Genomic DNA, 143,863 nt, shown 5'->3' with positions numbered 1-143,863 from the left:
AAAGGGTTGTCAGGCACTGGAACAGACTGCCCAGGGAAGCGTTTGGATCACCAACCCCAGAGGTATTTAAAAGACGTGTAGATATGGCACTTGTGGACATGGTTTAGTGATGGATTTGGCACTGCTGGGTAAATGGCTTGAAGATCTTAGAGGTCTTTCTTTTCCAACATAAATGATTCTATGATCCTATGATTAATGCCATACTGTGCCCAGCCTAATGAGCTCTGTTTCTTAACCTTACAATTCCTTTCCTCTTCTGTGTTTTTCTCCATGTGGCTGTTATATATTGGCCTTTTTATTACACCAATTTAAAACTGAGAGAAAAGGCTTTACAATTTGCACCCATTTTATTATTCCTTTTTCTTCTTTATAGATGAACAAAAAAATCCAAACCCAACAAAAACCCAAACAAACAACCCAAAAATCAAAACAAACAAACCAAACACCAAGCAAAACAACTCAACAACAACAAAAACCCAAATAAACAAACAAAACTCCCAAAGTCTAGCTCTGCCATTTAGTTTGTCCAGTTTTGTACTTGGGCACTATAATGGTTCACATTAACAGCTGCAATATCTTTTATAGGAGGTAACTAGAAGTTTAGAGACACTGAGTGACCTCTCTATGCAGGAATAAACAAAACCCCTTATTTCCAGCTTCCTATTCTAACAGCAAAGCTGCTCTCCCACTTTCCCTACGGTTTACCAAAAATTGTCCCTTCTCTTTGAAATGTTTATTCCAAAATACCACAACGTGTCTTGAATTCCCACAAAGCTCAGAGTAGCAACACAACAGATCCCAAATCTGTCAACACAGCTTCACCTCAGTGTTGTTGCTGTAGTTGAGATTTGGATTAAGCCACCTCAAGGCTGAGACACCACCTATATGGGAGCACCCAGCCCTTTGCAAAGGAGGCAACAGTGAACTATGGGTGACAAACTGGCATGTGGATTTGAGGACATACAAGGACTAAGCTTTAAAATTGCAACCTTGGAAGAGAAGAGTGAAAAAAAAAATTCAAATTACCCTAAATTCAAATACCTAAAATGTCAGAACATTTCTTTCAAAGTCAGACAGTCTCATTCAAACAATACTGTTGCTTATGATTTAAATTTTCCACAGCCTCCACATTCCTAAGTACTCATCTGACTTCAGTATTTTTTAATGTAAAGCCAGATCAAGGCTTCTCAGCAGCATAGGCAAGTAGCAGTTTTGGAAATGGTGGTAGAATGGGTCCAGGACAGGGAGGACAAAAAATAAGGGGCTTTGATATATGCTGAAGAACTGGAATAGTTTTTATTGCCCTGTGAGAAGTGTGGTTCAAGTACTTTGACTTGGCTCAGAGCCTGATGCCAGGAAAGCATTTTTTAAAATCTTACAGTTGCTAAAAGGGAAAGAGAAGATTTCTGCCTCTTGAAGGGTGTACTTAAAAAGGGGTACACAGAGTGGTTCTCCATCTGGAAGAGGGTATTTGCCTAAGTGGGACTGCAAGAATACACATTTTAATCCTACATTGTGTTGAATTTCCTGGCCTTTTGCTAAAAGTGGCATCCAAGTAGTTATGGCACACACCATCCCAATGCAGGGATGGTGCTGCCACTGCACAGGTTTCTCTGTCACAGGTGCGGACACAGGAGAGGCTCAGTCACTACAGCTTCTCACAGGATAGGCAATGGGAGGCTCTGCCTCTTGAGGGAAATGGCTCATCAGGGCCAAATCTGCAAAACCAGCAATGCCACAGAGTGCTCCTGATCACTGCATTCTGGTCAGGAATTTGGCTTTGGGCTGTGGAGGGTTTTTTGTCTTTTACAACCAAAGTTTTACAACTCAGATTTGCTGATTCACTTCGTGAAAACTGCAAACTCAATCAACTCAATTTGCTTGTACTGGATATGCCTTGCCCTAGTGCCCCTTCACTCACGTCCTGCAAAGCATCATGTGGGAAAGCAGGAAGGAACTTAGACTCAAAGGCTGAATGCTAGACCCTCTGCTAACACCCTAAGGGAGATTGTGGCGTCCCCTGGTTGGCAGAAAAAGCAAAGTTAGTCCATTTCCTTTGTCAAATGTGTTAGTAGTCCTTCTGCTGCCCCAGGAAACTCCGGTTTCTAGGATCACTAGAAATTCCTCAATGAATCATCACAGATCTACAAATCCATGGCTGCTCCTGAATAAAGGTGCCCTTCATGCATCGTGTGTGTGGGCAACTTCTCCTCAAGAGGCTTGTGCAAGACTCCAAGTCCTTTGCTCATGTCACAGTGTTTTCATGAGGTTAAAAATCAGGTTTTGCATAGCACTAATATGAGCAAATATTTATCATTCTGAGCTGAATTAACATGTAACTGTGCCTACCCCAGTTCAACAAGGATTTCAACCTGCTGCCTGCTTAAAGTGATTCATAGGCTTAAACAGCTTGCTGAATAAAAGCCAAAAGGAAGATATATTGAAAGATTGGACAGACATATATGATTGCATAAAATTTTCAAGCAAATTTTAACATTTTTCCCCCTTTAATTCTGATGTTTTATTGGTATTGCTTTCCCAGTAGCATTTCAGTGCAGCTCTCAGATTTACAATAGAAAACAAAACTGAAGCAAAATTATACTTTTCCATTTAACTGAGTACCTGTTTTTAATGGGTGGTGTCAGGTCCAAATACAGAATTTCTCAGACAGACTCTGAATTCTTTATTTGATTTTCCAAAACCCTTGAGCTGTTCTGAAAATGTTTTCTCTTGTAGTAATTAAATAAAAATCATTCACTTCAATATAATTTCAAATGATACATGGAGCATACAGGGGTATTGTAAACACAGAAAAACATTACAACATCTGTTATTATCAATGCTCTTTACTTTCTGCCAAGTTTACCCATGGTCCTGTCGAGTGAGGAAATCCTGTTGATACAGGAATCAGATGATCAGAGTTAGTCTCATCAGGGAAGAGGCAACACAAGGATTCTTGATGAATTTCAAGACAGTGTAAAGGTCTTGTTTATATTCTTCTTATCAAAGAGTAAGAGTGAAGGAGTTGTTGCCTGTGAATATGACCAAAAGGATTGACTGCCATATGGAATCTCCTCACCAGCATGTTGTGATCTCCTGGGTAGCCTTAGCATTGGTGGATTTAATGTGATGCACTGAGGATTCATTATTGATCGTCAGTAGCTTGTAAACAGAGACAGCGCGTCCTGCATCACCCAGGTTCTGTTTATCCAAAATGCCTCAACCACCTATATTTATCCCAGAGCTAGCATTGTTCAAGTACACCCTTTATGATGCTGTTTCAGACAAGAAAAGTATTTTTACAGCACTGAATACCTGGAAGTGACAGGAACCAAATAAGGAGTCACAGTAATGGTGCAAGATGAGACTGACAAGCTATTTGCATGTCAGTATGCAGAAAACAGAGCTGTAGCATGCCATGCAAACATCTGCAGGATTGAACTGCAGGGTTTGAACCTCATGTTTCTGGAGGCTCATATATGTTTTCTATGACATTGATAAAGATTAGGAGGAAAAAAATTGTCACTGAGATCTCCAGGAAAAATGCCTTCAGTACACACACACATACAAAATTCCCACAATCTAAATCACTTCAGACCTATCCCAGAGGGAGCTCCTCATCCTTTCTGCCTATTTCCACCCCATTTGTTTTATGCCATCTCTTTCTAATACAACCAGGGAAACTGATCAAACACATTCTATACATACCACCCAGCCCACAGTCTCAGCATCCCAGCTGTACTCCTAACCTCACAAATCCACAGTGAAACCATCTCCAGGGTTTCAAAAGCATAGCAGCTTTCATGAAGGGAGGCAGTGGGAGCTCTCTTAATTAGCTTCTTTGTGCATTTCTAGACATGTCTCCCTCTTTGTTCACCTTTAAGAGTTTAATGTCAGGGTAGAAATAGAAGATTTGTCCTCCATAAAGTAGCATCATATTCTTCAGGGTCTTCTTTTTTTCCTAGTAAAAGTTCTTTCACTCAGAAAAACAGTCAACACAGGGCCAAATATCTAAACAGAAAGAGGTGAATTTTAAGCAGTCTGTGCATTTAATGAGGACTTACAGAGGAAAAGCTGGAAACCCAGCCAGTTAAGTGGGCATCTCACTAACAAAAAGTCCTTTACGTGTTGTCCCTGCAATTCTGCAAAGAAAAATTCAATCATGAAACCATCATTAATGTAATTCAATTCTTTTTGGAAGTACAAGAAAATTAAATTCAGTCTTGATAGGTTATTTTTTTTAATATTTCCACTGCCTATATAACTTACCAACCTGACAGTCATTTCTAGGATGCAGGGAAGGCAGCAGAACCATATTTTTCTCACCATTACTTTAAAGTATAAGTTTATACAGAGAAGAGAATTAAGGACAAAGCCATGGAAAAATGGGTTACAACTTTACTGTGTCTCTGATTTCATTATTCAAGATTTGCAACAAGGAAATCACAGGATCCCCTAGAACATTCAGCATGGGCTGAGAGGCCCTGAGACAACAAATCAATCAAGAATGTGTCTAAACTACACACAGGGAGTTTTTCTAAGGAGATCCCACATAGATCAAGTTAGATAATAATTTAAATCATTATTACCATTCCTCTCTGGCTACTTACAGAAAGGTTTGAAAACTGAGATTCCCCATTAAAATCTGTATAAATTCCAAAATCTGAATTAGTACATGGTTTAATAAGAGGTAGCAGTCAATTAAATTTGTATCTTCTGAGAATAGCAACAAGTAAACTTATGGAGACAAATTGATGTTTGTAATCTCCTTACTTGCAAGAGGACGTGCATTTTTTGGATTCTTCAAAATTCTCAATTTTGTTGCTATAATTAAAGTATTTTGTAAAAAAACCAATTCAATAAGAAGAAAAGTAAACTAATTCTGGTCTCAGAATAAATTAAAGAATAGATAAAGAAAAAAACTCTAACTCAGTTCTACCTCTCCTTCAAACCTCCCTGGACTGATATTATGATCAAAATATTCTGATCCATCTAACCAGTATCCTCACGAATTTCCCCTTTGAAGCCCTTGAAGATGTCTCCTGATATTAAAACATTCTTTTTCTTGAAAAGAGGAGGCAATGATCTTATTAAGGACTACCTACCTTTTCAGTACATGTACATATATACATTGTACACTTGTATATTGTTCAACCTACTGCATGTGTGTCCTGTTTTTCAGTGTAGTCTATCTCCTTGCTCACAGACATCAAAGTTTAAGGGGGTAGGTGTTACTTAAAATTACATTAGAAATTACATCAGCATGGCTTAAAAAACCTATATTAATAAACTTCTTCAATGTCTGGAACAACTGTACCACTCTCATTGCGAGGTCTTTGGTATTTTATTTTTCCCATGTAAAAGAAAGTCTTAGTTTTATACAAAAACTTTGAACAAGAGTTACACTTAAGTGTGACTTAATTTGCATACTGTACACAATCCTACTGGTTCATAATTCTATCACTTCAAAAGAGATATTTTGGCTATTTGGAGCTTTAATGTCAGCAATCCACCTTAACAACTACAAATACATTATAGTTAATGCACAAAGTGAAGCATAGATAACATATTCACACTCATTGAGCCCAAGGGCTCTGCTCATCCTCATTATATCTATTTTTACAAATCAGCACCTTCATCCACATTTAATTCCTTATAATAAATATTTAGCTATTAGAATGTTGCTGCATGGAATGGGATGAGAAAAGGTTCACAGGAATATACCCACCATCAAGTTTAGGCAACTAATCACATCTGCTCTGCCTGGATTCTGCCACTGATGGTAACTTAACACAGTCTCAAACCTCATCTCCCAACCATTCTGTTGAACAAAGGTCACAGACCTTGCATACACCGTGGAAAAAAATAAGCTCAATTGACTCAATGGTCAGCTATTCATGCTTGCTTCTTTTCCACATAATTTCTAACATGTTGATATATTTAACAAAAAATTAATTCATTAACGCATTAGTCAATATATTGATATTATTTGTTGATTAAATTCTTGGGATTTTTTCCCAGTCATAAAGTGATCAAACTAAATCTCAAGAGTTTTTTCCCACTGCTTTACTTTATCAGCTATTTTTTAAAGTATAATTTTCTGTAGGTAATTTGGTAATAGGAAAGGCTTCTGTAATTGTTATTTTTTGGATGGTCTCTTTTATGTATTCTTACTAGAGCATTTCTGCTGTTTGAAGAGACTGTGACCATCCCTTCTATTGAAGGGCTATACTCAAAGAAAACAATGAAAGACACAATTCTACGGCCACCATGTACAGACTTCTCTTTATTTGTCTGAATAGGGCTTGGTCTGCAGGATCCAGGAGGGTAATTTTATAACTTTTTGGACTTGGCCTCACTGTCCTGCCTAAGCACAACAGATTGTGGGGCACAGCTCAGTCACATCTGTGCTAGCAGACAATGGCTCCGCTACTGCTTCTAATGTAGTTACCGAGAATTTTGCCATGAACTCATGTTACTGTAATTCAGATGTGCTACTGAAATAAATGTGATGTATATTTTCCATTATATGATTACTGGATTCAGTTCTGGTCAATTAAAGCTGCCTGGGCAGGGCTATCAACAGGGTAAGGATTAATGTCAATAAGCAACCCTTGCTCACATCTGCTGGCTGCCTATTAAAAAACCCAAACCAAACAAACCAACATTAAAAATGGGCAGTGACATTAATTTGTTGCCTTCAGCCCCGTTTGGACTAAGAATACCCAGCTGCATGGAGCTGAAGTATTGTGTCCATAAAGAAATTGGCAGATGGAACATGTATTGCTAGGAAAGTGTCAGACCTGAATGACACTCTGAATTAGGCCCTAGTTCAAGGTGGAGAGTTCAGCTGCAGCACTGCCCACATCACCTGTGAAAGGCCATGCAGCAGCACTCTTCACTTTACAAGACAGACAAACTAGATGAAAGTCTCACAGCACAGCAAGAACAGACACAAAATGTAACAGAGATAAAAGTTTCTCTGTGTGTATGTGCATGTGTGAGCACTTGAATGAGCGCAGTTACAACAAAACACCCCCAAGTGCCACCCAGGACTTGGGGGTGTGTGCAGGAAGCCCTGAGTACCAGCCCCACAGAGGACAGCATAAGAGCAGCTGGGTTTGGTCCCTGCTATGAACAGGGACAGAACAGAAAAACTCCTGGTGAACTGCTTGTGCGTCCCTGTCCCTCTGCTCTCCTTCCAGCCAGCACCTGATACACCCACACTGACCCTCAATGCCCCAGCAAACATGGGAGATCTTCCCTGTTCCCATCCTAGCTTGGCTTTCATCCCGTGGGTTGTATCTCTGAAACAAAGACACATCCTCACACTCCAGCTCCTCTCCTAGTTCGTTCTCCCATGGTTTTAATGCCACCCTAGGGACTGGGCTAAGCAGTTTGGGGAGCAAAGATGGGCATCTCTCATGCTCCATTGTTTTGGAGCAGGAAACGGCTGCAGAAAAGCCTCTTCTCAGTGCACACAGGCTGATGACATGGGACTGATGGGATCCCTTCTGGTCAGAATGTAACCCTCGCTGGAACAATCAGCAATTTGGACATCCGAAAATTATTTCATTAAACAACAGTTGTTAATCAGTAGGAGGTCTTTTTCCACAGCCATTCTTTAAAGCCGAAACATTTCCATGTTTCCTGTAATACTTGTGCTTAGTCACACATTGACAAATACAAGGGAAAAAACTCAGATCTGTATGACAGATTTTTGGAACCACCAAAATAATCGCTTTGAATTCTGCAGCCACTTGACAGCAGGAGTCCAGGAGAAGAGTGTTGAAAGCAAAAACTTGTATTTATTCACTGCAGTTTTTACTGTATTTTTCTCCCAGAACAGTATACCTATCATATTCTGCAAAAAATACATTGCCAAATGAACAGTCCACAGACCCTGTAAAACTTTAAAACTTTCCAGGTCCACTTTTTTCTAGCCATGCTGTAAGGCTGACAGAGAGAAAAGGGATTGTCCTTTACACTTCAGTGAGAATTTAACACACTCAGCCAAAGGCTCTGCCAGAAGACATCTTCTGTAGAACATCCCACCATCTTGCAACTTGCGCATTCACATGTTCAAAAGGTCTCTGGCTGAGTATGCTCTTTCCTGCTGTAATACATCACAAGAAAAGAAATCCCTAGGTCAAAGTTCCCTAAAAATTTAAACACTCGATAAATATTAAGTACTCTAATTAAGAGTAAGAGAGGAAGGATTGTGCTGGTTGGGCTCTCTTATTTTTTTTTTTTCTATGGTCATCCCAAAAGGCCATGACTTCAGTGGAAGTGAAAGTGAATATCCTCTCCCACATCCATCAATTCTGAATCATGGAAGGAACAAGCACTTCATGTCTAAGTAGATCTGTAGAGAAAGAGATTAGCCTGGCTGTTTTCCAAAGGACTGGATGTAGCACAGGGCTGGAACTGGGCAGGAAGGGCAGCTGGGAAGGGCCATGGCCTGTAGAGAACAGCAGCCCTGTGATCTGCTCTGCTGGTGGCACGGGCCTGAGAAACTGGGTTTGCTCCTTTGCCTTGCATGACCAGCACCTGCTGCTGGGGTCCTTGTCCTTACATCAGGCATCCACCCCTGAGCAGGAGGAGCAGGCTGGGCTCTCCCACAGTTCTCTGCCACCCGTTTGCACTGTCCTTCTCCCTCACAAAACCACCACAGCCCAATCTCTCCATCCCTCACCTCGGACCAGGCTGTCTGTGTTGTTGAAAACTTCTAGCATGGGATGCTTTGGGGGTCTGCCTTGAAGGGAGAGCTTCAGTATGTATCCCACAGCACCCTGGCATCAGCACCAGAGATCCAGAAAGGCCTGGAGCTTGGATATCCCCACGGTGTGTCCTACTAGTCTGCTAAGCAACATGTACACATCATTTACATCCACTACATATGGCACTGCACATTCCAGAGTGGGATTGCTGTTCAGAGGCGCTATGCTCTCCCCATAACATGCCTGCATGTCCTTGGGAGCCCAACTCAAAGACATGGGCTTTGCCTGCCAATGCTGAGAATCAAAACTTCAGTGTGCCATTGTGAATCTATTCTTTAGGCCAACCCATGCCCAGCTGTGTAACACAAAAAAAACATTTTTCACCAGAGAAAACATTTCTGCATCTTGGAGGCATACAGTAAATAAAAAGCACATTAAAATACTTAATGTGCTTAACTGTTTGTGTCTTTGGGGTCATTTTGCCATGATGGAATTATAGGTGCTATACAGAAATGAGATTCCCTGTTGATCACCTTTGCAGTGTACTCTCAGGTGGCCTTCATAAAAGAAATTAAAAACAAGACTCTCCAACAAATATAGACTGATAACTGAGGCTTCACAAAGTCTCAAACACTAAAATCACAAATAATCTCTCACAATAAAAACAGTGTTGGTGCTAAAATCTGTGTTTTAAATTAATTTTAGCCAGGTGAACATAGTGCTGACCACAAAGGAGTAAAACCATGGAAAGAAATCTCCTGAAGAAGCAAATAAGTAAATGTACATGATGGGTGCAGCTGGGCACCACCAAGCTTTCATGGTGATCTCAGCAGGATGAGTAAGTTCATCCAACATTTTCCATGAAGCAGAGAACAATATTTTTCACTTTGTAGCTTTCTTCTGAGGCTCCCAGGAGAGCAATTCTTTTTTCCAGGCTGCGTGCAACTGCCATAGAGCTTCCCCCCAAAACCCTGTAACTCCTGCCTTATTAATACAAAAAAAGGAAGGAAGCATGAAATGAAATGTACAGAGTGACACGTTCAACCCTTTTTCTTCTTAACTAAAAATGTGGGAAATCTGTGGTGGTGGTAGTAGGAAGAGGTGAAAACATATCAGTGTTGGAAGGTGATGTGCCTTTGCAAGCCTCCTGCCTCTCACTCCTCACCCCCCTTCCATGGGCACAACCAGCCATCAACACGGATGCAATAGCAGCAGCTGCTGCAGATTTCCCAGCTTGCCCCATTGTGGCTCCTGGTGGTTCCCCTTGATGCAAACCCCTTTGATCAGCGATACAGGAAAGATTAGAGTTGAGCTGATAAACAGCTGATTGTGGGACAAGGCACATGTGGTTCCTGCCAGTCAGTGTTGCGATGTTCCACGTCCATGGGGCTACTGCATGAACATAAGAGCAGCCATTCTGAGCTCCCATGATGCACAAAACTCATGTACTGAATTTTCCCTCTTTGCCTCCAGCCATCCCTGTTCTGCTTCTTGCTAAGTCAATTAAAATCTGCCACACTAGCAGTAAAGGGCCCTTGGGAAAAAGGAAACCAGGGAGTAGGCTGGTTGTTCCTGATCTAGGCATGCTCTCTGCCAATACAGCATATTTTCTAGAGTGTTTTTTACAATTCGGTTTAAATGATTCAGCTAAGAGGTTTTGTATAACTTCTGACCACAGCCTAACAGTTCTCACAGGAGGTAATATTTCCTAGTGTTTGGCATGAGCTTTCCTCCTTTTCATCTAAGCACTTGTGCTCCTTCAGCAATCCTTACCCACTTCTATCCTTTTTTCATGCTTACAGGCTACAACTTTGTAAGGGATTACTGGATCCCTCAACTTCCACTAAGCCCATCAACATGCAGTGCTGTATACCACATTCATTACTGTTATGAAAGTATTTAGACATACAGAGTTTATCTAGCTGTCCTAATCTTTCCCATAAACCAGTCTTTTGAGTCCAACAGTTATTTTGTGTAAATTCTCTCCCATTTGTCAACAGCAATCTGAAGCATTCTAATATTTGAATCACTAGATTGTTGCAGTTGCTGAAAAGGTGTGGCCATTTTCTTTTTTCTAAGTAATCAACTGCTCATTTGTTGCATATTACTAATTGCACTTAATTCTAAATCTATCTTTTTTCTCAGTTTCACTATACTCTCCATATTACAATGTTGTGATAAGCAGCACCTGAAACAATTGGATTCTTAGTCTGTGAGCAGCAAAGGTAACTGACAAATATTTAAAACACAGCAAACTGTGATCTATGAAGCAATTAAAACCCTTTCCAGAAGCATCCTATCTCAAACCTAGTCTCCTGATAACTGAATTTAAGTATCTGCAAAGCAACTGAACCAAAACATTGCCTTTCATTTATATCAATGGGAAATATTCCCTGTCTCTGCTCTACATTCTCGCTCCTCACAGAGTAGATATTTGATTAGGTACAGATTTAAACACAAAAAGATTTTCCAAGCCTTAGATCCAGTTCCAAGCAATTACACACTGGCTGGGTGTAACTCAGTGCAAGATCACCCAACTGGAGAGCAGAACAGAGAAGACTCTTTAAAAAAAAAAATTATTCCAAGTGTTCCACCTCACACAGAATTCTTGAAAAATTTGCTTCTCCCCAGAGATCTGGGGTTGCTTGTCTCATTTGAGGGCTGAGTATTTTCCTCTTGCTAGTAGACTGGCAAAGAAGTAGAAGGCTCCAGATGCAGGGTAAATGAAGAGCTGTTCTGAGCTGACACCAGGTTTTCGTGGGAACTCCTGAAGTCTGCACCTGTGCCACCTAATAGTGCTGGCTGCTGGACACTGGACCCTTGTGTATCCTCTCAGCTATAGTAAGCAGATGTACTCACCTGTCTGCTCTCCAGCAGCACTGGCAGCAAAACATCTTTGCAGTCAGGACAAAAAGTCTCAGTCATGTGCCTCAGTCTGCCCCAAAAGCAGCCTTTCTAAGAGGGAATACGGTTCTTAAGGCTGGTAGTCTTCTGGTGATATTGCAATGCTGTCTCTGAGGCAGTCACCTGAAAAGAATAAGAGCTGGAATCTGTCCTCTGGGTCTCAGATAATCAAGATTAAATGTGATTTTTCTAACACTAAAACCAAGAACAAGAAACTAGCTAGCTCTGACTAGATGACACCAAGTGGTCACAGCAAAATTTACATTTATTATTATTGGAACATTTTGCAAAATTTTCACCCTTTGAACTGGAGTTTTGCAGCATTGCCATTTGAACAATTTTATTTATTATGTGGGAGCCACTAAGTCTGGATATTTTGAGTCTAGGAAGAGCTCTCAATCTGTTAAAAAGTACAAGAGAAAGTTCAACATGAATTGCTACCATACTTAAAAGTCAACATCGTATATTAACAAGATGCAGATTTTAAAGCACTAGTCATTCAGTTAATTAGTGGTTGATGAAGTGATTAATAACTAGACTATGTGATGGTGCTAATATAGAAATTAATGAAACCATTCCTATTACCAAAATACTAGAGGTCTTTGTATAAGGCATTATGTAATCTTCTCAAACCTATTGAAATATAAAATAGTAGCTGATTGGTTACACCATTATTTCAGAACAAGTGTTTATCATACCCTATGCTTTAAGGCTCATAATAGCTCTCACAGGAGGTATCTGAACATGTCTTTACTGAACAACATGCTTATTGATTTAGGAAAAGAGATGTTGGTGGTGCATTTTCTCATCCATTACAACTTTGTATGTGATAGAGGGTTACACTACAAGCAAGTACCAAAACATATTTTTTAAAGTTAGTCATCTGCTGGAATGTGTTCTGTTAGGATGTTTTCTTTTCTTCCTTAGATGACTCTGTGAAATACTTGCCTAGTCATTTTGCCAGCAACATATCACAAATCCAGCCAACCCAAGACTGAAAAACTGGCTACACTGAAAATTAACTCAACAGGTTCTCCTTTTTTTTTTTTTTTTTTTTTTTTTTTTTTTTTTTTTTTTTTTTTTTTTGAAGGGCTTAATTTTTTTCCTAGCTAAAGAGTCTCAACCTCTGCAGGCACACATGAAAAAGGAGATGGGTGTTATATGAAAGCAAATGCTCTGTGCGCCCATAGGAAAGGGAAAGGTGAGAAACAGCTGTGTGGACAAAGGTGTGTTGTGGACGTGTACTTTGTACTACCCCTGACCCTGGCAATGAAATTCTGTTGTCTTTCTACACAGAGTTATCATCCCTCTAAATATTTCCTGTATTGACTCTGATACCTGCACAAAGCAGGTTTTGAATTGAGAAACTATGACTTGAACAAGAATGCAAGTATATCATGAAACATACAAAGGAGGGCAGACCAGCGCCAATCCCTTTCTTCTTGAGCTTTCTGACTGGGCTAAATGGCCTGTCTCTGACATGACAGCATCTGGCTGCACCAGGAGGATTTATTCCCCTATGCAGGCCTGCTCCACAAGTGCACAGCCATTTCACCATCTGAGCTACAGTGGCCACTTTATGGACTTGCTATGGTAAAAATACTCTGTGCCCTCCTGTTCACTGGAATGCACTCCTCTTTTTCACAATTCACCTTACTTGGGCTGTGTTTCCTGAGCTCCTCAGGTTGCTTTCTCTCATGCTCATGCCCTATCTGCTGTTGCCAGAGCCTCTAAATTTTAAATAAATTTATATGCTCTATTTAGCATCAGTCCTGTAGTCTCCTTGCTTCCCATTTAAGATCAATACAGAAGAAATCAATGGGCTAAAAAACAATTCCCTCAGACACTCCTCTCTGGACCATAATGCATTGCTGGCATCTTCTCTTTATAGCTGGTCTGTTAGCTGTCTTTCTCTCTTTACTGCAGGGCTTTTATCTGAGATTATTTTAATTAGAAGAAAGTTAAAATTCTTGGAGAAACTCTGCATGAAAGAGTGGTCCTGGAAATCTAAGTATGTGTTACTTTGTGCTGTGTTATGTTTTACTGTATGAAACAAATGAGAGGCTGTTTTGTTAATGACACACGTGATGGACTTCAGATGGTGCCACGGACTTACAGAACACAAGGACTCTGGCCTTTCTGTAACCACAGCAAAAATCTCTATATGAAACTGTGCCCTGAGCCCCTGAACTCTGCAGGGTACCTGATTTCAGAAGCAGAGAATAAAAGTGACACAAGTGACACACACCCACTGTGTGGGTACTAACCAAATTCAAACAGGCAGGTGCTTGGTAACCGCCTCCAGCAGGGCAATTGCTCTGCATGACAATTCCCTCTCCTTACTCAATACCAGAAAGAATATTTTTCCTTGTTCTCCTTACTGTCAGACTCCCTCTCACAGCAGGAAGGTTTGTCCCCTCTGGCATCTGTGGAAGGGCAGCAGCAGAGAAGTTTCTGCAGCTCATCCCTCTCACCTCTTCCTCTCCTGACAGAGCCAGTGGGCTGCTGTGCCAGCCTGGAATTCCCCTATCAGGGAAGAAAAATCCCCTCTAATTGCAGGAATTCAAATCTCCCACAGAGATGGATGGGTGATGAAGTTAAGTGACACTGCTCTGACAAGTCACCTCACAAAAAAAACTTCATGCATACTGAAGCACCTCTGGAAGTGTGTGACTTCCAGACAGGAGCTCCAAGGCTGAGGGGAACATTTTGACATCTTAGGGACAAGGACATACCTAGTAATCCTGGGTGCACTCAGGGTTTACAACACCTATGCTTAGGCCCAAAGACAATTTAAAGGTAATACAGGAGATAAACTAGCAATGCTATTGTAATATAACTTGGAACAAAAGGGGCTAGTCTGCACTGGGCAGCACCTGCTGAGCCTAGAAAGTCAGTATGGTGAATCTGAGCAGATGTCACAGACAATCACCACAGCCCTGCACAGCCACTGCTAACCTTGAGAGTGTCTGGAAAATCCACCAAAGAGCTTCAGAGACTCTGCACACACAAAATGAGGAAGGCAGGTAAGTCTGGGCTGAGCAGACTACCAGAAGGAGGGATGAGAAAATACAGTAAGAGAAAAGGCAGGGGCAAGGGAGGGCCGGAGAAAGGCCAAGATGGTAAAGGCAGGGTGTCACAGGCAGAGTAGGAATGAGTGGTCCAGAGGGAGTGACAGGAGCAATGTGGCCAGAGCTACTAACCAGGAGGATGAACTGAACAGCTTTTCTGCAGGTCCAGAAACAAAGAAAAGAGCTATGCCTGTGCTTGGGAAGCCGGGCAGGAGCCTGAACAAAGTTTAGTCCACCTAGCAGAAAAGTCAGATTGTCCTCTGCTTTTGTAGGAAGATCTGATAGCATGTGGATACAACTATGACATCTAAGCAGACAAAAGGGCAGGGAAGGCACCAGCATTATAAGCCTTTCTCTCCAAGACTGAGAGAACTGATGTCCTCAGCCTTGTTCAAGGAAGCAGAGCAACAAGAACTTCAGGAAGGAAGAAGTTCAATGTTGACTGTGCAAAAGACAAAGATGGGAGAAGGACATATGAAGAGGGAGAGTCTGTCAAGAGACATCCTGTAAAAGCCATTCTGTGACTGGGAAGTCATTGCTAGAAAGTTCTGTGAGCTACAGGCCATAAGACATCAGCAGGTTGTTACCAGAGAAGGAGCTGACAAAAAGGAAGGGAGCATGTCTCATGAGGAGCAGTAGAAAATAAAGCAAAGTTGGAAAGAGAGCTAAGGAGAAAGGCTTGCAGAAGGCCAGGGCAGCTTTCCAAGTAGGAGCAATGACCCCAAAGCAGAGAAAGTTTCAGAGACCTGAGATTTGGCTTCAGAAAATGAAGCTAAAGTCTCCAGTTTAAAAAGTGTTTAGTGGTCAAAAACAATACAAAAGTGGCTAAGCTGGGGGCTGGAGGGAGGAAACGTGAAAGAGCAGCATCTGGTTTATCCTTTACACCAGGATAAAAACACCCAGGTACTTCACGGGAGGTTTTGGGAGGGAGAGTGTCCATTTTCTGTAATTCCAGACGGGTTACAAAACCACAGAAAGGACAAGGTCAGGCGGGACCATTACATGTCATCTATTCCAACCCCGTGGCACGGGCAGGGTCCCCTTGGGCACATTACTTAGGATTGTGTCCAGACAGCTTTTGAATAAATCCAGGGAAGGAGACTCCCAGGCTGAAGGCCTGAGGAAGTGCTGCCAGCCACCTCAGGCCCTGTGATGGAGCTCGAGAAAGGAACAACATAGTCTGAAAATGGCACCTCTGCTCCTTTTGCAAAGGTGAGCACCAGCACTCACACAGAACCGGCAACCACCAAAAACAAACTGCTCTCACAGTAATTTTAAGTGTGCTTTGGATAATGTCTGCCATAAAAAAAAAAAAAGAAACACAGGAAAACAACCTATCAAGCAAAGGAAAGCATTTAGCATTTTGGAAAGCCTTCAGTCTGCCCAGAATTTTTTATCTCTTTTACCAAAAAGAATAGTGAACACTTTTTAAGTCACTGACAATGAACACTTTTTTAAGTCTCACATGTCCTTAGAGCTGCAGAGCTTTCCTCTCAAAGTCTGATCTATCTTTGCTGTAATATGACATATTTACTTTCAACCACTTGTAACAAAAAATATACACTGAATAAAATTAATTAGAAATATGTTAAAATAAAATACTAACAAAGTAATATAATATTTTGAAGGAGAGAAAAACATTTATCACTATAAATCAGAAATACCTTCACAAAATTGTTTTCTTTTGGAAGTAAGAAGAAAATTGGAATTAGTCCCAGTTCCTGCAGAGAGAGCTTTTCAATTTCCTTCTTGAAGCAAAAGTTATATCCAGTCAACACAGGTTTTCCTGATTAGGCTCAGCAGGATCAAACATGATATTAACTAAAGAATCATGAAAATACTTGTTTAAGCACAGGCAGTCGTGAGACACAAGACTGATCAGAATGGAACAGAGACAATTTCTCTCCCTTGGACAGTGGCTGACAAAGAAAACTTCCTGTAGTTTAGATGAACTGTTCTCTACATGGACATACATTCACAGCAGTATGTAAAACTTCTAGTTTGGGGAAAAACAGTTTCTCTTTGGCTGAAAATCCTAATCCAGACTTTTCTGTGGTGTAAGACCCTGGCTCTTGACTGAATTTACACCTGTTTAATTTGTGTACAAATTTTACAAGTTGAATATTCATGGTGACCCTATGTGTTTTATTTCAGAGACTTGGAAGACATTTCCATTAATATTTTTTTTTATTTCCAGAGACCATAATTTCTTCTACTGACAAGCAGATGTTTAGTGTGTCCTTTTACTTACCTAGGTTTGCAGGATCTGTAGTTTCATAGTCCCTTCCAAGTGCCAGTAAGAACTATGGTTACTGAAGAAGTTTGCTAAAATACCACAAATCTATCCAGAATATCTGAGGTTGTTTATTTCTATCACAGGCACAGACTGTATAAAGGAGTATTTTTAGAGAATTAGGTGAAGTGCTTTATTATAACAGTTAGGTTTGAAACCTAGAGATGATACACTCTTTTTTTTCATATATGAATCTTGGATAAAACCTTAGCACTCCCTTAAAAATTCTTTCTTAACTCTCTGGCAAGCATGGGGGTTTTTTATCTTAAAGGAGCAACCAACAATAAAACTCAAATAATGACAATTCTCCACTTTTTGGCATCCAAAAAGCAGACAAAAACCGAGGTCCATTCAGCATGAAAAACATAAAAGAAATAAAGGAAAATACTGTAAAAAGCTGACAAGGAAGAAGGAACTGAAAAAAAAAGGAGGGAAAAAGATAGTATTTCTTCAGTTCAAAACCCACCAAGTTTTTATTACAAAAATTCAAGAAGGTCCCCATTTCTGACACAGGATGTGTTTATCTAGACTTGCCACAGTTTCTAGTGAATTAAACCATGCTTCACCACTGTGAAAATTTATTTCAACAGCAATGAGGTTCAGTGAGAAAGCTGTGATTTTGTGCTCATTTTTACAAGTACTCTATTTCCATTATAATAGGATAGTTTTATTCTTGATACAGATCTTTGGATTTTAATAGCCTCTAAAACAGATTAAAGTTCATAATTCATGTTGTGCAAAAAAACTGTGAGATTAGGTTCTGTATATTATTGTGAGGTAATTCAGTGGCCTGATTTCCACTAGTAAAGGAAGTGCCCTAGTTCTCTTTAACACCATTGAAGCCGTTCATTAAGAATACTAAAGTTAGAGAGTTCTTAAATCTTGGCCCATAGTCTTTGAAGAAAATAGAGAGCCAAATCCAAGGAGATGTTCAGGGAAAGTCTAAAATCCACAATGATGCCCTAATTCTCCACTGCTGCATGTGTCCCCTGGTCATGTACATCTGGGTACAGTAGTTGCAAAATGTTACTGGGCAAGAACTTTGCACATGTATAGAAAATCAAGACCTGGCTTTTGCAGAACATGTATGCTGAGTATCAGGCAAAATGCTGTCGTTACCAAGATCCTTCACACAACGACTTTAAAATTTAGTAGGCGATTACTATTTCAATTTACTGATAGGAGCCTAAAACAGAGGCACAAAGCAAACTAGCCTAAATGGAAATGCCCAGGCAAATCAACAGACTTAATATTTAGAGTGGGTTTGTTAAACCACAAACAATTCTATGTAGACATCCATTCAAAATTAAAGCTGCTTTTATTCTATTCAGTGTTATTTTATTCTGAAAGTGAATTAATTTAAATCAAATTGCAGCCAGTTCTGTTGTGAATAAGGGGATGCAAATTGACTTTCAATACAGTTCACAGGCCCTTTTAATTTACACCTTTTGTTAATTTAATTAATTGTCCTGAGTGCCTGAGCTCACATAGGAAATGTGCCAAGGTGCGAAGAGTTAAGGATGAGGCTCTCAGCTGCAGGGTTTGTCCTCTCCAGCTGCCCTTCCTTGGGGTGCTGTTCAATCACTCTCGTTATCACCAGACAGTAGGAGCCAGAGGAGGTGTTCCCTGTCTTTCTGTGTCACCTACCATGTAGTGACAGCTCTCAGGGAGAGCATTTCATGCTCTGAATGGGAGGACTGGACAAACACGCAGCACCTATTGACTAGGGGTCAGGAGGAAGCACTCGACCCAGGAGGGTGCATTCATTGACCCCTGTAGGCACCGAAAGCAGAGAAGTGTGACACATTACAGGAGATGCAGAGTTACGTTTTCTGTGATCATCCTAAAAACTCAAGAATCAACTTCACTACTTGACCAAGATCAGATTTATGGAGGTGTAGCTCAGTGATAAATATTAAAAGTTGTCACTTAGAAAGGTCTATAAATACCCACTGCATCTTCCTTCCTACTTTTTTTCCTTTATCATCTTTAGCTTGAAATTTATTGTAGCAAATCTTGGTGCACTTTTTATCCTTCCCCAAACTGAAGCGATCTACTGGAGTGATTGCATCCATCTCAGGGAATTGTAATTTTATCAGTATCTGTGGGGTTATTGTACTACCACAGGAATCACCTGTGGATCAGGCTCTACTGTGATCCACTGGCAAAAATCCTACAAACCAGCTCATAGTCAAATAGTCCTCCACAATACAGGCTTACAGACTTGCATGGAATGCCATGGATCCACTTCTACCCCTGTGTTGCCACTGTCTAGGCAAAGCCACGTTTTTAAGTCTCTCCTTTTTTTTTTTTTTCTTTTTTTTTTTTTTTTTAGCATTATTTTCTTCAGCTGTCACACATAGTTTCCTCAGCTTTCTGCTCTTTCTTCAGTCTGTCCATCCCATCTTGGTATGAATGTGGCCAGAAATAATTTTAACCATCTATTTACAATCACATCAGAGAAAAAAAAAAAAAAATCAAGATGGCTTTTTCTCTTGTTTTCCTGGCAGTCAGTGATGAGTCCATCAAGAAAAAGGAAGGAAAAACAAACAAACAAACAAACAAAAAAAATCCATAGTCCATGAATGGGAATTGCATTTCTTTCCTGTTAAGAGTGTCCTAATAGTTAGAGAAAGTAACTTAAAAGTAGTAGAAGGGCTATCTCCAAGAAGCTACTTATTGAGTGAAGGATATGGGATGCAAAAGTGGGGGTTTTTTTAAGGAGAGAGTAAAGTATTAAAAAAAAATTGCTCTAAGACTTAGAGTCTGAGTACCTACCATGTTCACTAAAGAAACTCGGGACAATCTTGAGCCCCCTTGAAGAGAGCTGCTGAGCAAAACTTCAGCTCCTTCAGAAGGCCATGCACATTTTTGAAAACAGTCTTTAAACCCCCTAACTATTTAATCCTAAACGGCTCACAGCGGCGTGTAAAACCCCGAAATCTCGGCGCGTAGGAAATTTCATTTTCGGGGGCAGAGGAGAGTCGCTTCTCCACGGGAGCCAGCTCTCTGGACGCAGCAAGAGATGGGAGAGCTGTGCTGCTCTGCTGCTTTGGCGGCCGGTCCTGGGAGCGCCCCCGAGGCTCAGCACCTCCTGTGACCCGCCGGGAGCAAAAACAAACAGACAGAACCCTCCGAACAACAAACGCACGAGAGAGCAGAAAGGAGGGAGGCAGAGGGAGCTGCCCGGCCTGCCCCCGACCCCCCGGCCGCCACAGGGAGCCTCCGCGGGGCCGCCTCTCCCGGGAAAAGCCGCTGCGGGAGCGCCGGGAGCGGGGTCGGCACGGAGCTCTCCCTGCCGGCCGGGGGTGAGGGCGGGCGCTCCCCGGGGCCTCCAGCCCGGCGGCGAGTCCGCCCGGCTTTTCCCTTCGGAGTGAAAAGCAACGGGGTGCGGATAAAGATGCGTTTCTCTGGGCTTAGGCTGCGTGGCTGTCAGAGCTGCCGCAGCAAGTGTTCCCGGGATCCACGCGTTATGGGGCTCTATGGGGCTTTATGGGGCCACTGGAGAAAGGGACACGTGTGCCACACGCCAGGGCCAAAGCACAGCGAGGGATTTGGTGCCGCGCCCGTCGCAGCGCACCTGCCGCAGGGGCGAATCCCAGAGCTGGCAGAGGTGCCACCCGGGAAAGCTCCTGATTTCTCACCCAAGGAGCAGGTAGATGTCTCAAAAATAAATTTTAGAAACCAACAAAAAGACCCCTAGTCTGGGGAAATTGAAACCAGAAGTTTCCCGGAGAAGGGACGAGGCCGCCAGGAGGATTTAGCAGCCGGATCCACGACAAGCGACGCTGACACAAGCTCTGCTCGGGGAGGTAACCATAGGAGAGCTCAGGTTTCTCTAGGAAAACAGCATGCGGGAGTTGTGCCCCAGGGGGAAAAAAAAATACCATAAAGCAGCAGGAGCTATTTCAGAGTGAGCAGAAATTACAAATCCAGTGGCACCGACGCGTGACATGAAAGATTTCTGTGCAAAACCCCGAGACAGCTCGGAAAGGCACCAACATCCCCGGGGGACTCGCGTTCTTTAGCGGGAGCTCGGACAGCCCCGCTGGAGCCTGTGTCCCCGTGCCGTGTTTGCAGGCGTCTCTCGGGCAGCTGCAGCCCGGCCCGGGTTACACGGGCTCCAGCTCAGCCCCAGCAAACCTCGCCGATGTCTGAGGCCGGCCAGGGTTTCCCGGCGGGTCCCGGGCGGGAGCGGGCCCGGCTGTCTCAGCTCTCCCCGTGTAGTTACAGCACAGACAACGAAAGAGAATTTGGGGTGGGTTTTTTTTTTTTAGTTTATTGGGTTTTTTAAAATATTCTAGAAACCCCCCAGGTCGAGCACTGAAACTGTTGAGTCTAATCCCAGATTTTTAAAGCGTTTGTGCTTCAAAGTGCAGTCGGGCGCGACAGGCTGCTCCTGCTAGTCCACCTCTCCCGAGAGATCCCCATACTTTTTTGGGTTATTTGTTCGTGGAGTTTTGGTTTGGGGTTTTCTTTTTTTTTTTTTTTTTTTTTTTTTTTTTTTTTTTTTTTTTTTTTGAGGGGGTGGGGGACGTGTTGTATTTTGGTTTGGTTTGGTTTTCTGTTCAGATCCCATCAAAGGGGCCATTGTGGGGAATTGTCCCCAGTTCCCTGGCGCTGTCTCCGCCGTTCCCGCCGACGCTCGCCTCTGTTCTGAGCGAGCAGCCGCCGAGCTTTGAGCAACTCTGCAAACACGGGCATGAAAAGGATGTCCCGCTAGGGCAATGAGGCATGAAATCCCGCTGTTCCTTTACATAGTAGCAACATCCACATGAAAGGGCAAACACCCGACGTGCCACCAAATATAATCGCGGGGATGGCGGATGTCGCGTACAAAGGAGCTGGCGCCGGTTTCTCTTTCGCAATGGCCTCTGCCGCACGCACACCCGCCAACCAACCAACCAACCAACCAAACCACCTGTACCTTCCACGGGATCTAACCGAGTGGAAAACTGAGTCACGGGTACCGCCGGCTGCTAAATATAAAGCAGCCGGGGCAAACTCCGCCCGCAGGCAGAAGCGGCACGGCGGGGCCGCGCCGGGAAGATGCTCCCTCCGGCCCGTCGGGCTCGCAGCCTGCCCCGAAAGGAAAGCCGGAGCCATCGGCCTCTCCGGCCCTTCCTGCCTCCCTCCCTCTGTCCGGAGCAGCACCGTGCTGTCAGCGCCTGGAAATCCGGAGCGGCGGGAGCAGGGCGGCCCCGGTGCCGCGCTGGAGGGGAGACCCTCGGCCGCTCTGTCGTTTTGCGGCGACCCCGGCGGCTGCTCCCCGCGTCTCTCCCCGGCAGGTGCTGCTCCCCGGCTGCCCCCGTCCCGACAAGGCACCGGGTCGTAGCAAGGGCAGCCCCTCGCCGTCAGCCTTCAAGCCCTCCGGGCTGCTGAGCCCCGCGGTCCGTGCGCCGCCGGGAGCCGGGACAAGGCGGGGGTGTCCGGGCTGGGGCCGAGCCCTCCCCGGCCCCTCTCGGCCAGTGCCCGACAGCAGGGGCAGGAGAAAAACCTTCCTAGGAAGGTGGCAAAGGGGATGGAGGGGGGAACAGGCAGGCAGGAACAGTCACCGCAGCTGAAAGTTTAAATTCGGAGTGGAGGACGTACCGCTCCGAATGTATTTTGTCGGGAATCCGGAATTTGAAAACACAAACAAACGGGGTGGGGAAATCCCAAACAAAAGCAAAATAAAACCCGCCTGCTACAGATCCTCCGGTAAGAGAGACGCTAAACTTCCTCCCAGGTCGTTCCCAGCAGGGATTATCGCCGTGCTTGGCTCCCGGCCCGCCAGCGCCCGCTAGCCCTCGGCGCGCCCGTGGAGCCCAGCGGGACGGCCCGGCCGGGAGGGATTGATGCATTTCCCGGGATTTACGCGACTCTCCAGCGCCCTTTCACGTGCCCGATAACACAGCCCGCGGCACCGCAAGAGAGGAGAGCGGGGCTGCTGCCCCCGCCCGGGGCTCCGGAGCACTGGGCAGGGGCTGGTCCGGCCCGTGTGTTACGGGCGGGGGGGAGCGAGATCTTCCCAAACGCCCGGTGAGAGATGGACAGCGGGGCGACCCCGCCACCCCTCTTCGCCCGGCAGCATCGGAGGGCTGGGAACCCAGTGCCGCTCCTTCCCCCCGCAGGGAGATGAGGATGCTCGGGATCCTGCGCCCCTCCCTGCCCGGCCCGGCTCCCCCGCCCGGCCCGCTCCTCCGGCTCCCCCGCACTGCTCCGCGCCCCGGCGGTGGGCGGGCCTTGCCGGGGGCGGGCCGTCGGGCTTGAGGCTGTGCCGCGGCGTGGGAAAGCGCCTCAGAGAGGGTTTGCTCTGCTGGCGGTGTGGAGCCGTGCCCAGCCCTGCCGTGCCCGGAGTTTTTCTCCCCCTCTTCCCGCCCCGGATTTATTTATCTCTGCCCCCGCGCTGTGCACACGATGAAGCGACCTTGCGAGGAAACTACCTCAGACAGCGATATGGATGAGACTATAGACGTGGGGAGCGAGAACAACTACTCGGGGTGAGTGGGGCACCCCCGGGCCGCCTCTCGGTCGGTGGGTGCGCCCCGAGCTGGGGCAGCGCGGGGGGAGACCCGGATACCCCCTTGGGGATGGAGGGGGGGGGACGGCCGCCCCCCGAGGGCAGAGGTGTTATGTCCCCCTCCAGGTGAGCAGGCAGCTCGCTCATAGCCCACCAAAAATTATCCCCTCGCTTGGACCGCCCGAGCCTCGAAATGACGCGCAGCGCTCCGGCAGCTTTGCGAGCCCCCGGGCTGCGGTTCATTAGCTCCGCTTAATTTGCCATTTGCAATCAGACCTTTTCCAAAATCGCTCCTGATCGGGCCGAACAAGCGAAGGGAACAGGCGCCAGTGGGAAATGAGCCGTGGAAAGTAAGCAGGGATCCTCAGCAGCCGAACTGGAGCGAACCCGCCCTGCGCGCCCAGGGCGAGCGCTGGTGTTTGCCCAGGGAGAGTCGGGCTGGGCGCTGCGGCGACGCCGAGGGGCTTCAGGGCTGCCCCTGCCAATTTAGAGGTTCGTGCACCAGAGTCCCATCTCGTCCCCATCAGTGGCTAAACGAGTATTAAAAGATACTGATTCTTTTTCGTGCGCTCATGACGAAATAAAAGCAACTTCGCACTCGTGGGTAGGATAGTTTTAAAAGCAGACTTTGAGTTCTGCTCCTGCTGCTGGACAATGCAACAGGGCCAGGCTGGGCACCTGGCATCTTACCTGAGCATCTACTGACTGTGTAGCAATGGGCAGCAACGTCAAAACCCAGCAGGCTGGCAGAGGATGTGTCATCGGGTATGTCCACCTACCCCTGCTGTTGCCATATAGAGATGGCTCATGTGGATTTGGGCCTGGTTCTTCAGCCTGTACTTGGTAGGCAGGACTTTATATGCAAAGAAAATTACATCTCTGCTGAACAGTGAACTGTCTCCAGAAAAGGATTTTATTTCCAACAGAGTATTCTGTCAATTCAAAATGTATGCTAGGGCAGTCAAAAGTGAAATGTATCGCTGTCTTCAAAAACACTGTGCAATGCAAGGCACATCTTAGAAGCATTGAAAATGGCATGAGAGGGACTATGCATACATCATATGGTGACCTAAGGTGTCTTCAAAGAGAGGTGTCAAGTTGTGCAACACCTGACGTACTTTTATTGTTTCCCAGGCAAAGTAATAGTTCTGTCATTCGATCAAATTCCCCAACAACAACATCTCAGATCATGGCCAGAAAGAAAAGAAGAGGGGTATGTTTCATTTAATTCTTTTTGCATCTGACAGTTTGCATGTGTGCTGTGATTTTGCCCTTCATTTTTGTAAACTTAATGTGTTTTGTTTTTTTTGGGAATAGATTATAGAGAAAAGGCGCCGTGATCGTATAAATAACAGTTTATCAGAGCTGAGGAGGCTTGTGCCAACTGCTTTTGAAAAACAAGTAAGCTTTTTTTTTTTTTTTTTTTTTTCTATAAATTCTGTATCTCATCTGGCAATGTTAGTTCTCTTGTAAATCTCATTAAAATAATACTGTATGTGTCCTGATCTGGCACAAAGCAGGCATTTCAATAAAATGCTTTGTTGTGGCAAAACTATTAGAAACATAATTCATTATAAGGCTGAAAAACATTTCCATTCTTTGGCTTGTTTTTCCCTTAAGGGTAACTGTGTTCATGTTGCCTCTGTTTTTTCGATGAATTCCAGTAGTGGTTTTGTTCAAAATGTGCTTTACTCCATATTAAATAAAAAATAAAAACAAATCCAACACAACTCCCCAAACCTGTATGTAAATTAGCCTTCTGTCTAAATCTTTAAATATAATTTACTTTGCCACTACTTTAAGAGACCTTTTTTTCAAATCTGTATTTTCCATTGCAAACTAATCAGTCCAGTTTCGTGAAAAGGGAGCAGACAGTCTGGATTATTCACGTTTTCAGATGGCTCTTTAGAACCAGTGCATTAGGAGGTGGAATAGGCCCATGTTGTGTGAGCTAGTGAGGTCAGTGATATATTCAGACTTTCAGTGAGAAAGTATTTAGTAGGAAGTCTGGAAAGATCCAGTTAACTTTGGCTCAGCTTCTTGATCATGAAATTACAGAACAAGAGCTTGGGTTGCAATGCTTTATTTTTTTTAAAAAAAGGTATTTTGGTTTTTCCATTGAAATGAATTTTTTCATATCTTGAATTTTATTTTTTGGGTTTGGTTCAATATTTAGCCTTGTTCCTGTTTTGGTAGAAGTGTCTGAAGATCTATGGATATGTGCAAATGACACTATGCTTCAATAAAAATGAAACATCTGAAAATAAACCTGACTTCCTTGTACGAGTAAAATAAAAAAACCCAGAAAGTAAAATCTGATAGCAGGATTGGGAGGTGCTGAATGTAAGTGGTAACTAAGTGGCAAACACCTCTCTGTGTTAGGCTTCTTTCAGCACTGGCCTGAGCAAAAGCTGGCTAAAAAAAATAAATTTGAAGTATTGGTTGAGAGCATCACTTGTGTCATCTGCAATATGATTTTTAGTAACTGGTAGTTGTCACTGTGCCCTTGCATTGGTTCTGGCAAAACAGTGACAGGGATATTTTCAGCTAGATAAACAGGGGCAAGAGACAACAGTTGTTTGTCCCATTTTATTGTTTATTTCTTGAAAACCACAAACATTATAAAACAAGTCCTACAGAGCCTTTGGAAATTACCCAGCACCATGCAGTTTTTAGCTATTAGTCACTCTCACTGAGACGGCTTGTACAGTGTCTGTGGAAAAGTCTGAGAAAACTGCGGGATGTAGTTGCATGTAAAATGGGGAATTCTGACCAAAAATTCACACGCGCATCAACCTTGGTACAGGCAAAGCGTTGAAAGCAATATGCAGATTGAAAAAAATCTTAGTGCTGTAAAAATGAGCATGTGCTGTATTTGAATCAGAAAGTCCCAGCATTTTCCTGCAATATGCCAAGGACAAAGTCATCAGTCCTTTCCCAGCTCCTTGACATTCAGCTCACTAGAGTTTCCAAGTTGGAGGTTTAGTTTCGCTTCCGCCTCCCTCCCTCCCCAAGCCGCCGTGCTGCTCCTGAGCGTGGAAGAGATGAGCGCTCTGAAGTGGGGCTGCACAGCCCCGAATAAGCTTTGCCCAGCTCAAAAATGTGCAACCTGGATGAAGCAGCTGAGACAGTGAGGTGGCCCAGATGATAACTAAGAGAAAAAAATTGGCTTGCAGGATGCGATCCGCTGATGGCTGCAGCTTGCACGGCCCTGATTTTAACTGATGCCAAGGGATGACCTCTTGCCCTGGAATAACATTTGTGTTGTCTGAGTGTGCTCCAAATATCAAAGGGAATGCTACCAAGCAAAATAGTTTTATTTATACATTGATATACCAATACTCTCTTTTGACTTGTATTTTGTACTTTTCCAGTATCTCTTGTAGCTCTGTGAGCCGCTCTCAGTGTCAGAAAAGATTTTCACTGACAGAGGAGCTACACTCTTCCACAGTATTTAGTCCTGCAAAATAGGTGTCTCACTAACTTAAAATCCTGTGGGCTGTGTGGCAGTTTTTTCAGTCAAAAAATGAGAATGGAATATTCAAGAACCAAATGACACGTTGAAAATTAACAGGCCATGAAAAGAGGGACAGTGCTGGGTGCGTGTCCACAGGGACACCTACCGGTAATAGCACAAAAATAACGTTGCAGCAGGGTCTTAATCTATGGCCACGCAGATCCCTCCTGCCAGCTCTCCACTTGTGTTTGTTGTTAAAAAGGAAGTCCAGAAAGTTACGTATTTCTCTCATTTCATGAAGATGTCATCTCTACACTACCTTCAAGGCCAGAACTGTGCTGAGATATAGCCCTAATAAAGGGAAATTAGGGAGACGGTATTAGTCCGTAGACAAAGTCTGGGAAGCAGATGCTCACGAAAGAATTAAGCTGAAAATGTCCTAATGATAGGGGAAATTGAAACCATAAGGCTGAGCTCAGTGGAAAGTATATCAAATTAAAGTTTCTAGTACTCGTAAGCCTTTATTTATATGTGTCTCTTATCTCAAAGGGATCTGCCAAATTAGAAAAAGCGGAAATACTGCAAATGACAGTGGATCATCTGAAGATGCTGCAGGCAACAGGAGGGAAAGGTAAGGAGCTAACGATTTTTTTTTTCCTAATATTTGGGGAAATCTCATTTAAAAAAAGTGCTTTGAGGAGCTGTGATAGGCGTTTCCAGATTAAAGGAGTGGAAATCAATGCTAATGGCAGGATTGAACTCGTGGGAAAGAGCTACTGGGACAAAAGAAGCACTTGACCCTGGGCTTGTGTTTGCTTTCATAACACTGTGGGAGTAAAGGCTTCATTCACAGGCAGCCCAGTCAGAGATTTGTTTGGGGTTTCCAAAGAGCACTGAAATCTGCACAGGGAGACAAAACAAATACACAAACACCAAACATAAACAGGAGGTTTGTGGCAACAATTGTGTAGCAAAAAACCTGATGCTAAACCTCATTACTGAGCCACTCTACCGAAGGGAAGTGAACAGAGAAGAACTTTAATTTATGTTTAAATATTTTCTTTGATCTGGAAAGACTTTTCAGTTCCAGGTTAGACCATCTCATTCAACAGAACAAATCCCAGACTTGCTCTATGCAGCTCCAGGTATCTGATAAAGCAGACGGGCAGGCAATGCTCTCTGCACTGACACTTCTGTGCTATATTTGTGTGTCAGAGGCCGGCATAGCTCCCTGTTAATGGGTGCTGGCGTGACGCAGCGGCTGCACTCGCTGACCCATTAGATCAGCCGGGCGCCGGTAGTCGAGTGAACCTCGCTTGTGCAAGCTGACAGTCCCAAGGCTGGAGGCCAAATGGTTTCAGCCACCCACGAGGTGTTCTGTGTAGTCATGATTTTGGAACTTATTTGGAGTGAAAAGCTCGCTGGCATTCTGTAAGCACGGTCCCACATCCCATGCCATCAACTGTGATCACGTATCGAATTGTTGTAATGGAAACCAGCTGATTCTTCACTCACCCACTATGCCATATAGGTAAAGGCTAGAAAAGAAACTGCTGGTTTCTCTCTCTTATTATTTTTTGATCAAAGTTTTTAGTGCACGATTGAATTATGCTCCTCTTCGTACCTTGCAGCAATGAAAAAACTCAGCTTAGAATCAGTGCATGCCTAACAGCAGATGGCTACAGGGAAACATGGTAAAGGCTGGTGTTTTGTTATTTGTGAAAATTAACACCAACCTGATGCATCTTTTTTCTAGGTGTTAAGGAATTTTTTCTAGGAGTTCATTTAAGCTTAAAATTAATGGGTAACTTGTTTGATAAGAGATGAAAGGAATTTTATTGCCCATCAGGTAACAGACATGCCTCTTGAGTCCTCAGAAAATGTACAAAATTTAAAAAGAAAGTTAATGTATTTATGTAAAAAGTCTTTGGGAAAGCACTATAGTTGCTAAAGCTACGCCCTTGAAAGTTATGAAATGCAGGAAACCAGAATTGATGACGGTTGTGCAGTCTGTATTCAGATGATTTGGATCCCCTGTGTGTCCGAGTGATGGTGCCTTCTTTGAACGTGTGGTTGCGTGGTGTTCCGCAAGCTCTGTCTCCCTCGGTGTGTGCAGCACACAGTGCTCAGCTGCTGAGGGATTTGGTGGCTGTTTCGCTTCATCCTCCCCATGCCACGTGTGGCTCAGCTATCCCAGCCTGACCCCCACTTCATGCTGCACATTGTTCCTCTGAGGAGCTGCAGCAGCTCCCACCCCTCCGATGTTTGCACTGACAGCGGGATGGCCAGGAGATGAACACAAATGGAGACCTAATTTATCAGGAAGCTTCCTTACCCTGCATCCCCACCCAAAAAAAGTATGCAGGGTATTTTTTTATAAATGGGTCAGGTCAGGTGGCCAAGTGGGGCAGGGGATGAAATGTCTGGGATGGGAGCTGCGGGACAGAGAGAGATGTTGGTGGAGCCCAGCTTCTGGCTGCAGTTGGACAAGCTGGATATTGTTAGTAGTCCCAGGTCTTGCAGTCTGCTCTCTTCTTTGGTTGGTCGCTGCTGCCATGTCTCTCCTGCCCGAGCTGACTGGCAGAGCTGTGGCAGTGCGGGGAAGGATGAAGCTGTTGCAGTGCAGGGAGAGACAATGCAGGCTTATTTCTGCAACTGCCTTTTACACCATGATCCACAGTGGGTGGCCCATCACAATAATACCCGATCGCTTCACAAATACTACAACTTTATCTGCTCCTTCTGTCCTAGAGATAAGAGTAATCTCACTGCACAGATTAAGAAACTATAAGAAAAAGAGGTTTGAGAATTAGTACTGGGCAAAGTTTAAGCCTGCATTTCCTGCTCACTTAATGTTTTACTTTGCAATCTAACTAACAGTTTTCAATCTAATTTCTTAGAGTATTTTTAAAGTAGATGCCTGTTTTATTTGCAAGTATAGTTACTCCCATTTTGTATTTCATCTTGTGAGCCAGAGGGGGATTTTTTTTGTATCAGAAAAAAAAAATGAGTTTCATCATTTTTACTGGGGCAAACACTTATTACTGCAGAAGGGAGAAATGATACCCATATGATACCCATATGCTCCCCTACATTGAGGACTGTCCTCTTCCTCACATGGAAAGGAGGACATCCATGATGGGAATAGATGGAACTTGGCAAGTCAGGATGGAGTTGGCCACTGCTCACCACACTGATCCCGAGGTGGGGACAGTGGAAAAAAACCCGACATGGCTTCTGCCCCTTTTCTGCTTTTCAGAGCTGCCTGGGCAGGCAGGCAAATGCCTCTGAAGTCCTGTGCACTCTCTGCATTTCCGCCGCCCTGATGCAGAGGTGTGGACAGTGGTCTCCTTCACATTGAATTATTCTTTTGGCCTAAGGCCAGGGCTTTTTGCTGATGGTGCAAGCAAGCACAAGGGAGGAGTGATTTGTCAACAGTGAGTTGCTTGCAAAGAACTCTGTGGTTTTATTACAGCTCCACTACAAATTTGTCTTGAGTGAGTGACACCTGGGTCAGTGCATGGGTTCATGTAGCTGTGGCCAGTGTGCAGCACAGGTGGGTTACCAGGACAGATGAGGTAAACCAAGAGTTCCTGTTCACTACAAAACACTGGCATGTGCACATGGTGGAGGATGTTCTTGGGTTGGGAAAGAAATGCAAAACAACATTTTTAAGTCTCTCTCAGAAGGGGGAAGCCAGTGAAGGGGAAACTGGGAAAAGATAACCATCAAAATATAATGGAGCCTGGGAGTCCCAGCTCCAGTACCCTCTGTTTTCATGTCTCGGCCACCATAGGAGACTGAAAGGGAGCCAGGATCACCAGGGCTTTGGGATGGCTTGTCACAGAGCCAGCAGCTCAGACTCAGGGGAAGCTGGTGACAACCACATCCCCCACATCTCTTCCAGTCCAGAGGGAGGGAGGCTGGGAAGCCCCGCTTGAGCCGAGTGCTCTCAGGACTCCCGGGCTGGCTGACTCGTGGCCAGAGCTGGGAAGTGGTTTTGGCTGTGCGTCAGCCCCTCTGAAGCTGCTGGAGGTCCCGCAGCCTCCGGCACAGAAGCAGTCCCCACGCCAGGCTGACTGGCACCCGAGAAGGTACCCTGCTATCTCACCACTGCCGGCACGCCTGGCCTCTGTTTCTCAGGAGCTCACTCAAACCTTTGGTTGCAGTGGACCTGGCAGGAAGAAAGCTGTGAGGAGTCAGTGCTTGTGGACAGGAGTCCTCAACCCCTCCTGCTTGTTGACCTGCTGGCCGAGCCAGAGTTTCTCTCAGGTTCAGATGATCAAGTAGGCCTGCAGCAAAAGTGCCATCGTGATTTAGCAAGATGGAGTGTATAGTGGGCAGGGGATTTGGAGCAACATGGATAAATGTGCCTGAGTTAATTCTATAATGTGGGAACGCAGTGGTGGAAACACTTCTTTCTAGCTTGAAAATTGATTCAAGTGAAAAAGCCATCTGAAGTGCTAACATTTTTCAGAAAGGCAGAGATTATTTCATGACAGAGCACAAGGCATTGCTGCCACATTCCACCATAAGAGGGGCACTTGATCTTGATATACTGACACATCACAGTCATGAATACCTAAAAATTTACATTGAAAGTGAGAGGAAAAACACCATGCCAGCTTAGGAGTGGATATGATATTATTCTCCCAAGGAGACAACATTTAAACTAAAATAAGAAAATTCCAAAAAATGGAATAGGTTTTTGTCTTTGAAGAGCTGCAACTTAAACACAAGATTTTACAAAGGGAGTATCTTTTCATGTGCATTTAATAAGACTTTTTTTTTTAATGCTTTTTTGTCCCAAGCCTGTGGAGCTCCAGTTGCTGTTTGTTGAAATACCTCATGGGCCATATGACTGTCAGTCTTCCATCTCCAAATTAGCAATGGCATTACATAAAACGTTTTCTCAGTAAAGCTTTTTATTGTGTGTGTGCAGAGTCATCACAAGATGTTTTTTGTTTGTAGTTAAGCAACACCGTATGTCATATTGTCTTAATGACTCTGTGAAGTAGAGGACCCCAGCAGCAGCTAAAACAACTATCTCACAGTGTCAAGAAATAGTTTGAAAGCGTTAGGATGAATGCCAGTGTTGGGAAGAAAAGGCAGGGTAGTACATGCAAGCTCTCTCTGATCTCCAGCCTGTTTCTTTGTGTGGATAAGCATCTCATTCTCACATACAGGATCAACACTGCACTGCAGCAGCTTGCTGAGGAATTTCAGGAGAGGCATCATGTATCTTTTAAGTGTCTTACGGACTTAATTCTTTTCATTTGTATATTGTCTGCATAAACAACTGCAGCCTATTACATTACAGGGATGGTCACAGAGATCATTTACAGACCAGAGAACAAACTTGTGTCGCACATCTTAAACAATAAACGGCAAAGGGAGACGCGGTGGCTGACCAGGACTGGGTTGGCCAGCTCCACATTCAACACATATTTTGCCTTCCCCCTTGCAGGCTATTTTGACGCTCATTCCCTGGCCATGGATTTCATGAGCATCGGCTTCCGGGAGTGCTTGACAGAAGTCGCCAGGTACCTGACCTCGGTGGAGGGCCTCGACACATCCGACCCCCTGCGCGTCAGGCTCGTGTCCCACCTGAGCACCTGCGCCTCCCAGCGGGAAGCGGCCGCCATGACCTCCTCCATGGCGCACCCCCACCACCCGCTGCACCCTCACCACTGGGCCGCCGCCTTCCACCACCTCCCGGCCGCTCTGCTGCAGCCGAACGGACTCCACGCCTCGGACGCTGCCCCGTGCAGACTCTCCTCGGACGTGCCCCCGCACGGCTCCGCCCTGCTCACCGCCACCTTCGCCCACGCCGACGCCGCCCTCAGAGTCCCCTCCGCCGGCAGCATCGCTCCCTGCGTCCCTCCTCTCTCCACCTCCCTCTTGTCCCTGTCGGCCACTGTTCACGCCGCGGCGGCGGCGGCCACAGCTGCGGCCCAGAGCTTCCCCCTCTCCTTCGCCGGCACCTTCCCCATGCTCCCCCCCAGCGCGGCCGCCGCCGCCGTGGCTGCGGCCACCGCCATCACCCCTCCGCTGGCCGTGTCGGCCACCGCCGGCCCTCAGCAGGCGGGCACCGGGGGCGGCACCAAGCCCTACCGACCCTGGGGGACTGAGGTGGGAGCCTTCTAAAGTCTTCCCTCCCACACACACACACCTCCTCCTACTCCAGCTCCCGCCTCTCCCTCGGCACACGTGCATGTGCTCACACAGCGAGCCCACACAGCCCCACACCCGCACCAGCCTCCGGCGTGTCCTCCCTGCTCGGCCCTCACCCCACGGGCCTGAGGGGCCGCCGGCAGCGCCGCCATTGCCCTCACCGCGGGTGGCGGGGGGTGTGGGGAGACGCCTCCTCCTCCTCCTTCTTCTCCTCCGTTTGTCTTGCTGGAGGCACCTTGAGGGAGCAGCAGTGGCCCTCGTGACAGTGTGACCATATCGGCACGTAGAGGTTTCCTGCAAAAATACGTAGAAATACGTAGAGATTAGAACTAATAGTTCTCCAGCTATGCACCCTTGTTTGGCAGAGAGGTGAGGGATTGCCTCTGCCAGGTCTCCCCAGGCTAGAACAGGAGTTCCAGTTTCTTAAGTGCCTGACATTGAAAAAAATAATAAATATATATATGTATGTGTGTGTGTGTGTTCTGCTAAAACAAATAACATTGCACAGGTATGGAAATGGTATGGGAGAGAGGCGAAATTCTGCATTCAGCTTCAGAACTAGGATACTTTTCCAGGGCAGTGTGCTCTTGAAGGGGAGAGGGTATTTTTTAGCCAAAAGATTGCCGAGGAAGAATGTTTTGTTTGACAGGCCTAGTTCTTGCTTCCTTAGTTCACTTTCTTTGTACAGACTTGCCAAATTGTGACGTCTAGCATAGCATTGGCAAAAGCAATTATCTTATCAGTGCTGGGATTAATGAACGTTTCAGCACTGCCTGTGAGCCCCGAGGCACCCATTTTTGTGGCTTAAACATGGTGCTAGCTCCTATCTGCACAAACAGTGAATTTGTCATGCACCCAGAAGTAACCACCTATTTAAAGTGTGCACACTTGGATACAGTTGATTCATGCCAATACAACAGACTCAGTGTTCTAAGAGTTCAACTTAACTTATTTAGCTGTATTTGGACATTTACTTTTAGCTGATTCGTTGCAAGATCCCTTTTATTTTCACTATCAACTTCTGGGAGAATGGTCACTCTGGGTATGAATGAAGTTATGGTAGGGGCGATTTTTAAATTGGCAATTAACATGCCAACATTGTAATATGGGTTTGATTCCAAACCAAAATGAATGTATTAATGGGATGTGAGTAAATTATTTTGTCAATACCCAGATAACTAGTGCTGCATAAAATGGTTTGCTTTCATTTTTTATTACAGTGACTTAAAATAACCTAAGTATTTTAATACAACCAATCAAGAACTAGAGATTTTATGTAAAAAAAAAGAAAAATAAAACACAGCATGTATTATTATGCACTTGATTTCTCTGCTGTGTGGAGAAAGCAATAAGCATTGAAAATGTTAAACATTATGCAAAATATACTTTAAAATATTTGTTTTAAAAATACTGTACCTAGTCGGTCTTTTATGCATTACTTTGTTAACCTTTTTTCTATGCAAAAGTCTTTACATATCACTAATTAAATGAAGTCCTTTTTGACTGCGTTTTATGGATGATTTGTTGCAGTATTTGTTTGCTTTTGGGGAATACTTGTGGACTCAGAGTTGTTTTCTGCCCCTGGTAACAAGCCTGTTGTCTGCTCTGTACTCTTCTGCTCCCCTTGCTCAGCCAGGAAGCCCATCTTGTCCAGCCTGCTCTGGAATAGGCAGGGGAAAATAGCAAAGCAGCATTGGTTTTCAGGCTTGCAAACTGGTTCTGCATTGATGGTGTGCTTAATGATACAAGCATATCTGTTCATCCTGGAGAGCGCCAAAATTCATTGAGTTTTCCAAAGGGTTTAGAAGGTGAAAATGTTAACAACATCATTAATCCATAAATATATGGAATGAGAGGAGGTAGTTTTTACCTCTAGTCTTCTAATTTGACAGTCCTCACTGAGGCATGGGTTTGTTACTGTTTCATCAGACCTGCTAAGCCCCTCAGTGGAAAGTGTGTAAAGCTCTGTTTTATAAGGATGAGGACAGTCTTACATGTCTGAATGCAGAAATAACAGCTGGCAAGACTGAGGCACAGAAAAAAGGGATCACACTACAGCCAGCCAGACACTTCACCCATCATCAAAAGCCTCAGCAGCCTCAGCTTGGTAGCTCACTCCCTATCATCCTTTCTCTCAAATATTAAACCTGGAACCCATCCCTGCCTCAATCAGCTGGTCTCGGGCACTTAAATGAAGAGAGGTTGTTATTCTCCTGAAAAATGGACAAAAGAGTGGGGAGGAAGTAGTCTTGCAACCCCTACACTGTTAATCAACCTTGATACTCTTTGAAGTAGTGTTGTTTGGGGGGCGAATATAACTTGTTGTTGTTGTTGTTGTTAAGGGTAGAAATGCTGCACTGCTGTTCTGGCATATTTAGCAGCATGTAGATGAGGTATCATTCACTTTCTAAATGTGTATTTTCAAGAAAAAAGAGGACATTAATGACTGGTACATAAAAAGTGAGGTTTATTTGCATGAAAGAGCAGGTTGCAGCCCTACTTCAATGTAAGCTGTTAACTATTAACCTGCCCTCGAAGAGCCTGGTAGGAGGTCTCCTAGGCATGTATCACCTTAAATATAGGCACCCACTGACTTGGTTCTGTCTAAGGTCTTCAATCTAATTGATGTGCCTCAAAACATCGTTTCCCAAAATATTCTGCCTCATTCTAAAAAAAATGGCAGTTTGAAAAGATACTGATTAGATACACCACATATAGATTTGTGCAGCCTGTTTGTGCTTATGCCATTTTCACTTTCAAAAACCAGGCCAGATCCATGAGTTGCTGATGTGTCCTCTATTGCTTGTTGTGTTGGCTTTTGGTCTCCACTATTTCTTGTTGTGTTCTCTTTTGGTTTGGTTTGGTTTGAATCAAATCATCTAGAAGACATGAGGAGCTCATCTTTCATGCCTGCTTATTCCTAGGCTGTTGGGAATGTTACCTCTCTGAGAACAGATGAAGATTTTCCAAGTGAGAAATTAACCATGAAGACACATATTTCACATGTACTGTTGGAAAGACATCAGAGGGTAATAGCTTCTGGTGGCTGTGTTTGTCGCTCTGCCAATAGGTCAGAGCTGAAGGCGTCTCCGCAGTTGTTAAAACAGTCAGGTAAAGCATATGTTCCTTGGCATAACCCAGATGCAAAAGTTAGGACTTGTGGCTGTGCATGTGCAACCTTACTTCAGCCCTTTTCTATCTTTATCGTCCATTCAATGATGAATGGACCTGGATGAGGAATAAAGTTAGTAATTTATATAACTTAAGAATAGATCATGGCACATACCACAAGAACACAACTCAGGCTCCTGGTTCAACATTTAGCAGTTGGCTTTGACTAGGTTTTCAATGGGTGGGTTGCAACTTTAAATTCCAGTTATCAAGAGGATCAAAGCATGTTATGCAATTTCCTAGAATGTTTTTCTTAAAAGGAAAAAAAACTAAAAACCAATTCTGTCACTCAGCATTAGCAGGCTCGAAACCTTAGCCCTCAGCAATGCAAATAAAAAGCATTTAGGCTGCTGAGAGAAGATTACTACCCTAGAGAGGAGACAGGCAATTGAGAGGGGGTGCTGCCTGTCCTCCCTTTGCTGTGATTGCAAGTGGAGGAAATCCGGCATTAGGTATTGCCTAGAAGAAAAACCGGCTACTGTGGCTGAGGGCTGAATGCATATATTCAAAGCAGAATAATCATCTCCTGGCTGTGACTACCTCTGCCTGAACAACTGCCAGGAGGTGCCAGCTCATGCTGCTGCCTCCTTAGTGTGGACTTTTAAAATGTTTGCAGCTATTTTGAAAGATGGTTCTTCAATCAGGATGTCATGAGATAAGCCTGTAAACAAGGAATCTCTTCTTTACAACAGGAAAAGGTCACAAACATCTTTCAGTCAAAAGATACAACATCAGAAAATACTGACATTTGAAATGGACTTTTATGAGCTCTGTACTCACCAGCCTCATTAGTCATCTGCTTCTGTAGGCATGGAGAGCCTGAGATCACACAACTGAGGACCTGAGGGAGTGAACTGGGAGTTTGGTTCAACATTGAGAAAAGATGAAGGAATTGGTATAGGTTTGTTTGCAAGCTTCATGTATCCAAGCTTCATTTGTGTGAGGCCACTGCATGAACCTGAGTTCATCTTACTCAACACTGAACTTTCTACTTGTGCTCCGTTTCTCTGCTTCATCATTTTACACAGCAAATACTTGGACACTAAGGAATGAGTGCAGCAACACATCTGATCGTAACCAGAAATGATAAGCAGAGCAGCACCAGGCAGGTGCTAGAAATGCTGAGATCTCCACTCAAGGGTAAACTGAACCTCTCCCGTTTTACAAAGGAAATAATATTTTGACAGAAATTGACAGATAATTTCCATAAAATATGCGGAATTTTCTATTTTGGGAGAAGGTGTAGTTGGTTTTGATTTTATCCTGGTAATTGCTACTACTGGAAGTTGTGAAGTGCTATGAATGTGCAAACACTATCACTTAGTCATCATTCACTTGTCTAAATGTCTGTCATGTCCTAAGTTGGGCTCCAACTATCACTTTAGAGGGGGTATGTCTCCCTTGTGTCCTGTGTCACCTCTGCCAGTCCTGTCCAGATATCTGGGAAATCCAAGTTGCTTAAGTGACATGACACATGTATGGCCAGGCAACTGAATTTCTCCCTATCTTGCATCATCTTTGGGGATATAAGATTGGAAGCTTAATAATATTTTCACATATCTAATTTTTTCAAAGAATCAGACTCATCACCAGAAGAAGCAATAGAACAGTATCAAAATCATTTGGTGATAATGCATTATCATCTATCACTCCCGTAAAACTAAGACTACACCTCAATCAACACTAATTTTAGAAGTTCTCTTAATGCTCTGACTTTAGCAGTGGTGGTGATTATAAGATGGCATCAATATAATTTGTTTTTAAAGGGATATTTTTTCTGCATTCATGGTGGCAATGTAAATCTGGGACACATGAATTGGTGTTGTACCCTAGATACTCAAATACCAGAAGCAAAAGGAAGTGATTATGGGAAATAAAATGAAATATGTCTGGTTGAATTACTTTCAAGGTCTGAAGAGGCTGACTCCTTTTTTACAGATGTACAACTGTCAATATTGAATTCAAGCAAAGCTAAATGTTTTAGACAATGTTTGAACAGTGCTATTACTTATTCTACAGGAAAGTCCTTCTGAGTTAGTGACTGAATTTTGCTTTCCACTCAGTTAATTTTCAGGATTTTTCTCTTCTACAAAGAAAGTTTTCAGGATGAAAAAATACATTGATGCAACACAGAAATTGTGGTTGCTAGGAAATTTCAAACACTGCCTATGTGAACTGCAAAACCACTGCACCCACTCCAGGAAACACTGTCTCAGTGGAAGCTCTTTTTAAAAAAAAACTGTTTTACTTGTAAAGAATACCCATAGATATTACTATGTGGTAAGTGAAAATCTAACAAATGACTACAAGGCAATATATAAACTCAAGTAGACAAAGTTGTAGTTATGTAAAGGCCTACACTTTTCCCCCATTATTTTTGATTTAACTCAGAACGCTATATTTTTTTCATATCTCAGAGAGAAAAGTAACTTTAATTTTCTGGAGAAAAAGGACTGTCTCCCTCAACAAGTTTAAAACGGAAGTTAAACATTTAAGGTACACTTTCACAACTTGATTAACAAGATGAAATCTGTTGTGTGTGGATTGTTCGCATAGCTCTTCATGTCACTTGCCAGCACAACCCTTGGCTTTATTATACAAACCCTAAAATAAAGTAACATTGTTTTTCTCCCCACCCCTTTTCCCTCTGTTGCTTTCTAAATGTAGGTGGAGGAGAAGGAAGTTTATTTTTCTTGGCTTTTCTGGGGTTTGTTTTTCTGAAGAGGCACCAGGGTGGCAAGGGGGAGCAGCAATGGGGACGCTGGCTCCTAGGGCACCAAGAGGATCTCCTTCCCTCTGGGCAGGCAAAGCTTCTTCCTCTCCTTTTCCCTCCCCTGCCCTCTTTTTGGGCAGCTGTCCCACTAGTTGTCCCACTCCCTCCTTTCCAGCAGAAAGGGGATGCAACCTTAGTGAAAGTTCCTTTTCAGGCAGCCGCCCCAGCAGGGGCTGGTGGCGAGGACCAGCTGCCAGCCTGTGGTTTCATGAGGCTGTTTCAGTCCCTCTTACCACGCTTTTTCATTTTATCGACCGTAAAAGCTGAAGTGAATGTTTTCTGATAATTATCTCAGACCTTCAGCCGCAATCTACGGTGACCAATGTCTATCTGCTTCCTCATGTTATCAAGAATCCAATACTTGCCCAACTAACAATGACTCTGACCCTTCAATTTATTATTGCAGTTAGTGAATAAAAATGCTCCAAACAGGAATCTCAAAACAAAACAAATAAAACCATTTCTTGATACTGCTGAAAACTGACCTTCATGTGCCACCCTGTCCTCCCTCAAGGCCTGCTAAACCGACAAGAAAGATTCCCATTAGTAAATCACTATTGGATCATTAAACCTTTTTAAGGCAGTATGTGCCTTACCAAGAGAATGAGGATTACAACACAGCAGTTGCTGCTGCCCACTGACAATCATGGGAACCAACCTCAGTAATAAATCCATTAATTATCTGGCTCACTTTGACCGGTTCTCACGCCAGAGTCGCTCCTTTGATGTGACCGTTAAAACCTAAGGATGCCCAATAGCAGTGGCCACCAACAAAACAAAAGAGAAGTAATAATTCAATATAAATATGTAAGACCTGCTTGCCCATATGCCCAGCTTTTGCAGTGGAGTGTTTCTTCACACTGTCTGTGGTTTAAACTGGAGGCAAAAAAAGGGAAATAAAGATCTTTTTCTCCTGTATATAACCTTTAAAATGAAGAAGAACTGGGCATGTTAGAGATATTTTTTAGCTACTGTCAACATGCGTGACTTTTTCAGTCCCTGTTGCTTTTCAAAATCAGTGTTACAGTTCATCACAAATATGACTTAAGACTTGTCCTATGAAGGAACTAAGGATGTACTTCTGAGGGAAACAGAGGAACTATTCCTCTTCAGTGTGATTATTTGTATAAACAAAATTCTTTATGCTTTTAAGCCTCCTGCAGGACCAAAACTTTAGAGGATGCATTTTTGTCTGATTTTTAAAAGTTTTAAGTGTCAAGCTACTTTTGAGTGTTTAAATACATCAGAAATACAACTTGTTTGTTAGTTCACGTCTTGGCTATTCACCTGTAAAATGGGAATAGTGTTAATTAATTCTTGTCCTTGATCTTGTCTAATTAGACCTCAGACCCCAGGGGAAAGATTAGCTCCTAACTCATCATGATCTTGGGAGCACTTTTAACTCAAGTTTCTATCCCTTACCATAAGCCTTTGGTTAATAGAAGATAGTAGCTCTCCTGGAGCCCAGATGCTACTAAAGGAGGCAAATTTCTGATGGCATAATGGATGACATGAAAGAAAAACCCCTTTACATGCATGACCAGAAGAGAAGTAAAATTCATTAAATTACATTTAATCATTTGCCTTTTTTCTTTTAAAGGAGAATCAGCAAACTGTAATAAACAGTAGGTACAAGAGATTTTAAGATACCTGGTTTATATTTAAGATACCTGGATTTTGCCCACATCCACAGCAGAACCACCCGCCACCCGGCACTCCTTTCTCACCAAAGACACGCTTGATGGTAAACCCAAGAGAGACCACTTCAGAACTCGATTTGGCATGTACACACAGATTCCCTGTGGGCCTTGTAGCAGGCAGGGGAGTGATGGTGATAGAAGCTCAGGAGCTAATATTAATCTTCTTATGTGCTTCACTCTTGGTTTCAGCCTGGTTACTTAAGAAGGGGAGAATGAGTGCAGTGTGGTAAGAGGGATGAAAGCACTTGCAGGCTACACAAGGAATTCCATTTTGATTGAACCAAGGCTACAGTCCCAACAAATATGAAACTGAGACTTACTACCTGGCTTGGGGTAGAGAATGAACAAACTGCAAAACTTCATCCTGATAGAATTAGCCAGGTACTTTCTTATCTGAGCAGACAGAAAGATCATTCCTGTTTTTTCATTTATTTTGCTGGATCTCTTGTGGAGAACTGCAGCTTTCACAATATCAATTATGCCAGTTATGGAATACAGAGTTGTAATTTGTGTAAAAAAATCTCTTGCAAAGGATGCAGGCGCAGTTTGGGTGGACAGTCATGAAGGCACCCTGCTGTGGCCACCCTCCATCAGCCCAGATGCCTTGTCCTTGTCTGGGCTGCTGCTATTCCCTTTTACATGCAGCAGACAAGACAGCACCACCAGCCAGAGCATGTGTTGTAATGCCAATTTATAGTCTGTTATTATTTTCCTGCTTTGGGGGGAAGACTGGCACCTCCCAGCTCTGTTTTTCTGCTAGCAAAACAAAAATTAGGCACAGCATAATAACGTTGTCAATATAGTTTACTAAAGTGTGATTAATCTAAAGAGCACAAGGGAAACAAAGGATGGAAAGGAAGAAGGTAATGATTGACTGTAGCCACAAGGCAGTATAAAAAGCATCTAGAAAGCAGATTTGCAGCATGCAAGAGAGAAAGTTCAGACTTTTAAAAGGATCAGAGCTTTCATAATTTTGTGATCAGAGTACTTCTTAATAGGACATGGCAGCTGTTTCTGTAAAAGGACTTGCTGGAAAATGGTCCTTGGACAGTATTATCTATGTCTGTGACTGGTAATTAAATCTGTATTGGACTTTGAATAATGTTACCTTAAATAATCTGCCTTGGTTTGCATAAAATAACTTATCTTAAAACACAATTCAGAGTAAATTTTCTAACTGTAGTTCTCAAGGAACAGTCCTAGGAGGATGTGCACTGAGGCTGTCATATTCTTTTTTTCCTTACTGTCCAGAACATGTTTCATAGTGAATCTGTAGCTCTGGAAGACATTTACAGTTATGTTTGAAGACATCAATATTATATAGAGAGAATATTGGGATAGATAATAGGATGGGGGAAAAAAAACCTGGAAAAAGGATTATGTGCCTGAAAAAATCTTTTGGGTTTGTTTTTCTTTCCCCTCACCAGTTTAATAAACACTTTGCCTTGTTTGTGTCCTTTGACTGCCATGGTGACAGCACTAATGTCATACCACAGACTGCTTCCATGGCTCACCAGCCTTGTGAATCCATGCAGAAGGGAATGAAACCAGACCTTATCTTGAGTCCTTGGGCAGCTGATACCCTGGTATCCTGACCTGGGATGCAGAAATTGTGGTTGCCTTCTTCACCGTGGCACAAACTTTCTGCATGACCTTCAGTTCAAAACCTACAGGTGAAAAGCAGAGGTGGTGCTGACCCCTAACAGAGTGTCTGTGGGGGTGAACATGTTCAGGGAAATGGGGTTCTTTGTCACTCTGGTAATGGTATGTGTCATCACTGTATTAATGCCACAGACAGGATAAGGTAACAGAGTCCGAGTCACACTCCTTATAATACTTAATGACTTTATTTTTTTTTTTTAATGTTATAATGAGACTGTTTAAAGACAGCTTGTAAAGTTTCCATATACAGCATTCAACTCAGAAACTAGGCTGTGATTTGCCTTAATAAAGCTTCATTTGTACATGAAATTTGCTTTATCAGCAAATACAAATCCTTCATTACTCTGTAGCTCATTGGAATGAAAGGGGCACATGGTTAACTTACAGAATTGAGTTTCAAACCTCCAGAGGAGGGGCTGCTCTGAGAACCGCGGGCGAGTGGTGGCAGACACAGGACCGGGATGCCACCTCGTGGTGTGTTCCGACAATATTTATATTAACAGGCAAAGGTTCGTCGCCTTGTGGAGGATACCACGGAGTTGTTTATGTCCACAATAAAACAAACAAAAAGGCGATAAGCGGCCAAGAGAATGTCCTGGGAATAAAATAAATCTAACGACTGCATGACTCTATGCCCTTCAGACAGAAGTGAAATATGAGGGCAAGTAGAAAATATGCTTATAAAAAAAAAAAAAAAAAAAAAAAAAAAAAAAAAAAAGAAAAAAAAAAAAAGTGGGAATGTTCATTTTCCAAAGAATTGCTAGTTGTAAAAGTCATGCAAAAATTTATGTTCACTCACAGCCAAGATACTTCACATAAGGTTGGAAAAAACTTACAAAGTGGAACTAATGTAGAGTTATAACTTAAAGGAGGTAGCAAGAAAGAAAAGTTGATTCAGCTGCTGGTTTAAGTTGATCTACAGTTAAGGTATTGTCTTCCTTATAATTCTTATTTCTTCTGCAGTTCATTCCCATAAACCTTTGCTGTGACATGGAAAGCACTTGGTCACACTTTTGAGGAAGTACAGAAATGAAAGTGAAAGTATTTGTGAGCCAGTATCTTAAAATCTACCACAGTGAAAAGTGAATTCAGCTACACTTTGAAAATGTGTTATTAATAATTTTACTTTTGTTTGAAATACCTCTGCTCTAGCCAGATCATTTTCGTGATGTATTTTTGATTGTACTGCCAGTCCTCTGTAAAACAGCCCACCTTTTCTGGAGCTTCAGCCTGTCAGCATCATGAGTTACCTTTGATGTAAAACAAAAATATTAACGAAAGCTCTAGGAAGGATGGTCCTTCTACTGATTAAAAACAAGTACCCAGTTCCTTCCTTCCATCACTAAGTCCAGGAACAAGGAATCAAAAACGGCTATAACACTCTTCAACATATGCTCAAGGTGGACATTGATCTGAGCTCTTTCCATCCTAGATCAGGACACCTTTAATCACAGTGGGACCTGAGGTGTAAAGGCAGCAGCCAAGAGGACTGATGCCTACTCATTGCTGGGTGGATATTTGCTGTCTGTGCAAGGGCAAGTTTCAAGTCTGGCATCAGACTGAAAAGGGATTTTGAAGGCCATTAGCTTCTTCAGAGATTATGCAGCATTCCTAAGTAAGTATTGGAAAGTACTCTTTCTTTGTGTGCAAGAGTGGTTCTGGGGGTTTTACAAGTTTCTAAAATCTTACATGTGATTTTTTTTTTTTCTCAGATGATTCTAAAGCTGGACTTACAGTGCTGAGAGCATGCAAATGTCCTACTACAAAATGAGTTAAAGCAAAAGGAAAAAAGGAAATGCTTCTTTTGTTCCTGTTAGGTAAAACCATATATATATATATATATATATGCCTTTTCTGGGAAGGTACTCAATACCTGAAATTCATTTTAGCTGCCTCTAAAATTTCCCATCCTTTTCAGACATAGAAAGCAGCAACTTCTTCCACCAACTTGGTAAGGCATTTCACTGAGATCAAAGAGGGAGAGAAGAATCTCAGAGCCCTAACACAGTTCTAATTAACAGGTAAACTGTTAATTATAGGGGAAAGTGCAGGATGAAATCATATAATTGTGACTTTCAGGATCTTAGGAGATCCACTGAGCCATTCCCCTAGCCCAGTCTGAGAGACTTGATAAATTGTCCATCCCACTGTTAAGAGCCTCCAGCCATAGGAATGCAATAATTCCTTGGGTAGCAACCTGTGGACCTGGTGTTTAACTATAATTACTATTATACCCTTTTCTTTGTATCTAAAGGATGACAACAGCCCTTTTGATTGTTTGCTTTCTGCCTTAGAGCGAAGGTGATCCCTTCCCTTTGCACCTCCTTGAAGCTTTTTGTCATAAAAAATATAGTGGAGGACCTTTCTCATGAGACACTCCTATCTGCAGTGGAGGGCAGCCTAAGCTCTGCACACCCTGGGAAGGGCAGCCAAAGCCATTATTTCCAGTGGTGCTTTTGCATCAGGCACCACCAAGGAAAGCCTGGCTCTATCCTCTTGGCACCTCACTTCAGCTACTTGTAGACATTGATGAGGTTCCCTCTCCGCTGTCTTGTTCAAGGCTGAAAAGGTGCAGTTTCCTCGTCCTTTCCTCATAAGAGAGATGCTCCAGCCCCTACTGGGTCCCTGCTGCCACGGTTCAAAGATTGGTGATAGCACTAAGTGACCATTCACCTGTGGGGGGCGGGAGAAGGTGTGGGAACAGCCTAAGCTGTTAGAGCAGACGGGGGAAAAAAAAGTTCTTTCTAACTGCATGAGGCCCTCTAGGCAGGCCTCTGCTGACTTCTAGAATCCCTAGGGGAGGGCATGGGACATCCAACATGGCAGTGTTGTGATGGGAAGATTTTCAGGCAGATGCTGCACCTGGCCAGGCTTCCCCTGCCCACAAGCACGGGGTGCTGAGACTTTTTGCACGGCCTTCATGCAGGATTCCTCCCAGCTGTCAGGGGCGCCTTACAGCTCCCGCGCCTCCGGCTCGCACAGCAGCCGGCCGGTGGTCCCAGAATTGTAAGAGCAGAAGAAGGAAGCCGGAGAGAATCGTAAAACAAAGCAGAAATGAAAGGGGCAAAGGGAAAAAAAAAAAAGTCTTCCCTGACCGGGAATCGAACCCGGGCCGCGGCGGTGAGAGCGCCGAATCCTAACCACTAGACCACCAGGGATCCTTGATACCGTGCTATCACTTCTTTGTAAAGAACCAATGACAAAGCAATCTCCTCTCTCGCCTGTATAGTACCGCCGCTTTCTCCTTATGCTCCCACTTCCCAGGCAGCACCAAGTCCTGGAATCAGCTATGTGTGGAAACGGAGTTCTATTCCACGCCACGGAAGAGAATCGCGGCGGCGGGGTGGGGAGGAGAGGGGCCGCTCAGGCGAGGCTGGTGAAGGGCCCTCGCCGCGGGCGGGAGGCGGGATGGTGGTGGGGACCGGACGGGACGGAGCCTCGCACGGAAGGAGCGGCCATCCCGGCGGTGCCGCAGCGGGAGCGGGGGCGGCTCCCCCAGCGCCAGAGGCAAGGGCTGCGCGGCCGCGGCAGGGCAGGGGCTGCAGGAGGGCGGCGCCGGCTCTCCCTCTCCGCTTCCCTTCCGCCGGCGCTCTTCCCGCCGCCCCCGGCAGGCGCGGGCTGCTTAGCGCGGCTGTTCCCCCTCATCTCGTGTCGCGTTTACAGCCGGTCGTGGCAGCACCGTCTCGGTAGCGGGTGTCGCTGTCGCCAGCCCAGCGCTCTGCCCGCACATCCCGGCCGGAGCTGCCGGGGGGGAACGTGGCCTTTTCCCCGCGCTGGCTCCGTCGCTCCCGAGCCGGCTGTGGAAACACCTCCGCCTCTCCGGGCCCCGGAGCTCGGCCTGCAGGGGAGAGCGGCTCCAAAGGCCTCGCTCAGCTGGGAGCCAGGGCTCCGCAGAGGGGACCGAGGGCGGTGTTGGCTGGCCCTGCGCTGCCGCGGCCTCCTCCCCTGTTAAACGCTAATCTGTGACCTTGTTTTTTTGGTGAGGTTTGTATGAGCGGAATGAAATCGGCCTGTGCTGTGGTTGGCCTCTGTGTAAAAGCTCTGTCCTCTGGCATGTTGTTTTCATGAGCATAGAAGATCTGGGAGCTGTACTAGCAAAACTGATATTCCCTATTTCGGCAGTGCCCAGAGATACAGGAGGGCTGGCCCTGCACAGCCAATTCCTCTGGTTCTCAAGCCCTTGGCCTCTGAAATGCAAAAACGTCTCTGTGTTAAGATAGATAAGCTTCAGACTGTGTGTTTGTGGACTGTGCAAATATGCATTAGCTGATCTTTAAAAGCTTTACAGTCTGAAAACAAACTTGAGGGGATCATTTTCTTCTGGAAGGAATGAAGGAGGTTGAAGGTGTTTGGTTTCTGTCTCAGCATCCCTGTTCAGCTGATGATTAATTTCATCACAAAACATTTGCTGTAGCAGTCTTAAACAAAATGTGTCTTGGTTATGATGGAGCTTTCTTTGGTCTAAATTCAGCAATTTTGCTGTGCAGTGAGGGAGATAACAAAATATGAGGTCAAAATCAGGCCCTGAGATATGATCTAATGTCTTATATATGCAGAAAACAGCTTTTCACATGTGTGGGATCAAGACAAAGGTAAGACAAAGGCATTTCAGGCCTTGAGGAGCCAAAGCTGTGTGGAGGCTGAAGTATCCCTGTGCCTGAGGCCACTGCAGAGAGCTGGGGTGTGCTTAGGTGAGAGAGTCAGCTGGTCCCAGCAGGTAATCTGTGCCCATGGTTGAGGAGAAAAGTGAAGTGGGATCTAGTTTCCTACAGAGTGGAACCTGCAAGGAACCCCAGCCAGATACTGAGGTGGTTATACTGCAGAAACTGAGCTACCCTTAAGAGTTTGTATACTCCACTGGGTCCACTATGTTCTGTTTAAAAGCATAGGTTTCTCCCCTCTCTGTGCTTCTCAGGTAGGTTTGGGAGGGATACTGACTTCTGTGGCTGTGATGTTAGCAGCACTGGAGACAGCTAGGTTAGAACTAGGCTAGGCCCACAGAGCTGCATTGGCAGGATTGAAGATACGTATTACAGAATGGTCACTGCCACCCTTAAGAGTGTCTCTGTTATGTGACACCACAGAGAAAGGCAGGGGTGAGCCCCTTGATTCTTAAGCTGCCTCAGTCATGGAGACAAAATACTCCTCTTGACAATTTCAGAAAAGTAGCTGAGACTATGAAAAATGTGATCTTACACTGATTGCAGGATGGGCAAATGTGTTTTGTCCATGCCCTAGGAAGCTGTTAGATATAGAAACAAATCAATCCTACTCTGTTGTCCTTGACAGTTAGCAAATCACTTTCTAAATTAGTAATATATCTTACTAAATTTTTCTTGAGCAGTGAAAGGATTGTTGATTACAGCCACAGGAGCAGTGAAAGATATGTACAAGAGAAATTTACTGAAATAGGAAATCTTTTCCTTGATGTTAACCTAAGAGGTGAGGGCTGACCACTAGACCACCAGGAAAATAGCCTTGAGAGTCATATGTTGCCTAGTTATATTTAGAAATGGCTTTCTTTACTGTACAAGTCATGTGCACTGACAAAAGATTGTGCCTCTCCTCTGGCTTCCTGTATCCGATAGAGAAGTGCATCAGTGAAACTGTCAGTGATTCAGCCTCCTGCCAGCACAGAAGCAGCCAGTGCCTGTGCCTGCATCCCTGAGATGGTAGCTGGAGAGGAATGATCTTCCCAAAAGCACCAGGAAAGGAATGTCAGAGGCCGGTGGTTCTTTTCACTTAATGCTGGTGTGCCTGTGAAACCGAGTGAGTAGCATTCCATGTTAGAGGCATGACTGTACCATGGCTGTCACAATTTGGTAGGTAAGGCTGAATTTTGGAACCTGAAAAATCAGAGTGATTCCTTTAAATGCGTGCTGCACAGCAGCGTGCAATTAACTTGCCTGTTCCATATGAGTACATTAGATATTACTTTAATTTGACATGCTGATTGATGGGTAGGCTTACAATGTAAAAATGAGTAAGAATAACATCAAAGTAATGTGCTAAGTTATAGAAAGTATATAATTTGAATGTATGTACGTACTATATAATGGTAAGAAAAAAATTTCTTTAGTACCTGGGGTACATGCTTCAGCTGTAGTGAAAACCCTGCAGAGAAGCTGCATTTATCTGTCCTCTCTTTTCTCAACTGTGTGTTTCATGTGGAAAGTCTTGGTATCAGATTTTCTTCTGTAAATTCGCCAGACTGGTAATCGTACATCATTCCAGTTTCAGAGAAGTGGAAAGGAGAGGGAAGAAAGAGATGATGCACGCTCTTTTGCTGTTTTATGTTTAATTTCCATGTATGGCCAGATTGATGACCTAAGTGTTGGACTATAACGATCTTCTGGGGGAAAAAATTCTTCTGTAGTTTGTACTTATTATATCTGTTTTAACCGCGGTAGTGTTTTGACGGAAATAATGTGAGGAAAACCTGAAGCGGCGTTGTCCAAAGGCTGCAGCTGTTGTGGTACCCGCAGCTCCAGGAGCACATTCCAGGCCGTGCGGAGACTGGCTCCCTGTGCCTGCAGTGTGGCGCTGGCGGCGCCAGGGGACGGGCAGCGCCGCGGCTGTGCCTGTCCCGGGGGATGCTTTCATGGTCCTGAAGAACGAGAGGGGGAGCGGCCAGTAATATTTTATAAATACTCTCACACGTTCTTGTATTCTTTTTCTTCAGCTTCCGTTCTTCCCCGGCACTGCATTTGACTTAGAAAAGCCTGGGTCAGCTTCTTTTCCCTTTAGCCCGTGTTAAAGTGCACGTCATTCTGGGGTTTGGGATAAAGCCCGGTGCTTCATCCGGTGCCCACTGGGCCACCTCAGCTGAAACAAATACGACTTTTTAATCGTCTCCTCTCGTATCTCAGCAAATTCCATTTCTTTTTATAGTGTTTCTTTGGCTGAGCATTTTGGAAGCTACTTCTGGTTTGCCTTTTTAAGACAGAGAAATAGGTGCACAGAATCAGTTATTAGGGGAGAACTTTATATAAAAGTTTCAAGCTATAGTCTCTTCCTTATTTTTGTAAAACTTGTGGAAAATTTCAATATCTCAGTCACATTGAGTTATATCTAGACAATCAATTCAAAGTTAAAGGGTGAGCTGGGGACACTCTGAAAATTCATCATTACATAAACTGAAGAAACCAGGCTAAGAATAGCCCTCAGTGCAGTAGGATCAAGCAGAGCCCCAATTATGTATGCATAAAAGTCTGTCTGTATGAAACCTATTTTGTGACTACTTCATGTTGAATAATGGTAGGAGTAATAGACAAAAACAGAAGGGCTGATAATGGGAAAAAAAGAAAGATTGGTGTCAGCTTTACTTTTATATCTTTTCAAAACTGGACTGATATAGTACTCAAGGTTGAGTTGGTGGCAGGTTGTCTTTCTTAAATAAATGAGGTGTAAGCTAACAATTACAGATGTAAAAAAAGAAACAAAAACTACATGAACTACAGGAGCAACACAGTATTTTTTTCTGCTATTAGTGTAAGCTGATCTAAATGCAGGCCATAAACATACTAGCATTTTTTTCTATGCAACTTTGTTAATGTACAATGAAGCAGAAATCAAAACCCAATTAAATGTAGTATTTCAGTATCTCAGATCTGTTCTATCTTTCATGTGTGCTTATACGTGTGAGTTTGTGTGAGAAATCTTTTTCTAGGGTAAAAATTCACAAGTTGGAGGTGATGAAAATAGCAAATTTACATTTTGTCTCCATCAAAATAATGCAAATGGTGATAAAAAAAAAAGTTTGCCCAATCCTGAAATCAATGAGCAACATGAATTTAAGATTTTCTCAGGTAAAGATATTCTAAGCATTGATACCACAAAGACGATGAATCAAATGATGTTAGAGCATTTGTATTCAAATGAATTGGCAAGGAACGTGTTGCCATGGGAAAGAGCAAACCATTCAGTCTGCTATCCTCTATACTGTAGGGAGACTAAAACTAAATTTTCTTTCAAAGGTGATGTGTCTAATCCACCTATTATCTGCCTATCTCATGTTCATCGTTGCAATAGAAAGGCAGACATCACTTAGTTCTTCAGAGTCAATAAAATAAAAGGGTGTATGACATCCCACTCACACAACTTCTTCCAGTGAAGTCTGTGGGTTGAGCCACAGGCACTAACCCACAGTGCATAACCAGAACTTGTGTGTTCCTTCTGTGCCAGTCCTAGCCTGCTTATCCTGCTGCTCTGACAAGGATTTGAGTGATTTCTCCCCCATGCCAACAGTCTAGAATATGTATTTGGTATGCTCAGGGCAGCATAAGTACTATAGGAATGTGTAGTTTCTTTGCTATCTGAAGTTTATGCATTGTCTTCATAGAGCTTTCCACACTGTACAATAGAGGTGGCTGTACTTGGAATGATGATGGACAGCAGACTGGTACATTAGGACAGGGATAACTTTTCTGGAGCTAAAATAAGGTGTTAGTCACTGTCATTGTTGCGCAAGTGCAGCTAAGAGATAAATAGAGTTTCCACCACTTTGATGGATAGGGCTTTGTAGCTTCTGCAATTTGGCAAAGGAGGTCAGGTAAACAGTACTACTATTCTCATTCCTCTTTTTTTCCCAGTTTTGTTATCTAAGCACTGCTAGAAGAATAACTGAGAGCAGGGCCCCTTTCTTCTGTGTGGTGGTAGAGAGCCCTTGTGCCAGTGAAGTCTTTGAGATTTTAACCAAAATAATTTTGTGTTTGTCCAACTTTTGCTGGGTAATAACAAGATGTAGTAACCGCAGTGTGTTATCAGAATGTATCCTTTTAAGCAGCAGACTACATTTTAAAGAAAATCTGTCTCTTGTAAAATAAATTGTTTTGGTAAAAAAAAAAAATCAGATGGAAACTTCAATTTTATCTGAAAGCGAAGCAGCAAATTTAGTGGAGGAGTTGAGACAGTTGTTGTTCCAGTAGTGACACTGAGTGGTGGCAAGCATATGCTACAAGTAGGATAATGGCAGTGGTGGGTGATGGCTGTGTCTGTATTGGAGATGCATTTGGTCCTGAAAACGACACGTTTTTGAAATTAATCATCTACACAGCTGTTAATTTTTTTAAAAAAATAAGCCTCTGACAAATCTCTTATTTAAAATTAAAACTAATTAATTAATTATTAATTAATTGTAGGATTTGTACTCCTGTGCACCATTTGTCATTTTGACACACTCTTTTAGCATCTCCCTATATATGTGTACACTTTGTGTCACCTTTTCATTTACGCAGGTATCTGCCTATCTTCAGGCTTCAGTTTTTGTCTTGCAGAATTTAGAATTCAATAGTGTTACAACGCCTTTGTTACAATGCCCGAAAGACTGAAATCAGTCTTTCAGAGCTGACTGCTAACCTAAGGAAGAAAAAAGAAGGTAGATCTTGTTTAGGCTAGCCACAAACGTCTGCAAGGGTTACCTGCAGTTCTCTGGGCTAGGGGAGTGGAGTTTCTGGTAAATATAGCGGGAATTGTTTTCTGAGAATTGGGTGAAGAAGACTACTGGCGGACAGTGTAGAAACAGCAGATGAGGTTTCTAGGTTTCTCAGTTTCCCACGCATCTAAAGGCTTTGGTTAACCTCAATTTCCAAAACCGGCTGTTGTGTTTTTAGCATCGCCCTTGAGAAAACTCCCCTCCCGTGGAAGACCCCGGCGCCTGGGCATTATGACTCGTAGCACTCGTGGCTCCGCCGAGCGATCCCTTTGCCCAGGACACGGCTTGGAGCCCATGGAGCGGCCCGGGAGCGCGGCCACCGCCCCCGTCCCCGGGGCCAGCGGGATCCGGCGGGGCCGGGGCGGCGGGCGGGGCCGAGGGGAGGCGGGACCGCGGGCGGGGCGGAGCCGGGGCCGCTGTGGCCGGGCGGGGAGCGGCGGAGGCGGCGGCTCCCGCAGAGCGCTCGGGGCGCGGCGCCGGGCCGGGCCCGCCATGCCGCCCGCCCGCAGGTCTGTCCGTGCGCGCCGGGCCGCGGGGCGGGCGGGGCTGCTCGGGCGCGGCCTGTGCCGTGTGCCGTGTGCCGTGTGCCGTGGCCGGGGGACGCGGAGCCCGGCGGGGCGGGGCGGGGCGGGGCCGGCGCTGTGGGGCGGAGGAGCGCGTTGCCCGCTGGCCGGTGCGCGGAGCCGGCCCGGGGGGCGCGGGGTGTCCGGGGCGCGGGGTGTGCGGGGCGGCCGGGACGGGACCTGCCCGCCCCCGGTGCTGCTCCTGGGCACCCGCCGGTGCTCTGCCGCTGCCCAGCCCCAGCAGCCGAGATGGCTTCGAACCTCGTTTATTTCCTCTGTCTCAGGGTCTCGGATCAATTACTGGAATGTTCCAGGCTCTCTATATATATTAATTTGTGTAGCTTTAGACTGTCGTGATTGCGAAGTGCTACCGGGTTCCAAAGGTGTGCCAGTAATTGATTTTTTGTCTTTTTAATCAGTGCAATGGACTTTCCTCTCTGTCCTTCATCATACCCTGCTTCAGAGCTGGTTTACGGGTGGAGTGGCACATCTGTACCTTGGGTGATGCGTGTGCAGTATCGTGGTGCTAAAGGATGCAGTAACTGTTCATCCCCTAGGTGATGAAATGAGATGATGAACACTTCGATTCAGTAGCAGGCTTTTAGCCTGTGTTTACCTTACATGCTACAATTGCTGTTCTCCCATTAGGTAGTCATACATTTCTTGTATTAATGCACAATGGTGGACTTTTAAGATGGATAGGTGCCCATTAATCGATTATGGTTTGCTTCAAATGCTATGACCCAGTCTAAGGGCCTTTGTGTGATACTTAAAATGTGTGTTGATGAGCTCTGCCAGCATATTGTATCAGCCAGTGTTTACACAGTATGAGAATAATAATTTCCTGATATTGTTCCATCTGATACTTATGTGTACACACACTGACTTTCAGAAAATTAATGGGGAAGGCAATAGAAAATTATAAGAATATATGTATAAGTATGCATGAATATGTACTTTCTGGATGAAAACTACTTTATCAGGAATCTATATCTTTAAATGTAAGTCATGATAAAATATATGTAAGTTGCAGTGCATTTTAGAGTGCTCTCTCTTTCATCCTTTTACCTGGAAAATTTCTATAAATATACACAAAATATTTTAAGGACCTAAATATTCAAGTAATGTTGATCCTTTGAAGACTTGTATTGATGTAGATGCTTGTAGCCAAAATGCTGTCTAATGGCTTTCCTTTTTTTTTTTTTTCCTTTTTTTTTTTTCCTTTTTTGCATATTATGTTATGGAAAAAGAACACTTCTGGAATACCTGATTTGTCCGAGTTGGTTATGAGGCAGTCTATGGGTTTCATTCCTTGGCTTTGCCCAGTGCCTTGTTGTCCCTGCAGCAGTAGCCACACTCTGATTTGGATGTGTCACATCTGCTGCTGAAATGACAAGTGATTCCCTTTGGAGATGAAGTGAGTTAGAATTGATTGGAACAGTCCTTGTCTTATTACGAATATGACTTTGTTGCTTTGTGTATCCATGATTTTGAAAGAGAAGGTTGAAATCGGTTGGAGGCTGGCTCTAGTAGATACCTGGCTACCTTATGGTCCTGACTTCAGGGGACAGCTTGCAAATTTCTTTTAAGTGTTAGGGAATAAGCCCCTCTATTCAAGCAGAAGTGAATTCATTTCAGAGTTTTGGAGGATTCACTTGAGATTTGGATTGGAGGATAACATGTCTTCAGAAAGGTAATTTAAAAAATTGTAGGAATCCTGTGCCTAGTTCTGCAGGTAGAGTGAGTTCCTGCAGTCAGTCATTTGAGTGGGGTATTTCTAAGGTGAAAATGTAGTGTGAGCTTCTGCAGTGAGGTCTGACACAAGAAATTGCTGCTCTAGGCAGCTGGAGCTGCTCACAAACAATAATTATGGAAATGAAGGACAAAGGGACTCAATTTCCCTTTGCCATCCAGTAGGCGTGAAAGGAAAGCTGGAACATAACCAATGCTGAGAAAAAATGGTAAAACTCTCCTCTCTGTCCAGCACCTGGCTTGTGCCCTCTGTGTCTCAGCAGGTGCCCAGTTCAGCAGCAGGCAGTCATGGTCCTTGGCTCCTCTGGCAGAAGAAATTCAGTGTCATCACCTAAAAAGCAGCTGACCGACAAACCTTTTCCTCATCATGATCAATAAGCCAAAAAGTCAAAGGCTTTATAGGTGTAGCTTATGCTTTAGTGAGGTGTCTACCCGCTGGTGGAGTTACTGGTGATGGGCTTGGGTGCCTGCCACAAAGTTTTTGGCTTCTCACTCCCTCTTGTGAGCGATATGCACCCCCACAGAAAAAAATGTCCAAGTCATGTTGCTGCCATTTTTCTGCACCCTCACAGAAGAAAATGTCCAAGTCATCTTGCTGCCACTTCTGCTCTGAGTTTGTCCTGGGGGTTAAGAACGCTTTTCTAAAAAGAGGAAATGTAATGGTACATTTCAGGAGTCAAGTGATCAAGAGTGCTCACTCAGGTCAAGTCCTTAAGAGTGCTCACTCAAGTGACTTCCTTTGACTAGGAAGGAAAGCGGAGTAGGAGAAACAAGTCTTCAATTCTTTTTTCCTTCTCTTTTTTTTTTTTTTCCTTTTAAAATCCTTACTCCCTTGTCATTTTTCCTAGCCAGATTTATGAAACAATGAGTTAGTGACAAAATTCACAGCAGGCTAGAGGAATTATATTTCCCTCCCCAAACAAAATGTTTCAGATTGATATATTAAACACATAGAGAGGAGTTGTTTTTTTTCTTCCTGCTTTTCTTTGCAAACCCTTCTATTGTAGGTGGAAAGCTGTATGTCTTTGTTCCTGGTCAGAATGTCAAGTGGGTGTGAGTGGTTATGCTGGTAGTTGTATTTTGGGAACTGTTTGTTCAGTTTTGGGCTCTGCAGCCTTGGATCATGGCTGTGTATCTGCAAGGGCAGAGTGCAGGAGGGCTTCGAGGGTCTGGTGGTGCTTCCCAGTGGGTTGCAGTGCAGAAGGTCCTACTAAGTGCCCGCAACCAGGTGCAATGCTTTGCTCTTGGAATGCTCTTGCACCTGCACTACTTCCAGTCTCTGACCAGGCTTGCAGAAAGAGTACCAATATTTTAGCTCAGTACCATACAGCATCCTCCTGACCTTCCTGTACTTACTTGAGAATTAATGACTTGTCGTGGAGCCACAGTTTATCCTTTAGGAAGACTTCTGGATTAGACTTGAATTTTTCGACATGTAGAGTACTCCTCATATTGTCAGTAAGCCTTTCTGATTGTTATTTATCATAAGAGGTGAATTGTGCTTTCAGTTGCATGCCTCAGATTCCTGGTGCTGTGTGGTCCAGTGCCCCTGTCAGAGCTGGGGAAGCTGTTCCCTGCTCAGTTACTCTGTGCCCTGTAGTACTGGTGAACTGTAATTAAGCATTCAGCCTTCTCTTTGGTATGCTCTGTGTAGATCCCACCAAGGTGTCTTTTCTTCCCTGTTGTTGCTTTTCTTATGGCTACTCTGTATGTTTTGCAGGGGATTTTTTTGACATCCTTCTTGAAATGTGGGTTGCGTGAGTACCCATGTTTAAGTAATGGCAATATCAAACTGATTTACAGGATCAGAAAACATGCAAGCTTAACAGGAAATTTATACCTGTTTACACAGGCAAGATATGTGTTTATCTTTTGGTTACAATGTCAAAATAGCTTTGTTTATGTTTGTTTCATTTTGTGTTTACTTTAGGGTTCAAAAGCTTTTTGTTAGTATTATTTACAGAAAGGAAATTTTCCTCCTGTACTCTCACTCATTGGTGACTGATTTTGGGATCTTCTCATAGTGTTTCTGAAGATATCTGAAGGCCATTTCCTCAAAAATCTAAGACACTGCAGGCAGGGATCAGTTCCAGTGCACCAGATAGAGGAAATCACAGCTTTGTTTTAGGGAAGTTCACAGTGAGAGCTGTTGCTTCCTTGAACTCAGCCTTATCTTAAGAAAAGGTGATGTATTCCCTGACTCATTTTTTTCAAGTAAATTGAACCTTTTCTAGCAGTGCTCCCTCTGTCTGCTTTTACTCCAGTCTATTTTTTTCTGCTTTCTGCCCCACATGCCATCTGTTTTATTTTCTAGTTTGTTTTTTTTTTTTTTTTTTAAAGTATTCTAAGGTAATGTAGCAGATAGAAAAGAAGTATGAATATTCACAAAGCATCACTGCCACCTTGATTCAGAGGGGAAGAGGTGTGGATGGCTTTCTGCCAGATCAGGTGATGCTGTGGTTGCAGAAAATCCTTGGGCCAGCCTAGGTTGTTACTTTGGAGAAGATGCTGCGTGGAACAGCTCAGTGTTGTCAGTGGCTTGGCACAGCTTCTGTGCTGTGTCAGTAGGCTTTTGCTGTAGTTAACTGTCTCATGGTTAAGCAGTTACCCAGTCTGGTGGCAGGGGCTTTATTTTACTCTCAACTTAAGAAGTATCATTTTTAGAATGCTTTTTAAGCAGCTGTACTGATGCCAAAGACCTGGGTACTTGTGATAAAGCCGGGTTTAATCTGTATGCAGATTTTGGTAGCTGCAGCAAACTCAGCAAAACTTTGTAGGCCAGAGAGCATCTTGAGTTCTTCCTTCATACTTTCTCACAAAGGTTCGGAGAATTCAGGGAAGCACTGAAGTGTATAATAATTTTACACAGGAAGATATTTTGCATGATATTTAGAATTTATATTAAAAAGAAATTCTTCTCTTATATAAGCAGGGTTTGACATTTTGTACTTCCTTTTTCCATCCTGGTTGCTGATCAAGCCTTTTGTAGTGAAGCTGCTGAAGACTCTTTAAAGGTAGGAGCTGTGGTAATCCATGACATAAAATCTGGTCTGTAGCTTCTGTCCCAGTTCCTAAAACTTTTGAAGTGCAGAAGTTTTGTCTGGTAGCTAGGTGGTGTAAGCAGTGATATCTTGGTGACAGTAGGTGAAGAACCAAGGAGATGAAACTTTTACTTTGTTATGGAACAGTGAGCTGAAATGTGGCCAGGTATGTGGTGACAGATTGACTTTGCCTGCTGTGAGCCAGTCACTTGTGCAGATCAGGCCCAAATGATTAACAACTGATGGACATAAAAGTCGTCTTGCCACCCAAATATTTGAGGTTAAGTCACAAGCAGCCTGGGTCGTTGTCAGGCCAGTTAGGAAACAAATTGAGAACCACAAAGGAATGACAAGGGTGGCTTTCTGCCGGTGCCATGAGTTGTTCTCCAGTCCTTGTGGTTAGGTATCCACTGAAGAAATTTCATTTGGTAATTTGGTTTTTGGTTTTGTTCTGTGATACTGTTTTGTTTTGGTTGGTTTTTTTTTTAGTGTATGGTGCTGGGCAGTGTTGGTTAGATGTGCCTTTTAGTTAGGGGTGAATAGAGGGTAGCATCACATCAGTGTGCAGAGGCTAGGCAAGAACTTCTTGTGACATCTGCATTTGTGTCCTGCTACAGTCATACTTAGAGGATGGAAATGAAAATCTCCTTTGTTGGGCTTGTGCTGATGTGTTTGGTCACATCACACCACATTCAATGTCCATTTGTTTCCTTCTATTAGGAATTCTAGATTCCTTGAAAAGAGTCTCTGCTGCTAACTGATTCCTCAGTGGATGAATTTTTGAGTGGATTGTTTGTTTTGAAAATTGGATTCTGTTTGTACTGCATAACTTCTGTTAGTACAAGTAACAAGGTTGTCATGAAAAGAGATTAAGGAGATGAAGATTAGTTTTCTTTTCTCCTGCACTGTTGACACTGTGCACCTGACCCTTTTGCACGAGGAGTAAGTTTCAGTGTTTTGTCAACTAGTTGTGTCCTTTTCTAAGCCCTGCTCTGGTACTTCCCAGTCCCAGGCTGACCCTGGCAGATATTAGGCTGTTTTTAGGGGTAAGGAACTAGAGACTGATGTTGAAACCAGAATTTTACAGCAAAACCAAGAAATAATGAATCTTCTACAGAGAGGCTGGAAAGAGCAAGGAACATGAGCCCTGGGAATGAACCAGACCTTACACACAGGCACGCGTTGGGAGTGGTGAGCTGTGGGATAACACTGCATCCAGGAGAGCAGTTCCTAGCCCTTCTGCTCAGCTCTGAACACAATTCAGGTTAAGTTTATGAGAAGAGCAAGGCAGGTGTCTTAGTTTCTCTGTTTTCCTCCAGGGAAGGAGATGTAGGCTCAGACCTGGCAGAGCAGAGCGATGCTGCTCCTTGCAGGACGGAACCTTGCTCCATTAGGAATGATCTGTGATTTAAGACTGCTGTGGGTAGTGTGTGCAAATGCAAGAGGAAAGCCAAGGAAGTTTGCAAAAGGAAAGGTTGTGCAGATGAAGGAGCCACTTGTAGCACCAAACCTGATTTTGAAGGTGCTTCTGAGGAGACACGTATTTCTTTTTACTTGGTAGCTGTCAGGTATCCATTTTGTTTTGGACCAGTGTAGAGTTTGGGATGTAAAGGCTTCAAGTTACAAGATACATTTCTTGGGAAAAACTGTCATCCCTTAGTAAATGGTAACAGTCCTTCAAAAGCCTCTCCTCTCATTGGGGTGTGGTTGTTTTTTTTTTTTTTTTTTTTTTTTTTTTTTTTTTTTTTTTTTTTTTTTTTTTTTTTTTTTTTTTTTTTTTTTTTTGTGGGGTGTGGGTTTTTTTTGTTTTGTTTTGTTGGTTTTTTTTCCTGTTTTGTTGGGGTTTCATTTCGTTCTTATTTTTTTATCTTTTTGTTTTGTTTTTCCTTTTGTTTGCTTTGGTGTGGTTGGGGCTTTGTTTTGGATTTAGAATCTTTGTAAAGAATCAGACTTCCAAGAATGTCACATGGAATCAGGATTTCACTTTCAGTACTGAGTACAGTTTTCAAATCTTAACTGCTTTGCTGTCAGCATTATATTGCAATTAAGATAAAAAGTTGTACAGTACTCTGTTTTACATCTGTTGTATAAGTTTTGATTTCTTCTTCATGCCATGTACTGTTTTTTGTGAATTCTGTGATGAAAGACCTGTGAATGGCTTTCTCACTGAAAGGCTCTAGGATGATAAAATCCCACGTTATAAATTGGAATCTACTTCATCTGGCCTTGAAATATATCTCTTTTCCTGCTTCTTTTCACCTGTTTTTCCCCCTTACTTTTACTTCCCTGAGTCCAGCATGCAGATATCTCAGAAAAGCAATTTTGACCTGTGGAAGCTAGACCTGTTCATGAGGTCAGCCTGGCCATCTGTTTGGGATTGATCTATGAGTTTTAATCCTAGGTCCTGTAACAATTATTGGCAGGAACATGAGTAGGTTTATGGTTACACTTGATGACCCTCAAGGTCTTTTTTGAACAAAATGATCCTTGATTCTGTGAATCTAGCTCTGAGGTAATACCCTTTTCAGAGGTACTGTGTCAGTCCTTTTTAACTACAAATCACTAATGCCCCTTGATGGGGTGGGTGCAAACTGCTTTTTGTGGGTTTTTTAAAGTGTAGGTCTCTACCCACTTTTAACACATTTTCAAAGACAAATTTTAACACCAAAAATGTAAGGACTTATGGCCCCCTCAAAAATAGGTACTTTTGCATGGAAAAAAGCAAGGCCAAATCCAGAACTTGTTAATGCATTAACTGCTTTGGCTGGCTTCAGCTTGAGAAGGGGCAAGCTGTTACACTGATGTAGCTGTAAACAAGAGAATGCAAAATTTTGTTTGAAACGTTAGGAGCTATGTCAGGTATAACCTGTGGTGAACAGAAGTTTATCAGCTTTCATCTTTAGGCCCCAGCTGTGCACATGTGTGCTTAGGTGTCACAAACGTAAGCTGTGTGAGTAGTCTCTCTGAATGCACCTGGTACAGGAGTGGAGAGCTCAGAGTCTCTGTTGTGGCACCTGATTGATATGGCTGAGATGGATGGCTTTCATGAAAATGCAGCACTGGAGGAATTGAAGCTATTTGTCATTTTTCTGGCTTTGTGGTGTTTGGTTTTTTGCCCTCCAGCAAAAGGAAATATCTGGCTTTGGAATGCTGAGTTACTTTGTTGATACTATTGGTGTAAGATATTTGAATTTTAGTTTCAAAATTAGTCTGTTTTGCTCAACAAGAGAACCTCAGTTCTGTAATAATTTTAAAACAACTGAGTAATCTGGAAGTAAAATATATACTGCTACTGCTTCACCAGAAAGCTTCTACACATCTGTTTTTTATGCAACAGTACTCAAGCTTAATTCAGGTGTATTTTTAACTTTTTTGTTGTTTGGTTAAGCCCTGAACCATCTCACTGATTGAACACATGCAGGGTTGAGCAAGTAAAAGCCCAGTTAGATATGCTGCAGGAAGGATGGCATGTAACAGTCTTGCATGAGTTCTATCTTTTCTGCATACCTAGACATAGGGTACTTTACTCACCTGAGTAATTTTGAGGAGTTAGCTGTGCACAAATGATTAGAACACAGAAAAATATAAAGAACTGTTCTTTATACAAGCAGCTCCTTGAAGAGTCGCTCTCTAATTGGTAGGTAAATGTGACTGTGCTCTGGTGTATAGCAAGGGGAATTCCATTTGAGGGGGGAGTTTTTGCACTGCATATAGTGCAGGGTGACTCTGTACAAGGTCAGCAACTGTGTGTAGTGTTCTCAGGAATCTGGAGGTGGAGGAAGGAAAAAAGGTAAGATAATAGAAGTTTTCAGGATGTTTCAGAAGGGCAAGACAGCTAAATAATTTTCTGTTACACAATGCCTGAAGGGATTTTGTTAGGAAGAAGGAAATAATTAGAAACATTGCTGCTTTAAAAAGCAGGATTCGGTCTATGCAGTGTGAAGAAAGTTTGATTTATTGTTGATCATTGTAATTTTGAGGCACCTTACACTGCCAGCATTGGAGCACCTACGAAGCTGCATAGGTGTAATACAAGGTCACTCAACAGACTGCAATAGATTTTGCAGGTTAAGCAGTTGAAAAGTAAATAGAGAAGGTTTCCAATGTTAATTTTGTACATTACAAATATACAGGATTTTGTGTTACAACTAAACTGTTCAATATCGCTTAATATACAGTGTAAGCATGAGACACAGTTCAGGTTGCTATGGCAACCTGGCATTTTGGTTCTGTTAGCAGTGTTTCAGATAGGAAAACATTAGCATTGCGTTACTGCTAGACTCCTTTCTGCCCCCACTGCTCAGCTTTTTGCTTCTCAGTTGGGAGGTAGATGACAGAAGAAGCGATGACCTGGAATTTGCATAAATCAGGGTCAATTGTAAAAAGAGGTTTTGAGCTGAAACTTAAAAATGATAATTTTACCTTCAAGCAGCTTTTGTGTCTAGTTGCTATTTGAAGTAATGAAGTATTTTAATACTTACCTTTCATAATTCAGTATCTCTGGGTTGATTTGAGGTTCTTTTTCTAAACACCTGAAAATGATGGGGTGCTTTTTAAAGGGAAGTTACCAGTAATTTTCACAGCATGATTATGTATATTGTTGGAAATGTGCTTGATGTAAAAAAATGGCCATTTCTAATGCTTTCTGTTAGACTAATGGATTTGTTCATCGTGAGTTTCTTGTTGCCTGGTCTTGTCCTGTAAAGCATTAAGAACATGTTAATCAAGTCTCATTGAGTACAATGAGAATATTTAATATAAACATTTGGGACCTAAGCTAATTAGTAATTGTAAACAGAAGGTGATTTATGGTAGGTGTGATTGACAATATAGATGATCGTGCCAAGTATCAAGCCACATCTTTGTGATTTAGGAGTTTTCAAACACCAGTCTCTTTCTGCTCTACCTCAGCTTTATTTACATTTCATTAAATGCCCTTCTTGGGTTGGTGAGAAAAGAGCTGAGAAGAGAGAGAGCAAGTTTGCTGTGAAGCCGAGGTGATGTGTTTGTCTTTCGGAGTCTGTTTGTCATCCCATGAATGCTGGCACTCATCTTTCCATGTGTGCTTGCTAATGCCCACAGAACAAAGTAGCTGCTCAGGGAGTCACACTTAGGTTTTCTGCCCAGGCTTTCTGCTGCAAGTCTGTCTGATGTGAGGGTGTGCTTGTAATTCAGCCATGTGCAGCAAAGCCTGCTGGAAGGGGGTGTGAGCCGTGTGGTGGGATATCAACTGAAATGCAGATACAGAGCCGCTTCTGCTGAGTCTGCTGTGAGTCATTGGTGTGGTAATTTGGGGTGGAGGAGTGTTACCAAGCAGCTGAAGTGGGCAAAGGGGAGAAAGGCAAAGGGCAGTAATACTTGAAACTGACAGCTGCTTGGACAGATTCCAGCAGCCTGAGACAAGGGAAAGCCTAGATTCTTTGGCTTGGCACTTTGATCGGTCAGGGTCCCCTTGACCACCAAAGGATATTTGCTGTGCATCTGTCTGCTGTGATGCTGCTGTTTTACCAGTGCAAATCCCACTTTATGGCCTGTGTAAGCTAATTCATAGAAGCAACTCTGGAGTGTGGCCAGGCTTGCAATATGTGACACTGTGGATCCAGTGGCTTTTAGCAGAATTCTGAGTATGGGAAGCGAGGAATCTAAGGAAGACTTGATCATGGCCCTTAGAAACGTGGTAGAGAACCTGTAATTCATTGGGTCTGGGTGTGATGTGGTTGGTTATACATATCTTTCTTGACCTTATCAAAACAGATATGCAGTGCTTTCTTTGAAATACTCAACAGATCATGAGCAAGGAACATGATAATGTTGACTGACAAAACAGCAAGGTAGTGCTAAGAGAATTGTCTAAATGCTAGTTGATGTGTTGAATGTTCATCAGTCTCTTGTATTTTAGAAAACTGCAGGTACTTGGTGTTTTAGTTGAATGTGGAGGAGCACAGATATGAAAAGTCTTTTGTGTATCTGCCTACATGCTCCAGGCAGAGGTGAGGGAACAATGATATCCATCTTACCCTCTCTGAGTATGGTAAACTTCATCCTTCTTTGGTTCATACAATCACAGATTCATTAAGGGTGGAAAAGACCTCTAAGATCATCAAGTCCAATGTTGGACTGAATCCGCATTGTAAAGCATGAGCAATGTCTGCTCATTTCTTGAACACTTCCAGGAATGGTGACTCCACCACTTCCTTGGGGAGTACAATCCTATCCTTAACCACTATTGTAGCAAAGAAATATTTCCTAATATCTACCCTGAACCTCCCCTGGCACAGTTTAAGTCCTTTCCATGTGTCCTATAACTAGTTGCCTGGGAGAAGAGGCTGACTGCCACCTCCTCACCTCTTCTTTCCTGTAGTTGTAGAGGGCAGACCTGTGTATGTGAGTGTGCAATGTGAGTGTGAAAAGCTGCAGGATCAGAGGGCTTGGACTTGATGCTTAATTGAATTGGGGTAGGTTGAAACAGGAGGTACAGTAAGATGAAGGTATTAATTATTTTAAAACATCTGCAGCAATGTTCTTATTTGACCTAAAAATGAACATCTTCCCAGGTGGCCTGATTTCCAACAGCACTGCACTTTTACATTTGGAATAGCATAGCACTCTGCCTGTTAATAGTTTATGCTGTGTTTTGTAACCAGTTTCTGTCTAGCAACTGAAGCTGAGTTAAACAGTAAAATGCACTGCTCTGTAAGGAAAATGCATCTGGTGATGTTCAGCTGCCAATGAGGAAAGATTAAATCTCGGTGTTTTTGTCTCATGATAACCTGACCGGTGATGTGGAATTTCTGGTAGCACATTTGCTTCCTCTTACCCTGTGTCAAACATGACAGCCTGAGTTAGTGGGTAAAGCCTTTTCCTGAGTAAGGCAGGAATAATTTGTCTGGAGAGTTCTTTGGAGCTGAATCAAGTTTTGTTATTGTTCTGTTTCTGAATCAGAAATGTATCTGCCGCACTGATTGTCATTTATTTTATTTGAACTTTGTTCATGTGGACAGTCTGTTGTAAATCCAGTAGGGGCACTGAGGTGATCTATACTTAGCCTGTTCTTACTTCATCAGTAGGGAAGGAAAATGCTTGAACTTTTAGTTTACTACACCACTGTAGAGGGGAATAATAAATTCCTAAACACTGTATCCTGTTCCTCAAGAGCGAGGGTGTTTGTTTTCTTTGCCTGTCTTATCTCCAGATCTTATCTTCACTGTCCTTGAGAGCTCACAGCATGCAAATAGCCACATTGAATCTCTTTATTTCTCTCTATTTGGAGACTCAGAAATTGTGGCTGTTCTGTGTTTAATATGAACAAGAAGTCTAGAAATTGCTTCTGCTTACATGCTTGTTTTTCCATCTCTTAATTTTTGCGTTTTTACTTTTTGTAGATTTTAAGAGTGCACCCTTGTCACAAGAAGCGTGGCAGGCATAATACTTCAAAGATGAAAGGCATGAAGAAGAGTTATTCACCTGAGCAAGGGTTGAGTGCACCTCAGGCAGAGTAGCTCTCCTGGGTTAGTTTAGCACCCTCCAGTTATGTCTAATGGACTGGAACTTCTTTGTAGAGCTTATTAATGATTTAGAATTAACGGTACACTATACATTATAACTATAGTGTAACTATATAATTATATTAAAATAATTCCATATTTCAGATAGCTTTAGAATAAACATTTTTTTGTCCATTCTGTTGAATGTATTAAGTCTGTGCTGTGTTATACTTTCTTGGGCTAGGTATTTTTCTGAAAGCTTCCACTCTCACTTTTTCCTAGGTCATTCTGCCTAAAGAAAAGACTAAAAAAAAGTTGTAGCTTACTCTCCTCTTTGCTGGCTGTGCATTTCTATTACGTTTCATCTTCAGATGCTGTAATGTTTGTACAGAAACTTTTATCTTTTCTATTACATCTAGTAAAATATTAGCAGAACCTAAAAGCAGTAGAACTCAGCCTGCTTAGTCCAGTCAATGGGGCATTTATAAAATGCTGCAAAGTTTAGCATTTGTCATAAAGTACGAGTGTACATTCACTTTCCTGGTTTTAAAAATGGGAGGTCTGTGGAAATGAATGGAAGAGCTATTATTGGTGTTTTGGCTTGTGAAGCTTAATAATAGGCATTTATATGACCAGTAGCAAATTGAAATGTCTCCCCTTCCATGTCAAATTGTTTCTGTTGCCTTATGTTAAAGGATGGTCTGTGTTTTTATTTATTTACATCTGCACAGTGTTCTGGTAACTGCTTTGGGCTCATCAGAGGCACAGCTAGCAACCCCCAAGGGTTCAATTTCACATCTAAGACACTGAAACAACTTCCTTTCTATCTGTGATTTGTTCTACAATTTCTCACTCTTCCAACTTGAGAGATATTTTTAATATTGCTCTTGAAGTACTACAAACATACCTTTTCTTTTTCTTGGTCTTAATACTGGCTTATTAGTGTAACCCTTGTCATCTCTTGTGCTGCATCTTTTAGGGGTCAGAATTGGCACATGTACCCAGAAGACTTGTTATTCATAAGAAGACACTGTTGCAGAGTAGCAGACCTAAGCCAGATGATGAGTAATGTTTTATGTCTGAATATGACCAGTTTTGAATGTTGGTGTTACAGCAGGTGATGGGAAGTGTGCAGTGCTGTGAACAGATGTGTGTGGTGTTTGTGGTCTCAGGGGCAGAGGTATAATAGAGAAGCAAAAATAAAAAGTTACTGTTGTGTGGGATGCTGTACCAGATGAGAGCTCTGTGGTGTGTCTGGGCAGCATCCTGTTCCATCAGCACAGTGGGATCTCCCTGTTGCATTGTTCTGTGGCCATGTCTACTTGGCTGTCTCACTGGGAGTCTTGTGCCTTCATCTGCTCTGCCTTCCTATCTGGAAAATTCGTGTGTAGACCTCTCATCTTCCTTGCTTGTTGTTCACAGTGTGATTGTTGCCACTGTCTCTTGCATTCTGAGGCTCCTGCTAAAGTATGGAATACACTACACTTGACTTTGTTTTCCTAAAGTCAATTAATTGCCTTTTTTACTCCTTGTATTGTTCAATTACTCCGTATTTGTTCCTTGCTGAAGGAGTTGAGTGACCCTGAATCCTCAGAGGAGTTAGAGTTGGCTTTTTATTTTCTTTTGTGGATCTGTGCTGTGATTCTTATGTATATGCCTAGAGCACCAGATAAAATTGAGACTGTGCTATTGGTTTCCAAAGACAGTCAGTTTAAATTTCACAGAAAATAATAACTATCTCCTTGTCAAAGTAATCTCCTCCTGTGTTCTCACTGCTGCTGGTTATTGAGGATTAAAGCTACAGGGAAGATACTTGCACGCGTTGCTCTTCTGCTCTCATTTGGGTATGTGGAGGTCATTCTGACAGTTCAGCTCCCCATTTGCAAAGCAGGGAATTACATAATTTTCCTACCTTATGAGAGGTTGAGAGATATTGACTCTACAGGATCATTAAAAATATGTATAGAAAATTGTATGATCTTGAATGTTTCTTTTCTCTGTATGTTTTTCCAGGACTTGCAGTGGGCACAGATGGCCAGAGAAAAGCTATCAAGTCCACTGAATGTTCTAAAAATAATCAGATGCTTCATTGGCTTCTCCATGGCTGTGCTGTGGGATGTACTGTTGTTCATGTGCTCGGTTTTGAAAAGTAATGCTCACAACTGAAGGATTGCTTGTTGATGCTTTAGAGCCAGCAGACAGGATTTCTGGGTGCTTACCCCAGAGCACAGCAAGCAGGACTTTTTCTTGTTTCATGAAAATGTAAACTACTTAAACTGCAAGTAGAAAGGTACATTATTCTTCCCATGAGATGGGAAAGAAAAGGGACAAAAAAGAATTCTGTAAAATTGATAAATTTATCAAAGTCTTTGAAAGATGCTCTATTCACACACTAACTTATTTTTAATCTTCCATTCCCTTTGTTTATCCTGGCACTTGGAGGATCTTCTGCTGCTAGTTTGAATGTACCAGTGCAGGAGGCTGCTGTCCTGCAGTGCCAGGTTGCAGGGAGGACAGCAGGACCTGGAAGCAGGTTCTGGTGGTCTTGAGAATGTGGTGACAGTTGAAGTAGTGTGGGTATCCATGGTCAGGAGTTCAGTCTGTTCCTGTGATTATAACATTTTAAAAATTTTGTGGCCTTGTTGAAGGATTCCCATCCTAACTACAAACTTTCAGTAACACCCCCAGAACTCCCTGGCAGCAAGACCAGATAGACAAAGCAAGTATCCAGAAACGAGTAAATACAAATTAAAATATCCTGAGCAGTAGGACTAAAATAAGAAAGAACAGTGTATGCTTATGTATTTTGTTTTCTTTATATAATTATCAGGTGCTGACACCAGCTAAATTTGGAGAGTGGCAAATTTTTAACAGGCTCCTTACTGAAATGCATTGTTTGGTTTGCCTTGAAAAATGCCTAATTAAAGAATTAGGATTGTTGTAGACGTGTAATACAAGCTTTTCACAGTCTGCTTCTGTTTCCATGTGTAGAAAAGGTTAAACTGAGCCTGAAATTTTTATAAAATCAGCTTTGTCATCCTTTGAGTTTGGACTGAACTCATGACATATGAGTAAGTGTCTGTTTCTCAGCATATAAATATCTCCCAAATATGTACATTTTTAATAATCTGCTGATTCAGTATTCATCTGTACCAGAAAGGAGCTGCCAGGAAACCAGGATTCATTTTAATCATATAGCCTTAATAACGTTTTAAGCAGGTGATAAATAATACCTTGGGTTTTTTGTTCTTGTAAAATATCAAAGGACAGATAGGGGAGAAGTGTGGAGTAGGTTTGCCTTTTTTGATGTAACTTTAAATTGTCAGTGACATCCTATAAAGTAAATGTGAATTTTGTGCTGTTACTTCTTTAAAAACTAAAATTGAAAAGGACCTCTCAGAAATACTACGTACTAGTGTCCTGTAGTGATTACTGCAGGCTGTGCTATGTTCCTCCTCGCTGTCAGATTTTCTCTTTTTTTTTTCCTTTAAGGCAACTAGTACGAAATTCCCAACAACACAAGTAAACTCAGAACTTAAGAAGTCAGCATTCCTAAACAGTTTGCTGTTTCCAGTACTATATTTTCAAAGTATAATTTTCAGACTTTAATATGCCCTTCTAGAACACCACCATTGTTTCTTCTAAGACAGTAAGCTAAGTAAGTTTTAGGTCAAGAGAGTGGAATCTGACATTAAATTATGCTATTATGAAAATTTACTTTAATTGGTGACTGGATATTATATTACTGTGTATTTATATTAGGAAAAGAAAAAAAAATCACCTGAATGCCTTCACTGTATCTGGTCTGTGGATCACAGTCCAATTTTCTGAGTGCCCATCTGTTATGAATATTATTTATTTATTTATTTATTTATTTATGTATTTATTTTTAAATTCTTGATTTATTCCCCCTCACCGTGTGAAAGGACTTACCTGATGTGAGAAGAACAAGCTCCATACCCATGTTGGCATTGCTGGCTTTGTTTAGCACTGATGAAAGCAAACAGCAACCTTCACACTTGGGGAACTGAGCAGCACCTCGCTGGTTTGGTGCTGGCACCTCTTGCAGCATCTGTGGTTAGGTCCAGGCTTAACCTCCTCTCTTCTGTTTTGTGCCTGTTTTTGCTGAAGCAGGGGGTGGCTGCTCTGGTACTGGGCCTGACAGGGCTGTGGGCAGGCAAGGCTTTCTCCCCCTGGCTCCCTGGGTGGTAGTTGCTCACTTTGTCTGCCAGCCTGGAGCTGGACAGGTACTTCTCTGATTGGGGATGTTAGATCGTGAGAAAGGAGGAGGATGACTGGAAAGAGCATGCCACTGACTCTTGCATGGGATTAGGCAGGGAGGACAGATCTCTCTTGCCTCTGTTCATCCCAACTGATCTTGTTTCAGTGGGGCAAGGGACTCTTCCCTCTTCTCATTCCCATGGGTCCTGCTGTCCTTGTGGTCATGGGTTTAATACTACATTGATGCTTTGGTGTTATTTGATAGTTCTTGGTGTCAGTGTGAGACTCAGCTCTGGCCTGACAGTGCCCTCATGCCACATCATACTGTAGTGAAGGGGGAAAAGTGGTTCCTCTTTCTTTGAACTCATTTTGTAATTCGCTCAGGAGGTTGTAGTTGAACACTTTGAAAGATTTACTGTAACTCCAAAGGGAGTGCTAATGAAGCCACCAGTTTTGATCCTCTGGAGTGCTAAGAACCTGCCCCAACAGGGAAGATAGAGATGCATCAGAATTCTCAGGAAGTATGTGGTATCTTCATACAGACTGAATATCTGGGCAGGCCAATTTGTTCTGATACTGCTATTATGCTTCTGTCATGTTGGTTTCTGTGTCCAGCTGAAGGCAGCATCATGTATTACCTTGCAGAGGTAAAATAGTATTCTCTTCATAAAGCTAAAGATATCAGATATCTGCCATTTTAAGAGTACCCATTACTGTAAGACTGCCTGATGTATAAAAATGAGAGCAGCTTGATTCTTTCTGATGCTCTGGATGTATTCAAAACTAATGAGTTAGAAAAAGCGCATTTTGAAGAAATGGGCTTCATATGCTGTGGACTAATCTTCCATCAATAAGGAGAGAAAATTGCGGCAAGTATTTCTAGTAGACTCTAGCATGATTTGTTCCTGGGCTTTTCAAGTAGATTAGCCTGTCTTTGCTGCATCATCTCTTTTGTTGACATCTGGCAGTTTGTAGCTTGTGATCTTTTAATGCTGGGGAAAATAATGGGAACTGATTAGGTCCCAGAGGATTTTTTTCTTCTTTTGCTGTGAATCATAATTTACGTGGTTTCCATTTCTTTGTTTTACAGCCCATTAGACTAAAATGTTCAGTAGTAACTTATGGTTTGAGTTTATTCTGAAATACTGATAAAAAAGTCTAAAGTTTGTGCATGTGCGCAAGCCATCAGGGTAGGTTAAATGTATGTTGAGGAGGGGAAAATGATAAAACATCTTGGCAGGGATCTTGGACAGCAGTTTATGTGGCATGTTGTTAATTACAGTAATTATAAAGCAGTTAGGAAATTTTCAGCTCCTGTTTTCCAAGTGCCTTGGTACAGCATTCTGCCAAGAGGTGGTGATTTTCATGACAAAACCCAGTCTTACTGGTTTTCCTTTTTAATTTTTTTTTAACTTCTCAAGTAACCTAGATAACCTTCCCTAAGTCCTGCCTGTTTCAAGATGATTGCATTTAATCTGGAGAGCCAGAGATCCATCTTGTTTCTCCCTGTATGGTTGTTTGAATTTGTATATTGGTCACAACAGTCAATCCTTGAATGTAATGTAGATCACTCTTTTTGCTTTACATTGTTCTAAAACTTTCAGATCTCTCACAATTTTACAGTATTTTTAGTAATTTAAAATCTAAATTCGAAGTGAGCATTGTGTGTCATACTGGTTATTCTGTTTGTACTATATATTTCCAAAGCTTGCCTGTCTAGGAAACATATGACACCTGGAAGATGTTTTAGTATGAACTTGAAAGTAGTTTAATCTTTCTAGAGTTTTAAGACATGATGTTGCTCTTAGGGTTACCTGCTTTGCAAAATGTCTCTTCCTCTGCAGAGAAACTGGCCTGGGTGCATTTATTGGTTTGTCTCATTGTATACTAAATGGATACTGCACAGCAAACATTGGTTAAAATTTTACTTCGCTTTGTCACTGGGTCTGTTGTATTTCCACAACCTCTTGTGTTTTGTAGCTGTTGTTGACATGCTGATTTATGGAGTTCCTGTTTTTAACTGTTCTATACAGGAGACTCTGCCTGGATATGAGGTGCTGACGGGAAAAAAAGCATCACGCCTGGCTGCTCACCTTGCCCATTTCACTGTAAATAATGGAGACCAAGGAAGAGAAGAAGGAACGGCGACAAGGCTATTTTGCTCGGTAATCTTACAGGGTTTATTTCAATGTTGACTAGAATACAGAACTCCTTATTCTGCCTTTTTCACAAGGCTTTATGATTTTTCAAGTATATGTAAGAATGAAACCCACGCTGCAGTATGTATCCAGAAAGTGCTTTCCTTGCTGTATCCCTGATGTTTAAGTGGTATTTTTTTTATTTTCAGTAGCAGAGGAAACTTGAATTATAATTATAATTTGTAATAGTAAACTGTTCTTGGGTACTTAGTTGCAAATTGCACTCCATTTGAGCTTCTAGCATCGAGTTCCTGGACAATGTTGATGAAAACAAGTGTATCTGAAATATATGTGTGTCTACACCTGATGTTTATTTGATTTCAAATAAAGCACAGATTAAATAGTATCTCATAGGGTAAGGCTAGCTAAGAAAGGGTGATCTGACTAAACAGTATCATCTTGGTAAATCAAAGCAATGTTTTTTCAGTCAATCATTTTTATCATTTGGAATTCATGATTGGTGATTTTTAAGAAATAAGTGATGTTGCTTTCCTAATAACTTGTCTTTGTTAATTTAGCAAGTTTCTAATAATCTCTGAGCTGTGGTGTACAAGAAGAACCAAAGCTCACTTACTCTTGGGAGGGGATAGGAAATAGGTTTATAAAATATATCTTTGTCTCAAGGATGTTTTCTGTCCTGTTTAGGAAGAGAATTGTATCCTGTCTCCACCCAGTGCTAAATAACCATAGCCTTAGTGCATTACAGACCATAGTCTTAGTGCATTACAGACATTTAGAGACATGCTGATCACAATATTTAGACATAGTGTGGGGAAAAGTTGCTGCTTATCTATTGCTATTCAGGTTCTATGTGATGGTGGCTAAAGACTGGAGGAAGTTTTGGTCGTGTGTTAATGTCCGGTGACCTCCTTTCCATTTGGAGAAATGCAGTTATGTTGATGTTGGCAGAATGTTGCATTTTGGGATTCTGAGAAGGGGAAATGGATAATGGCACCCAAAACAGAGGAGGCAATGTGAAGGATAAAGCAGAAGTAGCTAAAGGGAACTAAGGAACAAGTAATTTTGTGTTAAAGAAGACTCAGGCTTTGAGATGGATGTCTGAGTAAGATGCTTTAGTATTGGGAATGTTATGTGGTCTTTCTAAGTGCTGTCTGCTAAACAAGTGGAAAGCCTCAAGAGGCTTTCAGGAAGGTCCTTGACAATTGTATTTAATCTACTTTCCTCTGTCATCCTGTGAGTGTTCTCTTTTAAAAATTCACAGGGGCAGCCTGTCTTGTATGGGAGTAGGACATTGAGCAAAGTTCAAAAAGATGTGAAATCAATTTGTAGTATTAGCACTTAGCTGCTGTGTAACTTGGGGGGGGAAGGGGGGTTAGCTGTCTCTTTCCTCCCAGCTTGCATTTTTTTCTTTCTATAGGTTGCAGGCCTTTAAGTCCCCACTCAAAGCAAACTTGTGGATGACTTTTACAAGAATGTCCTTGCAGACCCTCAGGTCATGTGTTAATAGAAGCCAAAGTTTGTCAGTAGGTGTCATGCCCAGCTTTACTTCCTGCACATTTTGTGTTCAGCCAGGGACAGAAGCAGAACTGAATTTACATTTAGCATCCTGAGTGTAGCACACTTGCTGTAGTGAACAGGTGCCACAGAGTCTTGCAGGTGAATGGTTTAAATGCTTTGCACGGTGACCCAGATAAATATCATACAAATACCTGAAAATGATAGGCAGATTATATTGCCTTTAGTACAAAGACAGTTCCAACAATGTCCCTGGTTTGCCTTTTTTTTTTAAAACTATTTAAAATTTGGCCTTGATATCAAAAGTCAGATTTTGACTTGACACAGAAGTTACCAGATTAGGTGCCTCATATTAGGACACAGATAATTTAATCAGATGCATACTTTGGTGTTGCTATCAGTTTGGGTTGTTTTGTACTTTTGAATTTGTAGAAACTTGTTCTGTCCTTAAATTTAAGTACCCAAGTTGGCGAAGTTCTCGCTCTTATATAGTTTTGTGTGCTGCTTCAAACATGCTGCTTTTCCTGCCAATTTGGGCTCACATTTATTAAGCTAAGAGCAGCCTTAGCTGGTTCCCAATCCCATGTGCCTCTGTACTTCCATTACTGATTTTTTTTCCCTTTATGTCCTACTACTGTTACGTTTTGTGAGTCTAAGATAAGAGTAGTATTGACAAAATCCAAATTTTTGTGTAGTAAACATTCTCGTGAAGCAAACACTCTTCACCTCACCTTTACTTTAATCTTGTTGTTTTTAACTGTGATCAGACACATGGGAGAAGACTCTCCTGTTTACTACGGAAGAGAACAGGAAATGGATTAGACTTTTTGCCAGCAGGAGGAAAATCTGTGGTTCTTGTGAGAGGGGTGGGGAAAAGGACTCCACTCAGGGCTGAGAGGAAGGATCCCTTTTGCTTATATCCTGGTTATGAAGAGAAAAATGTTTACATTCAATGCTGGTGGAATAAAATACTTAATATGGTTCACTAAGTACCTATAAATGAAATTTTAATAGAAAATCTCCTTAATGTGAGGGAAAAAGTTATTATTATGTTAACAAGGTCAAAAGCATTAACTGAAAAATGGGAGATGATGCTTTTTTTATTAACTCCTGCTAACAGAAACCCAAGTTCTCTGTTGGCGGAGCCAGGGCACATGTGAACACGAGCAGTGGGACAAACAGTTCCCTCGCTGCCCTGCCAGCATCCCAAAGTGTCTGACTTCCCATCAGAAGGTGTCTTTTGACCTTCAGTGTAGTGTAAGCTTGGTGCCTCCTGGGCAGCTTTTAGTAGGAGTGATGCTCAGTGTCTGAGTGGTTATGCTTGCAATTCTTGGAAGGATTAGTTTGAGAATCCCAAAATGTGTGCTGACAAACCAGCTCCTGAATTGCAAGATCAAGATGAACATGAAATTATCTGCATCTCTGTCCCCCAAATTTAGTGTTTACACATTTATCACTAAAATATTTGAAATTGCACTGTAGAAGAGACCCACTCAGCCATTGTATTTTTCCTCTACAGATAGTTATGGTCGTAATGCCTCAGTTTTCCCAGATTTTTCCCCCTCCCCGTGGAAGTGAAGCTGAAATAAAACCTTTCCCATCCATTTTTGCTTCTTACCAAATGCAATTTTACCCACTGTGTTTTGTGGTTAAGGGCTTATTTTTTGCCATGATTGGCAGGAAACCAAAAAAGTGGGGTTTGTTTTTCAAACAAAATAGAAATGTCTTCAAAACTTTTTAAAGAGTGGTTTAGATTGTGTGTAGATAAAATGTTATGGCTCGTAGGAGTTTAACAGACAAGAAGTGAAAGTATGAGTAACATGGGAGCATAAATTTCTCTTATGCAATAGGTCCTTATTTAACTGTTTCTCCTACTTAAAGACTATTCTGTGTAGTTTTCTTGCCTTCTTTTCCCAACTATATTTTTAGGCTTTTTTGTTGCTTTCTGTGTCACTAGCTCCCAAATGGACCAATATCTGTGATGATATTCAGCAAGTCCAAAAATAGACAGCACAGTGTAATGGATGTACATAGTGGCACATCTATGTATATTGATTCTAGTGTGACATTTGGTGATTTTATTGTGATTGTATTCCCATTAACAGATACAACTTCCTATTTCCCTCTGCCTGTGCATCTTCCCTCTCACAGAACGTAGAGCCTCTCTGTTTTCCCTTGCCCCTTGTTTAGGCTTGAGTTCAGGGGTACTTCACCCATAAAATCAATAGCCATTAAAATTTAAACTTAATTTAGAAAGGAACTGCCCAAATGAGTGTTGTGTTATCACATGGAAAGAATTGCCTTGGATATAAATTGGTAATCTGGAAGGCTGAATGTACAGCTTCAAAGTGGAATTGGTTTGCATGTGGTATTATGTGATACTGGATATCTTTGGACAAGCAGTTAAAGGATATGAGAAATCGTAGGGGAAGAGTTTGAATAGTTTTTTGAAAGAATGAGAAAAGGGTCTCTTTCATGTTCAGTTTTTCTGAGTCTCAGCATTCATCACAACAAGTTACTGAGCATTTTCCATGTTTTGTAGTATCCTATGTCATGTAGCCATCTACTACTGTCTTAGGGAAAAGAAATAAGTATGCTGTAGTTGAAAAAATGCTGCTTTTCAACAAGTTGACCAAAACACTTATATTAATTTTATTAATTGTTATGTCTTCAACTTGTGGTGACTTTAATCTGAACAGTCTGTGTGGAGATGAACTGTAAAAACCATACTTACGTTGAATGATTTCTAAATAGTTTCCAGGAGAATTACGAATTTTAGTTTTCAGTTTCGTTTTGGTCACCACTGAGAGCCAGATTTCAAGCCAAAAATGAAGCACTTCTATTAGAGAAAATATTCTCACTGGGATTTGGGTGCTTTCATGTTTATTGAATTTGCATTGGTCCTACTACTGTCATTCTGTTGCGAAAACTACATAGATGTCAGGGACATACTCCAAAGGCCATCCCAGGAGGCAGAGACTCCCTTTAGCTACAGGTTGTTAATACTTTTTCAGAACCCGAAGCCAGTTGCATAACTTGATGCTCACCTCCTCTTTCCTTATGATGTCAAATCTAAGGGAAGTAAAGGATTCACAGAATGTTTTAAGTTCATTTAGGTTCTTGGCCTAGATACCTAAATTTATATCCATACAGATGAAGGTTTATATATTAAACTCAAGATTTAAAGAAGATAAATATAAGTGTTTACTGCAGTTGTTGTTAACTTGCTACCAGCTCCAATTTACAGCTTTTTTCCCCTTCTAATTATTTCTAATACTTAAAAATAAATAAAACCATACAACAAATGGTGTATAGCTTTTCAGTCACATAGTTGGTTATAACCTAATCTTAGCTTTCCTTTTAAGTATTTGCAACAATTCCAACAGTAGGAGTCATTGATACACAACTACTGAGCTGTAAACAGCTAGAGTCTGGAAAGCTTAGCTTGGGAAGGGATTATATTTACTTGTCATGTTGTTATGGGTTTTTCCCTCATCCTTGCTCTTGGCAGCTGTTGGAGGCAGGATGTTGGCTTGCACAGATCCTTAGTCTGACACACCGTGGTCATTCCTTTGGTCAGGCTTTTGCATATTGCAAGCTATCACATTTGTAGGCATCTCCTTTGGACTTTTCCTGTCGTCTTGTTTTATTCCCATATTCAGTAACCATGCACTTCTTATTTTTTATTCCTGTGAGTATTAAGACACAGTAAGATGAGGAAATAAAAATGCAGTAAGTGCAGAGGGACTGTGTGGAAAAAGGGCATCAGTGGTGGCTAGAACAGAGGAAAACCTAGATAAGAAATACGTGCACAAAGATACTTCCTTGAGGGTGTCTCATGCATGTGAGACCTTTTCATGAGTTTTTCTGTTAGGTTTGGTTCTTGTTGGCCAGACTCTTTACATTGACATAAGAGATTTCAAGTGTTGGGTGCTCCTCAGCACACTATTCCTCCAGCAGTTGTTCTAATGGTTCTAATTCCAGTCTCCTTGCAATTGTTCTAATTTTCCTGACCCAATGTGTTGATGTTTATTCAGGTATCCTGTAGCACCCATAATTTATTTTTTGCTTTTAGGAGGAAAAGTTTTCCACACATTGTTTTTAAAACAAAGCATCATGGAAGTTTATCTTGGGTGTGAAGAACAGTCAAGATCCTGGAGATGCTTAAATATTTTTAAATGGCTCTAGGAAATAATACATAATTTCAATTCTTCTGTACAATGAAAATATCTTAATTCTTCCAGATATATAAACATTACCTCATAATCCAGTTACTGAAACTGAAAAACAGTATCTCATTTTATTCACATTGTTTCAGGCAATATCAAGTATGCCTGAGGCATTCTGTTTTGTAAGAAAAGGCTGAATATATCACTGCTTCATATTTATGAGGTGCAGTGGTTATTATTTGCTCTGTTATTTGGAATGTGTGTGTGCAGATTAGTTGATTTGCTATGGTGAATAGCTGAAAAAAATTTAATATTTTCTGAAACACAGTATTGTGATTTACCTTCCAAGTATTTACCTTCCAAGTACCTTCCAAGCTTGAGGGGCTGCAATGTTTTTAGCAGACTTTCTGTCTTCTGTGCTGTAAGTCAATATTTTAGCTGCCCTTTGCAACTGTCATAGTATAAGATGCTGAAAAATGTTTAGGATGTCATAGCATCACTGGGACCTGTTGGGGGGGAGCTTTGGGAGGTTGGTCAGGTCCTTCATATGCTTGAGAGGCACTTGCTATTCGTTGCTTACAAACTTCTTAGTATATTTTTTTTTCTTTAATTTATTTTTCTCATAGTTGTAAATCTGGAGAATGAGGGTTGGGAAGGAAATAGAACCTGCTTTTTCTGAAGTGTTGCATGATAGAAGTTGAACAGCTGTTTATCTTGGGAATTGTTTCCTCATGTCATGTTGGAGTCGCTTTCTGGATTCTAAAGTTTCTGTGTTAGCAGTCTTGTAATTCTGTAGTGCAGGATAGAATTCAGCAAAAGAGCATGAATCATCATTTTCTGATTAGTCTTTAAATCACAGTATTATTCCCAATATGAGTGCTTCCTCTAGGAAACATAAACAAGAGAGTGGTTTCTGCGGTCTTGGTTCTTTCCAGTGCTTTCATCCTCAAGAGTCATTTAGGATTGAAGAAAAATTTTTTTTACTGGTAACAGAATTAGTGAAAATATTTAATAGGGCCCTGAGGTTTCCTCAGGCTTCTTTAAAACTTTCCAGTACAGAAATGCTGTTTATGGAGATACAAAGCTTGTGTAAGACAGGAAGCGTGGTTAACCTCCTCTTCCATTCACTTCCCCCTGCATGTGAAGTGAGACTCGGGTGTGAAGAGGCTTTTTTTAGGACAGAAAAGAAAGGCAGGGTTTTGTGATGTTGATTTCTTTGGGAGCTGTATCGCAGACTAGGCAGAGAAAAAGAGTTTAGTTAATCTTCAAATGTACTGTGTCACACCAGTAATTTCACAGGTTTTCACTTTGCAAGGTTCTTGTAAGGTTGGATTGTTTCACAGAAGCATGCAATGACCTTAAGTTTGCTTTTCCCAAAGGAGCCTTTGGGTGTCTCTTATCAGCCTTTGAAAATAAACTTGTTTAGCCTTCTTTATAGAACATAAATAGTTACACGATGGGCCTTTTGATATAGACATCTGTGCAGTTTTGATAAGAGTTGCTATTTACATTGTTGCAACGTAATTTGCCTTCCTTTGCTTCCCTTGCCCACAGCCTACAGCTGGGAATGCCGGGCCCTGAGGGGTGTACTGGATGTTCCTGGTGGGAACCTTTTCACTTTTGGAGGGATTTAAAGACAATCTTAAAAATTATAAAATCTGTAGGCTTCACAAGGTAGCTTTCTGCATAGGTGAGATACAGACTTCTTACTGTATCTGGTATAGTTACATTTTTAAATTGCACTGTTTCTGTAGGGTCTGCAGATACAGTTTTATCCTTTCAGCCTCCTAGGTGTGAGTTCTCTTCTGCTCTTAGGTGCTTTATGTATCTACTGCATGAAGTTCTGCTTAACCTCAGTGAACTGTTTTAAAATTAAGTCTTGCTTGAACACTGGTTTCCACCAGTATAGCATAACACTTGGCAGAAGTGTGGTTGCATGGTCGATTTTAAGGTGATATTGTTTCAGATGCTACTGAAAGGAGGTGGTCACGCTCAGCCTTCTGGTTTTGCCATGTCTCTTACGGATGACAGAGCTGTCATCACTGAGCTGCTCCAGCATGAAGGCACCTTCCAGAAGCAGCCACCTAAAGAGATGCCTACTGGTACTGACTTTTTAGTGGTGCTGTTATCATGCTCTGAGAAATAACGACTGCCTTACCTCCTTTTGCAGCAGTCCTGGTCAGCTCTCCTGTGCTTTGTACCACGTGGTAGTAGGGAGTAGGCTGTCCAGTATTTTGAGGAGAACAGTCAGCAGTGTAAGCTATGTTAGAGTTTGCTGGATTGGAGAAAACAGATTGATAAGAAGCTAGACGTGCACCCTCAGGGAAGGCGTTTCTGGATCACAAATAAAATTGCCTGCCTTTGTATCTGCCATTATTCGAGGCTTTTGCCTGTGTGGTTTTGGCATGTACCATGCTACATTGTATAGTCTATTTCTGGAAAGGGTGCTGCATGTTTAAGGGGAAAGGTATGAATGATACTTGCAGGAGCATGCTTTTGGAAAGGGGCAGTTTCCCCCCTCTGTCTGAGAGACTGGAAGGCACTATATAGCTAACTAAAGGAATTCTGTTGGTTAGAGGAGAAGTGCTGTGGATCCTCTCTGGGTACACTGGGTATCTGCTTGCACTGTATCTGAACTACTGTTTGTATGTTCTGCAGTTTTTACTGCATGCCTCTGGGCATTGGGCTCCCCACTCTTGTCTCCCCAATGAAATGAAGCTTTTTGCTTCTGCTCTGGGGCTTTGAACAGGGTAAGAGGCTGCGTGGATATTCCTGGTGGCCTTAGATTCCCCATGGTAAACTCTAATGCCCTCAGTGTTAATCCAGTTCCCAGACTGTTTGGAAGGGATTTCTTCCAACCCACCCTGTGCCTGCCAATCTGATTATGTGGAGGTGAGTAGTAAATTTAGGTTTTTGGTGTTTTTTTTTCTGTCCTACTCTGTAGTCTGAGCAAGAAATGTTTCCTAGGATCATCTGAAATTTGATGGTGTATGCTACATATGCTTTAAGTCTCTCATGCTATTCCACTGAGATCTGTGGGATTCCTCCTGTTGATTTATGTGGGAGAAAATCCCGAGGAGTGCAGCAGGAGTGGTTAGGAATTTGGGGGGGAGGGAAATAATTGTCCTTATGCTGGAAAACCTTTGTAATGTAAATGAGCCATAAATCAGCCCTCGGGGTGTCTTAATACACTGAGTATATTCCTGCAAGACAGCAGTTTCTGGCACAGAGAACTTGTCTTGTATAGCACTTAATATACTGCTAATAACTTCAGACTTTTGCTACTATTTTTCTGGACAGGCTATTTTTATTTCAGTAGGTGTAAGCTTAACAGCTAGCAAATCACTGGCAAGCTTAGTTTAAATTATATTATGGTTTGGGCATTACAGTGCATTTCTATCATGGATTTTTACTTTCAGTAATGCTTCTATAAATAAATGGCTTGAAGGTGTTAATCACATGTTTCAGCCAGACAGTCTTTAAAAGTCACATCTCCTCAAGCAGAAGATTTATCTGTATGTTCACGAGCTGTTAGTGAGCTAAATGTTAAAAAGATGATGCTGCTCTTTCCACCTGCACCACAGCAGGTGCTGCATGTAGCAGTTCTGCTCGCCTGGGGCTGAGAAGAATTTTTGTTATTACGGAGATGTTCTGTATTATAAATACTGCCAAAACTATTTTTTTTTCTTTCTTTCTTATCTTCTTTTTTTTTTTTTTTTTTTTTGGCAATCCAAAACTACAGCATATGACTCTGGTCCCATGGACGAATGCATTTGGGCAATTTTATGCGTGTGAGGAACCATACTGTTAGGTGTTACAGAACAGTGAGAGCTGCTTGTAGGAGCTGAGCTGTCCAGGCACGAGTGGTGGGAGCAGGTCCAAAGCATGCGGCTGCGGGGAGAAGTGCCAGAGCACCGGAGGGGAGGGGAGGCCAGCAGCTCCCTACCCACCTGCCATAGCAGGGGTAGGACCCAGCATGCCAGGAAGCTTTCCTTCCCAGCCCAGAAGGGAACGAACTAGTGGGCATAATGGCAGGCAGCAGGACAGAATGTCACAGTGCACCTCCCTTATCTGGCTTGGGCTGGCTGGATTTGGTAGGAGGTTGTTGTCCTTGAAAATACCAGGAGGCTGAAGATAGTTCCTGGCCTGCTTCTCCCCAGCACCCTCCTGCTCTGCATCTGCAGGGAGGAGGCAGCGCTCAGCCTCCCTGGGGGTGCTGCTGCAGGGAGTGAGGGCACTTGGTGTTAAGCAGAAGGGCTGCCTTGCAGGATTAAATTCAGGAGCTGTAACTTCCTGGTTTCCTCAGCTTATTATTCTAGTTCAGCTACTGTCTCAAGTGCAGTGAGCCCTCATGGGCTTGCAGAGTCCAGAGAACATAAAGATAGAGCAAAGCCTCTTGTGTCTTCATGTTGGCTCATCTTCCATCACGCTGACAGAGGGCAAGATTTACTTTTTGCTTTTCCATTTTCCCGGAAGTAATTGTTTCTTCCCCTTCCAGCCATGTGCATTTTGACTGCAGGTTAAAAGTTTCAGCTGAAGTGAAAATGAAGAAATGCAAACTTTTCTTCAGGCATAAATAAATGCACAAATAATATAATATTGGATATAAAACCCAGAGAGGAGTTTTAAGATATAGTAATTAATACACATTTTATCTCTTAGGAGTGTAATTGACCTACTACACTACTGTAATGGTACTGCTGCTGGAAAATATCAGACTGTGCCAGATTCTCATTTTGAGGTTTATGTTTGTTAGGAGTTGCACTTGCCTATGCCTGCCATATGACTGTCTCACATAGACAAGCTCTCCCTGTCTTGTCATCTTTATACCTGTGGTTAATGGTCTTTTCACTACAATATTAAAAAGGTGGTGCCATATTATTTTGTATAGAAGATGATGCAGACACCTGTTCTGGGTGTAGATTGATCATGATTCTCACTTATGAAATATCTCTTGTATGAGACAATATCAGCCATTACTTGAAACCCTGAAACTACAGATTCCTCTGTCTTTCCTCCATGTGAGTATGGCTGTGTGTCTTTTCAGAACTTTAATCCATGTAACAAGATCATAAGTGCACTCAGACATTTCTTCTGTGCTGCATGCCAGTTCAGGGGAAGTCTGTTCAGGAAAGGCATTAATGCTCAACATGCAAAATAGGTTGCAAGTTGTTTGAGGACAGAGGATACAAACACAGAAATGAGATATGTGGTTGGTTGAGATTTGTTTTTAACAATTACTGAAATACTTTTAATAAAACCTTTTTTACTCATGTTGCTGTGCTTTTTGCTGTAAATTTGTTCCTGAATGGATAAGTTTTCAACCTGTTTGTAGGCCTGTGCACAGCATCTCTTATACTGTGATCTCCAGCTGTTACTAACAGAATCCTTGAGAAATATGTGTTGACATTTGGATAATTTTGGTGTTGTTATGAAAGTTAGCATTTAAAGCCATTGATTTGGCTTTGATTTTAGTGCCTTTTTTAAAAAGAAAAATACCTCGGCCTTGTCTATTAATCATAAAAAGGAGAAAGTGTAGGGTTTTTTTCTTTGTGTTTTTCTTTTTTTAAACTACTTTTGTTTACAGCTGTAGTAAATTGATAGTTTGATGCTATAGAAATTGATGCAATGATGCAGAGAACCTTGACATTTAAATGGTAGTTTGCAAAGTAACTTTCTTAAGCAAAGGCTAATGCAAAACCAGATACTTTAAATCCAAGTCCCCTCCAAGCTATCTCTGTTATTAGTAATTTAAATAAACTGTTGAATTTTTGACTTTACTTTGGTCACTGACTTCTCAACCATAGCCACTTTTGGTTCACCCCAACTCATTTGGTCAGCAAACACTGACAGGTGACTTCACTTACAAGTTGTGTCAACTTACTCAACAATAAGATCCTTTTTTATGGAGGAAACAATACTTTCTTCTCTCTCTGCTGCTATTGGAGAAGCAGAGTCACTGTTTCCTTTTTGCAGCAGGGGAAGCTTCCCATCTTGCAGCCCTCGGAGCACCAATGTTTATGAAAATTTCCCGTCATCAAAGCACCTTTTCCAGGTAAGTTGGAAAAATGCCATGACCACTTCAGTGCTCCTGTCCAGAGGTCTGTTGGGCATGGTGTGGTGTGTGCCTGGTTTGGCTTTCTGGCATCCTCTTTTTACTGATCTCAAGTAACAGAACAACCAAAGCTGTTACTTGAGAAGCCCTTCCATCTCACCAGTGTCTGCTTGGAGGAGCAGTCTTGCTTCTGCTTACAGCCTTCTTCTTTTGTGGACACCAATGGCAGCAAGCCAAATGGGACCTAATGGGGCAATTTTGAAAAATTAATTAATGTATTGGTATTTTTGCTGGATTACCTTTAACCTACATAGTTTCCCAGATCTGGTCCCTGTGAAATTGAAACAAAAGGGTTTCTGCACGAATGGGGACAACTCCTGGGGCCAGAATCAGTGGTGAGCAGAGAGAGAGAGGCACCTTCTTTTGCTAACAGAAGTGGCTTAAAGGTGCTTCTTTGAGCTACAGGCTTTTGAGACAAGTCTCCTTTTCCTGGAATAGCCTTGTGCTCTGGAGGTTTGCTTTGCTTTTTGCCTCATTACTGTTGCACTCAGCATTCTTGATTTCTGCTGGGGGCCAGGTACTGCTGCTCAAGAATGAGGGGCAGGGGAAAAAAAAGGAAGTGCCTGCAGGTATTCTTCAAGAGTCTGCCCACATGTGTACACCCTTCTTAGTTTCCCATGTAGATTCCTTCTGAGAAAACAAACAAACAAACCCCTAAAACCAAAGCAAACCAACCAAACCACCAAAACTGCAAGTCTGTATCCCGTCAGTGTGTTCTCCATGGCCTTGCCATGATGAATTTCCATATTTGCTCTTTGTATCTTTTTATATCTTTGGCAAACAGCATGCCTAAGCTGTTTATTTTTATCTGCATTTTACTTTTGTCTGAATGTAATTCTTGAAAGAATTTGATTTGGTATCTTAGGTACTTCTCATATAAGAAATACTAAGATAGCACTCCTTAAGTTTTTTTTCCTGGAGGTGGGTTTCAGCTACGTTACTGCTGCATGATGTGCGGCACATTTCCAGTGGGTTTTGCTTTAAATGACCATTGATTTTCACCAGCCGTTTTATTCCTTCCGTGCAAATGTTAATTGGTATTTGAGTCACTGAGCCCTACATTTCTTTCTGACTGTTTTCAGTCAGTTTAATTGATACTAAAACTGCTTTCTATTATCAGGAAATTTTGTTACACAGGTAATCTGAGAAAGCTGGTGTGGAGCAGCCAATGTATAGAGCAGCACATACCCCCAGAATTTTCTGTGTACCCTGTTGTTGTCTTTGGGACTGTTCTCAATTCTTGTATTTTGTTTCCCTGTGTTATCTAAAAGAGAGACCTTCCTCTATTTTTCATGAAATTTGAGTTTCATGAAGAGTGTTCAGTTGAGGCAGGGAGTGAGGAGTTTATCAAAGTTTTTGAGAAACTTGAGATGTATGCCAGCCAGCTTTATGAGCTTATTGTCCTCATCAAAATAAAAAAAAGGTTTTACTATGGTGTGACTCCTTCTGTGCAAGTTCTCTGTAACATCCTCCTTTGCTGTGTAACTGCAGTTCCCTTTTTCTTGCAGTTTCACTCCTACGGAGGGGAGTGGTGGCTTGAGGGGCTGGCATTAAGTGGGGGAGACCAGTGCTGTCTGGAGGTGACAGGGCAGGGCCATCCCTCCCTTGCCAGGGCCTCAGTGCAGGGAGAATGACTTGTTGAGCCACTTTTGGAAGAATTCCTGGCATGTGTAGGAGCCCTTTGGGGTGATGAATGAACACCACAGTGGGAGAGAGTATCTGGTATTGTCAGCAGAAGAAAGCAGGAGGAGCACGATGGGAGTGTGTTAAGAATCAAGTTGGTATTTGTGACAAAATAGTTCTGTGATGCTGCTCTAATTGAATAAGCCTATTGAGTGAACTTCTGGCAAAGTTAAAGGAATCATCCAAAGGGAAAGATTTCTTCATTTTGCCTTCTGCCTAAGGCTGTTCTTTAAAAGCTTGCAGTAAATAAGTTTATAAGGGAGAGAATCAAATAGATGTCTAAAGCAAGCAAAATAGCTTTCCAGAATCCTTTTCCTATGGAAAAGATTTTATTGTTGCTATAGCAACTGAGTGCTGACTCCATCACCACCTCCTTTGCTAAATAAACACAAAAGATGGGGATACTTTTGCCTTTGAAAATTGAAAGTTTGTTAAGGTATGTGGGTACGTTGTAATGTTAAATTTAGGAAAATAAAAGATTTCCTGACAGTGCAAAACCCTCTTGAGTTTTACCCAGGGAAACAGGGATTATTACCACCCTCTAAATAACATAAAATATGTTAGATGGGATATTTAAAATTCCCTGATCTAAGTCAGAAAACTGGGGAGGAGAGATGAACATATTTTACATAATCTAAAAACTCATTTTATGAGAAAGTATAGTGTCTTTAAAATTCCAGAACAACTTTGCTACAAATCCTTCCCTCCACATTACAGATGATGAAACAGATGTACTGACTTGGTTTTTAAGCTAATGGCAGTAATGGGAAGAAAATAGACATGCCCTGGATTGTCAGTACAGCACTTCACTCTCTGGAGCGTGCCAGCTTTCTTGAGCATTGCTGCTGGCTGACCATCTGTCAGCCTGGTGCTGGTACTTGTTGTCAATCAGTAACAGGAGTTCCAATGAAAGTGGAAATTTCCAGCTTTGACCTGTGCTACTAACATCAGAGCTTTCAGGAATTGTTTTTGTCCTTTGGAATGACCAGGTTATGGACACTTTTGAGTGTGTGCAACCACCATACTGGAACCACACGGTTGTCCTTGATAACTTTTTCAGATTTTTTTTTTTTTTTTTTTTTTTTTTTTTTTTTTTTTTTTTTTTTTTTCCTTTCTGTGGTTAGTTTTTTAAATGTCTGGCAAAAGATGTGTTCTTTCCCTTACATATGCCTTAATAATCTGTTTTAATAGTAAACATATAGCCTTGTGGCTTGCTTGTTTCCAAAACAGGAGATGTGCCAACCTGAAATGGCTGGTGTTCCATGAAGTGTGCCTCCTTGCAGGGTGGATGCTGTTCCCTTTTAGGAAGATTTCTGAGGGTGAATGACTTTATATTTGTTTCTGTGCTGATGTGAAAGTAGCTGCACTGGGGAGATCTGGGAAAAGTGTTATGGTCTGGCAAGCAATCTGACTTCCTTTGGCTTTGCAAGCAGCAATGATTTATTTTGTCTGAGATTTGCTTATTCTTCAGGTTCCATTGGATGGGATGAGAGCACAGCCATGCCTGGAGCTGGCTGAGCCCTGCTGACACTGGGCTGGCTGAAGGGGAGAGGGGTGATCAGTGCAGGCTGGGAGAATGGCTGATTAAGATCAGACCAGTGGGTGCCTAATGGAGATTTTTACTGTAAGATTTCTGTAGGTAAATATGGGGGGTTTTGGACATGGATTTGATTTATCTCTTCCGGATGGGTGGAGAAAGGCATGGAGGGTAGAAAGAAACTAGTATATATTATAATCAGTGAAGAGATTTAAATTAAGATTAAAATGATTAATTCTCAAGTAAATAATTGGGGTGCACATCATTTTTATATAAAGAAATCTTAATGGGAACAGAACAGATTAAGGTGCTTGAAGTGTTTTAAAGGTTTTTTTAAAAAATCTTATTGTATATATACATAAGTAGATTTTTTTAAAAATTGTATTTAAGGAACATGATCTGTTTGTGCTCTACAGGATGTTAAGATGATTGTATGCCAGATGTCAACACACATTTTAGAGGATGCACATTGTGGAAAATTTCTAAAGGAAAACTTCAGCTTGTCAGCTGAAAGATAAAAAGATTTCTTCTCCCTTCCTCCTTCTTTTGGTTATATTTTCGGAGAGCTACTTTATTAGATGCTTTTGTTTCTAAAGCAAGAGTTATACATGGTGTATGATCTTTGTTAATCTAATACATCATAAAAAACATGCCTTACTATCACAGGAGTTTTTTAGAACATCCTATCATATGGACCTAGTGCTCTTTGACTGTGGTATTATGTATTGAATGAGATCATACTGAATTGTCTGTTAGACACCTTTATTGAATAGAAGTTAAGCAAAACAATGAAATTTCTAGGAAAAAAGTTACTGTCAGATTTCCATGTCTTTATTGTGTCAGTGTCAGAGTTGCTTTACTGGTTGCTTGTAGTTTCTAGTGGAAGTTGGGCAGATAACATCACACCTCTTTTCTCTTTTCTTTTACCCTAACCACCTACCTTGTAAGTGTAATGGGAAGTTGAGGCTGTTTTAGTGTAAAAACTACTTGCCTTTCATAGGCAGTCAGAGTTGGATCTGGAAGATGAAGTAGGCCATTTCTTGGAATCTTTCCTAGCTCTTTTCTTGTAAGTCAGTACCCTATTAAACACTCAGTTGCAAATTAATTTAAGTAAGCACTGCTAACTTTGCATTTTTACCTGCCTACTCTGAGATTGTGTCCATTTCAGGTCATTAGTCTTCATTAAATTAAATGATCTTTGTATTGCATAAGTTTTGCTTTTGCTGGTAAACTTTGTATTTGGACAAACTTAGAAAATGGCTTACTTGTTGTTGCTCAGCAAGCATTTGAGGGGCTGGAAAAGGATCCCTCTGTATAAACTCAGAAGAAATGTTTTGCCTGTCAGAATCAATTTGCTTGTAAAATGTTCTCTGGTGTCTAAATGAAATTACAGATGTGTAATACTTTCTTCATAAACAGGAGTGTTTTTACAGATGTTTGTTTATCCTGCCCTCCCTATTTCTTTCTTTCTCTTTTTTTCCCCAGCAGCTTTCTTAGTGGAACACAATATATCCATCAACTGATACTGAAAACCAAGCATTTTCTGCAGCAACACTTTATGATTCAGTTTATACATCTTATTTTGCCTGAAAGGCTGATTTAATTGCAGAACATGATCAAACTGAGGGGTTTAATTTGTTGTTGTTGTTGAGTTCCCTTTTACTTTCATAACTGTTAGGACAAAACTGAATGTTGGATTTGTTTACAGACATCCCCTTGCTAACTGAACAAACCCACTCAAAATCTTCCAATGTAGTTGGAAAAAGAAATAATTCAACAAACTGTGTTCTTAAAACCATCATCCATAGCAGCTCTTGTCATAGAGGTTGAGAAGTACCTGAGAGCTGGGAGAAGCATAGATTAGACTTTCAGCCCCCACCTTCTTTAGGAGTTGATGGGTTTGAAATCTGAGCAGGAGAAGGACTGGCAGCTTGTGTGGGATATACACAGTCAGTGTGAGAGAAGGGTGGGTGGAGGTACCTCAGGGGGATGGAATTGAGGATGCAGTAAACCCTCCAGCTGTGCTCTTCACAGCCCAGTCTCTGCTGCACTGTACCAGTGTGCATTAATAATGAATTGTCTCGTGTATACAGGGCTTTGCTTTACTAAGAGCGTGCATAATGTCAAAAAGCACAGTAGGTTTGAGGCTGCTGTCATGGCTTTAAATGCTGTTGAAGCCTTGTTTTGGTTCCTTGGGATGTTACAGGCAGGGCTTTTCAGGAGTGGTGAATTGCAGAGGTTTGGGTAATTTTTACTAGGCTTTAGAAACCTCTGGAAGAAGCATCTTAGAAGCAAAGATCATAACCCTAGACAGAGTTGAAGTTACTTTGAGTCCTCTCTGAAATGTCATGGATACTTGGTTTTAATTTAGTCTTTTTTCTTAGTGCCAAGGTTACCACTTTTGGAGTTGGATGGTCATGGCCTTTAAACAGAGCAGTGGGCAGGAGGAAGGAGTAAATCTTAGCACTGTCTGAAAATCTGATACCTGCCATGTGGATGGAATAGAATTTATGGAGTGCCCAGATTCTTGATCACTTTAACCTGAAAGATGCCAGTGGCACTGTCCATTCACAGCAGCAGCAGCAGCTGTGTGCTGGGGATGCTGTACGTTGTGTAGTGAGCCCCAGCGTGCTGCAGTAGTGGGAATGCAGCAAGGTTGAACACTGAGGACAAGAACCAGTCAGTTGATTGCAGCGAGTGAGTTCAGACTCTCTGCTTTCCTTTTTTTCTATCACTAATGGACCAGTTCTGTTTCAGCTCTTTATTCTGAAAGTTGCCAGGGGCATCTTTGAAAACTCCAGTTCAAATGAGAATGTTTTAAGGAAAGTACTGACCAAAGCTGTTAGTATTGTCACCAGGACTGTTGACCTCTAGAGAGGTTTTTCTCTTTATTATTTTTTCCCCCTGCCAAAAAGGGTTCTGTGTTTCCATTAGTGCCGCTTTTGTTGTTTTGAGATACTTCATTCATCGTACAGAAAGCTTACTTAACAGAGTTTGTGATCAAAACAAGTAGACTGTTAATCAGAAGACAGAAGTCTCTGATGCAGTGTGAGTAGAAATGGGGTGCCAGTGGACGTTTGCTAGTTCTCATCTACTGAAGCAGGTGATTTGAGTATCCTGGGATATGCACACACACAGACAGGAAGGTCATTGAGTCACTAGAGTCAAAAGTCAGGAATGTGACAAATTTAGAAGTCTGGAATTGGGTATACCCATGGTAGGAATTATGCCATTTTAGCGTAGAGGGCTGCCTTGCCAAGATTTACACCAGAGCTAAGTATACACATCGTGCGTTACAAAGTGTTTGTAATGTTTTATGATTGCTACAGGAAGCCTTTCATAAGGGCTGTGGCTTATTAGTTAAAAATAAGCCTCCTTTGCATATGCAAATTTTCATTAGTCTAGTTTAACATGTAGTCAGTTTAAACCCTTCATGTGTTATATAAATGTAGTCACTTTTATAAATCCCTGTATGGTGTTTTCATATGTAGTCAGGACTGAATGCATAAATTTCATATACAGTAACTGTCTCTTTCTTGGCAGAGCATGAACTACTAGTACTGGTTTTCTTACAGTTCTGTGAGTTTGAATGAATGGGGAACCACAGCATCCTCTCCAGGTTGGCTGCAGGATGTGAATCTTCTTATTTTGGGAAGCATTCAAGAAATATTTATACCTACGTGTGTGATAGACACACTTTGTAAGACTGTATTTTGAAGTGTTACACTGGAAAGTGTTGGTCACATGCAGTCTGAGAAACTGACCTTTCTCAGTCGAAACATTCCAAACTTGGAACTGGTTTTAATATTTAATTTTTAAAAAGAGGTGTGTAGCCTGAAACATCTTTCTAAAATGTACAGTTGCTCTGTGTATTTTTTTTTATGTTGTAGTCTAAAAGAATACATGAGAAGCATATAAACATAAAAGGTGGAAGACAGAACCTTGGAAATTCCTGCATTATATTAATAACTTAATGTATTAAGTTTTCACTTACGTAAGCTACTGCTGTGAGCCCATGTAACCTTTTCTCATTTGTGGTGACTCACTGGTTGTCTGTATTTTCTATGCATAATTCTTCCTGTGCACAAAACAATTTTTTTGGCATCAACAAGATAAATGTACTACTCACTCCCCTAGGTGTCTTGTAACCAAGAAGCTAATGTACTGAAGAGATGGACCATTAGATAGATTAGTTTTTCATTTTGTATGGTATGAGTCAGTGATTAACTGGGAACTATTTTAGTGACAGTGACCCTCAATCCATAGTCAGGTCTTTGCTCTTACTAAGCAAACTCAGTGCTGTAGATAGTGATTTAGCAGAAAATTCTGTGTTAGCATTCCTGAAGCATCTTTCTCATTTGAACTGTGCTTTAAGGAGTCTTCTAAAAAGAAAATACTCTTGTTGCTATAGTGATAAGTTGGAAGATTTATAGGCAGCTCATTAAGATTTCACTGAGAAGAAATCTAGGCAGCTGGAAAATGTTCTGGCACAAGCAGTTTGTGGCCACGTTGATAATGTTGCAGAAGGAGCTCCTGGGTGACATTTGAAATAACAGCTAGTGTGGGTTGTGCCAGAACAGCTGTGGAGTAGCCTGAATGTCTTCTAGGAGATAGCCTTGGACAAAAAGGAAAAAAGTACCAAGTTTGTGTGAGAACAGATGGTTTTATAAAGCAGGAGCAGTGGACTGTGGAATTGTTGTTAGCTGTTGTGTTATAGTACATTGTGATCTGAGGTTTTGTTTTATACCAGGCTTCATCTTGAAAACATGAATTCAGTATTTTTTTTTTTACATTTAGATGTATGGCCCTTTTTAAAAAAACAGCTTTTCAATGGTTTGTTTGTTTGTTTTCCCCTGTTCCTTCTCCTCTGTAAACAGTAAAAACCATACTATCTTTTTTGTTATTCTTGAGAAGGTATCCTTGAGATTATTATATAATGGAAGAAAGAGTATCAGGTAGGATCATCTTAGTTCCCAAGTTACTGCTGCCAAGTGTGTGATATTTAAAGGGTTGTAAGGAATTCTGATATTAAATGAATTTTTAAAAAGATCAATTTTGAAGGTGAATGAACATGTTTCTAGAGGTTGGCTAAATCTTAATGTGGGTTTCTTTTCTTTATGCACAGTTTGAAAAAGAAAAGGCAAGTCAAACAAACCACCGAGACTGTCTCTGCCAATTCCCCTGGATCTCCTGATTCCAAAACACCTTCTGAGAAAGATGATGAAAGTAAAGTTATTTTGGAGCAAATCAGTTCCTCTGAAGACAACTGTAAATTTTCTGGGGAAAAGGAAACTGCTCCAGACAAGGAAAAGAAAAAGAAAAAGTACAATCAACTGAAGGACATCAGACGCACAGAACTTAAAAGATATTACAGTACTGGTGAGTTAATGTTAATGCTGTAGTATTTTAAAATCTGATTGTTTTGATAGCTTGCTAATGTATTTTTCTCATTTTCTGTAGGCCTTTCTTAAAAGGAAATTAACTTTGGATATCCTTCCTATAAAAGCAAATGGAATTATATGGTTCAAAATATCTGCTATTAATGTAAACCTTGCATTCGCACAAAAATACCTATATATTGTTTCTCAGTTATAAACTCAGTGTTGTTATAGGCAGGAATTTGTTTATTATTGCATTTTATTTTTGTTATTTTTAAGATTAGTCTTCAGTGTTTTATGGGGTTCAATGTTTTTGATGGGGCTATTTCTTTCATAATTTGATGTATACTATTTAAGGCTTCAGTCTTGATTCATATTCATGTTTGTTGAAGTGCAAGAAGTAAGTAAATTAACTATATATTTTTAAACAAGATGTCAAAGGGTTTGTGTGGTGGCTTGTTTCCCTCTCATGCCCCCAGCTGTCTAACTCAATTAATTATAAATTCCTTTTTAGATTTTTTTTTTTTGCAAGTACTTCAGAAAAAAATAGTTGTACATTAATAATATGAGATGAGTCATATACACATCTGTTTGCAGGTCTGGATTTTAATTTGTTAGATATTCTTAATTGATTTTAGATATGACTTATGAAATACTTCTCATTCCAGATTTTATCTTGGTATTTTGTTGAAATTAATTTCTAGATTTGGAGAACTCTGGTTCTGTCTTGTAAGGAATCTTGTAAGGAATCTCCAAAGAGAAGGAATGGAACAGAAAACTGTAGCTATTCTCAAAGCAGACTTCTTGGCTGCTCACACAGTGTGTGCATGGATGACTGACTCCTAAGGAGGAGTCCTCTTCAGGGTAAAAAAAAAAAGAAATCTGCTGTGAAACTTTGTTATGTGTTGAGTATTTGTGCAGACCAGCCCACAGCTGAAGAGTGCCTTTTATGAGGCAGTATAGCCTTGCCATAAAGAAGATAAGTCCTGGAGTAATCCTTCCTGGCAAGCTCAAGGGTTTACAGCGATCAGGCTGCAACTTTTGGCAGATTTGAATGTGATGAGATCAATAATTTGAGAACTAAAAGAAAACTTTCTTCTCTCTGAAGTTCTGATCACACCATTCTGGAAATAAAATCTGTGAAAGGCAAACTGGAGAACTGTTAATGAACAAACCTGTAAATTCTTACTGCTTTGGTAGTATGCTAATATAAAAAAACCTAAACACCAAAATGCAAACTCCTGCTGCATTCCCAGTAAAGTGCTTCTGCTAGAAGCCCATGTTGGTTTGTACCATTTAGAGGAATTTAAGGGTTTGTGAGGTAGCTGGGTTTTGTTTCTCAAGTTTTTCAGGAGTTAAATTTAAAAATTCTGCAGTTGGCACTTGGGGTGGTGAGATGGAGGGGCAGTGGGATTGCTCCTTGTCACTAAGAACGTGGCAGTGCTAGCGAAGGAGAATGTAAAGATGCCTTTGACTTGTGATCCAACAGTCAGTACAAACTCAGGTTTTACTTACATCTGTTTCGTAAGTGTTCCCCAGTTTCATTGAACTGGCATCATTACAGGGTGACTTGAAATGCTACTGATCATCATGTAGGTGTGCAAAGTTTCTGGGTTCTGCAGAAGTACAGAATTTCTGTTAAGAAATAATTTAATGCTTCTGTTGAGCTGAGCAAGGCCCAACTGGCAAAATCGAGAGAGATAACTTCCTTGTTAAATGCCTTCTTTTGCTTGTTCCAAAAGGCTTTTACCCAACAGGAGCATCAAATTGCAGAAGTGAAAGTTCAAATAGAGGCAGAAAAGAGATGATTGTGAAACAAGTGCAATAGCTCCAAAAGCAACTTTGAAAATGAAGTGTTTTCAGTAGAATTGTTAGTTGCCATGGCACTGGACTACATGGCTTATACTGCCTTCACCCGCTGCACCTATAGCTCGCAGGGTTACCTGCTTAGTTTGTTACTGCTGTTCTCCAGAAAGCTGCCACCTTTGCCAACATCCTGAGTAGTTTTTGAGAGCTGTCTGTACACCCACAGCAGTCTGAAAGAGCTGGACTTGTTTAAGTAGTTTTTTACCTGCATATGTCGTGGCAGAGGACAAACTTACCTGTCTTACTAAGCTGAGTTCTGCCAGGTGTATATTCAGCAATTCTCTGCTGGAAGATGTGTCAGCTGCAGTGGCTTAATGGAGATTCTGTCATTAGATGATTTGAGTCCAGAGGAGTTGTGTCTGCCAGTCTAACAGAATGAAGACCACTGTCCTCTGAATAATCTCCCTTTCATATTTTACAGGACCATAAATCCTGCTTTATTTATTGTTCTAAAAGATGGGGGAAGGAACATAACATCTCATTACAATTTGTTCCTTGCACACCACGTTCCTTCATTAGAGGCTTGTGAATGTGTTTGCCTTTTTGAATTTGTAAATGCAGTGACATCCTGACTCCCACTTTGAATGCTGTGCTTTTTAATAGATTCCTGCAGGCACCGGTGCTGTCAGGAGGATTTTGTTGACTCAGTAAATTCCTCTTCTCCGGTGGAAGGACTAGCACAGCTTCTGAAGGCGGTTCAGATGGAGGTGGTTATCCCTGCCAAACTTTGTAACACCCAAAGAAGGGTGGTTAAAAGCCTGGGATTATTTGGGGAAGGTGGAAGCGCGGCGGTGCGGCTCCTCTCCCGCATCCCGGTGCGGTTGTGTTAGTGCCGGCAGCCACCGGGGGGCGCCGCCGAGCCGAGGAGGAGGAGGAGCGACTGGGGCATCCTCTAGGAAGGGATCCTCCAGCATCCCTGTCCCAGCCAAGACTGTTCACTACGGCATATCGGCTTGCACTGTGGTGGCATCCTTACAAATAACCTGAAGGTACGCAGGAATGACCATTTTTCTTGAGGCACTGCTAAGTGGCTGAATAGGTCCTACTTCCAGAAAGTTTCTCCAGTGTAGCCTCATAGCTTCCTTTCCTCTTAGCACTTGCACTGTTCTTCAGTGCAAGTTCCATAATAATTTGCAACATTCAGTCTCCAAATCTCATCCTCTGAGACATTGCCTTGCAGATACAGCCCTTGTTCTCTTGCCTCGAAACAACAGAGATGCTAATACTGCTTGCTGCTTTTTTTCCTGAAGATCAATGAAAATAACACTCCTTTCTATGTTTTTGCCACATCTTTTGGCTTATGTGGTAATCTGCTTTTTAACTTTGTTTTACTCTTTCTGCTCTTGTTGCTGCAGAAAACAGGTTTCAGACTTCAAGGATATGTCTGTCTGGCACAATACAGTGGTCACTGAGGTGCTCTGGGTGCTGTACTTGGTGCCCAGGATGCTCTCCTCTTCTTGGGGTAGCCCAGCTGACTTGCTTTTGCAGCTTGGCTGCTTGGTTCTCTCTGGAAACCCTGTTTTTATTGAAAGATGTTGACTTGATTCTTATGAGATTAGGAAACCAGAATTTCTGTCAGGAGTTGCTGAACTGGATGAAAACATTTGCGCTGTGCCACTGAAGACACTGAAGTAGGTAAAAGTGAGGGCTTCTGAAAACAAGTGGTGTAACAGTGGTCAAAAACAATACTGAATTTCATAATTATATTTATTCCAGTATGATATAATGTGTCTTTCTGTCAGATGTGCATAATATTCCTAGATTCCACTGATTTTGCTTGAAAATCTAAGTGGGCAACATATGTGAGGAATTGGTCTCTGTTAAAGAATATGTTATAAATAAAAGTTTGGTTTAGGTGGCTTGTCCCATATCACAGAGTTACTTTTGTCAAGAAAATAAAATCCGCTTGACTAGCTTATCATTCTGCTGTATAATCATAGAGCCATCTTTTCCCATTCACTGCATGGTGTTCAATTTCTCCAGGAGTGGGAGGTGAGAGTAACATAACCCCCTCTTATTGTAGCTCTGATTTACATCAAAACAAGCAGGAGTCCTAAACACCCTGAGAAGGAAAGTGGTATGTGTCCATTTAATGACATAGTATATCACATGTTGAGCAGAGGTGCCAGAGTATCTCCCTAGGGGCAGAAAGTCTTTTTTTACTTGTTGTCCCTGCTATCCCTTGAGCAGGAGGTGATACAGGAGCAGTGCACCATGTGTGCAGTTATCAAACCTCTGAATGTTCTGGGTAACTGACCAAGAACAAATTTTAGTAAGTAAAGCAGAGAGGGCATCGCAATTTTCGTTACTCGTTACGTGGTGAAATTGGCCCTGACTGGCACAGAAACACCAGAGGCAGCTCTCATGATACCAGAGGTACTTTGTTTCAAAGATGCAGTGAAAATTTATAAAGAATTTAAATGTAAGAAAATGGTGGGACACTTACTGAACACACATTACATAATAGTTTCGTCATCTGCTTAGTAGGCTTAATCTGAAGGGGACTTTTCGAAACATACTGAGTTAAAAATAGAAACTTCCTTCTGCTTTTGAGTCCTGGTTTTGTCTTTTGTATTACCTGGTACAGAACAGTAAGGTGCAGTTGAGGACCTAATTAAGGTGTTACACATAAAACAAAGAGGAAAGAATTAAAAAAAAAAAAAAAAAAAAGAGAGAGAGAAAATCCATATAAATTTTTGCTCGTAGCTAGCTAATGGTAATCAGCCCTCGTCTCTGGGGGCTTGATTTGGTCAGCCCTATTAATGTAGCAAAATACTTCCTACTCTTAAGTAATCCAAGTGGTTTACAAAGTGGGCTACTCAGTATTGTGTTAAGTTACTTAATACAGCAGTAGGAACAGGATCTAAATTGTCTCAGGTTCTGAGACCTTGCCTTAGTGTTTGTGCTTCAGGCCAAAAATGACTGTGGATATAAGGAGGGGTGAAAATGGAAATAATATGTTTCTTTCAGAATGAAGATCTCAAACAGAACTGAAGCAGCATAGGAAGAAGTCAATTTGGTTATAATTGCCTGTGTAGAATACTAGGGGATTGGAATAACTTGTATACGAGGGTAAACTGAAGGTACTGAATCGGGCAGTGCCTGGTTGGGAAGCTTCAGAAACCTGGTTTATTAGTGCCAGTTATAGAAACCATGTGGAAAGAATAAAGTGGACAAATGACTGAAAGGCAGCTGTTTTCAGAGGACTTGTTTTGGAATGAGAACAAATGGTCTTGAATCCCAATGGATGAGTGTTAAGGCCACCAGGTTATATTCAAGCTGTGCTGTTAACAGATGTTTGCTAGAAACAGTTGCACAGAGAAGGGATGCCTTGTCCATAGGCAGGAGAATTCCATCTGAGCAGTAAGTACCAGTAATGTTAGCATTTTAAGTTCTGAAAATTTGTTTTGAAGTGTCTTAATGCTGGGCAATCTCCCCATGTGTGTCATCCTCTTCAATTTCTCATCTTAGCTTTTGTTTGTTTTAAACTGTGTCAAAGATGCAAATAGTTGAAACCTGATGTTTTGTATGTAATAGATAGGTATTGCCCATCAACACAACCTTGGCATTATTAGCACCATGCTCAAAGCAAATGTGCTAATCCCAGTGGCACACATGGCAACCAAATCTTGAGGCAGATGACTGAGCTGTTTCTAAGTCTGCTGTTAGAAGGAAATGAAGCCATATGGATATATAAAACCAACTTGTAAACTCACCTGTTGATAGTCGGTAATCTAATGTATGTTTCAAGTAGGAAGCAAAGGAATTGAATGGGAAAGTAAAGGACAGAACATGAAAACTGTCCAGGAACATAAAAATTAAAAGATTTCTTAACTCTGTTAAGAACAAAAGAGAAACTAAAAATAATTATAACTCAGTATGTGATACTAGCAGTTGAATTTTCAGTCATTTTATGGTGCTTCTGTCAGCAAGGAAGATGAAAGGAGAATTGATCTATTTATATACTGTGGTATGATTTTCTTCACTCAGAAATGGAGGTAAACAGTCGCTTAATAAACACAATTAATTTTTTTTAGTTGACAAAGCTATTTTTCACATTGGAGTCCTGAGAGTTTATTGATGAATTTGTGATAACTGATGTGGTTTTTTTCAGTAAGCTTTAAAAAAGTTGATACAAGATTTTGATATTCCTTCCTTAATTTTCAACTAGTCAATCAAGGCATTTGTAAGCATTACATTGCTGATGTTGTGTACTAGTATTTTGTGAGGCCCTTGACTTTATATTCTAGAATGTCTCAAGTTAAAAATTTAAATGGTAGGACACTCTGGTAGGATGACCAAAGGTGTGTAGCTCTGAAGGGGTCAGTAGCTTTCTGTCTGATTTAGCACTTTATCGGTGAGGGGGGAAAGTGCCCATCAGAAGTTACCAATGCTGAGTTACGTGCATTGAGTAGTAACTTGGGTACAGGTAGATTACCTGTTTAAAGGTAGATTGTAGAACAAAGCTTTCCAGGATGAATGGCCTGTTAACTGTGAAAAATTACTTGGAGTACTTGATGTGCCTATTTACCTGACCATAAACTTGGAAAACATCATTTTGGAGGAAAAAAAAAAATAGTACAGGTACTTGAAAGTTTTATATAAGTGAGTAAAAGCAGTTACAGTGTGACTGTGTGACTACTGCTGAACCACTGTGTTCAAGCCTGGTGGTGTGTGTGATTCCAGGGTGAAGAAGTGCTAGAGGGGCAGTAGGAAAGCCCATGCCATTTCAGACCAGAGCTCATTTAGTGTATGTTCTCCCACAAAGGCAACACCTGGGTGTCTGGGGAAGATTATGAACACAATGAATTTTGTAAAAGCGTCCACACTCCTGTCCTCTTCTGAGTTGTTCGTGCATTTAGAGTGCTGTGTCATATGCTTATCCTGCCTCTCACTGGGCCTGTGGAGGTTTCTGCAGTATCTTTTGGTAAAGAATGCACAGGTTTGCTACCATTTTCTTGAAAAGCAATCTTGCTTCTGCTGGCTTTGTTGAGCAGCCATGGGTTCTTGTATAAGAAACTGAACAGTCAGTCCCTACTCACCATCTCCAAGACTCCTATGATTTTTCTTGTGCATATCTTTGTTGTTTTCTGGCTGGCTGGTTGGGTTTTTGTTTGTTCTTTTCTCTCTGTAAAATATCCCTTTTCCATCGTTTCCAGGCTGAAGTTATTCAGCATTCTTTACATGTAAGCTGTGCATGGCTTTGCTTCTCCCTTGTTAGCCTTCTCTGGACCTCCATGACCCAGGATGCTGGAACAGGGAATGTTTTTGCTCTTAATTCAGGTTTTCTGACTTAGTTTACTGTGACTTCTGCTTAGCACAGCTCAGGGAAGAAGGAAAATGTTGAGAGACTAGAGGGAGTTGTCTCCCCCTTGAGACAATGCTTCTTGCGGGAGAAAAAACCCAAGAGCCTTATCCTAAATGAATTGTGTAATTAAAATATCATAGAAAACAGCTTTGGCAGGCTCAGAAGGCCTGGACATGGAGAAAAACAAGTGGAAATTAGAAATCAGGGCTACCTTTTTAACAATGGCATAAATTACTGAGGCAGAAAATTAAAAAGTGGTGTTTCTGTCATGGGGGGAAAAATACCAAGATTTACTATTTTACAAAGTTATATTCCACTATAGCAATTACTGAAATTAAGATTTAAGGCAGTGACATCTTGTGATGTGTTCTGGAAAGGTCAGACTAGAGAATGACAGGCTGGTGTTTGGTTAGCTAAAACTGATCTCACTGCTGAAAGACCCAGGTGTGTTTCCAAGGGCCGTCTGTTTTCCCAAGGCCTGAATTTTCAGAAAGAGTGAGCACTTACGTTCTTAATTATATTTCAACTCAGATGCACGTAATATCTCTGAAAAGTGGTCCCAGAGGACGAGAGGAAGGCTGTGGAGTGACTGGTCCCATAGTCCATGGTGAGACTGTGACAGGTGTGCGTGTGCAGGAGGCAAAAAGGAAGTGAGTCAGGAGAATTAGTAAAAAGAATTGTCATATTTCTGCCAGGGATAATGAAGGGATATATGTCTTTGTGGTTAGCAAGTTCCTCACTTCCAGGATCCACTGGCTCATCATGCCTGGGGTAGTCTAGCTTTCCTAGGCTGTGCCAGCTGCCTGCTGAGTCTTGTGCTTGCTGTGCACGGGTGCACCGTGAAGTTAGTCTTGAGTACCTGCAGGGCACATGCAGCTCTTCAGAGGCTGTCTTGGTGGTTTATCCTGTGCTGGGATAAAGAGTTGGACTATGACAGGACTTTCTCTTCCATATTTCCTGAGAGGGCTGTCAACCAAGCAGATTGGATCCTTTGCCTCTTCCCCTACCCAGGCTTCCAGAACCTGTACCCTGAGTGCCTCCGGAGCAGTCCTCTGCAGCACCCACGTGTATCAGCTCTCTCCTCTTCCCAGTGACTCACTGTTGCTCTCTTGGAATTTCTGCCCTCAGGGAACAGGCAGAATATTCTCATTTTAGTTTTAGACATTCTTCTCTAAGACAGGAATATTCATAAGCCATGTATGTAAGGAGCACAATATAGTGCATTTGAAATCATGTTGCCGATCTTTTGGTCTCCAAGCAGAGGCATGAGGAAGTAATTTTTAGGGTGTCTTTGTGACTCATGCCTGGTATCCTCAAGGCAGGCTTTTAATTTGTCTTCTTCACCAAGTTCCCATATTGTGCTTGAAAAACACCGTTGAAAGTTAATATAAATGCTCTGAAAAGCAGCACTCTCTTCACATGCATTTAAATAATAATACAAAGTTAAGCCAGATCTTTTTGATTGTGTAACGCCCTCTTGCCCAGCTTTCTCTACTGACATTTCCTAATACCGTCTCAGTCTGTTGTGATGTCTCTGTTGCAACTTGTTGAATCACGTTTGGGATCAGGATGTATAAACTGAGTTGCTCTTTTCCATGGCTTCTGAGGATCTGCGTGATGAAGTGATGACAGTCAGCAGTCATCTCCAGACATGAAAACAGGGCATGTGTCCTGTATCTTTAGAATCTTTGTGATTTTCATCTCTCTTTTCAACCTGTGACCTTGTAAACACCAGTCAGTAGACAGGACAGTGCAGTGATTGATTTGAGGAGAGACATTGGCCTGGTTGACTTACATGGCATAGCCTTCCCAGGCAGCCAGGCTTGAACTGTGTTCAAGCAGTAAAATAAATGAAGAAAACCAGCATGTGTAGTGTTAACAGTTTCCTAAAATGTCCATATTTTCTCTTCTGATGCCTAAGTATTCCTTCCCTCAGCCCTGCTTTGTTGACAGGCTGATTTTCCTCACTCTGTATTGTCCTTGAGTACCTGATGTAGTGGATAGTCAGAAATTTTATGGTGAAACTTTCGTGAAAGATGTGTTTTGACACTGACATGTTCCTGAACAGGATTCACAAGTAATGCTGTCAGACCACAAAGGAGCTAATGCCACTTCTTGGGGGTGAAGTCACTAAAAAGGAAATTTAAGTTTCTTTAACTATTTGCAGGTTTTCATGTAGAAGCTGCAGGATGTGAATATTGTGTGAATATCAGTAGTTAAATTTTGATTGAAATGTGCCTAAAAATACCTAATAGCAGAGGGAGTCACTACCTTTTTTTAATCAGTTCTTTGAACTGATTGTCATTTTTCGTTGAGGCTCTGTATTTTCTGGTGATCTATTTATTCCTTTGAAAAAATTGCTTGGAAAATAATTAGTGGACAATCAATTTTTATTGAGAATGGAGAAAAGTTACTTAGGGCATAGATATTTCAAAATCATATGTCTGGATTTGTACTGATCAGGGAATTGCTATTTTCCTATGTCAGGAGAAGTCTCACTAATGAAGGAGCATAAGTGTGGTCGTGATGGATGACAGCTGCCCTTTTGTTTCAAGTGACTTCAGCAGTAGCGAAGGAGGAAGCCAGCTGATATGATTCAGTAGAGTAAAAATATGCAGAAGTAAAGGTGAGGGCTTGTCAGGAGACTCTGGGGGAAGTGGGAAGCAGAAAAGAAAAACAGATACCTGAGTTGGTGAGAAAGTGTAGAGATTTTTTATTCCTCTTTCAGCATGGTAGCAGTACACTGTCCAGATCTGAGTAGGGAATGTTTCTGTCTAACTTGCTGGTTTTCTTTAGGGAGACAGGTCTGATCAGATGACCAAAACCTCTTTTTATGTGCTCCCTAAGTGCTCCGGCTGGCTAAAGGAGGGAATGGGGCTGGGATGTCTTTCTCAGAGGCTGCTGCAGCTGAAATGTCAGAGTGGGTGGAAGGTGTCCCAAACCAGGAATCTGGCCCCTGTGATGGTGGGGTTCACCCACGCTTGACAGGAGCTAAAAGAAATACTTTTTTATTTAAAGCTAGTAATTTTAATGTGAATGATGTTCAGTTCATCACTTCGAGAGTCATGAGAAAAGCCTTCTTTAAAGCATGAGAAATATGCTTTAAATCACAATTACATCATCCTGTGCACAACTTTGCACATAGCAGAATTGTTGGAAGTTATTAAAATGTCAGGGGAGAAAGTACAAATGGAAAAAATTGTTCAGATAAATTGATTTATCCTCCCCCTCTAACGTCCCAAGTAGGTCTTTCATATCCTTGAGATCTCTGTGTTTAAAACCACTTAAGTGATACTTACAGTAGTTCATCTCTGTCACTGTAGTTGGTATCAGGTCTCATTCACTGATAAGGAAACCACCCCAGGAAGTCTTGTTTGGTAATTTCTTATCCATACCCTGATTAGGTTACCCTGAGGGATAACTGTTCTCCCCTGAATTTATTGTGTTTCATATTCTTTTAAGCTACCTGTAGGTTTTCACTCCTTTGTCTTGGTGCTTGACTAGACTATAATTTTATTGCTTCTAACGTATCTATAATAGAGATATGGGACTGGAATGTCCTGAAGCAGCAGTGATGTACTGAGCAGCATGGAAAAATGGTCAGTGTGTGATGTGGAAAAATGACTAGTATCATACAGGTTTAAGAAAACTCTCTTTTCTGTCACCAGCACAGGTTATTGTTTTCTTCATAGTTTCAAATTCGTGTTTGGTTTTACTTACTGCATCTCAAAAAGGATGTAGTAGGAGAAGAAAAGCCAGCAAGAAGGCCAACCGGTGTGATCAGAGACATAGGAGAGTTCAAAATATCACAGTATTAGTCAGCTGGAAAAAGTGAAGTAACTAAGAAAAGATGCTTGAAACTTGTGGCTTCATGAATGGTATGCAGAAGGTGTAATGACTATTTATTTGTTCAGCCTTAAAATAGCATTAATTAGGATGTTCAGTGAAATTAATTACAAAGTACAAGAAGGGAAGAACTGCTTTATTAGCACATCATGTTAGTGTGGGGTTCATTGACATAGAACTGGTGTGGAGCTCTTGAAAGAACAGAGCAGTTCAGTGAATTCTGTTACTCTGGGAAATCTGTGATTTTTAGAAGCCAAGGAGCTAATCAGGGGAAAGATTTCCCTACTTATGTACAGCCTAAATCCTTGGTATGACAGAAATAGTTGAGTAAAATGGACTTTTGCACCAAGTATGCCATTGCCTCTATCCTCTCAGGCGACTGAGTTTGTTTGCCAGGTGTGGAAGGTGGTCAGTCCTTTGTCCCCTTATTTGCTTCAGCATTCCTGCTAGCACTAGCAGATATGAGGCTGACTGGTGGCTCAGGACCTGCATGGTGGGCTCAGCTGTCACTGCCAGTGCTGCCACACCTGGCACTGATTTGGGCTGGGCAGGCTGGGCTGTAGCATCGGGAGTGATGGTATCGTCCTGCAGTGGTGACACAGCCCGTCCTCTGTGTGGGCAGCCCAGGAGACTCCTGACGCTCCTTGACCTGTTCTATCTACTTACAGAGCTATTTACACAGTTGCAGAGGTGTAATTCTCCTGTCATGCGTCAAGGTCTTTTGGGTGATAAACTGATTGACCTCTTTATCATACTCCTTCAATAGTTGCTTTCCAAATTACTCTTAGGTAACTCTTTTTTTGTAAGATTTCCTGTAACACTGCTGAATGAACTGCGAAGAGTCTGCTAGGAAACTGAGATACAAATATATCATTAAGGGCAGAAAAATTCCCATTCTAGACCTGTCTGTTTTCAGTAAGCCTGTATTTTCTTTCCTGTTCTCACTTGGCATTCTTCTTCTCACTGCTTATTATTTTACTATTTTTACATAATTCTTATCTTACAAGTTTCTCAAAGCCACAGAGAGGTTCAGTCCACCCACTCTGCACTTTGCCTAAAAATGTGGTGTGATCAAATTTACATTAACATCTAGTCACTTCTCGTGGCTGTGCAATCCCATCTCCAGTGTACATGCAGTGCAGGAATATTTGGGAGGCAGAACCATGAGTCATTTCACCACTAAGCAAATGTTCACGTTCAAAAAGTAGCCAAAGGCAGTTGTTTAAAGCCTGTGGAGCTCTTCATCTAGTTCTGACTGAAAGAAATGTGGTTCCTGAGGCTTCCATCATGCCTGCATGTGCTCTGGGTGCCTTTGTGGCTATACTAGAGCTACCTGCCTTCAGATCAGGTCTGAAAATGTTTGGCTTCCTGGAGGAGAAAGGAGAGAAGATAAGGGGAACTGAGAGACAGTATATCATGATGTGTTGCTTTGCCAGGCTTTCCAGTCACTCTGCTGCAAACTGTTCATGTTACAGATTTGTAACCTCGGCCTCACCATGTGTGCAGTATGTGGACTTAACAGTACCTGTCAGGTTTAGTGGATTCATTGCAATTTTTTCTTCTCAAGGTTTGAAATTTTTAATTTACAATTTTAAATCTTTATATGCACAATTAAAAACATAGACTAGTTAAGAATTCACACCATTCAAATAATTAGGATGTGGTTTTGAATTGCCCAAACTTGTCTGGTAGTTAGGCATAATGTATGGACAGTGTTCTCAACCCTTTGCTGCTAGGATAGGAAAAAAAAAAAGGGGCACTAGGAGGTAGAAGAAAAAAGTATCCAAACACAAAATGACAGATTTTGTTTTCAGGAGACCAATAAATTCACAAACTATGACTGCTTCTTTTAGCCTGTAGCTAAACAGACCATACAACTCATATTCTTGCACATAGGTATGAAAGAAAAGTGTCTAATTGTTCAACTTATTTAGGATTTATTAACATTTATTGACAAAAAAGCATGGTATTTTGTTTAATCTAAACTCAGCTTGTCTTTTGAACTTCTCTTTTTCTTGTCTTGGGGTTTTCAACTATGTGTGCATATTTAGTTCACTTTTCTCTATTGTACCTTGTGTTCAGGACCCTACTAAACAAACAGGTTCACAGTCCTGACAACCAAGAACTAGAGCATATTATGTATCTCATGTGAATACAGTATTTCAGGTTATAACATTTTCCTGGGTAGTATTTTTCAATCTGCAAACTTAGCAGGCCATGCAATTAGGAGGACCTGGAAAATACTGATTCTCACAGGGGGAGAGGGAGGTGTCCTACCTCCCAGGTAGGAAGCTGCAGGGGAGAAAGTTGTCTGTATTGGTAATTTTCTCCCATTCAGCAAAATCTCTCTCTCTACATCTCTCTGACCTACTTTATTTTTATTCCCACCCCTCTGAGGTCTTACTGATGCCTGTCTAGTTAGTGTGAGATTGTTGCTCTTAACTGTTTCCTACCATGCGTACTGTTTCAGAGATGAGTAAGGGTAAAATATCTGAAAACTTGTCTACTTTTTCCAGCTAAACCAAATAATTCACACTTCTTGTCTTTCTCCAGGGAAGGGTCACAAAAAGTTCAGGTAGTTTGCCTATGTGGGTGTGATATGCAGTTATAATTATAGTTACCCTGGACTAATTGAAGTGGTATCTCCTGGTAGCAGAAAGCACTGAACTCAGTAGTTGGCAGGGTTTCTTCAGGCAGGATTGTGTCATACTGGCAGTTGCATGTAGGTAATAAATAAAGAAAATTTGTCAAGTTTTTTGTCTGTCATGTTGTCACTGTATTTCTGATGGTTTAATATTGTGTCCTGCTAACGCTGCCGTTATCTATTTGTCCACACACTGCTTTAACTTTGGTCAGCAGAAGGTGATGTGACAATGGGGAAAATACCATTGGTCAGAAAAAACAATGGTCATGGTCAGAAAAACACAGTAGGAAAGCTAATTTTAAAAGTTTCAATGTGAGTGTTCAGTCTCAGAGATTAAGTATCTGACATCAAGTGATGCTATGTTTCAAAATGCTATCAGGGAAAATCCAGCATCATCCTGATCTTCCCCTTTCTCCTGCAGTCCTTCATGCCATGTACATTATGTGCATGTACTTAGACTGTCTGTGTTTGGTTTCTACATGCTTTCTGCCTCTGTCTTATCTGTAGTGTCCCCAACCACTGCACTTCTCATGAATGCATCCTTGGCAGGTGGTAGGTAGGATATGCCGGGAGGAACACGTGGATGCATGTCCAGGCTTCCTGTGAGTCTCTTCTGGCTGAGAGAGCAGCACAGAGGGAGCCCCACAGCATTCATCTTGCTGTGGACATGGGCCAGCAGAAGGGTCAGGTGCAGCACACCGGGCCCCTCCTTGTTTCTTGTGTACATTACAGTGTGGCAGGCAAGTCCTCGCCCTTCCTTTTACTATCTGCCTTCTGTTCTCTGGAAATAGCAAAGATTGCAGCAAAGCCTGAATGCAAGTCAGAAGCCCTGTGCTGCCATTCCTCTCTGATCTTCCAGAGCTGCCGGCTTGGACTGCAGGAAGAATCCTCTCAGGAGGACAGCGTGTCCCTGCTCCCGGTTCTGGCTGCTGGTTTTGCTGGGCCCAGCCTTGCCTTGTCTTCTTGCCTTTCCCGAATTCATCCAGGCTGCAGCATCCTGCCAGAGGCAGCGGGACCTTTCTGAGAGCTTGGGGGCAGTCAGGCAGGGAGAGCCATGAATTGCCTCCTGGCACCCCATCCCCACTCCTGGAGCTGGGGCTGCATGCTGCCCTCGCCCCCCCCAGGTATGGGGGTCTGCGCTGGGTTTGGAGGGGAGCCCCGTGGGGCTGGGGCTGGCTGGGCAGCTCCATCCTCCCTGAGCCTTGGCTTTGCTCATCCACTGCTGTTGTAAGAATTGGAAATCTTCTACTCTGCTCTGGTAGAGAGCTCTGGTGCTGACAGCTCACCAGTGCCTTTTGGGTCTTGCCTGCAAGGGTGTCTGCAGCTGCAGTGAGTTCTGTGTGTTGCAGCTGATAGAAAAAGTCTTCTGCACAAAGTTTCTGCTTTCTCATGCTTGGCTGTATATGTGCATGCTTTGCAGGACTCTTGGCACACTTTTACCTTCAGATGTGTAGTGTTTAAATATAATGTACTTGTGAAGTGGTGATTAACCAATATTTGTTGTTGTTGTACCAGGGCAGTAGATGTGTGTATATTCACCTGACAGTACAAAGTACTTGTATCCAGCAGCTGAATTGTGTAGGAATCACAGAAGAAACCATGGCAGCAGTTGTGTATTGCCACGGTATCATATATACGCTACTCTTGCAGATTTCCTGAACAGTTACTAAACCTGCTGTATTTGATGAAGTTTTCTTGCCTTACAATTCAATCTTAAGGCCTAATAGGCATTTTAAGGTGTCCTCTTGTTCTTCTTCACAGCTGCAATTTGCATATACTGTGGATCTCTTTCAAAACATGCTGAAATGTAAACATCTTGACAGTGAATTACTTGATTTTTTTTTCTCTTTAGATGACAATCAAAACAAAACCAATGAAAAGAAAGAGAAGAAAATGGTTTCTCAGAAGCCCCATGGTACCATAGAATATACAGTAAGTACTGGTGTGTTCATGCCTGCTTTTTGAAAATGGAGTTGTTGAGGTTGAGAGGGAGGCAGTGGCGCAAAACTGTAAGCACTAATTCTTTCTCAGTTTGCCCCTATCTCAACAGGGATTGCCCCTATTGATACCACTCAAATATCACTGTATGGGGAAAGCTAGGGTCACATCCTGAATCTCTGTTCAACCCAGGATCTCTGCCTCTTGCAGCTGCCAGTTCTGTTTTTACTTTTGCATTATGGCTCTCTAGTAGAGCAGTGGTTTTGTTTTTCTGAAAAATACTCCCATTCTGCTTAAGTCATCAAGCAGTTGACCTGTGCTTGATGAGACCTGTTTCTCTAAGCTGGAGCAGGGCAGCAGTGTGCTAGCTCTGCCCAAAGCGTCTGTGTGAGCTCTCGGGCTAAGCGCATTCCACTCTGCCATACAGAGCCTCTCTGCAAGGTGGTGTCCCAGCTGGGAACTGCACAAATGCCTGACATGCTGTGGCTGCTGGAGGTGTAGTGAACTTTGCACTCAGTGTATGACCTTCTCCCCCTTGCCAGACCAGTTCTAAATACAGTTGTGCTGCCTTAAAGTTTTAAGAGAAAAGGAGAGGGACATCTATAACACCTCTACATTTTATCTACTGTATAGTGTGAAAGAATATTTCTGTCCTTTTTTTTTGATACTGGTTTATCACCTAAGCTATTAAATAGATGGGGTATTGTCATCAAGTCTATCCTTGCAAACAGTCTGTGAAATGGGTTTAGTTCATGTGTGGTGTTGTGTTCAGTATGGTATCTTAGTCATCAACTCTTTCTTCAGGCTGGAAATCAGGACACCATAAACAGCATAGCATTAAAGTTCAACGTCACCCCAAACAAGCTTGTGGAGCTCAATAAGCTTTTCACACAGACAATTGTGCCAGGCCAGGTAAATCTTTTATTTATTTGGGTTTTTTTCAATACCTGAAACATAATTATTTGCTATGTATTTAGAAGTTTTTAACTACTTACATGTATCTTTTAGGATAGAAGGATAGAAGGAAAACGGACAGTAATTTAAAGCCCTCCCTCAAAGTGAAACTCGGTAGATTATTATTTGGAATTGGTGTGAGGGGGAAGCTTTATAATTGCCATATCTAACTTGTTATTTATGTACTGTCACTAAAGCTTAAAGATGACTCTGAAGCTCAAGAAGATAATACAGCTGTTGCAAAGGAGCTGGATTACTGGGAAGTCTGGATAAATGCAATCTATAATGCATTAAAGAATTAAAGTTAGAGATAGAAATTGAAATGGCTTTGTGCCATTATGTTGGGTATGAGTCAGTCTCCCGTAACATGAGAAATAAATGGAGAGAGACATTTTAGGAGAGTCCAGGACTGGAAATGCATGTGTACACCTGGTTCACAAAGAGCAGATCTCTACTTTTCTTCACAGCCATGAGGAGGTTGAACTGTCTTGAACTGTCTTTGCAGATAGGGAAACTGAGGCACACAGAGATGTGACTTGCCTGAGAATACTCAGCAGACAAAAGCTGGAATAAGGAAATGAGTTTCATTTTTCTGAATATTTTAAGGTGTACATTGCAGATCTGAGTGATCAGTATTGTGTTGTCTCTCTAGCAGAACATAGTTAATAACCTTTTAAAGCTTTTGCCTCACTGTTTTGAAATACTTGTTTGTATTTAGATTCTCTTTGTGCCAGATACAAGTGCTGGGAGGCTGTCTTCTAGTCCTGGTGCTCCTGTTTCTCCTTCATCATCAGATGCTGAATATGATAAGCTCCCTGTAAGTCAAATATGGTTCACCGGTCTTCGACTCTCAAAATACTTTCTGAGTCTGAAGCTGAGAATCAAGGCTGTGTAAATAGCATTTCTTTGAGTTTGCAGTCTTTGTGTAGTGTCTTGTGTTAAATTAGTTTTCTGTACTACAAAATTTACCATTGTATTAAAAATGCTACAAATTAAGGGAAGAGTGTGGAAACCCATTACCAGTTCATTTGGGCCCTAAGTCTATTAAAACTGCTAAAAATAGTGTAGTGCATAGTCTTTAAAGAATAGAAGGCTAAATATGAAACATTGCTTAGTGTTTCCTAATGGAGATTTACTTCTATGCTACCCTACAATCCAGAGCCTTGATCCTGCACTGGTGTCCTTGAATGGGGAGGCTGTTAGTTTAGTCTGAGCAGTCAGTTTCTTTCTAGTTAAACAACTTGTGGTGGTACTCATATACAGATTTGTCTTTAGACAAGACCTATTTAGTCTTTGTGAAAGGCCCTAGCATAGTTTATTTTTCAAGGATGATTGGCCATGATGATTTTTAGATAATACCTTTAGGCAGTTTTGCTGCCTTTAATATCTTTAACATCTCTTCAGGTTAAAGTAATAAGTCACTAATCAAAAGTGGAGAGAAGCTTGGAGTGAATAATTGTGTTTAACCTTACCCTTATGCCATCTGCATGGAGAATCACACTAGTGCTCTGTGAGCAGAGGTCTTCAGTGTAGATGATGTGTCAGGCCAGGCTCTCTCCCTAATGAGAGTGTATAATTGAATTTTGGTGAGATGGCCTGCCTTGGTGGTTTTTAATTTCTTGTCTGTTATTTGTATGGAGTTTCTTGTAAGGTTTCAAGGGGTTTTGGTTTTTTTTTTTCCCAAGACATGATACTGTGGGAAGTGTACATATATACCTACATATATACATGACCATTGCTTTTCTTCCTTATGGAAATGGAAAATAATTGTTTGAACCTGGCTTTTTAGTTTTCAAAAATCAAGAAGTATATGATTCTGGTCCTGTTGCTCTACATTGAACTTTTTCTTTTCTAAGGATGCTGATTTGGCAAGAAAGGCTTTCAAACCAGTGGAGAGAGTCCTGTCTTCTACTTCAGAAGAGGATGAGCCTGTGGTTGTCAAATTTTTAAAAATGAATTGTCGTTACTTCACAGATGGTAAGGTAGGTGGAACCTGATTTTTGGGCATTGTTTGAGATTCTCTTTGAATAAGTGAGAGATGAATACTAGGGGAGTCAAATGTGCTTCATTTTTTTAAAGAATGTAAAATTTATGTTGGCTTTATCTATAACTGTTGTATTTGTTGGTACTGTGATAATATGCTATATAATTGTGTCCTTCTGCTTGTGTGTTGCTAGATAGACAGAGAGTACTACACTTCAGAGTTATGGCATGTCAGGATTAGTTGTCCAGTTCATCAGATTGAGCAACAACTTTATAAAATGAGTACATGTCAATCTATTTCATTTATGACTTGAAGATAAATTTTAACTGTTTCCAAAGCAGTGTTTCCAAATATGCTTATGTTGCTTCTGCACTTGCTAATGAATGTTGTGCAAGCCTAATAGAAGGATAAATTTTGCACTATACAATTTTTTCTTTCTGTTTCTTGTAACATATGCCAGGACTGCAATCCTTAGTTACAGCAAGTGTTTCAGAAGCAAAGCCACAAAGCTCGGGTAATATTTTAGCCCTTTTCTCAAGGTTGCAAGAAACTGTCTTCCTGAACTGCCTACTTTGATATATCTGTCCTTGTTGACTCTGGTTTCAGTTAGCTGTCTGCGTGTTTGGATTTTCAAGTTCTCTGGAATTTATAACACTGGTGATGCTAATCATTGTAGTTGCAACATTTTTTTTTCCTTTAGTCCTGACTTTTGTAAGATGGATGTGTTTACACCTACAGTTTCTAGCTGCTTTTTGCATTGAGTGGATGTAGACAGTGTTTAACCACTCTGCAATTTTACAGTCTGCTATTTTGTAGAATGTAATAGAGAACTACTTGATGTCTTGCATGTAAATTAGGGCAGTACTATCACTTGCTATGTGATGCTTGTTAGGTGCAGAGGATATAGATTGCCAATTTTATGGCTGCAGGATGGAAAAAGTAATTTTCAGTCTGAGCAATCAAATATGTCATGGGTTCTTTGCCAGTGTAGCTGAAATCCCTTGTTGTCTGGCTTCCTGCAGTGGCTGGGTGGGAAGTACAGCCTTCTGATATGTTATCTTCTGGCCTCTGGGAGAAGCCTCTGCACTTTGTTTTGATTCTGTCATCCAGACACAAACCAAGCTTGTCAACTGAGTCATACAGGAGAAGCAAATGGGAAATATTAACAGACTTTGCTTTATAAAGGGGCAGGCATTCATGTACTCATTTGCCTGTGCCAAGCCATCACCTTGATCTCTTACTGCATTAAAAAAAAGCCCCACAAACCAAGCTTGTGGTCTTTTACCTGCCTATTTATGAGCTTTCCTTGGCTTGCCTTGCAGATGACCTTGGATAATTAGTAGTATCTGCAGTGTGGGTCATTCCAGTTGATCTGTGTCTGCCATTTATCAGATGTCGTGATTTACACACAGCTTCTGAGTTAGTGTGGTGAATTTTGTAGTTCATCTGGAGGAGAGGGTACAGAAGCAAGACAGTGGAAATCTCCTTTTTAAACCTTGAAAAATGTTCAGTTGCCGTGGATTAATGGTGAATAATGGCTGATGCAGCAGCCTTTTATCAAATAGATTGCTAGAGCACATTTTGAAGAATTAAATGAGCCCTCTGCAGCTGCCCAAGCAGAATATGCTTGGACCAATTGTAGGAGCTGTTTCTAGGTTGGGAAGAAGCTGTCTCATATCAGATCCCTGTATGGAGAAAATACTTTACCTCTGGGAAAGTACATCAAGGGGACGTCTGATGTTAGCTTGGCACAGTAGCGTGGATGTCTCCATGAGTAAAAATGCATGCAGGTGTGTGTTGGTTGCATGTAAATTCATGGATCAAATGAAAGTAGCTGCACCCAGGATAAAATGCTATCTAGTTTTCTTAAAAAATAAATGCACTAATCTGTTTTGTCTGAGATTGATTAACAATCACATTTTTAGCTTGTAGCAGTCAGCACTGAAAGTTGAATAGTTCAGATGTTCTTCCTTATCAGCCAGGAACTTGGATGTTACTAAGAATTTTTTTTTCTCTCCTCGCAATGTCTGACTTGGTGCAATTGGAAAGCAAAGTATTTTGCTAGCAGACACTACATGACACAGTATAAAGAGGCAGAAAAGTGGTTTTGTTTTTTAGGATAGTAGCCTAAAATCCAGTACCCAATGCTACGTGCATTACATGTCATGTGCTGACTCTTTCTTCTCCTGTTTTAGGGCGTTGTTGGAGGAGTCATGATAGTAACTCCGAACAATATCATGTTTGACCCACATAAGTCTGATCCTCTGGTAATTGAGAATGGCTGTGAAGAATATGGGCTCATCTGCCCCATGGAGGAGGTTGTCTCAATAGCTCTCTACAATGACATCTCTCACATGAAGATTAAAGATGCATTGCCATCGTAAGGAGTGTTCTTCCCTGAACTTATATTTGCAGATTTTCAGTAAAGGTCATGGAAAAGGGGTGGGGGAAGAGGGAATGGAGGGGAAGAGTTTCAGTGCAGCAGAGTACAGTACCAGCGAAAGAATAATACACTTGTCTTGTTCTTTGGAACAACAGCTTTCTCTTTAGAGCAGTAAAGTGGCATTAAATACAAATGGGTCACAAATGTGAGAACCAAAGTGTAAAGGAGACCAGTACAAATCAGTAATTATTAAAGTATTTGTAATATGCCATGATTGGGCTCTTGCACTAACCTGTCTCTAGGGCTCTTCCAGTGAGTGTGAAGAGGTTTAGATTTTGACCATTATTGTGTTACCAGGACTGTTCTCAGATGAGTATTGGAAACTTTTGAAGATGACAGCACCTTAGCTGCCATCTTCAGGACTTACAGAAACACCAGACTCTAGAATATTTCTATCTCAGAACCCAAAATGCATTGATAGTTAAAATCTATAATACATAATAGACTTTCTGGGGTGAGGTACTTTCATTTATGCACAGACCAGGCACTGCTTATCTATTTGTTCTAAGCAGGGTTTTGTTCTCACATACAATACCTGTTCAAATAATGAAATTCATTGAATTTCCTCCCTTTTCTCATTTCAAGAAAAACTTTTCAGATACTTGCTACACTCATTTCTGGAGTGTTTAATAACTTCTTAGTAATTTTTAAGTGATGAGGATCTTGTATTCTCATTCCCTTCAGAGTTTTAGCAGTAACAAAGAGCTCAAGTTTTATGCTGATACGTTTATTCAGAATTTTTCAATTTGAAATGTTTTATGATTGTCCTGATTTAAAAAGAAATATTTGGGAAGCCTGCATTCAAGCAGTATGTTTGAATAATGGAGACAAATAAAAGAAGAATGTTATTAACTGTTGCCTGTTACTGTTCTGCAGTAAACATGTTCAACCAGGAGATCTCCAATTTGTTTTTTTCAAAAATACATTTGTACTGACTTGGGAAGCATGGATGGTTGTAGATGTTGACTCATTGTCAGGTGTGGGAAGTTACAGTATTAATATGATTTGAATAAATTCCAGCAGCGAAATACATGTCCTCTGATTTTTTGTTATGGAACTTCTGATGACTTGCACATTCTTATTATGTGTTACATTTCTTCACCCATATTCTGCCAAGTGGTTTATTCATTTTATTTGGTATTATACTTTCATTGTCTTTAAAGTCACTTATTTTCAGTACTGTATGTTTATTTTGGAGAAAATTATTTTTCATCAAGTTTCACGATTTAAGTTAAGTTGATGTTTAGTTTTTTCTTTTCATTTTTTTCTGTTTCCATTTTGCTTTTAACATCATATGTACATCCATCATTTCCCCTGACAGTGACATACCAAAGGATCTTTGTCCTCTGTACAGGCCAGGAGAATGGGAAGACCTGTCCTCTGAGAAAGATATCAATCCTTTCAGCAAATTCAAATCCCTTAGCAAGGAAAAGAGGCAGCAGAATGGAGATACATCTATTGCTCTGGGTGCCAAACAGATAAAGCCTTCAGATAAGGAAAAGTCTGCTGATTTTGAAGTTCTTCAGTCATCGGAGAGTACGGGCTCAATCAAATCAAAGTCTCTGGAGTTTCCCAACAACATCACTGCCGCTGAACATTTGGAAAAGTTTGATGCAGATGCATGTACCAAGGACCTTTCCAGGGAAAAAAATGCTTCAGATACCAAAACCAAAGAAAAATCCCTTCTAGGAGAAGAAGAGGGTGACTTCACTGAGCTGGAAAAGACATCATCTCGTATGGACAGAGGGTTGGACAGGAAAATCTCAGTAATGGAAGGCTTGCTGGCTGACCCCAGGGACTTGGGGAGAACTAAGCAGCAGGTAACCAAACCTACTACAGAAGTCCAGGAGCACTTGACAGTTGATTCCTTGGAAAAAAAGGACAGTGTTGAACCTAAAGCTGACTTAGACTTAGAGCTATGTGAAAAGCAAGATGTTATTCCAGAAGTAAACAAATGTGTCAGTACCCCGACAGGTAAGGTGGAGACTGAATTGGACACTAAGAAAGAGCTAGAGAAAGATAAACTTATTGAATTTTACCTCAATAAAGATGGAAATGGGTCTCAGTCATCTGAAGACTTACACAAGGCTGAAATCCAGAAAGGTGAAAACAATAAAGCAATTGGCATAGACCTTACACTTAGCTGTTCAAAATCCCAAGCTAATGAAGTCCATACAGTTAAAAGTATGGAGCTTGATTCCTGCTGTGTTGAAAGGAAGGCACCTTCATTAGAAATCAGCTCAGGAGCAGCAGAGGAAAAGGATCTGAAAGAGTCTGTGGACTCTTCATTAGTACCAGCTCTAGACAAGACCTGTCAAGAAACACAGTTAGACAATCAATCAGAAATCAGACTGTGGCTGCTGCAGAAAATTCAAGTGCCAATTGAAGGTAGGTCTCTGGTTATCCTTGTTTCCTCTGAGACTTGGACAGCATTATGACGGTAACCTTTGAATTGACAGCCTTCTCTAAATTTCTTTTCTGTAATACCTGGTCTCTTTTTTACTCTTTCTGTATTTCAATTTTATATTACCTGCTATCTTCAAATTCTGTAAGCTTGTAGTTTGATGGGTAGCTTGTGTACTCTTTCCACATTCAGTGATCACTGCTTATATAATTTTTACTTCTGTTTGCTGGCTTTAAGAAGGATAGTGGAATGTCATCCAGTTTCAGTACTAGCAGGGACACTTCATGGCCTAGGAATTGTCACTCTGTATTGGCGACCACTGCTGCCTCATTGAAGTCAGTCAGTTTTGTTTCTGATAGTATCCAAGGTAGTAGAACATTGCTGTGAAGGAGGACACCGAAGTATTTCTGACAATATTTGCATGTGTCTGGTGTCTCTCATGCTATGGAAACCCTTAAAGAAGTGATAAATAGGAATACATGCATAGTCCTACTAACTGATCACTTTTCTCCTGATTGGTCATTGCATTATCAGATATAATTCAGGCTGTTCCAGGAAAGCACATTCCGGAGTGCGATCTCTATTCATAGTGTGTGCATTATTACCACATATTACCATTTCTATGGCAGCTCAGTGCCTCTAAGCATTAGCCTGTCCTGCAGCACTGATGCTCCTCTCTGCGAAATTTAATGAACCAGTGGACATAGCCTTGATTCACATCAGGTGGTGGAGGATTGTTAAAGTAGAAGTCTTTATTTTAAATGTTCTTAAAATGATTTTTACTTTTTTTTCATAAGGGTTTATATCTCGCTGGTGGTATTTGGCTGAATGTGTACATGTAAAACAAGGCAACTTCAGTGTGATTGAGGATATAGTTTAATAAGCAGGGTTTTTTGTCACACTAGCAATTTAAGGAGCTTAAACTGCTTTTAGGCTTGGCCCTGTCTTGTGCAGATAAAAGGTGCTTGTATGGCCGTGTGACCGACAGAGTTGAGGAACTGGTTGGGCTTTTTGTGTGTGTGCATGCATCAGGATTACCCTTCAGCTTGGATGGGTTTTCTGGAGCCTAACATCTCCCCTTTATTTGCCTGCTTCATGTTGCAGGCAGCACCGAGCCTGCTCATCTTGCCTGTTTCTTTACAGGGCTGCTCTGTACGTGCACATAGCTGTATAGCTGAGGGGGATACAGGCTGTGATAAAATGGGAATAAATGGCCTCAGTTTCGGATGAAGGTGGTTTTACTAAACGAGTTGTGCTGTTGAAGTCAGGTGTAATTCTGTGTATGGTGCCTCTGAGTACTCCTTTGCACAAAATTATTAATCTTTGTCACAGCGTTTTATCAGCTGCAGTATTTTACTTTCCTGTAAGCAGACTGTTTCTCTTGTGTGTTGTTCAGATATGCTTCCTTCAAAAGAGGAGAAGAGCAAGACTCCTCCAATGTTTCTGTGCATTAAAGTAGGCAAGCCCATGAGAAAGTCCTTTGTGTCTCAGAGCACGACCATGTCTCAACAGTACAGTAAAAAGAAAAAGCAACCAGAGTATTGGTTTGCTGTACCTCGGGAAAGGTAAGCTGCACTCCTGTTAGCACCAAAATGTTTGTCTTTTAACTTTTAAAATGTGTAGTGCTTTCTAGAGCTGAATCTTACATTACCTAAATGGTCCAAGGTGTGAAGTGCAGCAGGGATGCTGAGGGGTGCCCTCATTTCATTGCATGCCAGCAGCATAAAGCAGTGTTTGTTGCTGGTCTAGTATGGCTCTCAGTGGGAAGGAAAAAGGGCTCAGGTGCCACTTGAAGATGGAAGGAGGATAAATGTGCAGCTAACATATGATAAAAGAGCTGCAAGATGATAGGGGCTTCAGCTGTAATCTAGGAAGTGAGAGAAAGAAGAGCAGTGGCTGGAGGGGCATGGAATCCACTAAGGTGTCAGTGCTAAAAAAAGTAGGTATTTCACATGAGCAAAAGGCATCATGTAGGAAAAGGGAGACACTCCTAACTAAACAGGTGTGAATATTTCTGTATTTTGTCCCATTAAAAATAGTCCCATTGCAGTAAAATTGAGGAACATAAATGTTTTCCTCTAGGTAAATATTAACGCATAAATAGTGTTCTAGAAAAAAGCAAACCAACAAACTAGAGACATGGAGGTCTGTGATTTTCCACATAAATCACCCAAGAATTTTCACTGGCTATGAAGAATCAAATATGTGATCCTTTTCTTGACAGATGGCGACTAGAGCAATTCTCTGGTCTGTTGATGAGCCCAAATCAGTGATTCTGGTAAATTACATGCCAGGAAGGAGGAATCTGAACTTGTGGTCCATCTCAGAGGTGTCTTGTTCAGATGCAGTCAACTTTTTAAAAATAATTTTTATTTAATAATATGTAGCATGTGTGTTGATTTAAGTGTTTATGTTTTTTGTGGTTTAAAAAGGAGTGTTTTGATTGTCTGTAGTAGTGTGGAAGTTGCTATCCTGGAACCCTTCCTAGCGGAGAGGGAGTGGTTTAATCCAGCTGGAATGAGGTCATTGGGAGAGTAGCTGGATAGCTTTTGGTTTGCTTGCTATCTGTGGATCCCTGTCCTTGGCTCCTCAGGGATTGCAAAAGGGTGGGTTCATAAAATTCTAGGCTGAAGTTTGAGTAAATACTTCAAGGAGTTGGAGTGATGCTGTAATACAACACAAGGTCAGTCAGTGCTTTGGGGATAGTGCAGCTAACAGTGAATAAAGCTGCTGAGCTGACTGAGGTCATCTCTAACCTCTGCTCTGCGCAACAGGTAAATCTGTCAAGCTTCTAACCTCAGACTTGGAAAACAGCTTTTCTTTCATGAGCAGAAACTTTCTGAATGGTGAAAGACCTAATCCATATATAAACTGAAGTTTTGACAACTGTTTTGTACTTCAGTTTTCATAATGAGAAAAAAGTAACTTCTGCAGTGAGCTGCTGCAGCAGCACCTGGCCATGCTGGCTGACAGACCAGATCTTTGATGTCAGGACTGCTCTTGGATGGATGATTGGTTGTATGTTTGGGTCTTCTTGGTGCTATTCATGCCTGTTTTAAGACCTCACAATTACATGACAAATCAAGTAGAACTTGGAGCAGAAATTAAATGTGAGACCCACTCCTTTGTATTAATGCAAGGCTTGTCTTTGCCTCTTGAACAAGATGGTGTTTTCTCCAAGCTCTTGGATGTTTTCCCAAAGCAAAACACAACACTTCCTGCCTTCTGGGGATATTCTTGGATCAGTATTGTGCGTATAAGTGTTGCATCTTAAGAGTGTCATGAACAGTAGGTTGTTTGGGATAGCTTTGCCATGTATTTTAGACAAAATATGAGATCATTTACTAAGTTTAAAACTACTTGGAATGCAATTTATATTCATGTGTGAAAATATCAAGAGTACCACTCTTATCTTGTCGGCCACAAAGCAGCATAGATAAAACACTTTCTCTAGTCCAGTCACAGTAGCTTATGCAGCATCTTAATGCTTTCTAGTAATGAAAAAAAAAATCCAAAAAGCTGTCCAAACTTTGAGTGAGATTGTAAAAAAAAAATAAAATTGGTCTGCATGTCTGTATTTAGTGTAAGTTAAATCTTCCTCTGATTTGCTTTTAGTTGCATTTTTTTCCATGGTTATAGTGTTTGCTGTTAAAACAGCTTCTGTCATCAGTTATGAAAATAGCTCCAAGTTCAGCCTGGTTCCATAGCCCACAGCTCCCACAGCAGAGCTGCTCTTCCATGGGCAGGCTGCTGCTGCTTTCTGGGCCCAGTGTTTTTACATATATTTTTTTGTTGGAAGTCTCTGTAAACTTTATTAATACAGAAAGAAGAGTTTAAGGCTGATATTTTTTATAAAGGCACTAAGTCTTCTGTCTGGTTTGCCTTTTGTGGTTACTGTAGGTGTTCTCTCTCCATGCCTGGCTTCCCAGGCACCACACGTGTCCCAGCACACATCGCCCTGAGACCAGCACGGCGTGGCTGAGTTAATCAGCGACTGCAGCACTGCTTTGTGCTGCCTCCTTGGTCACAGCAGCGCTCACCTCAGCACACAGAGGGGGTGCTGGGCACCTTGAGTTGCCTTATATGCACATTGCTCAGTCTAGGGCAGCTTCTTGGCAGGTTCAGCTGTGCAGAGGGGTACCGATGCTTTTGGACACAAATAGAGATTGACTGTTTTGCTGGGAAGTTTTACAATGGGTGTAGCTTACAGTATTAGAGGGTAAGTCTGTGTGCGCTCTTCTATGTCAATTTATGTTTAAATGGTATGTAGGTTTCCCACCCTAGGGGATTTTGAGTAGTAGTAGCTCAGTAATTAGGTCACACGTTTCCTCAAGACCTTTTACAGGAAAATGCCTTGCACTGAGACAGAGACAGTAATGCAGAATTTGTTTCTAAATAATAGCATTGATCGGTTCCTCAGTCAAGAAGTAAATCTCTTTAATTCCAAGTGTAAATTCTGCAAACAGGTTTGGTTTATGAATGTATCATTTGCACTGAAGTTGGTGTAAAAGACACTGCATTGAGATTGTGCTGCTGAGAGGCCATCCACTTTTTTGCAAGATTTAGAATCCTTTTGAATTAACCTTTTTTTTTTTAATAAGGAGAATACTCCTAGACGCCTGATAATAAGATATCAAACTGTACAGAGGAAATTTATGAAAACCTGTTTTTATCTATAGCTTAATGTCTTATAATGAGGACTCATAGAAGTCTCTATAAGCTCATAAAAGCATATGAGGGCTTACCCCAGCCCTCAAGATTTGTGAAGAACCATCATTTAGTCAAGCACATTTATAACAAAGTCATAGGATCCCTCTGGATTAATGTCTTTCTCTGGACCAGGAGCAGTGGTTGGACTTAGAGCCTTTTGAATATTTTCTTTCTGAAGTTACTAACTTCAGGTTTCTATACTTGTCTCTTTTCAAGTACTTTGGTTTATTGATGTCTCTTTTTTAGTGCATGATACACTCATAAGCATGTGATCACCACAACAGCTATTGAGTTCTAGGATAAATTTTCTTGCTGTCAAGTTGGCTGTAAGAAAGTTCCTCAAGAAGTGGTTTTTCAGTTTAAAAATTGGCTCAAATATTTTCAATTTGGTAGCTTGGAAATACTGCTGTAGCATAATGTTGGAATTTAATTAACAGATCATCCCTTTTCAGAATGACATCACCTCTGTAATCACCTATTTCTATTTTATGCTGCTGCTTCTTAAATCTGGACTGTCTGGATTTATTTTTCAACTGTCCATGGCAGAGGAAAACTTAGTTATGTACTAAAGTAAACTGAACATATACAAGTCCATGGGGCCTGACAGGAAACATTCTGAGTATATTGAGGAAGTTTGTTGATGTTATTACAAAACTGCTTTCTATCATCTTTTGAAAGGTTGTGTTCACTAAGAGTGTTCCTTAATAATTGGAAAGACAAATACTGTAACCATTGTTAGAAAAATTGAGAAGTGTCTGTGGGAGCACAGTGCAGTCAGCTTCACCTCAGTCCCTGGGAAGCAAGTCCTTACAGACACCATTTCCAAGCACACAGAGAGAAAGAAGTCATCAGGATGAGCTGTCACATATTTACCAAGGGCAAATAGCTTTTCTAATGACCAAATAACTTTTCTTTTTGAGATTGCTAGCTTCTTGAGCAAGGAGAACACAAGGGATTGTTGTTTTACCATCACATTATTAAGGTTTTCAACACAATCTTCCATAGTATCCTTGTAGCCCAATTGGAAAGATATGACCTGGACGGGTGGTTGTAAAATTGACTGGACCATTGGGCTCAAAGGGTTGGTAGTTGGTCTGAGTGGCAGTGAGGTACAAGTCTTATTCTTGGGGACTGATACTGCTTAATGCCTTCACTGGTGACATGGACACAGACACAGAGCACACCTTTGTCATTTTGAGGAATGACACAAAATTTGAAGAGTGCTTATAATTGGAGGCCAAGGCTACTGTTCAGAGGGGCCTTTCTGAGAGAAATGTCAGTAAATTCAGAAAAGGTAAATGCAAAAGTTGTGCATGTGGGATGGAGCAGTTCCTGCAGCAGTAGATGGGGACAGGCAGCCTGGGGAGTAGCTCTGCTGAAAAGGAGTTAGAGAAGTTGAGAGCAAACTCAGCATGTCAGTGGTGTGTCCTTGCAGTAACAAGGGCTTCGGTTCTTGCTGACTCAAGAAAGGAAGTGTAGCCAAACAACTTGGGTGGTCATTATTCTCCTCTTCCTTTTAGACACCTGGCCAAAAAATGGAGTGGAGGGGACAAGAAACAGAAAATGTAGGATGGCACCAGACCCTTGTAGAATGGCACAGAGAGCTTGTAGAATAACTGTTGGAGATTTTCCAACTCAAATGCACAAGGATGTGCAACCTCCTCCAACTTTGAAGTTAGCTCTGCTATAAGCAGGAGATGGCCTAGGTGATTTCCAGAGGTGGCTGGAAACATAAATACCTTCTGTGATTCTAAGATACGAGTGTGCTGCTCTCCTTCATCCATCCACCTGCATAAATGTGCTTTCAAACTGATCTTAGCCAGACAGCAGAAACCACTATTATTGCCCTTTCTTAGGCATTTGTAGGAATTAAGTAGTTAGCTTTCCAGAGTGGGACTACTGTACGTACACAGTGCTTAAATCAGTTTTCTCTTTCAGTTAAAGCTCAAATTAATTAGCAAAGAGCTAATCAAGACTGCTTTTTCTGAAACCTCTGTAAGCAATGATTATTTATTCCTTTCTCATTATTTCCATGATGAAGCAAAGAAAATCCTTTATTCTTTTTGTAGACTCATTTGAAAAAATCCTGGAATTATGCTAGTTACCCTAACAAATGGCAACAGTGATGAAAGGGTATTTTAAGATTATTTGTGCATACATATAAACCCAAGTAACTTAAAATATGTGGGGGAAATGTCTAAATTTCTGAAAGTTTTTTTCTGTTTTCTATAGACCTAGGAGTTGCTGGACGTAACTTTCTGGTGAAAAACTAGAAAAAGATCAGAGTAATAAGCACTTACTATCTTTCTATCTGCACTCTTTACAGTGGATCTGATTTTTTGTTGGCAGTTCAGCTTTTTGTATAGTGGATCCACTGCTGTATTCCTGTTTGAAATTGCATGTGTTTAAATTAATACATAAATTCATTCTTCAGAAATTGTTTTGTGATTTGTTATGGAAGGAATTGTCAAGGAATATCTTTTTAAAGACAGTGGCTGAGAGCTGACTACATTTATGGAAGAGCTTGTGCTGCTGGTGCTATATCATTAGCAAAGCTGTCAGTAACAGCTTATTTTCATAATGCTAAGAGAACGAAGATTATTTTGTGGTTAGCCTCTATAACTTTTAAAGGGCAGCAAAACTGTTGTGTGGACTTCACTGGTGATCTCATTGCTTGTTTCATGCTGGGGGTCAAACTAAATGAGTAAAGTGAATGTTGTACAGAGTTAACTTTTGTGACTATGACCTAATATCAGTTTGACTTCTTAATATGAACTGTGTGGGACTGGACAAGCCACATTGTTTTACCATGATGCTTTGGCTTTGCATATAGCAAATGGAGGAGAAAAATACATTGTGGAGAGTGAAAGCAGAGAAACTTGGAAGTGGTTCAGGCTGCCAGGTGGAGGATCTGTTGCCTTGTGTGGTCTGGGAGGGTGGAGGTACACGGGTATCCTGTTTGTGTAGTTGTCCCTGCTTTGGCATTGGGCAAAAATTCTGTGCTACATGACAGTGTTGGGTTCATGGACCACTGAACAATGATTGTCTCCTCATCTTCTCTTCACAGGGTGGACCACTTGTACACATTTTTTGTTCAGTGGTCACCAGAAATATATGGGAAAGATGCCAAAGAACAAGGTTTTGTTGTGGTAGAAAAGGAGGAGCTTGACATGATTGACAACTTCTTTAGTGAGCCCACTACTAAAAGCTGGGAGGTGAGTGCTTTCTGCCTTTACACGAAGCATGTGCGTACCAAGTGTGCATCCTCTGCTAAGAATCTCAGCAGTTGTTCTTTTGAGGATTTTTATGGTGTTTCTTTATAACAGTTGCTGCTTTATATAAAGGACAACTTAAGGCTTGTATCTGTCTCACAAATGTATTCATATTCCTTCAGTCTTCATTTCTTCTCTCCCTAGAAAGAGCAGGTAAACAACTGGCAGCTCTCTGGTGTGCAACCAGCAGAAGTTGTGTAAATATTTTGACCATGTGATATAAGTCTTTTGCAAAGCTATACAGGTGTATGTGGTCAGCATAACTAAATTCCTAATGTATTTATATACTACAGATAAAATCTTCAAAATGTATCTATGCATGTAAACATCAACCCAGACTCCTGTGTGCTGGTTGAAATGGATTGGTATGTGGTGATATGCCAGACCCTTGCTTCTCTGGTGCATACAGCAGTTCTGTTTGAATATTGGGTGTCAGTGGGATAAGTTTATCATTGGACTTTGGCTTTTTCATGTGTGGTCTTCTGCAGTCTGTTTTAACCACTTGGCAAGCCTGTGCTTGTTATCTCTTTCTTCTGCGTACAAAGCCCAGTTTCTAAGGGAAATAAGCTTGAACACATTTTTAAAAATCATGTTCAAACACTTTCTGTGCTAAGGATATGGAATAATGAAACAGACACATAAATTCTAAAGTGGGAAATAGCTTGATAGTGATTTAAAAAGTTACCTGATTATTCATCTTAAAGTTGTTTTCTTTAAATTCTACTACCTCTTTTTTTTTTTTTTTTAAGCATTTTTATCTTCACAGTATGGTCTGTTGAAAAATAGAACTTGGAAGTGGGACTTATCATTTGAAATGTAGCAACCTCTATTCCTGAGGAGCTAATTTTTTTACAGTTTTGTAGCTTCTCAATGTTGGTGCTTTGTGAGCTTCCTTGCTTTGCTTAGAGCTGAGTGTAGTCATACATTGATCTAGATTTCAGTGTTCAGTTATTTGCATGCCATTTTCATAAAACCTCAATGAAGGAGAGTCAGTGATCTGAAGACAGATGTAGGAGAGATCTGGCCACACTAGGAGCTTGTCTCTCATTGTTTTATTTAGATATTTATTGAAAGGAAGAAAAGCTGGAAACTGCTTTTTAAGGTGTGTCTCTTTTATTTGTAATATATTCCAGCTTCACAAATTTCAAGTAGGTCTGCCAGGAAACTCTATTGAATAAAGTCCAAATTTGGGCATGATGACTGTGAAAGTTTCACTTTCCCTTGCGGGGAAACAGAAACTCTAATTGTAGAGAAACTTATAAGCAATTTTATCACAGCATGCCATGGCCAGTAGCTGTCTGTCAGTCTTGCGGCTGAGAGCTCTTGCCACTAGAGCAGGGGTAGAGTAGTGGCTACTGAAAATAAACTGCTAGATGATGAAACAGAGACAAATGCCTTTGAATATTCGAATTATTTACTGTGCCAGACCGGACCAGGAGGAACCTTTTGTGGAGGTATGTTGAATTCTTTCTCCATTTGAACAGCGTTGACCTGATGACAGATGAACTTCTGTCCTAGAAACAAACATGCTCTGTACTCAGGTGGGGCGTATTTCCACCTCAGGTAGCTTCCTTTCTCAGCCCTATAAAATCTTTGAAAAACTTTGTAGATCTGGTTTCGGTAGTAGTCAGTTCTTTTCATCCATTTCTGCTTTTGTGTGGTCTGTAAATACCTGATCTTGCAGATGCCTCTTTCTGCAGTTGTTGACTGAACTTCAGTGACATGTGCAGTTCAGAGACTGAATAAATGTGTATGCAGAGAAGAGGGGGAGCTTGTCCATCTCTGGAGCCAATTTGCGTTTTACAGCGTGTTAATAGGTTTTCTCTGGTTGCTAAGTGAGTTTGGTTGTATTTTGCTACAGATACCTCTTGGTTGATTTGCTGTTGGCTGATACTTTCCCCCCACTCCTGGAGGGTAGACTATTCCTGAAAGAAAGTCCTCAAAAGGGGAGGTGTGTACTTTTGATTTAAGGTCTAAAAGGTGTTAATTAAAACAAATATATATACAGTAATGGTCTGGAAGATGAAGAGGGAAGGCAAACCACTCAGAAGGTGCAAAAGGAACAATGATACAAGTAGAAAGATTGTTTTCTCTGAACAGTTTGTTGTGGGCGGTTTTTTGATTTTTAATTACCGTAATTTTGCAGTGCAAACCTTTCCTAAAACTGACCATATGAAAAGCTTTCCAGCACAGGATTATCTGCAGTCTCAGAAGGAGATGCTGGAGGGACAGGATGAAGCTGTAGAGCTCTTGCAGTATCATGGGCAGGAATACCTGTAACTGCTCAGGTGTGCAGAGACACATAGCAGTGTTTGTACTGCAGACTGGATTTTGCCTTGTGATCCTGCCTTCCTCTCTCTTCCTGACCTTGTACTGGAGTGCCAGTGCCCAGGTGCCCTGCTCAGTTCCAACCATCTGCAGGAGAGCGTGGGCTGGATGAGAGTGCATGCAACAGATGTGTAGCTCTTATCCCACTGGGGATGCCTGGTGTGACTGAGGGTATTAGGCCTGTGTGAGCTTCCCACCAGCCCTGGCTGTCATGCGAAACTTCTGTGCTTTGTTGTGTGGTTAAATCCACACCTGGAGTCAGTCTAGTGCATTTGTTTTCTCGCCTGAGGGGCAGGTGTGTGTAGGACCTCCAGGCATCTCTTCCCAATTGTCTTGACTGTCGACAGCTTCTGCAAGTTCCAGCAGTGATCGTGAAGGTGTGGAGGAATTATGCAAAACTTGATCCCTGTGTAACATGAAAGCCATTTAGAAGCGTTATTGGCAGCGAGGTGCATAGCAGAGCACAGTGGGCTCTGCAGCTGCATCCTGGGATTCCTGCTCCAAGATAAGGCTGCTGTGGTGATACACTCATGGAAGGAAAAGACGGTTTAAGGTTTCCTGTTTGTTTTGTCGCTAGGCCTGGTTGCTTCCCCTTTTCTTTCTCATCAGTTCCATTTCAGAGTTTTGCCTGTTGCTTCCTATGTGCCATGGTGGCACTGAGCCCCAGCTAAAGATTTTCTCCATTTGCTTAAGAGTACCTGTGCTTGATAAAATTATCCCATATGGTGTTTTTTCTCCAAACAGTGCGACAGCTGAGGAGTAAGTTTTAAATGAATTGGTTTCAACAGAGGATTGATGGTGTAAGAGCTGTGCTTTAGGTTGGACATTTGTTCTCTTGCCACAGATCATTACTGTAGAAGAAGCTAAACGACGAAAGAGCATTTGCAGTTTCTATGAAGAAGAAGAAGATGATGATACTTTGCCTATCCTAAAGCATCACAGCGCTCTCCTGGAGAACATGCACATAGAGCAGGTATGGCTGGAAAACCCTCAGGTTTCCTTCTTTAGATGTGTTTGCTGTCCCTGCCTAGTGTGGGGAAGAGAATAGGCCGGGGCACTGCCTGTGTTGCTGGTGTAACCATTTCCCTCATTCCCTGCTCCCTGGCCAGCTCGCCCGGCGCTTGCCCGCGCGAGTGCAGGGCTACCCGTGGCGCCTGGCGTACAGCACGCTGGAGCACGGCACCAGCCTGAAGACGCTGTACCGCAAATCGGCCTCTCTCGACAGCCCCGTGCTCCTCGTCATCAAGGACATGGACAACCAGGTAAGGAGCGCTTCTTCGGACGGGGGCTCAGCAGAAACAGCAGCTTTTGGGAAAGTGATCTCTGTGAAATGCCAGTCATACTGTGAAGTGATGTCATATCAAAATGAGACATGGGTGTATTCTTTTATATTTTCTACTGCCTAAACTAGAGTTACCACAGGAAAGCACTTCAGCACTAATAAAAGCTTCAGAATTGCAGTGAGTGCAGTAGTGCCTTTGGAAATACCTTTCTTAGGTAACTCAGTTAAGGAGCTGTCACAAGCAATGCCTCTGGAGGTCTCATTCTTCAATAGCTGCTAGAGTCAGCAATGCTGCTGCCATTGTTGTCATCTGGGTTTTAACTTGCAGGGTACAGAAGATGTGGAGGAATACTTGCCTATCTGATACACTTCGCTAGTTGGTTCTTGTAACTTGAAAATCAGCTCAGTTGTTCTTAGAAAGTGTTTTCAAATATTTGGGGATTTTTCTCTTGAATTCTGCACTTTCCACAAAAGTAGTGTAATCATTTTATTCTGACAGATATTTGGAGCATATGCTACACATCCCTTCAGGTTTAGTGACCATTATTATGGCACTGGTGAAACATTCCTCTACACATTCAGTCCACATTTCAAGGTAAGTTGGTGTCCACCTGAAATAAGATTTTTGGGTTCCACTTCTGAAACATTCATGAGAGTTTTACGATGATAGCATGTTTGAGTGTAAAAGATGTGCCCCATGTTGATGAATGCAGTTAGTCATTCATTGCTTCAATGCAGTACTTTAGGCAAAAGTGTCTAATCTGAAGAGAGGACAGTCTGTAAGGGTGAAGGGAGGGTTTTAAATGCATTGAAGGGGGAAGGAGTTAAGGAGTGGACTGTCAAAGACTCACCTTGGAAGGCAATGACATCAAGAATAGGATATAATTTCATTCATTATTAGGATCACAGTGACAACAAAACAGAGATAAGAGTGCTACTGAAATACCCCTCGATGCTCATGGCTTATGCACCTTTTCCATATTGAACACATTGTTCCATTTTAAGAGGGTACCACTTGATTTAGAGAAGGAAGCAGAATTTGGAGTAAAGATTAGGCTTTTGTTCACAGTTTTTAATATGTATTGATCCTTTGCTTTCTACCTTTTCCCCTTTGATGAAAAAATAAAAATGACCAACCTCTTAGCTGCTAAGAGTAGGTACCCGGTAGTTTGAGATTACAAGAATCCTCACAGTCCAAGTATGTTAATGTTTTTTCCCCCCTCAGGTATTTAAATGGAGTGGAGAAAACACCTACTTCATCAATGGAGACACTACCTCTCTGGAGCTTGGAGGTGGAGGGTGAGTGAGTGTTTGGTTTTAAAATCATATAGCCATTTTTAAAAAAAAAAATTTAAATGGAAATAGGGACAATGGTAGGTGCAAGAAAAACTTACCATTAAAGTGGCTGAACTTACTTTTAGTAAGCTGTTTAGTGGAGATACCTCAGCAATCTGATTTCTGTTACACACTGAGAGCTGTTTTGTTGTTTCGAGTGACTGATGTTAGGCAAGTAGATGCAGAGTTTGGGTTGTTTTTAGCCAGGAAAAAAACGCAGATGTTTTGGGTAGATACATCACTCATTGCTGAAATGGTTTGTCACTGGAAGATAATCCCTAATGGCAATTCTGCTATCTAGGGTTTATCACGTGGTCCTCAAGTTGTTGTTTTTTCTGTTGATGCACAGAGCAGGGATACAGACAGGGCATAATCAGGTTATGAGTTTCAACAGTCAGTGGGTACAAAAGCAAGGGCTAAGGCTGTACAACCAACTAAAGCTTACGTGGAGGTTGCACCTCCAAGTGGGACAGCTGAGCATGGTTTGCATTGGGAGTGGATAACCAGAAGGTGCTCTGTCTACATCCAGCCAGCCAGGGAAGGGACCCCAAGGTCTGTGCCCTGGTGTAGCCACAGCTGGCATTGTGAGCAGCCAGGTGGCCCAGGGCTGCACTTGCAGGGTCCTGAGCACTATCCTGCTCACTGGTGTAAACAAAAGCAAGGGGACTGCTCCACGAGCTTCTTGGTGAGTGCTTTGCAGGACTGAGCTCTTCACATGTGGCCTCAGAGTCGCCTAGATTCCTCTGTATCTCTTCTTTGATTGTTTATACAGCTTTCAGTGCTTTTACTGCTCCATGTAACACCAAATGTGTTGTGTATTTCCTTTCTCTAGTGGCCGGTTTGGTTTATGGTTAGATGCAGATTTGTATCATGGGCGAAGCAACTCCTGCAGCACCTTCAATAATGACATCTTAACTAAGAAAGAAGATTTCATAGTACAAGATGTAGAAGTATGGACATTTGAGTGAAACACTGACTGCCTTAAGGACTGGATCCATTAGGCACTTAAAAGCTATCCAGAAGGTGCAGGCTGCCTCACAATGTTACACGCTTTTTCCTCAAGTTTGTACCAGAGCATGACTACGCAAAAAAAACAACCAAACAACCCAAGAATAAAAGAATTGGTTTTGAGAGGCAGTAAGAGACAGAACAGTAAGAGAACACTCTGAAGTGTTTTTTACTTCCTCTTCAGCACTCTTCCATTGAAGATAAAATGCTTATGAAAACATTCATGGTGTATAAGTTGAAAACTTTTTATGTAACTGTGAAAAAGATCCTGTGGAAGAACTATAACTGTCTAGTACATTCCATGTGTATTTATGTTCAACATGCAAATGCTGACCAAAAATAAAAGGTTACTTTACCAAAATTTACAGCATACTGTTTGCTATGGAAAAGAATCAGAAATAGGTGTACACAGCACTTAAGGGAACATGTTTTTAAAATAATTTTATTTATTGTTACTGTATAGTAGACTTTTGTTTTGTAAATGTATTAGCTATGAGGTTTTTTGTTTAATATTTCAAATCTCATTTTGATAATTACTTTGAGGTAGGTTTCTTATGCATTGGCATTTATTCTGAATCAATTTATTTGATTTCTGAAGTTAATTTTTATATTTTTATTTTGTAAATGAGATTTGGTTTTCATTATACCCTAATTAGAGGGTTTGTTTTCCTGGCAGAAACACTTGAGTGCATAATTCTGTTTCATTTTCTTTTCCTGAAATGAGGGATTAGGTGGATAGTGCTTCTTCTTAACTCTGCTGTCACATTCCTGTTAATAGATTACTATTTTGGCAGTGTATGGAGACACTGGGCAACTGCCCCCTGGTGTAGACTTTATCAGTTGTGTTGCAGTCCACAGAACTGGGATAGCATGCTCTGAGCACCTGCCTGAGTATTATTTGACTATTTATGAGGGACATTTCTAAGAGAACTGGTTTTATGTATCACCACCAAATGATTGAAAATAAGCCACCCACTGTGCTTTTATGAGCATTTCTCTACAAATTGAAGAATTTAAGAAAAAAGTACGATTGAGATTTAGAGAAGAAAGTTCTTTTCCTAACAGGCCAGGTCACGTTAGTGTAAAACCTATTTTCCTAATAATTACAAATCTAATTTCCTTAAAAAAATACTTCAAGCAGCAGTCTGGTTTAGGATTTGACAGGAAACTAAATATTGTTGTTTGTTTTTAATGAAATTATCAGATACTTCCCCCTCCCCCACTGCCAAAGCTGAAGAGACTCTATATTACAAAATTTGTAAAATGTATTTTACGAATAAAATATATTACAAAATCATAAAACATTTGGTAAATGGGGAGAGTGTGAGAGAGGACTGGCAATCTTCACTGCCTGCTAAGGAATTCTGCTTTGCCATTAAACTGTGGTTTTGTTTACACAATCCAGGCCTAACTAATCTTAGGATGCTGTCCTGCCCTTAGACTTGAATGTTTCACTGTCCTGAGAAAGGCAGGTTTTAGAGACAGTAGTGTGCATTAAAACAGTACAGTCTAATGTTGGAATATTAACTGAGTAATACAACTCAATTTAGTTACTGCTCTTTCCTTTTTGAATAGATTAAATAATAATAAAAAAGCCAATTGCTTTTCTCTCAAAAAGCATTTCTAAATCTTAATCCTGCACAGAAGTTTCACAGTCGAATAAAAACAATGCTATACACAGTAAGCCTGTAACATGCTGCACATGAGCTTTTCACACTTCCTTTCTTTGTGGTCTAATACAGCCATAAATAAAGTTCTCATTGTTAATGCTTTAAAATATTTTGGAAGTTGTTAACAGCATAATGCTTTGAAGATACCCAGACTATCTAACACTCTTTGCTCTTTTAAATGGTGGCAGAAGACCACTTAATAGTTAAAAAGACCCAACCAAACAAACACCCAACCAAAAACCCCCACAACAAAGAAAATGAAACAAGTTCAACATTTTGCATACATTTCACTATTGCTACCTACAACTTACTCCATTATATTATCCTTGTCAAAGCATATCTAAATGCTGTGGTCTATATTCAAAACAGTGTTGTTCAATCAAAATTCTGTGACCCTTGAAACTATGAATATTGAATATATGTAATGCAGTGCTATCACAATATTTTCAATAAAGGAATTTATGCATTCAGAAACTTGTTACAGATGCTTTCTCTTTTATTCACATTTTATTTTATTATACAGATGCGTTCTTTTTATTCACATCTCTTGTTATTCACAAACTTCAGAACATTTTAAAGATTAAACGAGGCAGCTTAAGTTACAGGTTATGCTGACAATTACCTGTGCCACCTCATAAAAAGAGAATTTCAGCAATGCTGTACTTTACAAACACAAATAAGGAGGCTGGAAATTTTGGTGGGGTTGGTTTTGAGGTTTGGGTTTTTTGTGTGTGTAGTATGGTGCATCCTTAAAGAGAGCTGTGGTTTGAATTCACTCTGAGACACTGTGACAAGGGACTAAGAAATACCAGGAAACACTTTGCAGTTACCTGGTAGTTCTTGCTGCTGCTCTCAGCTGTGGTGAATGACATGTATCCCCTTACCTTTGTTGACCAACCTCTTCCCAGAAGTCAAAACCCCATTTTTGTATGCACCCTTTTCCTGTTTCTAAGGAGTTCACATATATATTTTATGTCCAGCCAAGCAAAGCGAAGATGTCTTAAAAGTACTTGGTTCTTAGGTTTTATTGGTTTTCTTTGTATACAGCAGTGGCATTAAAAGAAAACAATGAAATTGTTCTGTGTGAAATTGAACAAGTGTGCTATCCATGAACCTCGCTTCATGAGTCAAATGGCAGTAACAACTTTCCTAAAGTAACTGGAAAATGATGGTCACTAGTAATTTTTCTGTCAGGGAGAACAAGATCTTGTTCTTGCACCACCAAATATGTGTTCCTTCAGTAGTACTTGGATACAGATTTTTGATTCAGGGCTGTGTTCAAATACACATTCACAAATCAGACTCGTCAGTACCCACATAATTGCAGATGTTTTATTTGGTGCTGGTTTAAATGCAGGTTTTGTGTTGGATGTTTTGCAGAAAGGCTGTCTTTAGAGCAAAGGAAAGCTAGTTACATTTGGAACAGTCCTCATTTGTAAACTCTAAAGATTTGATTTTCCCATTTGTAATAGAGAAAAGGAGTAGGTTAGGTGACTGCAAAGGGACTGCCTAGCACTCTGCCAAGTGAGTTGCTTCAGGTAGAATAGCCAACCATGTCCTGTTTGTACAGGTACAGATTGCTTTTTAGAAATAAAAACATTTTTTAAAATCTCAGTCTAAATTTTTCATCTTATTGCCTTTTAAAACACCGTAGCCTTTCACCTGTGGGACAAGCACTTGTGCCTTTTGAGATGCATGAAGAATATATTGAACTTGCAGGGTCAGTGAGTCTGTAGCTCTAATGAACAGTGCAAATCATTTTAGGAAAACATTTTTAGAACTTGAAGGCTAACTACCATTTACCAATACCCTCTGTTAGCTTCAGAAGTAGTTGATAGGAGGGTGGTGAAATGGATTGCCCAGAGAAGTTGTGGATGCCCCATTCCAGGAGGTGCTCAAGGCCAGGCTGGATGGAGCCCTGAGCAACCTGGTCTAATGGCAGGGATGGTTGTTGGAACGAGGTGATCTTTAAGGTCCCTTCCAACCCAAACCATCCTGCGATTTATCAAATATCTCACTTTGGCTGTGAATTAGCGTAGCTGTCGTGAGCAGGCATCAAGCTCATGGCTGGCAGCTTATGCAGTCAGAACTAACATCAGATTTTAGCCCTCACTGCACTGCTGGGAGCGTAGAAGAAAAAATGTAGACTCAGTTGGAAAAAATCCCTGGAATTGTATTAGTGACCCTGAATAAACTGCAACAGTGTTGAAATGGTGTTTTAAGATTATTTGTGCACATATAAAAATCCAAGTAACTTGGAACTATAGGGGCAAAATGTCTAAATTTCTCGAAAGTTTTTCTCGGCTTGTATCGATCAGTGAATTGCTGGACGTGGCCTTCTGGTGACAAACGAGAGAGATCCAGCATCATAAGCGCTATTATCCTTCTACCCGCCCTCTTTACTGCGTGTTTGATTTTTTTGTTTGTTTCCCCGCGGCAATTCGGCTTTTAATGAACTCAGAATGCACTCGCATGGTTTTATTCCCCTCATTTAAATAAATAAATGAAGCTGTCGAGGCCCGGCTCCTCCCGGCGGGCGGGGCTGGCGGGGCGGGCGCTCCTCCCTCAGCGGGGCCGGAGCGGGGCCATGGCGGGGCCTGAGGCCGCGGGAGCCGCTGAGGGGAGCGAAGGCGGGAATGGCGGCCGCGATGGCTACGACGGGAAGTGCGTGTTCTGCAGGATCGCCCGCCGGGAGGAGCCGGGCACGGCGCTGCTCCCCTGCGAGGTGGGTGAGGTGAGGGCCGCCCGCCCGCCTGCCCCGCTCCCCCCGGGCGGGCCCAGGGTCAGGGCTGGGGCTGAGGGGGCAGAGGGGCGGCTCTGGGGCCCTCAGCTCCCGCACGGCCCGAGCGGGGGACACCGCTGGGACAGAGAGCCCCGCGCCTCCCGCAATGCGGGCACAGCCGGCGGAGGCTTCAGAGGCGGCGCCGAGGAATCCCGGCCGTGGAAGGCCAGCAGCGGCCGCCTCCAAACCCCCTCGGCTCCTGTCGCCAGTCCTGTCAGCTGTGACATTTGGTATCATCGATATGGGGCGTGTGGGCATCGCTGCCTACTCTGTGCCACTGTCCTTATCCATTTTTAAACATTTGCACCCTTTTTTTAGGATGAAGACCTTGTCTGCTTTAGAGATATAAAGCCTGGTGCCCCGCACCACTACCTGGTGGTGCCCGTGCAGCACATGGGAAACTGCAAAACGCTGAGGCCGGAGCACATACCTCTGGGTAAGGCTCCAAGTCGTGCTTAACCTAAAGGAAGGTCGTTTTTCACAGCCTGAAATAGGGGGTTGTCGGGTAAATTACAATTTTGGACACTATTTGTAGACATGGAAATAGCTGATGTGAGTGTAGGGACTTACCTTTCTCGGAACTTCTGTGTGCTGGCCTAGGATGGCACTTTTCTTTTTGTGCAGTTCTGGAAAAACATTGCAGTTTGCATGGATTACAGATGCCTCTGCACTTTGTTGGAAGTACAGCTGTATTTTTAAAGCATTTATGTGCTGCTTCATTGCATTGTCATAGACATGCATATGCAATTTTAAAAGCTTACAGGAGAATTTAATAAAGTGTATACTTTCAGATAAGTGCTTCATTATTTGTCAGGACAAAAGGGAGTGACTGATAAAAAAGAGAAATGGTGTTTCAATTAACTTTAAAAATTTTCGGAAAAATAAAATTCTGAAATGTTGAAGCCATTATTTATTGCTGCTAGGCTTATTTTGGGGTTTTTTTTCCACTTAAGAAGACATTGTCCTGGAATTTGTTTCACAATATATGGCTGGCTAAGCGTGTTGAGTAACCGAAGAAACTGCAGCCATGAAGAAATTCCACCTTAAGGAAATTTACAGGTGATGCAAGAAAAGAGTTGTAGTTGCATTTTGCAAATCTTGCATCCCTGTAGTTCTCTTGTTAACATAGGGTAGTTTTCTCAAAAAAAAAAAAAAAAACAAAACCCAAACGTCTGTATTTGTTTGGCTTCAAGGCAATTCTTCTGACTTCTGCCTTGAGTTCTTGTATTAGGTTACTGCATTGTTCAGTGATAATGAAACTGTGTGTTAGTAATAAGAAAGACTGACAATTTTATTTTAATTTAAATTTATGTACCATCTCTGAAATGTACTCCAGACTTCCCAGGTCCTGGAGATCAAAGTCCTGTAGCTGTGTAGAGATAAAACACTGGAATTAGTGTAAAGTCATCATTCTGACCAATCGGTACTTGTTGTTTTTTTTAATAAGTGTGGTAATAGCATGGCTTTGGCCAAAGTTCTTATTAATAATATCACACTGGAGAGCATTGCAGGTGTGGAAGTTGGTATCAGTGGCAATTTTCAAGTAAATCATTGCACACACTCTCTTGATTGTCTTTTGTTTGACTAGAAGTCATTATAGTGTTTATATTTTGAAAAACCCGTGTCTGTGATCTCAATGTAGATTTGTCTACTGAAGTTAATAATCTGGAGAATACTTTCTTTAAATGAAATTTATTTGTGTTTTAATAGTGAGGAGAATGATGGAAGTTGGAAAAGCTGTTCTCCAGAAGAATAATTTTAATGACTTGAATGATGTAAGGTATGTAATAGAAACCTTCCATCTTTCTGTTGAGTGTGTTTTTTAATTTTCAGAATGTTACTTTAGAGATGGTGGCAGAACCTGCACTGTGATTTATGGAAGAAATCTGGTCTACATTTCATTTATTGTATGACTTCTCAATTAAAATCTACTGGCATTGAATATAAACTTTTTTTTCTGATAAACTTCTGGCATAAATTGGGTTCCAGCTCTGAGATTTGTGAGATTCTTTTTTGAACACATCTTGGAGAAGGGAGAGCACTTCAAACAACTTACCAAAGAGGCTGCGCTTTCAGTATGTGCTGCAAATATGCTCTAAATCCTAGATACCAGAAGAGAGTAAACTTTGGCCTATTGAAGCAGGCACTACACTGTGTTTCAGTCATACCGGAATCCCCTTTGGGATTTTGGTGCTGGACACTTCAGTTTAAGGCCCCTGATAGCTGAAATAAACTGTAACATAATTTATGCCCTGAAGAGAAATAGGGAGCTGGCTCTTCATGATGAAAATTGATAGTTGGCTTTCCAGCTGAAAACCAGATAGGATAGATTTAAGATACTTTTTCTTTTAAGTCCTTCTTTTAAAAATATGTTTTAAATACAGAGATGTGAAGGAGGAGATTAATGAACTTTTGAAGAGCATAATTATATAATGGTGTAATGAAAGGGCATGTGTTTGTTCTTGCTTCTGTGTACAATGAAAATGCAATGAGTTCTTAGCTCTGTGGATCATGTTAAATAACCTGCAGTGTTCCACCTCTCCCTGAATTAACACCACCACTGTCTTGTACTTCTTTTCCTTTTCTGAAGAATGGGTTTTCACTGGCCTCCGTTCTGCTCCATTGCCCACTTGCATCTTCACGTCCTGGCCCCGGCCAGTCAGCTGGGGTTCCTATCCCGGATCTACTACAGAATCAATTCCTACTGGTTTATCACGGTAAGTGGAACACAGGTGAGCTTTGCCTTTGTAGGTTTTCAGTTTTAAGCTGAAAATGCCATGTCTTTCTAACCTTTTAACTGTGTCCAAAAATTCTCTGACCAGGTATTTTTGTTGTTACTTTAGTTCTCAGTTATATACATTTTGCATTAACTGAGAAAAAAAAATAAAGGTAAAAACCTTAATGTTTATGCTTAGTAAGGGGAATGGAGTGCTAATAACTAACAGCAAACATACAGTAGTTCTGGATCTTGCCTGAAGCTCAGGCTCTGTGATGTGCTTCTGTGGACACTTGGTAAATATCTGGGTTTTAACATAAAAGGCTATATTCAAATGTGATGGACTGTTTTGCACATAATCTACACAGTTAATCCTGTGTAGGTGAAAACATATCCACCTAATGACTGCATTTATCACTTCATGTGCTTTTTCTCATCTTGTAGAGACTAACCTAGTGCCTGCTTGACAAAAACATTGTTTGTACTGATTTATGTCAGTAGAGATTAGCAATGAGACTGACACTGACTAAAGCACTTTGAAAATCTCTCTCTAGAGATCTAAACCTCATTCTCACTGCTTTGATACAGCAAAGCACCTGTTCTTGCAAAGTAGCTGCAGCATTTTGGTATCATTGCACATCCCCAAACCAAAGTTGCTGAAGAAGATGTAAAGATCTAAAAAATATAGACAGCTTCTTACTTAAAAGAGAAGAAACACAGCTTCTTCACAGTGGGACCTTGCTGAAGTTCACTCCTAGCTCAAAAAAAGCAGATGTGTCTATACATATAGCTGTGTAGTTTTACTGCTTATTATCTTGGATTAGTTCAGGCAGATCTGTACTAAGTCACTAGTATGGATGCACTTTGGTATTTTGCCCTGCTGTCAGGTTGGAAAATGTTCTTGGGTTGGTGATAGTTTTGTTTTGTTTTTTAATTATAGTGTCTTGAATGTGGTACTTGTTTAAAAATGCAAAACAGGATTCAGATAATGTAATTTTCAGTCGCTGCGTGCTTTATGTAGCTTTATTTGTAAATAAACTGCAGTAATTACTGAAGTCCTCTTGAGTTGCTCCTTCCTGAAGTAGCCGATTGCATTTTTACTGTCTGCATTTAAAATATGCCAAACTTGAGCTTTTCACCTTTTGATGTAGTTCCTTTGGAGATCTTAGTAAAGCCTCAAGCACTAGATCAAATTAAAAGATGAATTCATTAGGACTGGCAAAAAAAAAGCAAAGGCTGACAGTAAACTGATTTTTTTCAGAAGTGCCCCTGTTAGCCTCCACATGCCCAATCTGGCCTGCTTGCTGGCAGACTTCCTCCTGCCCTGAGCCTTCCTGAGGGCTCTGTGAGCTGGTGCTGTTACATGTACAGAGTACAGCTGTCCCAGACCAGCCCATGATGCGTAAATGATGATGACAAAAGTATGTGCTGGTGCAGTGATGTGACCAAAGGATGAGGTAGTAGCTCATGACAGGAGCCCCACACATGAACGCCCTCCGTCCCTCAGCAGCGTTTGTGGCTGGTGGTGCAGCTGGGAGGGTGGTGAGCAGTCACAACATGCTGGTCTGGAGTGGCTCACAGAGAATCAATCCCAGGCCTTACCACTTGGTTTTTCTCAGTACTGCTGTCTTCTGAGGTCTCTGAAGTCACAGTGCTTTAACAGATCTGCTGTTTATTTGCTCAAACCTCCTCTGACCTCCACAGGTTGTGTTTCCTCTTCTGATCACCTCATGAGTGTTTGGTGGAAACTGTGAGTGTGCTGTTGAAAGGAATTGTTGTATTCTCCTTCTCCTGTACACTTTATCTGTACAAGTGAAAAGCAAATGTTCTGTTAGTGTCACTATTTTTAAAATGGAATTTTCAGTAAACTGAAGGCCCACGGTGTAGTTAATGCATTGCTTTCTCTCTCCCATAGGCTGAACAACTCATCGAGAGACTGCAAACGGAAAATGCTGCCAGCTGAAAGCTTGTGTTGTCAGCCAGTTTGGTCTTTGAGCTTTGATTTAAGGTTGCACATTTTGATGTTGCCAATAATATCCCAGGATAAAAAAAGCTTTAGTTCCTTATGAGGAAATACACACAGAATTTGTAGCTGCTAACCTAATTCTTCCATTTGGATATGTCAGTCTGTATACTTCCCTGGCAATAGCGTGGTATACTTTAGTTATAATTTTATATTTGTGTAGATACATACATAATGTACACACATGCACACAAGGCAGAGAACTCTTCCTATTAAAAGGCAAAGTGTAGCAGCAGACTGTATTGCAACCAAGACAGCAAGTTACAACTAACATGATGTGAATGGTACCAAAGGGAGTATTTGTTGTGGAATCAAGCTTTCAGTTTCAAGATGCATTGTTCTGGGATTGCAGGTAACATTTCAAACATTTGTTCCCATCTGCATTTGTATGATATGTTACTTATGCCTAGTGATGAGTAGGAACATTGCTGGAAGTACAGTGCTGACTTTCTGGTGCTAAACCACTTCAATGTTACCTGACTTGTTTGCATCACAGTGACACCTTCAAAGTGAATACAATTTGTGCCCAAAATGGTATAATGCTGTATAACACAGAACATAGTTTATGTGTAAATAGACCTAAAGATTTTTCTTTTCCCTCTTGTGTGCACAATATTTGAAATTAGTTACTGTATGTTTATAAACAATGTAAAGAGTTCAGAAGAATGGATTTAATATACTGCTCTTCTGCATGGCAGTAGATAGAAAACTTCAGATTTTCTGATCTCATTCTTGCTGGAAGTTCCTTGCAGATTACTAATGCCTTGGCCAAATTTGGATTCTAAATGAAGTCACAGGAGAAGCTAGTCTGAAATGCAGTGTGTGTGTTTGTGTGGCAGACTTACATAAGAGCAATGTGATTTGACTTTGGGATAGCAGGGACTCGGCCCAAAATTGGAACATGCCAAGTTGCTTAAGGAACCTGCTGAACATTTGCCTTTGCTGCATGACTCTAATCAGGAATGCTAGCACTTGTTTTTCAGTACCATAATAAGGCAGACTGTTTGGCAAGTTAAAACTCCAGAACACATGGAGTAGATTTTCTTTGTTCACAGAGCTTGTCTCGGTGCCGAACTAACCAAGTGCCCTTGTGTGATGCATTCAGGTGCAGCTGAGGTGAGAACATCCATTGCACCTGCAAGCTCCCCTGAACATAATGTTCTGTGTTTTCCATGGATCCAGCACCTGTTGCCTTAGTGATACAATACGTTGTAATATTCTTACAGTACTTCAGAGAGTCTGCCTGCACCCTTCTGAAGAGCTGCATTTTCCACTTGGGCAGAATTTACACCTCTCTGTCTGTAATATCTTCTTCCTAATGTCTTGTTAGTCTTGTTAGTGGGCACTTGCATGGCATTTGCAGCCCTTTAGGGTTTTGTTAAATTTGGCAGGAAAAGCGTGACTTAAAGTCACCAAACTTTGACTGTGCAATAGATTAAGAGGTTTGAGCTGGCTCCTAACTTAGTGAAATATCTGAATATTAAGGACTGTATGTGTTCTGATCTGTAATTAACTTATGTATCTGTACCGAAATGTGACATGTGATGTAATATTTAAAATATCAACATGAACTGTTGTCAAAAAGGATAAATAAATGCTAATCTTGGGATGATTTTCCAGTGCAATGGAATAGTTGACTGTGGGGGTTGACCCTAGATCGCCCTTTGCTTACTCTTCATCCCTTAACCTGGTGGGGTGGGAGAACAGAAAGAACAAAATGAAAATACTCATTGGTTGAGATAAAGATAGTTTAATGTGCGAAGGAAAGAGGAATAAAAAAGCAAAGGTAATCACTCATTAACTCCCACAGGCAGGTCAGTGGCAGTGGCCCCCACCCCCCCAAAAAAGCCCTCTTTTCAGCTTTTATTCCAGACATTATACATCATAGAATATCCCTGTGGGCCAGTCAGTGTCAGGTGTGCAGGTTGTGCTCTCTCCAAGCTTTTTGCCCACTGGGGGGGCAGAGCAGGAGAAAGAAAGCCCTGACATTGTATGTGCACTGCTCAGCAATCACCAGAACTGCTGTGTTACCAACACTTCCAGTCACCCAAAGCCTGGGATGCTCTGAAGGAAGTTGCCTCCATCCCAGGCAGACTTTGCATGTTGCCAAATGTATATGAAAGCACAAAGGCCAACTTTTATATCTCAACTTTGGAGAAGGGCCCCACGAATTACAAGACTGGAAAGGTAGAAATCTGGGTATAGTGTCACTTCCAGAGTTGGCTGATGGGAAAGATGGGGAAATCCCATGTTCCCTGACAGCAACAGCCAGGCCTCAGAACAGCTGAAACAGCAAAGCATTAAGCAGAGGCACACTAATTACAGAGAGGAATGCTCAGCCTCTCATTAGTGTTTTTCAGCACAGAACTGTGGTCTGTTTTCCTTATGCATTGACAAGCATTCTTGGACTCTGCAGATAATTTTTTTAATTAGGTAAAGAAATACTTTCTGAAAAGCCTAACCTAATATTTCCAATACATTTCTGAATTAGTGGCTAGCCCCTGAAAGAGACAGTGGGCAGATCCTATTAACTTTGTCACTGTCTTCTATAGAAGCTTTTAGCAATTTTAAAACTTCGGAAATCATCTGCGGAGCTTTCTAAGGAGCAAAGATCAATAAGGAGCATGAACTCAGAAGCTCTTATTCTCCAAGAGCCTGGAGAAGCAAAGGAAAGTTGTTCAGCCACTGCTGCTGGCTCTGTTCTTTGATCCAGTATTAGCAGTCTTGAGAAAAGCTGCTTTTTTGACCTCATGTTTAGGAATGACAAAGCTTTATTTGTACTGTTTTGCTCAATTGTTTTACATAAACTCCCAACCTAACACAAACCCAGAGAATAATGCTTTTATGCTGAAAGGATAAAACAGATACACATAAAGTGCTGTTAAAAAGAAATTGTGCTTAAATTGGTAATAACTCCTCAGACTATTCTAAAATCTTTTCAAGTATGAGTTGTAAATAAAAGTAAGAGAATGGGAGCAAACATGTGAAAATTGTATTTGAAATTTGAGAAACTTGTAAACAATAAAATGCTGCATAAAAACTTGTCATTTCAAACTAATGTGCAACATTTATTGAAATGGTGACAGTGCCTTCAGTGTTTGACAAAACAAACCACAGATAATCCCTATATGATATACAGTCCAAAACAGATGCAGAGTTTACAGGCTTCAAGTGGAAGGAAAAGAGACTACTGAGGTAATCTGTCACAAAGTGAAGTTTAGGAGAAATTTAAACAGCTGAAAGATGCTTAGTAGGGCAAGAACACCTTTTAAAAGGTTGGGGTTTACTTACTACTGCAAATAATCTATAATATTAAAACCCCTCACATGCTACAGTTTTTGCTAAAATAACTTAATAAATTTAATAACTTTAATAAGTTCCACTTACTCTAATGGGAGCCTGCTGAAAAAAATAGCTGCATGTTGAAAAGTTTAATATCCTGTTTCATCTGTAGATGTCAATCTAATCACAGATGAAGCATAATTTTGTAAAATTTGTAGCTAAACTGAATCATATGAATTAATGACTGTGCAGGCTTCAGGAGTAATTTTTTATTCTAGAGTGTACCAGTGGGCAAGCTGACCAGTTCTATTATCTTTTTGTCTTTTTTTGAAATACTGGCTATTGCTGGAAACACAAGACTGGATTTGTCAACCTGTGTGCTGAGCCAGTTTGGCAGCTCCGTGTTTTTAATCATTGCACGGGCACACAGATTTCAGTCACACTTTCCAGAATGTTCTTCTAAAGCTGGCAGGTTGGAACCATGGCTCTGTAACTGTTTTAAAAAAATCCCTCTATAAATATGATCCTTGGTTCTATTAAAAATATAATAATAGAGCAAGCTCTTTTTAGTTGCTTACAAAGTAGGTAAGACCATGTCATTAAGGGTTTGCTCTGCTTCTGTTCTGATCAGAGGTGTACTTAAAGTGCTTGCAGATGTGCTCAAGCATCTACCACTTACAGGGCAGCGACAGCCTACATTGCTGATATTTAACTATTTGAGCCAGCCTTAATTAAAATCTAATAAGCTAAATATGAGCTGTATTTGCATCTTACAGTGCTCAGGCTACATACTGCCTCACGTGTGTCTTGCAATGACTTATCTGTACAATGTCCAGCAATGTATTAGTTTTTCTGATAGTGCCATCCTGTTATTCAGCTGGTGGCATTTGAAGTGCCTGATGCTGCTTCCTGCAAGTTATGAGAACTGAGTGGATTTCAGAATTGTTAGAATTAAACAAAACTCATTCCACAGCTGCACTATAAAAAGCTCATTTTGTGATGAAATCTGAATGCATGTAAAGACTTCCTCTAACAGGAGCTGAAATACCCTGAGGTGTGCTCATGTCATTTGGCAAGAAATGCTTTTCCAAAAAGAACAAAGCATTTTAAATATGTTAAGATCACAAACACAAGGTCTTCTTTTTCAGCTCCAAGATGTAGATCCATTTAGAAAGAAGCAGTAGGTTTGAAACTTAAGGGAGCACACCAACAATGCCTGGTGCAGCACATATTCCCCCTTTTCCAATGTGGTAAAATTATGTGGTGATTAAAACCCATTCTCTACCTGCATCTGACTGCCCTGTTCCCCAGATATACTTATTTCAGGACATTAATTTATTCCTTTTTTCCCCCTCCTCTTACTGTCCTTTCACAAGAAAAAAAAAAGAAGGCAGGGTAAAAATGAAATCCTCAGCCAAAGACTTAGCTTGGCGCAAATCCCCTCTGGATGACAACATCAAAACAAAACCCCATTCTTTTAGGCTTTTTGCAATAGAAGTTCTTTTATATAAATAGCATAAAATTACGCATCACTTTTATCAAGTTCCTAATTTAAATTAAATTTTAATATCCTTTTAATGCAAGACAGTATCTTACTTTAAAGACCTATCAAGTAGTGTAGTTAACACCACACAGAAGCTTCTATTTGCACTGCTAAAAACCAGAACTTTAGATTTCTAATCAGACAGCTTTATTGGTGGGAACTACTGTAAATACATCTCTTGATTATTTTTCATACCACTATTACAACTATTCTATATAACCAATCCTTTTCTTTCTGAAGAGCTCACAACTGTGCTCTGAAACAGGTCAATGAGGTATGGGACTGTGCTGCTGTACTTTTATTTATACATTTGGCACTGCAGTGTATCTCCTCTTGTAAAAAAAAAAAATTGCTACATTTTGGTGAAAGAAAAGCCTTTTTTCCTTATGAATGCACAGGTGCCCCATTAGAGTTTCTGTTGACTTTTGCATCCTTCCATTGTGGCACCCTACCTTCCATGAAAGGGTATAGCTGAATTCACCAAAAAGGCTGCAAAGCTTTGTGGACTTCTTCTGAAGTGTTAGAAGAACAGAAAAGGTAAAAATGGTATGAGATAGGAAACAAAAAGAACAAGAGACACAGAAGGTCTGGAGAATATATGATTGTAAGATTAGACTATTAAATACCAGAACTAGTGCAGCTGTCCAAAATCTGAGCAAGATGCAACTAATTTAGGAACCATCAAGTATCCTTCCTGTGATATTTTTGTAAGTTCGGGAATTTCCATCTACTTAATGAAAATAACTCCCATTTATTCAGTTTAACCATGTGAGATTGAACCTAAACTTTTCCTATATACCAGGCTCTTTGTTTGAAGAAGCATATGAATTCCCACAAGAGTTTTCAATTCCATGTTTTACAAATCCCATTCTCCCACACAGTAAGTATTTCACAACCTGCAGGAATCAGTGTTGTAGCATAGCAAGTTAGTAATTTCAGTAACCTAAAAGTAGTAGGCCAGCAGAGTTCTTCAAATAACTCTCATATACTTGGTAGTAGATGATAAGGACAATCCAAAGTCAGTGTGATGGAGTAGCTCATAATCTGC

At 41.5% G+C, this 143,863-nt stretch overlaps 3 protein-coding genes across 12 annotated transcripts; all 3 read left to right on the top strand.

Moving 5' to 3' along the window:
• Window positions 1-23,286: 23,286 nt before the first annotated feature.
• HEY2 (hes related family bHLH transcription factor with YRPW motif 2) lies at window positions 23,287-33,094 on the top strand (the record flags this gene model as incomplete). The annotated part of the gene is made up of 5 exons (XM_083858303.1): window positions 23,287-23,470; window positions 24,625-24,703; window positions 24,808-24,891; window positions 27,497-27,578; window positions 32,415-33,094. Exons 1-5 carry the CDS (start codon window positions 23,388-23,390, stop codon window positions 33,092-33,094), a joined length of 1,008 nt encoding a protein of 335 aa, XP_083714429.1. The 5' UTR covers window positions 23,287-23,387.
• Window positions 33,095-52,315: 19,221 nt separating this feature from the next.
• On the top strand, window positions 52,316-128,888 carry NCOA7 (nuclear receptor coactivator 7). 10 transcript variants are annotated; one of them, XM_083857153.1, is made up of 17 exons: window positions 52,332-52,369; window positions 66,714-66,990; window positions 70,955-71,086; window positions 91,225-91,478; window positions 106,994-107,073; window positions 107,884-107,991; window positions 108,752-108,850; window positions 109,890-110,015; window positions 112,213-112,397; window positions 113,782-114,848; window positions 116,261-116,429; window positions 122,642-122,789; window positions 126,019-126,147; window positions 126,284-126,436; window positions 126,956-127,051; window positions 127,682-127,755; window positions 128,624-128,888. In XM_083857153.1, the coding sequence occupies exons 3-17, from the start codon at window positions 71,037-71,039 to the stop codon at window positions 128,757-128,759; spliced, it is 2,874 nt and encodes a 957-aa protein (XP_083713279.1). In that variant the 5' UTR covers window positions 52,332-52,369; window positions 66,714-66,990; window positions 70,955-71,036; the 3' UTR covers window positions 128,760-128,888. The 10 variants fall into 10 exon arrangements, with proteins under 10 accessions (XP_083713281.1, XP_083713279.1, XP_083713283.1 ...); XM_083857156.1 differs by lacking the exon at window positions 52,332-52,369 and adding an exon at window positions 65,684-65,765; XM_083857154.1 differs by lacking the exon at window positions 52,332-52,369 and adding an exon at window positions 65,693-65,817.
• Window positions 128,889-133,053: 4,165 nt separating this feature from the next.
• On the top strand, window positions 133,054-139,615 carry HINT3 (histidine triad nucleotide binding protein 3). The gene is made up of 5 exons (XM_083857718.1): window positions 133,054-133,194; window positions 133,570-133,687; window positions 134,962-135,031; window positions 135,842-135,968; window positions 137,883-139,615. Exons 1-5 carry the CDS (start codon window positions 133,057-133,059, stop codon window positions 137,928-137,930), a joined length of 501 nt encoding a protein of 166 aa, XP_083713844.1. The 5' UTR covers window positions 133,054-133,056; the 3' UTR covers window positions 137,931-139,615.
• Window positions 139,616-143,863: the final 4,248 nt, after the last annotated feature.

This window comes from Zosterops lateralis (assembly GCF_965231275.1).
Source record: "Zosterops lateralis genome assembly, chromosome: 3".
Lineage (NCBI taxonomy): Eukaryota > Metazoa > Chordata > Aves > Passeriformes > Zosteropidae > Zosterops > Zosterops lateralis.
Note: the sequence above shows the minus strand (reverse complement) of the source record. Positions and strands in the feature narration are given on the sequence as shown.

Excerpts from the sequence above, each read along its gene's own strand:
- HINT3 (XM_083857718.1), top strand. The coding sequence starts at position 133,057 with ATGGCGGGGCCTGAGGCCGCGGGAGCCGCTGAGGGGAGCGAAGGCGGG. Across the intron at positions 133,195-133,569 it reads CGGCGCTGCTCCCCTGCGAG|GATGAAGACCTTGTCTGCTT; the intron begins GTGGGTGAGGTG and ends CCCTTTTTTTAG. Across the intron at positions 135,032-135,841 it reads AATGACTTGAATGATGTAAG|AATGGGTTTTCACTGGCCTC; the intron begins GTATGTAATAGA and ends CCTTTTCTGAAG.
- NCOA7 (XM_083857150.1), top strand. The coding sequence starts at position 90,930 with ATGGTTTGTTTGTTTGTTTTCCCCTGTTCCTTCTCCTCTGTAAACAGT. Across the intron at positions 107,992-108,751 it reads AGACAATTGTGCCAGGCCAG|ATTCTCTTTGTGCCAGATAC; the intron begins GTAAATCTTTTA and ends GTTTGTATTTAG. Across the intron at positions 122,790-126,018 it reads CCACTACTAAAAGCTGGGAG|ATCATTACTGTAGAAGAAGC; the intron begins GTGAGTGCTTTC and ends CTCTTGCCACAG.